This window comes from Hibiscus syriacus, unplaced genomic scaffold (assembly GCF_006381635.1).
Source record: "Hibiscus syriacus cultivar Baekdansim isolate YM2019G1 unplaced genomic scaffold, ASM638163v2 tig00117012_pilon, whole genome shotgun sequence".
NCBI classification, from domain to species: domain Eukaryota; kingdom Viridiplantae; phylum Streptophyta; class Magnoliopsida; order Malvales; family Malvaceae; genus Hibiscus; species Hibiscus syriacus.
This window is the reverse complement of record NW_024063524.1, coordinates 1,600,513-1,744,691: the sequence shown is the minus strand read 5'-3', so window position 1 is coordinate 1,744,691 and position 144,179 is coordinate 1,600,513. Positions and strand designations below refer to the sequence as shown.

The following is a 144,179-nucleotide window of genomic DNA, read 5'->3' as shown; positions in this document are numbered from 1 at the left end:
ATTGGGCTCATTCGTTGTGATAGTTTTTTTATGATGTTACAATCTTGCTTCCATGTGGTGTCATGTGGTTAAAACCACTTCATCGAATTCTCCATGAAGAGATTTCATGTTTATGAAAATACTTAAAAAATGAAATGTATATGCAAAATGCAAAAATGCATGAAATGTTCGAGGCATTGATCCCGAAAAGTGTCCATTATTATAAATAATCTTTACTTAGACAAAAATATTTTATCTTGTAAGAGACGTAAAAATAATCAAAGGTACATTCGGACTAAATCCTCTATACCCCGAACAGCTTCTAGTAGGTTGACAAGTCTTCTGTCTTCATCTGTCGCTGGTTGTATGCCTTGTCGGACCACTCCAGCTTCCCTTGCCAGGCCCTGAAGATGACGGGCTGCCTTATGTACTTGATCCAGGAAGTCTCGGATGACCGCGTCTCTGGCCTTCACCATTTGTTGTGATTGCTCCCAACGGTAGCGCCACTGTAAACCCCCGTCGAAGGGCACTATCTGAAGCTCACTCGCTTGCTTTTTAAACCCATCTACAACAGCTTCTAACTCAGTTATGGTTTTTTCATCTCGCTCATGCTGCTTTTCCAGATCAGCCATCTGGATTCTTAAGCGTTGGTTTTGATGCTGACTATCTGCTAAGCGCCTCTGGGCAGTCTTCATCTGTTCCTTCCAAGCTCTCTCATCAGGCCCCTCGAACTTTCTTTTCAAGTTGTGAGCTTCATCTTTCCAGTACTCAGAAGCCACTTTCAACTTGGAGTTATCCTTGACTTTATCTTGATACCCATTTATCAAGTCTTCGAGCTCAGAACGGACTTTTTCCTGTTCTTTTTCAAGTTTGTCAGCTCTATCTTTCTGAGAGTTGGCATCTAGCTTCCATTGATAACGTTCAGCTTCGAGTTCCTTAACTCTTTCCTTCAGCTCGTTATTCACAGCTTCAAACTCTGCCTTAACTATCTCAAGTTCAGAAGGGACATGCTTGAGATGTTCTTCCATGGTCCGTGTGTTCTCACAGTCCGACACCGGGATGTTATCATTCTTTCTCAATCTTCGCCACTCCACATAGTCCGGAGTAATCATGTTTCTGGCAGCTACCACATCCATCCGGAATACTTTCTTCCATGACCCGACTGCTTCCTTGATCATATTCTTATAGTTGTCACCATGGTACACAAACTCTGATCTAGCTAGTCCGCATGTTGCTGGGACAAACTGATGTGCCCCATACTGTCTAAGTGCTAACAATGGAGCATACCCAACTGCACCCCAAAGTCCAAGTAAGGTCATAGTGTCAGAGTCCCCACATCGGAAAAGAACGTCACTGAGGAATAACCAAGGGGCTCTCCAGACAATATCTCGGTCATGAAGATGAGTGAACACTTTCGTCCACTTCTCTTTTGAAGCGCCTTCATGCCATTTCATGGTGATGAACTCTCCCAAAGGGGAATATGTAGTGCTAAATTGGCGGTAAGCAACCCAGTTAGTCTTCCAAAAGTGGTTGTGTATCCAGACTTGAAGGAGCTGAACACATCCAATGAATCTACCTCCGCCAACTCTTCGGCAATGGTTGAGAGACCGAAAGGTCTCGGCTAGGATGGTCGGTGCTGGGTTGACTCGTTTCGGAAGTTGCTCAAACAATTCTACTACAGCTGCGTCAATGCATCCCAAAACCTTTGGAAAGATGATCAAGCCATACAGACCTAGTGCAAAAAGGTCTATAATCTTCCATTCATCAGGGTGGTCCTTCATTAGTTGCCTTATGTGGATCCACTCAATTTCTTGCCCGTTACCTTTGTGTCGGAGTCGGTCAGTCGTCCACTTTTCATCAACTCCTGCAATCTTAGCCAATCCTTTGACGTAAGCTCGCTCCAGTTTAATGCTTTCACAGTGCAATAGTGTAGTATACTCCTCGATGGTAGGTATCATGTCCTCCTGGTTAAAAGTAAAGCAACTGTATCCCGGGTTCTAGATTTGAACCAAGGCTCTGATTAAGGGCTCATCGGTCTTAACATGAAGTAAAAGTGCAATGTCACCATACCAATGACTGAACTTCTGTTTCCGATCATTCTTCCAACTGTCCCAGATGTCTCGAAGTTCTTGCACATTGTTCTGTTTTAGGCTGATAGAGGCGTAGCTAACCAGTTCTGACACATAGTTTCCTTGAAGACTGTCTCCCTTTTCCTTCTGAGTCTTCTCGGACCATAGTCGTACCTCGGGGTTTTTAATCTCTTGTATTACAACACCTTTGTTCATGGATTCAGATTATTCAAGTTTTAACAAACACGTTTTAGTGGATCAATACCTCTTTTAAATGATGCAAGTGATGAAAAGAAAATAAAAGAAAAGAAAGATGAAAAGAGTTAGTGAGGTGAAAAATAATAAAAAACGATCATGAAAATGAAAAATCCTACCCCACATGATATCTACCCCACATGCTTATTATTCCTACCCGGACATGATCTCTATCCCGCATGCTAATCTCAAACAAATCCTAATCGCATATTTGTCTAGTTCGCATGCTTTGAACAGAAAGTAAGGCAGGAAATAAAATCAAAGCAGCCTAAGGTTTGGAATGAGGTTTTGGGGTGGGCTCTAATTCTCCATCTTCTCCCGGTTTAGGTTCTAAAAAAACGGTACCCAAGTTCTCCTTGTTGGTGCCCCCTTGGGTTTACCAGACCCTTAGTCCTAAACCCATCACAGGCTTGTATGGACTAAGTTAAACTCGGGAGGAAACATTCCCTTATGCCCACATGGAGAATAAATTCACACGAAGGCATAAGGTATATGTATCCCGAAGGCTACTTGCTAGGCCCACACGGTGAATAAATTCACACGAAGGCGTCGATTTCACCCCCACATAAAAGGGTTCGGAGCTCGGGTATAGAGCCTTTGGATGAAAAAGTTTGGAAAGATGAAATCATTAGAAAACGGTCAGTCCAACTATTTACTCGAAAAAAATATAACAAAAAGTAAGTAATAAGGATCGAAATGTTGCCTTAAAATTCAAACTTACCCTTTTCGTTAAAAAGACAACTGGAAATTACCTTAGCCTGACTCGCTTACCTGTGTCCCCAGCAGAGTCGCCAAGCTGTCGCAACCGTCTTTCGGTTGGGCCCCGGAATTGGGCTTCGACTTGAAAAATGTGGATTGGAGTCGCCACCGATCATTTATTTAAAGATAAATGGGTTGATCGGATACCCTATTTCTTACCTGATTTGCGTCTTACCAGAAATATGTCGGACTCGGGAGTCGGTTACGGTCAAGGAATGATTAGCACCCTTGAACCGCCCTTTCGGTACTACGTAATTTCCAGTTGTCTTAATTAAGAAAAATAACAAGTTAAATTAAAAGATAAAATAATGATCCAAAATTACTTACCTTTGACGGATTTACAAATATACCCTTTAAAAGTCAAAATATGGGTTAGAAGAGATGAATAAATGATAAATAAAGTAAAACAAATAAAATAAGGAGATTAAGTAAGAAATAAAGTAAATATAAAATGAATAGAATATATAAAATAAAAAACAATAACACTAATATATGCACAACAAACAACTAAATAAAAATAAAATGATAATGCAAATAAATAAATAAAACAAGTAAAAGAATATAAAAACATAAAATATAGGATAAATATAAAAATAGATAAATAAATGAGTAAAATATATAAAAAAGTAAAAGCATATATATATATAAGTAAAATAATAATAATAAAAAAAAGAAAATCAAAAGTAATATACGTATATATACATGCAAAATAGGAAATATATATATATATATATAATAACACTAAAAAAACATATACATATATAATAAAATTAATAGAAAGTAATATGCATATATAACAAGAATAATAAAGTAGGAAAAAATGATTTACGGGGGAGAATTAAATATTTTAAAAAATGAACACGCCTCGGGGGTGAATCTAGGTTCGAAACTTCGAAATCCCACCTTTTTTAGTCATCGGCGCAACCCACGTTTTGGGTTATTCGAACCAAATCTCAAGAAAAATAACGTGCACATGCGAGAAATGAACGAACCAATGTAAAAAAAAGATGCTACCTTTTATTTCCTTTTCGAATCATTTACAACAACTTTGCCTTTGTATTTTCCGTGCTTTCCTATGTGTTTTGTGTGTAAATCGTCTCTTCAAATGGTGAGTTACAATGGCTATTTATAATGCTTGTGGATCCTATCTTTAGGAATTTAAATAATAGTAGAACTCTATCCTATTTTTAGGAGTTTGAATCCTAGCAAAATTTTATCCTATTTTTAGGAGTTTGAATCCTAAAATTCTATCATATTTTTAGGAGTTTGAATCCTAGTAGGACGAAAAATGTGTGTTGACAGAGTCGAGTCGAGCCTACATTTAAAGTTTTCGAGTTCGAGTCGAGCTCGGCTCGTTTACACCCCTAGTCTAGATCCAAGTTTGCTGGGTTGGATCACTGTTGAGTCATGCCCTGGGTGTTGAGCTTGTAACTGGGTCACTGGATTTTGTTGGGTTGCTGAGTTGAAGGCCTGTAAACAAAAAATGTAATAATAATTAATAATAATAATAATAATAATATAATTAAATAATGTTTTGTAGAGCTGAACAAAAATGGGTGTCTACAATACTTTCTACCCAAAATAATTATTTTCAATGAAATGATCCTAATTGCATTGTATCTAGTTCGCATGCTTTTGCTCAACAAAATTTAAAGCAAAAAGAAAGGTTCAAAAATGCTCATCCTTTGTGTACACTAAATATGGGTACCTACTGACGGACAGAGGTTCAGCATGAATTTCATCGGGGTAGGTTACTATGGCTCACTATGTGCAGTGTTGAGTTCTAAGAAAAAAGGTACTCGAATTGTCCATGTTGGTGCCTCCTTGGGCTGCCAAATGCTCAATCCTGGCCCATTACAGTCTCGTGCGGATCGAGTTCAATTTGAGAGGATACATTACCTTATTTCCATGTGGAGAACAATTTATCTCACGTAGACATAAAATATATGAACCCCAAAGGTTACTAGCTAAGAACCATACGGAGAAACAAATTATCTCATGTAGTTTAAGCTTTCACCTCAACTTAAAAGGGAAAAAGCTCGTAAGTGAGCTTATGGTATGTACATGTAAGTGTTGTGCGTGAGGAGAAACTCACAAACCTTTAAAACACGAGAAAAAAATATTCTCACAATTTCTAAAAATCTGTTCAAATCTGAAAACCACTTAAATAAAAAATCAATTAGTTTAAAAAAATAATATGTTGAAACTAAAATAAATAAATAAAAGATCGTAACTTAAATACAATTTAAATTTATAATTCCCAAAAATAAAAGCAACGTATAATCGTTTATGGCCTGAATCTCGAAGTCCCCAGCGGATTTGCCAAGCTGTCATAACATTTCCCCGAGGGACCCGTTAGACTTGAAAAATATAGTTTTCGAGGAAAAAGCGATGAAATTCAATTTTGAAAATGTTTTGATTTTGGAGTCGCCACCAACCATTAAGTTAGGTATGTTGGAAACCTTAAATGATAAAAAATTGTCTGTGTTTTACCAAAGATTCGTTTTCAAGAGTTTGGGAGTCGGTTACGTGTGGGGAAGGGCTAATACCCCTACAACGGCCAAATTTTAGTACCTAAACGATTATATGTTGTTTAAATATTGGGAATTACAAACTTAAAAATGTATTTAAGTTATGATCCTTGTATTCATTCGAATTTATTTAAAAAGTGTGAACAATCTTCGGGAATGCACTTACTTTACAGTTATGAGACTTTCCCATATATTCCCCTCACAAAAACGTTATTACATAATTTTCGTAATGATAAAATAAAATAAAACAAAATAAAAGTGAAAAGAATTGAAAATAATCAAAATAAATAAACGTGGAACAAGGAGAATTTATCGAATATAAAATACATATTTATGCAAAAAAATCCTCAAAAATACACATTCCCTTGTAGTCGGGAGATGTCTTCGTAGATTTCTCTCATAATACAATCTCCCACTTACATATTTAGAAAACAAAATGAAATTTATATACAAAATAAGGAATAATCATATTCGATTTAAAATACTTAAATAGCAAAAACATAAACTTAAAGGGCTAAAACAGTAAAAACTGAAACTTAAGGGTATAAATAGAAAATATAGACATTTAAAGGACTAAAATAACAAAAAGACATTTAAAGGACTAAAATAACAAAAAATAGAAACTTAAGGGACTAAAATAGCTAAGATAGAAAGTTAAAGGACTAAAATAGCTAAAATAAAAGTTAAAGGACTAAAATAAAAAAAAAGTTAAAGGACTTAAATAGAAAAAATAAAAATTTAAAGGGCTAAACTATAATTACAAATAAAAATGAGCCAAAATCGCAAATATAAAATAATACAAATACCAGAAATGTAACAACAACAACAACAACAACAAAACCCTATTCTCATATACAATGGGGTAAGGGGGAGGTAGGTTAGTAGGCTGCCCCCAACACCAGGTTGAGAGCAGCTTCCGTGGAAGACCTCCGGCAGTCAGAAAATTAAAAGTAAAGATAAAATACAATGCATGTATAAATAAATAAATAAATACATAGTTGAACAGTCTTCATATGCAGTCATTCATATGCGCGTCTGTAATGGGAAGTAATCCCTGCAAATAAATCCCTGCGTAAAAATCTCTACATATAGATAGAAATGTAAGTCCTGGCTAAATTTAAAAAGAGGAAACATGAAGAGAATGATACACAGAAGTCAGCGATAGCAAACTACGAGAAGGAATAAAGTCAAAATGGATTAAAACCTAAACTAAGGCAACACTACTTTGTTACCCTAGTTCTAAGCCTTCATAAATTTCAATGACAGAAACGTATATAAAGTAGAGGTCATGTAAATTACTACAAAGGCAATTAAAAAGAAGACAGAGATGCTACACCCTATGGTTGTTGACCCACACTACTCGGCTACCCTGGTCTTAAGTCTCCATATTTTCCTATCAGAGGTCATGTCCTCGGTAAGGGATAAATCCTTCAAATAAGATCTCAAGCAGTCTACCCACTTCCTCCTTGGTCGTCCTCTCTTTCTGGCACCGTCGACTGTAATCGACTCTACCCTCCTGATTACATCCGACGGTTGTCGCCTAAGGACATGCCCAAACCACTGTAGTCTTCCCTCCCTCAATTTTCCGGATACAGGCACCACCCCCAAGGACATCCTAATAGCAGAGTTTGGTGTCATGTCCCAAAAATAATATACAAGACTAAAATAAAATAAACATAAACATAAAGGGTCGAACCAGAATTAAACCAAATGCCAACAGTGACTAAAATGAAATATTTACAAATGTCATGTCTAAATTCGAATATCTACAAAAATACACCAAAAACGAGATTAGTGACTAAAATAAAATAACTAAAAATATTGTGACCAAAGTAAAACATACACAAACATGACAAATTAAACAACTAGTGATTGATATATCATTATTGAAAGATACATGCCTGAAACAGAACATTAAAATTTCATTTAATGATCAAAACAAGAGATTACAAATATGTAGGGACCTATACTGTGATTTGCCCCCATAAATATGAGAAACATGGGTAAGGTTTTCAATATGCAGGGACCAAATATGCTATTAGCCCTTAAAACTTTGAAAACACGAGAATAAGGTGCCAAACGACAGCGTTTCGTGCCTAGTATATGGCCCCGAACCCAAGCCTAATTCCCCCAACTCCCCTCATTTCACTTCTTCCCCTGGTTTTCTATTTAAATTTAATTATTAATCATTATATTAATTGAAATAGTTACATTTAAATAACTATAATATATCTATTTTTGATGGTAAAATTACTATCCATTTTCAAACTCAACCTTAATGTGCTAAGTTTTTTATGGTTCTACCCCTGGTCTAAGTTTTACTGTTGCGAGGTCAAATTTGTAAATGGCTTATCTAATTAATCAGTTCAATATTAATTAATTGTTGTGCAAGAACTCAAGACTATGAAAACTTAATCCCATTTGTCGCCAAAGCCCAAACCCACATTCTCCCCCAAAAAACCTTAAAGTCTCAGCCATGAACCATGCTCCGCCCCAAACCACCGTGATCTCCACTCGAAGCACTGTCAGAAAGCCCCTCAACGTCCTCCAAAATCCCATTCCAATCGCACAAAATCTGAAAACTCACCTCCCCCACCACCGTCCACGATCCTGTCAAATCCTCCCTCATCAAAATCCCAAAATCTCTAACGACGAAACCCAAAATTACGTCGCTCTTAACCACCTCCGCACGTCAGAACCTCTTCTCGCCACCCTCATTTCAACCCATCCTCAGCCGAAACTTTCTCCTTGCGACTCTACATTCCTCTCTCTTTCCAAATCCATCATCTTCCAATAACTCGCCACCAAAGCGGCCAACTCGATCTACACCCGCTTCGTTTCGCTATGCGGTAATGAATCTAACGTCGTTCCAAACACGGTCCTCTCTTTGACCCCATAAAAACTCAGAGAAATCGGTGTCTCTGTAACCCCCACAGACCGATAAGGGTAACCAGATTCGATCCGAGGTGTCACATTTGGGCCACCGGAGCGACCCACTATAAAAATAACAAAAAATTTAAAACTTTTATTGAAACGTGTAACTTATAAAATCAGTTGTCACTATTTAAAAATAAAACAGACATCCAGACTCGTATATAAATCAAAATACAATTACATGCCCCCTAATCACATGTACTATTCTCTGTAACAACGCCAGAAGAACTCCCTTACTGAAGTCGATAGATGCACTTGTACAATTCTTTTAACCTGAAAAGGTGAGTAATAGAGTGAGCTTTGGAAAGCTCAGTAATACAAAACTACCAGATGATGCTGATGAACGTGCAGATACAGATAAACATATATTTCCTTATTGTTTCCGAACATTTACAGATTTTTATGCTGAGCAGAGATCCTACTGATATTTCAGGTGGTAAAGGACAATGAGCTTTTAGTTCAGAGAAATATTTTGGATGACTGAGTTCAGAATATCAGAATAGGTTTTCTAGTGTGTTCCCAAAAACCATGTAACTTTTCAGATCTTTTTAAAACATATATATATATATATATATATACCCCCATCCCAACACATCATAATGTGTAGGTTCCCCAGAACCATACACCCAACCCAACACATCATATAAGGCCCTGAGCACAAAGCCGAGGAACCGATAAGTAAGGCCCTGAGCACACAGCCGAGGAACTTCCAAGTAATCATCCTCCAACAATACCCCCCAATAAAACATGTTCTGTCAGTAAACGGATATATCAAAAATCAAAACATAATTCAAGTCAAGTATCATATTAGAATCCATGTCAGATATCAGATCAAAATCCATGTCAAGTATCAGATCATAATTCAAATCGAAAATCAGATAAAATTTTCATGTGAGTGGGGAACACACCAGAATTTACAGATATTATTCAGAGGTACTGGATAATCTTAGCATGTAGAGAAACATGAATCTTCAGTATACCGATAGAATATCGGAATTCAAAATCACTATTGGAAGAGTTCAATAACTGACAGAATCATCAGTTATTCAGAATGTGACTTAAAGTGATAAGGAAGAAATAAAGGTTCAGGACATTTATATTCTATGTCGATTGATCGGATTATCGGACAACTCTTAGATGAATAGTTCCCAGAACTAATGCCTATCGATTGGTCAATTCATTGTTCTTCCAGGGTATTTACTCTTTAATACCACAAATTCTTATCCATAGACCATTTTTGGAATCATCGCTGAATAAATCTTCCAATGTCTTTATTTCATTTTTATGCTTCCACAATATCATGAAATACTGGCGTACTTGATTAATTTGTTCATAACCCATTCTAATTGTACACTTCGTAAATTCATCAGAGTTTCCAGACTCATCCAAATCACTTACTAAATCCTCAGTCATTGAGGTTACCTAGTTCATTTAGCAGTCATGTCCATTCCAGTTACTTCAGGATTTTCCAGAGTAATTCAAACGTTACTGAATTTCAGATACATGTTGTACTTTCATTCGATTTAATTTGGTCTTCGTGGTTGATTTGTCGAACAAACATCCAATTCTTAGTACTGAATACGATCTAGAGCTGAGCTGAGCTAAATACTTCCAAAATTTATCATCGAGCCAAACTTGAGAAGACGGACACATGTTCCAGTAATATATATGCCATTCATGTATTGACATAGCTTTAGGATTGATCTACTCACTTAAATTGTTTTCCATTACCTTTAAAGGTAGTCCAATACCTATGCTTTCTTGGATTCCTTAATTAATCCAAGACATTTACTTAATTTAGGCCATAAGGTTATTTTGGTGTTCAGTTTTATTCCATTCATTTCAGAGTTCGAGGACATCCAACCATTCTTGAGCTTGGTGATATTCTTGGGTCATTTCCATACCAGGGGTATTTTGGTCACTTTATAGATCCATTGTATTACAATCGTTTCCTTCTATCTGATCTTATTATTAAATTCAAACTTATCATTTACTTCAGTCCTTTCGAACAATTATGACAACAGAACACCCCGATAAATTATTCTTCAGGTATTTTCTCATAACTCGGATATTTCTGGGTCAAATGTCTTCTCAGATTTTACAAACGAAAAATCAGGAATTTTCCTGCACTAAGTCAGGATCTTAACATTTAAATCCGTACTTAATCGAGTTAAGTACGAATCCTCTAAGTATTTTCTTATTCAGAGTCATCTCAGACTATTCTACCTCTTAAGGGTATTTTCGTAATTTCTTAACCAGATAATTTCGATATTAACTCTTAACGAAAATAATATAATTTAGAGATCCTATGATTAATTGCTTTCTTGAACACTCTCTGATCTTGAAACGGTTCTCTTAACAGACTTCTAGTATCTTTCACAAACTCTCCTAGGATTAAAATCAGTTATCCATAATTTCCAAATGAAACTAACATTTTTTATGCATATCCATATTTTTATCATATCAATATGTCTGTAAAATCCTCTTATCTAACTCCTATATTCAAATCTTGTCTTTTTATAACATAAGGGTATTTTCTTAATTTTAGCCTACCGGGGTATTCTCATAATTTCTCATCCAAGTATCTTTAACATTTTACCTTTGATGAAATAAATTATAAGTTGCAGATACAGGGCTGATTTCTTTATCACTAATCACAAACTTGTAATTTAATCTAACAATTCCTCAATCTCTTATATTAGTCATTCGATCCGTAATCAGTTACAGAATTTCTACCACATTCATATCGAGTGTAGATCTTCATTAATTACACATATGAGACCAAACATTTTCATTCATGCATTGACCAATACCAACATGTTCTATAAAGCATAAAGAGGTAGTAAAGTATTACCTCAATTTCTGTGCAATACTGATCGACCATAAAAATTCCATTAGAACGCCTTTGATCTTCAATTCAACTTCCAATAATTCCTCAGATACATATCAACATAAATTATATCAAAAACGGAGCTTAATTACGATAAACGGATCGAATCGGGTGATAAATCAGTGAAAAATAGCTTACCGGGTTCGAATTTTGCGAAACGAACTTCGGATTCGGATTCAGGGTGTCGAAAGCATAAAATATGACTTTTTGGAAATTTGGAATTTTCGGTCAAAATCAAAGTCAACGGGTTTGACCGGTAATTTTGAGGCCTTCGGGTCCGAATTTCGAGAAATGGACTGCGGAATCGGATTTGGAACGTCGAAAAATGTCAGGATAGGTATATTCGGTCGATGTCAAAGGTCGTTTAATGCCCGATCAATGCCGGTCAAAGTTTTGGTCAACAGTGGTCAACGCTGGTCAACGGTCAACGGGTCGGGTAAACGGGTCGGGTCGGGTTATGACCGGTCAACTATGCACCAAAACCAGTGAAACCGGTCATTTGGACCATCCCCACGTGTAGTGACGGCGCGTGGGGGTACGTGGGGCCCCTTCCAGCTGCCTAAAAATCACGGAAAAATTCTTAAAAATTATTTTGAGCGATTTCGAGATACTTACAAAGCTGGGTTCAAATTTTTGAACGGCGGAGAGCTCGATTTCAACGAATCGGAAACTTTGACCGCTTCACCTCCTCACGCGCCGCCGTCGACGGAGACCAAGGATGACACCGGCGGACTCGGAACAATGCAACGAACACGATGGTGCGGGAGGTGTCGTAAACGGATGACCCGATCGTCGTGAATCGATGAAAACCCAACTAAAATCGAGTTATTATCGACGGTACTTCCGACTGAAATTAACGACGAACGACGACGATTCACGACGAAAGGTTTGAGGGGTTTTGTTCCTCAGTTGACAACGAACACGATGGTGGTTTCGGATCGTCGATCGGAGGTCGGACAGCGAGTAAATCGGAGATCGAAGTAAGATGAACGGGGGGAGAAAAACTGGAAAATAATCTGCATAACACACGGGGAAATGGGTTTATAATATCTCCAAAAGAAAATTTGTTAAACTATGAGTTTAGCCACTGAATTTCCTACACTTTATAAAATGGTCTGTCAACTTTAAAACTTTACAATTTAATCCCTTGTTTCTTTCAAAATACCAAATTAAATCCACCACTTTATAATTTCTTAATTTTAGCCCCTAAATTGGGATGTTACAGTCTCAGCTCGCAAAGCAGGCTACCTCCACGATCTTTCCGATAAGTTCTCAACCGGGTTCTTGTCGGATACTTCCATCGTCACGATGGACGATGAAACGTTGTTCCAGAGCTTGACATCAGTGAAAGGGATCGGGCCTTGGTCGGTCCACATGTTCATGATATTTTCTCTTCACAGGCCCGATGTTTTGCCCGTGGGAGATCTTGGAGTGAGGAAAGGGGTCCAGTCTTTGTATGGGTTAAAGGAGTTGCCGAAGCCGTTGCAAATGGAGCAAATTTGTGAGAAATGGAGGCCTTTTAGATCAGTGGGGTCTTGATATATGTGGAGGCTTGTGGAAGCTAAAACCAAAGCAAAATGGAGGAAAGGCTCAAAGTGTTGAAGATGATCAAAGTGGAGGATTTTAACCATTTTAATCATTATGTTTTTAAGATTCAATGTTTCAAACATTTCTCTATTTGCTTCAACTTTCTTGTATGTTTGAACTAAATATAAATTACACCTGTTTAATGTTTTTCTGCTTATAATTATAAAAAAAATATTAATAATTATATAAGAACAAAATTAAAAGATATTTATTTCACATAATTAAGAAATTTCTAATTGTTCTTTGTTGATATTTAATAAAATATAAAATAATAAAGCATAATTTGTTATATTTGCTTGTGGAATTAATAACTTTCTCATATAGTTAGCAAGTGTAAAAAAATTAGAATAAGCTATATTGATGATGGCTTAACACTTGATTATTGTATTTTTTTTTTGTTTTTGATCAATGATGTTTCTATTTAATCAATTAAACCATTTAATTATTTAAATGTTTCAATTAAGTTCCCTCAACTAAATGCTTCAATAAGCCACTAATTGAGTTACCGCTAAGTTTTAAAGGAGAATGTGACGTAATAATTAAAAGCCTTAGTATAAATACATATTTGATCCTTAAGATTATACAATCTATCAATTTAGATATAATTTATTTTAATTAAAATAAATTTAATCTCTAATTAGATACTGACACATGTCACCATCTGGTTGGAGTATATTTTTCTTATTTATTTATTTATTTATTTATTTATTTTTCCTCTAATAAGATGGTGACACATGTCACCACCTTTAATAACACCTTATTAAAGTGAAAAAAATGATCCATGAGAATTGGTTCAAGTGGTAAATAACTTGATTCTTCTTAAGCATGTCTCGAATTCGAGGCATTTTAAATGTAGAAAATCTTTGCTAAGAAACTCACCAACCAAAATTAGATGTGTGATCTGGGTTGGTCTGAAATAATTAAGGCAAAGCCTTGACAACCCTAAAGGCAAAAAAAAAAAAAGAAATGAAATTATGAATCATGTGCTAAACAAGTATAGAACTTATTTTTTTTTAAAAAAAACTTCGAACAGAAAACTATGAGTTGCACGTCCAAACCACTCCACAAAGCACCTCATTTGGCCATATATTACAACATATTTTACTTAAGTAATCCAGTTAATGTCAGTAAACAAGAAGAAGTGAAATATAAATTGGAAGACACATAGATTCAAAACAAGAATGAAATTATTTAATCCAATCACATATTTGAATATAATTTACTATAATTTTTATATTCTTATATTTTTAATTTTTATTAATGGAGAAAATATTCTTAACTTTTACTTATTAATTATAATTCACAACATTTTTTTATATTTTCAATTTTGTTAATGGAAGAAATGATTTATTTTTATTTATTAATTATAATTTTTATATTTTTTTATATTTTTAAATTATTATTAATGGAAAAATAATTTTTAAATATTACTTATTAACTATAATTTTAAATATTTTCATATATTTTTAATTGTTATTTCCTAATTAAAATTTACAACATTTTTTATATATTTTTAATTAATGATAAACAATTCTTGATTGTAACCCTCTAAACCTAACCTAGACGGTACGACCGAATCTAGGCGGTCACATATTGTATTCAGAGATCATTTCCATTTTCAAACGTAATTGAAATCCATTTCAGTGAATAAAATACATATAATGGTAAATATGAAAATAACGGTAGGGTTTATACGATAAACATATACATATATCAACATCAAATCGTATGAAATATGTTTAGAACAAAATATCGGTAATACATATATATACAAACAGTAGTAAAAACACATATAACCAAAATATAACAAAAGAGCTTATAGAAATATGCAATGGTACATAATGAAGAATAATTGGTCCTCTTGATGCCAAGTCTGCTAGCCTACTGTCGGATACTATCTGAAAAGTTAAAAAAATTAAAGAGTGAGCTAAAAAGCCTAGTGTGCTCCTTACAGGGTATAAAAATATTCAGATAAATACTTTAGTAAAAGTTATTTTATAAAACATGCTTTTAAATTATGAACACTACCCTCATCTGAACACTAGAATGTGTAGGTTCCCCTGAACCATACACCCACATGTACACCCGGTAAAGACCTTATACTGATAGCATAAGGACCTGAAGTAAGGGCTTACCCTGTGCACAAAGTAGAGGAGCATGCGGTAAGATCTTACAAGTCGCCTGAGATACTTCCTCCAATCATACCCCCCAAATGACAGTGAATATGCAGGTGCTTGAGGGGAAAAAGTAGTTCAATTTATTAAAACATTAAAACATGTCATATTCTATAATCATATACAAAAATACGATAACCATATATCATGTCAGAAGTATAAAGTAAATTAGATATCATGCAATCATAATATTTAATATAATCAGAATTTTAAAATAGTCCAGATAGATAGTATAAAACAACATTGTAACACCAATATGAATACACATGTATCGGTCTGAGAAGTCGGATACGTTAGCCTACTCCCATGCCTACTATCATGATCGGTGGCAGCACTAGATCCTGGGAATCGAAGGAATTATATCAAAATCCTAACATAATAAATAATAAACTTTAATTCAACTATTTATAGAAACCTACAAGTAGCTCTCAAGGAACGTGGATCGTACAGATCTACTAGATGGGAAGCATCGGACCTAACCACCCTCGATTAGATGAATCACGAGTCCATGAAAATATAATCCAAGATCAATTCCATAATCTAATCCCAAATAAATATTCAAAAATGCTAGAATTACTAAGCATTTTCGGTTTAATGGGCTCGTTTCAGGCTTTCGGGTTAGAATTTGGCAAAACGAACTGCAAAATCAAACTCATGACATTGAAAAATGTTACGAGTGAGGTTTTCAAAAAAAGTCAATGATCAAATTCAATGCTAATCAACAGTTAACGTGTAACACCCTTAACCCATATATGTCTCGATATACGAGTCAAAGATGTCACATCAACTTGAAAACATTTACTGAATTAAAATTTTCTAAAAATTTGTTTCCTTTGAAAACACTCTTATTCTAACTTTAAAAATATATTTTAAAGTATATTTCAACTTATAATTTATTCCTTTATTACAGGAAAATAAAATCATTATTTAATCAGTAATTTTACTAAACCATGTCTTTTCGTAAAATCTTTTAAAAACATAATATTGTAATAAATTTTTGTTATGCATAGAAACCGATAAAACTAAACTAAGTACAATAAACTAAAATAGTTCTAGTTTACTATTACAAATTATTTAAAATAAACATGATAAATAAACACTACTGATATAATTAGACATGACACTATAAGTCAAAAGAAACATCATAGATGTCTTACTGATACTAATGATATGTATGTCTTTCCAGAAAGATACTTCGATAGATCTTTACTGATCGTACTTATCCTTATTAGAACCTATGCATGAAAATCATCACACGCTAAGTATAATTTAGTGAGGCAATAATAATCTAAGGTGAGAAAAATCTGAAAATATCATAAACATAAATAAAATAATTCAACTTAAAACATTAAACTGGCAAACCAACTTATCCAAGTCAATTTCTTCACTAAGGCCTGAAATTTTGTTTTAAGTCATGAACTCATGAAAATTCTGATAAATTATATCTGGTAAAATAAGCATATCATGCTTTCTGTCAACTAAAAATTATTCACAACTTGCATATTCATTTTTCTAGCCCAATGCATATTTATGATAACATAAGATACGTGAGTAAGGTGCACACTATGCACAACATGGTGCAAATTGTAATTGATATTGAGATATGATGCACTTCAGTGCCATCATAACTTGAATAAGCATCAATGGTGCTGAACATTGATACATGAATGTACCAAAGCTAATATGATAACATTGATACACGAATGTACCAAAGCTGATATGATAACATTGATACACGAGTGTACCAAAGCTGATATGATAACATTGATACACGAATGTATTAAAGCTGATAATACTCAACTAATGGCATGCCAAGTGTACCAGTAATTCTCATTATACATACAATGGGCTCATGTACCATAATTAAATCCATAATCAAAATATCATGTTTGGGCAGTTCATACCCTAAATCATTCATAAAAATGATATAGAATATTAAAAAATATTCTTTATAAACTTTATAAATCATGCTGTAAATTGGAATGAGGTTGACTTATCGCAAGTCGTCCTCGATCAAAATAATTAAATAAATAAATTGCACTCACCTTTGCCTCACTACATAACTTTTATACAATAGTCTTAATCACGAGCTTTTATACAGATTCTTCCGTTGAAAACTAGACTCGAATATGAATCTAAAGAACTCCTTCTAATTCATTTTGTACAATTTATGGTGAATTTTCAAAGTTGACCGACAGAATCTGCTGCCCGTTTTTCTGACCTTTCCTCGGTTAAAAATTCATATATTTTTGTATACGCTTTGAAATTGATCCCCGTTTGTTTTAAACAAACCTAGATTGATATAAGAACACAATATATAAAAATCAACTCCAAATAAATTTTATAGAATTTCTGTTGAATTTTCAAACTCACTGCCAGATTTATTCCCTATGGCTAAATACCTCTAAATCATTTAGGGGAAATATTTGTACATTTTCAAGCATGAATTCAACCTCCTATGATTAAATTCATGCATTTCCAATCATAACAACATCAAATTGAATCAAAATCTCATCCTTCTCATAATCCCTAACATGGCCAAACCTTATTTATGTGTACAATTAATTTTAACTATCATACATGCTTTAGAAATAATCACTAACATCAAAAACATAAAAATCCTTCATCAATTCTTCAAGATCACTAAACCTCCTTAAACCTTAATCATGAAAATCTCATCACATAATCATCTTCACCATGAAATATTGGTACCAAATGATAGAGAATTTCATGTAGATTAATTCTCTATCTAATAACTAAATTCAAAAATCAAGTATATTGCTTCAAAAATCCAAATAAAAATCCTTACCTTGGAAAACTTGGAGTTTCTGCCTTGAAGACGTTGAATGCTTATAATGGCTTAATTGTGTTGAATATTCTAGCATTTAAAAGATAAAACACATGGCAATTTCCAATTAATTGAATTTAATATTCAATTAATGAAAAATCTCAAAACTACCCTTAATAAATCTTGAAAATTACCAAATGCCATTGTATTATCTTCCATTAAAATATTTCTTGGTCAAAAATTAATCAACTTGGCTTTGACTTTCGAATTTGTCCATGCAATTTCCAAAAATTGCATTTTAGTCACTAAAATTTCACTGTTTCGGTCAATTCTGAAAATTGAACTGTTCTGAGCAAAATTTTTCTGATCTAAAATAAAAAAATAATATTTCCAACAATTTTCTAACATCCTTCAAATTTTTGTAAAATTTTGGTTCGATCCGATTATCCGATTTCAATACCGAACCTTACTGCTTTCTAGCTTTTAACATAATTCTCGTATCAAAAAAATATGATTCTCACTAAAATCTCTATTTTAATCCAAACTATTCATTTACATACTAAAATATATAACTTTTAAAAATTAAAAATTTTAGTCCATACACTTTTCAAAGTTTATACTTTAGCCCCTAAACTTTCAAAACATACATTTTAGTCATTGGTCCAAATTTGGGATATTACATAACGGCGGCGGTCAACGACTCAGCTCAGCTCGGATGACTCGATCGGTTCGGCTGGATCGATTCGATTGGGACGATCTGATTAGACCTTGGGCCGAACAAAAAATGGGCTGAAGGGTTTTTAGGTCGGGTCGGACATACGAGTTAGTTTGAACATTTCTAGAAGGTCTACCAGGCGGTGGACAATCCTCACGTGCAGAGGTGGCACGTGAAAAGTCTCGGGGCGTCGAAAAAATTAAAAAAAAATCTATAAATCATTTTGAAGTGTTTTGAGACATTTACCAAGCTCAGTTCACAACAGTGAACGATGACTACAAGACGAATACTGGTTGACTTGGGACGACATAAAGATAATGATGGTACAAACGGTGTACCAAACAGAGCTATGATCGACGACAAATCGGTGTTTAAAGATTCTTGGCTTAAACTTTATAAACAAGGAAAAAGAGAGAGCAGGTTTTGGGGTTTCTAAAAATGGAAAGTTACAGATTTGAGGGGTTTATAAACTTAACAGAAAGGGGAAATGGTAGAATTATAGCATAGTCCTCCCATTTTTTTATATATTTTTTAATGTAATTTAAAATTTAATTTAAAATTCATTTTTGATTACTGAATTTAACAAAAATTTCAAATAAAGCCTGAATAAAATTAAGAAAAAAATAGTCCCTAAATTCGGAGTGTGACATTGCCTTTTATTTATTAATTCTAATTTATAACTTTTTATATTTTAAAATTTTTTGTTAATGGAACAAGTCATTTTTAATTTTATTTATTAAATATAATTTAATATTTATACATAATATTAAATTATAATTAATAAAAAATTAATAAAAAAATTCTATTAGTAAAAATTACGAATTATTTCCTCTATTAATACAAATTAAAAACTCTAAAAAAATGTAAATTATATTGAAATATGTGATTGGACTTAATACTTAAAGTAATTTCATCTTTGCTTTGAATCCATGTGCCTCACAATTTACATTTTTACTTCTTCTTTTTATGTTAACTAGAATAAATATAAAAAGCATGTTGTAATATAGAATCATATGATGGTCTTGGTGGAGTTGTTTAGGATTGCATACTGTGACCATCTTATTGGAGAAAAAATAAATTTATTAAATGAATAAAAAATAAAGAAAATATTCTCTAACCAAATAGTGACACATGTCATCATCTAATTGAAAATTATATTTATTTTAATTAAAATAAATTATATCTTAATTGATATAATGTATAAATATTAAGAATCAAATATATATAATTATACCACGTTTTTTTACTGCCACGTCACATCCTTTGTTAGCAGTTAACAATCAATTTCTTGATTGAAGCGTTTAAATAGTTGGATGGTATGAATTATTAAATCGAAATATCGGTGGTCAAAATGAAAATGACAATAGTAAGGTAGTCACCAATATAATTTACCCAAATATTAAAAATATTTATAAGATAAAAATTAGCATTTTCTTTATTTTCCAAGTTCCCATGGATATGGACGGAACTATTCTCATTCATCTTCTTTCTTTTTTTTTTTGATATAACAATAAGACAAGAATTAGCCGGAGGTTTGAAGATCTCACAGCAGCGTGGAAGATAACTCCGAAGGTGGCTCTAAGAAAACAGTAGCAGCAATGGGGGCTCCTCGACTCAAAGCAGCCAGCCTATCCGCAACCATATTTTGCTCCCTAAATACATGTGATACCTTTATGATCCACTCAAGTTAGAGTAGCTCATGGATTTTAGTAACCAAAGCACTCCCCACAAGCGCAGCCGAAGAAAAAGTGCAGATCTTCATAACCTCTAGATTATCGGTTTCCAGTTCAATTTTTCGAATTCCTAGCCTCCAAGCATGCAACAAGAGATCATGAACACCCCACAACTCAGCGGTAAGAATCGAACACCTTCCTAGGCTACGCGTGAAACCAAAAATCCATTCTCCCTCAGAGTTGCGCAGAACACCTCCTGCAGCCGCCATATTATCACACGTTCTTACAGCCCCATTCGAATTTCCCTTAATCCAACCTGTGGGAGGCCGAATCCAATTAAAAACTACTTCTAGATATCGATGGACTAGAATTAGTGGTGCTAACCATAGCAATCACAATATCATCAACAAAGCGATCGCAACGATAAATGAACTCCTCTCTTTCCACATAATTTGGATCAAAGAAAATACTACGTCTTCGTTTCCAAAGGTGCCAACAGTAAACAGAGAAGCGAATATCCCAATTATCATTCATTCGTGTATACAATTCAGTAGCCCTTAAGTTACGTTCAATCCAAATCTTGTAAGGAAGAGCCAAGAACTCATTAAGCTTCTCAGGCTTGATAACCCTTACCCACATATTCATAGCCATACTGCAATGACGCAAAATATGGTCAGCATCCTCCCTAACAGCCCCACAAATCTTACAATCCACTAGGCTAGAAAGGTGCCGGCGAGATCGTTCAGCATTGGTAAGAATTCGTCAGTGTTTTCAATTTACTCACTGAACTTTATAGATTGATTTTTTTAGTCACTCCACCATTAAATAATTAAGCGTCGTTAAGACATACTTGCATCAAAACGACGTCAGTTTGAACTCTTAAAAAAATAATTAGACTAAAACGATATTGTTTCGATTAAAATACTATCATGTCATAACGCCGTTAATTATTTAACGGTGGAGTGACAAAAGAATCAATCTATAAAGTTTAGTGAGTAAATTAAAAAAAATTAAAGGTATGATAAACAAAATAGGAGATAGAGTAAAATTCAGTTACCAAACGTGTAGTTTACCCATAAAATAAACAAGGACAAGACGAAATATTTTTAGGTAGGGATATGAACCAGTGTTTTGAAAACCAAACCAAACCGGCCAGTTCAATTGGGAACTGCTGCCTGGTCCAATTCATTCTACACCGGTTAAACTGCTACTAGTGAACCAGAAGGAACCGCTGAACCGGCTGTGAACCGTTCGAACCGGACCAGACCGTGAACCGGTTGAAAACTGGTTCTGTTTTTTTTCTTCTAAAAAAATTAAATTAAACGATGTCGTTTATTAAACGAGCTGAGTTGAACTCGAGTATTGCTGAGCTCAACTCAAACTCGAAAACTTTAAAAGTAAGCTCAACTCGACTAAAAAACTCACGACCTAAAAATTATCAAGTTCAACTCGAACTCGAAATATAATATTGAAACTTGAACTCAAAAAGGCTTGAACTCAAAAAAAAATTAGAAGCTCGATTGAAGCCTGAAATTCAAGCTCGATTGAAGCGAAAGAATAGTTCGCTCTGTGCTCACCAAAAGGCTCCATGATTTTGAATGTCAAATTACCTCTATTATTTATAGAAGTCAATTGGGATGTTCTTCTATGTTTCTTAGCCACGTGGGATTGTTTTGTTTTCATAATTTTTACTCTTTATACTTTTGTGATGTTCTTCTATGTTTCTTAGCCATGTGGGATTTTTTTTAAAAAAAAATTAAACCAAACGACATCGTTTGTTATGATTTTTTAGCCCCAAATTTATTTTTTGATTATAGTTATATAATTATATTTATTATTTAATATGTTTTACCTTAAATAATATGTTGTAGTTGATTTGAATCATTTAGTTTCACTTGATTTTATGGTTTTTAACTTATATATGTTATAACTTGCTTTGAATATTATTTGTGATATAAAAAATTATTTTTTATTAAATGTTTTTTTATATTTTTATTTAATTTTTTAAATAATTAATTAATTATGAAATCGTTCGGTTTTTCTGATCGGTTTAACCGGTTCAACCGATTGAACTAATGAATCATTAGTACGACCGGTTCGTTGACAGATCCGATTATGAAAACCATGATCTGAACGGCTGAATTTTTTGGAAGATCAAATATCATTTTATCATTGAGTTGACTTTTAATTTTATAAAATTTAGAATAATTAAACAATTTTTTATTTTAAGGAATAAAATATAGTTTCATTATATTAACCTATAATTATATTAAGAGTCTTTAACATAAATTTACCAATAAATATATGGGCAAATTAACTATATGAGCAAAGGTGATAAGACATCTTTTGAACCATTAAACATATGCCAACTTAATTGATGGATTTGACACTTACAATAAATGCACTAAATCTGTAAATAAATTAATTTTTCTGTACATGGCCGAATCACTGAGAAAGCTCAGGACCTTGTTTGAACTTGGGTTTAGTTGTTGTTTTTTAGCTCTTGTTAGAAGTATTTTGGCTCTAATATTTTAGAATTTTATGGTAAAAAATTCATAATATTTATCAAATAATCAATTCTATATTTATTCTTTTTAAAATATTTTGACTTTTAATATTTTATTTTAACAAAATTCTTATTTTGAAACGTTAATTATGCATTAACCAATAATTTTCATCTATATAAAATTATCTTAAAATAAAATATTTTTTACAACCGTCTTTCAGGTGCGCCCGTAATTAGACTTCGACTTGAAATAAAAGTATTAGAGTCGCCATCGATAATTTTAAAGAAATGTTCAGGCTGATCGATCACCATCTTACATGATTTACGTTTTACCATAAATGTGTCAGGTTCGGGAGTCGGTTACAGTCAAAAAAGGATTAACACCCTTGTAGTGTCCTTTCGGTACCAATTAATTTATCGCTTGTCTTAATTGCGAAAATTTGAAATTTAAATTAAAACTTAAAGATTCAATTCAGATTAATTACCTTTGATCAGTTGAAAGTATTCATAAAAAGTTAAAAATGTTAGATAATAAATAAGAAATAAATATTAAATAAATCAATGAAAATAAAAAAATAAAAAAAATAAATCAAAGGATAAAAATGCTTAAAAATAAAGGAAAAAAATAAAATAAAAATTTAAAAATTTAAATTTTAAAAGTAATAAAATAAAAATAATGAGAAGTGAAAAAAATAAAACAATTAAAACAAATAAAAAACATGCTGAAATTAAAAGAAAATAATGAATAGCTAAAATAAAAAGGGTAAAGTATAGTAATAGTCACTGAACTTTTCTAAAGCTTTCATTTAGGTCTCTCAACTTTTAAAACTTGTAATACAGTCCCCCAATATTTAGTCTGTTTGTAATATGGTCCCCAACAGTTACAAGGACCATATTGCAAATGATCTAAATGTTAAGGGACCATATTGCAAATGGACTAAATGTTGAGGGATTATATTGCAAGTTTTAAAAGTTGGGGGACCTAAATGAAAACTTTAGAAAAGTTCAGTGACCATTACTATACTTTACCCTTTTTATATTAAATTAATGTTTGAATTTTTTTTAATTAAATTGTCTACAAACCTAAAAAACGTGATACAAAATGTAATTTGGTTAAATTATTCTTTGGTTTTTTTATTAGATCAATCTTTAAAATTTTTCAATTAAATTATTTAATAACTTTAAAAAAACATGACACAAAATGACTTTGAGATTAGTGATAGAGGTGCCAAACACGGTGATTTTACCCCACTGACACCGTTTGTTTTTATTTTTACTTTTCTAACACCGTTCGACCAATATTTCCAAAACTAGCACCCTTTCTGCTGAGTTGGCAAAGGCGCGTCCCCGGGGGCGCGCTTTACCCGGTTTTTCGCTGAGTTGGATGCCACGTATGAAAGGCGCGTCCCCGGGGACGCGCCTTTGCCAACTCAGCAGACACGTATTTGTTTTATAATAAATAGTTTATTTTTTTATTATAAATTAATAATAATTATGTAAAATGTTTCGATTATATTATGTAAATGTTTCGATTATAATGTAAAAATTATAACTAATAATATTAAATATTATATTAAATAAATATTAAATATATTTATGTATTTAAAAGTTAAAAAAAATTATTTAGGTGTACATACATTGACAAATTATATAAATGCAATAACATTAAATTATTAGAAATAAAAACATTCATTTAAAAACTTTAATTACATAAGAGTTAACGGTTATATGATGATAACAGAGCTGGACATTTTTTTCTATTGTGCCCGATGTTTCTACAATGCCCACATCGTTTTTGTTCTGTTGACTTCTCCCGAATATCCATATCACAATGTATTCTAGTAGATTTTGGACGACCTGAGTCCCTCAATAGCAATGGATCTGGGACAATTGTAAGCCAAGTTTGAATCTCATTTGGGTCTCTTTCGTTTCCTATGGGCGGAAACTCAAATTCATATACCTTGAAAACTTGTGAAAGTTGGTATACGGGATCAACATAATTTTTGTAGTCCAAATGCGAATGTGAGCAAGCAGCAATGACATGAGAGCATGGATATTTGAGTGCTTGAAAGAAACTACGCTTTTTTATATGAGACAGTGTACCCATATTGGGACTGTATAGCAGAAATCAACACTGCAACAGCTATATGAGAGCTTTGCTTCACAATGGGCATGATTGCTTGACAAATAATGTTGGAGTCCAAGTTGGGATGATCCTGGTTTATACCTGTTGCACAACATGTATGAGGACCGTTGTATCTGGTTAGTTCCCATAAGTTGTTCTTCCTCTTCCTCTTTGATACACGGACCATCCATTGACATCCGTTGTGACGTTGGACGCAGTAGCAGACATATTTCTCCGTGTTAGATCGATCAACTCGGGACTGAACTGAGTTACGAATATTATAACTCTTTATTGCCATCATTGCTTCCTCCTTCGATGCGAACTCCATTCCAATATGTAAATTACCGTCATTGACTGATGATTGAAGTCCATAGTTTCCAACATCAGGAAGATCTGGAAATTCAGGCTCATACATTGCATCATAATCAGCCTCATACATATGTGCAGGAAGTTCGGCTGGTGTTGTATTTATCGGAACGTCATCCTCGTCATCATCAGAATGTACGTTAAACTGTGGTGAGTCAGGTTCAACGAATAATCCCGTTTCAGCACCATCTGCACCTGGCTCCCGAAGAGGTTCTTTTGGTGGAGATGAGGGTTCCTCCGATAATCCAATGTTGAGGTCAAATAAGTTCCCGCTTGCGTGTCCTCCCCTTGAACTTGAGGCCATTGTATCATGTGGATGTGAATAGACTGTCGTCTCGTTGGCATTTCCATATGTAAGTCGAAAACATTGGCAGATGAATGTCTGCCCCTTGAAGTAGAAGAGATGTTGCCATATGGATTATTGGTGAAGCCACGTGGGTTGAGATCATAAGCAGTTGCAGATGAATGCCTTCCTATTGAACTTGATGGCATGGATATGGCGTGGATCCGCCATTAATGATGTGAAATCATTACAGATAAGTTGTGTCGGGCTATCAACTTGATCAGTTTGATATGCAATGCCAAAGTGAGAGGAATATGAGAGACCACGAGTTACACGAACCTCAATAAAAGTGGCATACATTTCAATAAGAGATTGTGAACTCCCCATATGAGCATCAACCATCATAGAAACATCATCATCGTTTGAAAGCTGAAATGATGTATACGTGAGCGGAAAAAGTTCAGTAGGAAATCTGTATTGAAGTGAAGATAGTCTTCTCTGGCCTGCTACACGAATCTTTAACGAAATTTTTGTGATTAACTCCTCAATTGTGATGTTTCTCTTCAAGGTTAAGGGGATATAATGATCTGACTCAAAAACAACCCCCTCTTCAGCTTCCTTAATTTCTCCATCATACAAAACAACAGCAGAAAGACGACTCATTTTCAGAGAATTTGAGAATTTAGAGTTTGGGAATTTGAGAATTTGAAAGATTGTGAACTGAAGTTTGTTTTGAAAGTTTATATACGTTGCATATAATAGTTTCTATAATCGGTTCACTATTCACGTGAAGGCGCGTTCCCGGGGGCGCGCCTTCCATTATTTCGTCAGAGAATATTATCATTGCCCTATTATGTCATTCATGTCCCTCGGGGACACTAGATATCAATACCTATTATTTCACTATTCACGTGAAGGCGCGTTCCCGGGGGCGCGCCTTCCATTATTTCGTCAGAGAATATTATCATTGCCCTATTATGTCATTCATGTCCCTCGGGGACACTAGATATATCAGTACCTACTATTTCACTATTCACGTGAAGGCGCGTTCCCGGGGGCGCGCCTTCCATTATTTCGTCAGAGAATATCATTGCCCTATTATGTCATTCATGTCCCTCGGGGTCACTAGATATATCAGTACCTATTATTTCACTATTCACGTGAAGGCGCGTTCCCGGGGACGCGCCTTCCATTATTTCGTCAGAGAATATTATCATTGCCCTATTATGTCACTCATGTCCCTCGGGGAATAACTTAAATTTAACTTCTTTTGAATGTTCAACAAGTTAAGAATAACTTAAATTAAAACGTTATGTGAAGTTTGAATAAATTAGATAAAATGTTATGATAAATTGAATAAATGTGAAGTGATAAGTTGATTGTGACATTGAAATTGTATGGAATGAGCATTGAAATGTGACATTGAATAAATTGCCAATTCACCCCCCTCTTGGTTGATTACGTCGATCGATGAACTCAACTAAGTTGATTTTAATGTATACGTTTTAATATATATGTTAATGATAAAATCATATGTATGGAGTCCTTTAATTTCAATTTAAGTATTGTGAACTATAATTGGAATATAACTTTTAATTTCGAATACAATTGGAATATTAAGTTGAAATTTAATGTTAATTTCGAATACTATAATTTATATTTTAAATTTAAATTTGAATAATATTATTTTTATTTTTTTAAATTTCGAATAATATAATTTGTATTTAAAAACATTTATCAACATTTAATGTTAAATGTGAATAAAAAATAACATAAAAATATGTATGTAACAACCATGAAACATTTAAATAACATAACCAAATTACATAAAATTCTGAAATTTAATTATTTAAATAACATTAAATATAACTGGATCACCGATGTCGTCGTCTCGAATGAGTTCCACATGGCGGTGGTTGCCTATTTCGTGGAGGATTTCTTCGTGGAACTTGTTCTTCAGTCTCCTCATCTTCACTATCATCATCAGCAGCATTTTCTTCATTTGGTGCAGATGACGCTGAAGGGGCTGAAGGGCCTGTATAAAATAACGACCCTGGAGGAGTGCTAGTAACAATCCCACCGCTCCCCGGGAACTGTGGAAACTGTGGAAACATTGGCATCGATGTATGTGATCCAGATGAAGATTGAGGTGTCTGCGGAGAAGCACCACCAGCCAAATAAGATGCATATGAAGCATATGCTGGATCATTAAACATAGTCGTATATGCACCTCCATATGGTATAAAACCCTGCGGGCTAGGCATGTAACCTGGCGGGCTAGGCATGTAACCTGGCGGGCTAGGAATGTAACCCTGCGGGCTCGGAATGTAACCCTGCGGAGATGGCATATAAACTGGTGGGCTTGGCATATGAAGTGGAGGGCTGGGCATGTACCCCTGCGGCATCGACGAATAAGGATGTTGTGGTGGGACTGATGCAGAACCGGTAGCGCCTTCTCTCCGTCCACGCGTCGGGGGACGATGATATTGAGACGGTTGACGTCTTTCTCGGCGCCTAGGAATGTTAACCCCTCGTGCTTCCGCCGAAAGTAGAAACGGCTTCCCATTTTCATTAAACCAGTCCATATAGTTATCCGTAACCATATGACCAGTTTCAGCGTAATATTGTCGAGGGGCCAACAGTGTATATCGTTCTCCCAAAGCGCAATCCAATCTCTGTGTCTCACCACCCAGTTAACATCTTTCTTTCCCCGTCTATCTATGTTATGCACGTCGTCTAAATTTCTAGGAGCTCCAGGAATATATTGCGTACAACCATACTGACGGAGCACGCGATCAACTGGATGCCACTCAATAATAGCATAACATATAAGAGGTATAACCGATATCCATACCTCTAATGACCCTCTAAGGTGGGGTGGGATGCAAGCTTTCACTTCATCGCTCGCATAAGGTATCCACTGAAACTGAATATAAATATACAATTCAAATAAATAAAATATTCTAATTATATCTAACATTTTAAATTAAAATATTAATAATTAAACAAATTTAAAAACATACCTCAGACCCAGCTTTCGTATCAATAAGTAAACGAATTTCCTCTAAAACAGTAGGTATACTTTTATGGTCCTTTCTTTTCATCGACCACCTATGAAATATAATATAAACTAAATATCACCCTATTTAATTGAAAATATTTAAATCAAAATTTAGTTCGAAAATTACCTCAACAATAAGGGGAATACGTATGGTTCATTCACGATCGGCATAAGAAAGGCATGCGGAACCACGCCCATGATTGTAGAAGCAGAAGACATCCACCGATAGCAGTTTTCTTATAATTCGTCGCCCGACACATTTCTCTAAAGAGAAATGCCAAAACTGCAGCACCCCAACTATATCTTCCAGCTTCATCAAAATCGATCAGATGCCGCAACCACATACAATGCACCTGGTTGCGAGATTTGTCGGGCATCAATATTCCTCCAATTATTCGTAGAATATATGCCCGAGCACATGCCTTTGCTTGATCCTCTGAAGCATTTTCATTTAAACCTCAAAATTAGCTTTCAACCAAGATAAAGCTATTCTACCTCCATTAACTCTGGCGGAGCAGCTCCAAGATAATCAATGCACATTGATTGCCAATCACCATCCGCCATACCACACATCATATTTCCGTCGACGGGAAGCCCCAGATGCATAGAGACATCCTCCAACGTAATTGTTGCCTCTCCACATGGAAGGTGAAAAGTGTGTGTCTCGGGCCTCCACCTCTCAATCAGTGCAGAAATTAGGACAGGTTCGAGTTTGCAACCGCCTATAATTGTTGCAATATACCCGAACCCAGCAGAAGCCAAATATGGCAAAATACGTTCCGGTGTCGGTATACGTGGATTTTTAATAAAAGTTTCTAAAATACGATCAGCATCCTAAAATATATATTATAAAAAGTAAAATTAATATAAATTCATAATAACTTTAAAATAAAAATAAATTTAAATATTAACATTAATTATAAAAAATATTACCATATCGCTAAAATGTCTGGAGATATGATCATTATCCAATCGCAACAGCATTTCGTTTTCCATTATAACTGTAGACAAAACAATATAATTAGCAAAAAAATTAATAATTCTAAATAATAATAATTATATAAATATTATTTTAATAATAAAATAATATTTACATAAATATATTAATATAAAAAATAATAACTATTTAAAAAAATACTAACATAAAAATAAATTTCTTACCACTAATAACAAATTTAAAACTCAAATAGTTGGAGAATTTGAGTTATATAAGAGAGGAGAAGATGATTTTGGTGTGAAGAATGAGTGAGGGTTGAGGGGGTTTATATAGGGGAGGAGGAGGGGTAGTTAGGAAAACGGATGGGGGCATTAATGACATTTAATGGAAGGCGCGTCCCCGGGGATGCGCCTTCCACACGTGTCTGCTGATATGGCAAAGGCGCGTCCCCGGGGACGCGCCTTTCACACGTGGCATCCAACTCAGCGAAAACACGGGTAAAGCGCGCCCCCGGGGACGCGCCTTTGTCAACTCAGCAGAAAGGGTGCTAGTTTTGGAAATATTGGTCGAACGGTGTTAGAAAAGTAAAAATAAAAATAAACGGTGTCAGTGGGGTAAAAAAGCCGCCAAACACAGATATGTGGGGTCAGAACTCCTTAAAATTGAAAAATTATAATTTAGACTTTTAAAATGGACAAGAGATTTTATTTGTCTCACACAAATTTTTTATTAATTTAGATTAAAGCTTAAATTTTTTTAATGTTCTTAATTAAATTCCTTCAATAATTTTTAAAAATTCTCATTAAGTCTCTTAAATTTTCAAAAAAAAAAAAGTTAGATCCCAATTTTTTTGATAAATATAAACTGAACCCTTCAAGAATTTAAATTTAAATCTCTAACTTTTTAAATTTTAAGTTACTCAAAACTCTATCATTAAATTCCGCCAACGGAAAGTGGTGACAATATCATAGAGGATAAGGGTTTTAAGTTTTAATTTTAAAAATTAACGTGTTAATCTTATAAGTAATTTTGTATTTGTTTTTTAAAGTTCAAAAATAATTTAATCAAATCTACTATTTTAAGGGAGCTGTTTGACCGAATGAAAAATTATAGGTCAATTTAATTAAATTTATCAAGTTCAGAGTTCGATTTAATCCTTATCCCATTTGCAACCCGTCTAGCATTTTAACTCGAGTCAAATCCCTCCTTATTGCATGTAAAAAATGGTCTTATTGCTATTTGCTCCTTGAATTAATCTCAGCAACAACACTTCACTCTTTCCTTGTCCTTGAGAAATCTTTTATTTAATCCTTCTAATTTGATCACTTTGCAACTTAATCTGTTATTACTATTCGGTTACCACATGACTCAATCTCGAGAGCCTTGATTTTTATATATTTGAAGAGTACAAATTATGACTCCAAGAATTCCAAGGCGTTATATTAACAGTAATATTTTCTCTCTTTAACAAAATTAAGGGTGAAGTACAATAATGGTCACTGAACTTTTCTAAAACTTTTATTTAGGTCCCTCAACTTTTAAAACTTGCAATATAATCCCGCAATATTTAGTCCATTTGCAATATGGCCCCTCAACATTTAGTGCATTTGTAATATGGTCCCCGACATAACTGTTAGGGGACCATATTGTAAACGGACTAAATGTTGGGGGATTGTATTGCAAGTTTTAAAAGTTAGAGGACCTAAATAAAAGATTTAGAAAAGTTCAGTGACCATTACTATACTTTTCCCATAAAAAATGATAAAATTAAAAAGGGAAAAATGAATAACTAAAAATTTAAAGGACCAAATTGAAATGAATTGAAATTGATGGATTAAAATTAATGCTAAAAATGAACTTCAAGAGAAAAAATTAGGGGGTTAATTCGTAAAATATAAAAATATAAACAATGATCAAATTGATTAAATTGAAAATTCGAAGGCAAAATTACAAACGGTGATCGAATTGAATTATGCTTCAAAATAACAAGGACGACGGAAAGGATTTAAAAATCCTCTAATTGCAAAGAGGTCCTCGTATATAAATGTGCCAAACCCCCATTTCCCTTTATTTTTCTCATTTTCTCTGAAAACCCTTCTCCCTCATCTTTCCAAACTCTCTCAATGTCCCCTTCTCGGCCGAAATTCGACCACCCTTCGATGGCCTCCCCATCGCGCTGACCGGCACAACATTACTTCAAAATGCCCCCTCGATCCTGTGAACACAAATCCAAGGCCCGATTATCCTGAATCGAGCCGAGCTGTTGTAGATCTAAATGAAAAAACTTTTACTTTTACATTTTTCGATGAGTTTTCTCGGCTTCCCGACGTTCCTTTCTCCGACGATATCCCTCCGTGCTCTTGCCGACCCTTGATGAGGCAAAACCTTGCCTTTTATGTTTTATTTCTTGACATTTTTGGTTTGGTTGTTTTCGATTTCGGCCGACTGTTGCTTGTGTTTGGTTTCGTTATGCTTTCTCTGTGCTTTCGGTTGTGGTCTGATGGTTTTTGCGTGGCTTTGATGTTGATTTGGCACTGTTTTTGTTGTGTATATGGTTCGCCGATGTTCGATCTGTTGTGTTCCGATGTTCCCCCATTGCTTGGCCTCATCGGAACCGGGGCTTTTATAGCTTCGATTTTGGCTGTTTTGAGACCCGAAATACGTGGGTTCGTGGTGGTTGTGAGTTTACTGAGAACCCCGGGATGGTGCAGTCTCGGGTTCTTCGGCTGGACGTTTCGACCGGTGACTGGAAACTATTGGCGCGCGACTTTCAAGCGCGTGACCTGTTCCTCCCATGCGGCGCCCTTGCTGAAGTAGTGGAAACCCTAATTCGGGATTGGGCTAAGTTAGGCCCAAACTCGGTTGGGCTCTTTGTTGGACTTCATTTGGGATCTAAAACGTAAATAAAAAAAGGAATAATGAATAATAAATAAAATAATAAATAATATATATATATATATATATATATAATATATAGTTTTGGAAATTTTTTTTGAAAGTTTTTGAAAATATATATATTATATGTTTTTAAAAATTGTTTTTAAAACCATATAATATATATATATATTCATTATATATATATTTCCAAAATATTTTCAAAACTATATAATATATATATTTTCGAAAACCGTTTTCAAAGCTATATGATATATATATTTTCGAATACCGTTTTCAAAACTATATAATATATATATTTCCGAAATCCGTTTTCAAAACTATATAATATATATTTTCGAAATCCGTTTTCTAAAAATTATATATTTTTTCAAAAAATATTTTCAAAAATTATACTATTAATATATATATATAATAAAAAAATAAAAATAAAAATTAAAAATATGGATGAAAATAAATGTCTACAATATTTAAAGTCAATATAATATAATATAAAAATTTTCTTTAGATATCTTATCTGAAAAATTTTGCTATAATGGTCTTATGAGTCTTATTTATTTAAATATTTATTAAAGAATAAGATTGTTACTTTTAAGTAAAAAAAAGAATAAGATGATGTCAAAATAAAAGATAATTATTTTATTAACAAATTAGGGATACATATGAAATCTCTTAGGTAACAAATCATGGGCGAAGTATAACTACAATTTATATTCATTAAGGGCCAACAACTATTTTATTTAGTCCACTAAAAGGACATAAATTCTAGATTAACATAATATTAAGGATAAGTATAAGTATTTATGTGTTATGTGATATTTACTTTTGGTATAATTAAATATTTTATTTTTTAATAATACGATTAAATATGCAATTTTTAATGGAATATAATTAGGTCCCTATTTTTTTGTGATGAAATCAAGCATCGATTTTTTTAACTTTAACACTTAATATATTTTAAAATTGTACATTTTTAATTTATTTTAACTTCTAATTTTTTAATTTATAACATATTATTTATTTAATTAAATGTCACTAAAATTATAATTATTTATTAATAAAATAAAAAAGGAAATTTTTAAATTTTTTATAAAAATAAAAAGAATAGTTGCTTGAGATTTTTTCCGAAATTTAACATTATCAAATATTAAAATAATATCTCTTCTTATTGCATCACAAATTTAATTGATAAAAATATATCATTTTAAATTATATAAAATTAAACAAGAAAACTTACTATTTTTTTTTATCAAAGTACTTTAAAAATTATATAAACATGGTTTATTCAAAATCCCAATAAGTATGCACGAACCAAGCGACATCCGTAGTAAATGAATTATTGTTATTCTTTGATGACTTGGGTTTGAGCACCATAGATATCAGGGGTGTGAGAGTTTAATGTTAAAAGGTTGAGAGTTATACTTAAACAAATACTGCTTTGTATTTACCCCAAATTAATAAAAAAATCCAATAAGTATAAATATTTTAATTTTATTACAATATTGCTTTATTAAGTTCATCAACTATTAAAAGTTACAAAATGATCCTTCAACTATATAATGTTTCTTTGTTAAGTCCATCGACTATTAAAGTTACAAAATGATCACCAACTATTCATTATGTTTATGTTTAAGTCCTTTTTCGTTAAACATTTGACGGTTGTTTAAGTTGGACGTTAACATGATAGCTAAGATATGATAGTCGTTTGAGATTCTGGGATTGAGTTTTATCATATCACATTCAACAGATTAACATTTATTAATAATGCCCCTTTACTTAAAAAAAAGTTTAGAACATTATGAATAGTCTAATGACCATTTTGTAACTTTTAATAGTTAAGAGATTTAATAAAATAGTATCCTATAATTAGGGGACCATTTGTGTACTTTACTCTTTATTATATAACATATCAAAATATATAAAATATACACGATCAAATGTACGAAATTACCTTGCAGTTTGGCCGTTCGAGAGAGACTGCTATGTCAGAGCGTGGATACGTCAATGTCACGAGCCACCCCTAAACCCGCAGCCACCCGTTGGATTCAATAAAGTAGTAACCGCGAGTAAGATCAACAGTTGCATATAATCGTATACACCACAAGCGTGAGGGGATAGCTGGTGCAACTGTTAGAAACGTTTGAAAACTTCGAAAAATATCAGCGGCGAAGCTTGAAAATGACTTGGAAGAATGTGATGCCTTGCCTGAATATCTATCAGTGGAGATTGTACAAGGATAGGGATAGCCCTTTGACGGGTCTTCTTTTTATCTTTATTTTATGATTGTCTACGAATTAAAATTAAGAAACTTTCGTGCCTTTTCTAATTTCATCATCAACTTCTTTGTAAAGGCTTTCATTGTCCAGATATTTTGTTTCTTCCTGGGTTTTTTTTTTCTTTTTCTACAAGCTAAAGGTTCTAATTGGCAATCATCTTCTTTTCTTGGAGTCTTTTCTTTTTAAATTTTAATGATTAATACTACCAAGATGGAGTTTTGAGTGTTAGGATTATCCCGTAAGCAACCGAAAACAAAAACTTTTTGTTGAGGGAGGGGATTATGCAATCGGCTTGCTCATCCTTAAAGCTTTTTTTGAATTATTGTTTTCTTCTTAGGTTGCTTATCTATGGTAGAGCTGCTAGAATTTTACTTCTGAATTGAATTGCGAGGATTTAGTTTACTCTTTATTTTGCTTTTTATCTCTGTTGGTTCATGTTCTTCTACCTTTGGTGTTGTTCTATAACTTCAAAATTCGCATCCACAGAAAAGAAATTCTCCTCATTGCTCTGGTTGCCTTATCTTTAGGTGAATTTCTCTCCTTTTCCCTCTTATATGTTCTCCAATTCCTGTAAGGTTTAAGATTAGCAGCAACTATTACATCTTAATGAAATAAAAAGTCAAAACCATTTTTCATACTGTTATGTTTATCGTGACCAAGCATGCTAATTGGTGGGGGTTGGGGACCAAGCCCTGGATGCCAGGTTGATATGTTTTGTATATCTTTCTTCGTTGAGAAGTTTAGCACAAAGTCTGTGAGCTAAAGATACATAGTTAATGCAAAGCATAAAGCAACACTTCAAAAATGTCGTGTGAAGAATCAATATAGAAAAAGGTTTTCATCTTTTATTGCTTGATAGATGCGTGGCAAGTCCGAGAGCTTGTGAAGATGAGGTGGTTTGCAGTTCTTGATCTGTTTAACTATTTGACTTGTCTTTTTGTTTATAGGTGAGGATATATCTTTTAAATGGGGACTGATACTACCGAAGTTGTGGAGACTCCGTCTTATTCCCATCCTAGTTCCTTTAAGGTACAATTGCCGAATGCGGTTCTCTTTTTCTGTTCTAACATGGAATTTCAATAGAAGTAATTGTATTTGATCTGCATCCTATGTTTTTGAAAATTATATTTTTTTTCAATATCTTTACAATTAAAACTATAGCTCTGTAGTCTGATCGTTACTGAATGTAATTATGCTCCTTTGCGAGATATGCTTAAATTTTCTTAAATTTGCTTTGATTGTAGGTGCACCACGTGATGTGCATGGAGCTTAGAAAGTTTGTTGATAGATTTCTAAGGATCTTTCCAGAGATTGAAGCCGCTCGACCTAGATGCTCGTCGGGAATAAAGGCACTATGCTCATTGAATAATGCAATTGAGAAAGCACAGTTGCTTCTTCAGTACTGCATCGAGTCAAGTAAACTGTATCTGGTGCGTTTTTTTAATTAGTCATATTTTCATTTTTATAGACTCACTTATCATGAAGGAAAGTTTTATTGCTATTGTAAAACTAGGAGTATCTGGATGTTGTGTGCCTATTTTTTTATATCTTATGATATGTAGTCTTCCAAAGTGTTCAGATTTTGCATTATTGGCCTCTTTTATGGAGATAGATCCTCCATGGAATGCTTTGTTGGTGTTTGTGGGCTTAAATAGAAAATTATGATCTCTTTATATTATGACTTACTCAATTGATCAAGTTAATATCATTTGGTTGATAGTTCTCTGCAACTATTTTCAGGCAATAACAACAGATGCCATAGTTTCAAGATGTCAAAAAGCAAAGAACTTGTTGGAACAAGGTTTATGCCAGATTCAGAGTATGGTTCCAGTTATGCTGGCTGTTGAGGTTTGTCAAATTACATATCTTCCTTCTTTATAATTTCTTTTATTGTATTTTCCCATTGTCCCAAGCAAGTGGCCGGTAAATGGTTGATTGAATCCCACGTGTTTTTAAATGGGCTGATAGTATAGTGATTGAGGATGATTGGACATTGCCAAAATATCATATTTGGATAATTTTAAAACTTGGACATTTTCCAGAAAGCCATGCTTTTTGTTTGCTTGTTGATTTAATTTTAAACTTGTTTCCTTCCCTCAACTTTACCAATTTTTGAAAAGAAATCGAGAATTCTGCATTCTTTGATATCTTTTGGCCTCCCCCCTTTCCCAACCCAATTGGAATTTAAGATGGTTAAAAGGAAAAAGGGCAGCTAAGTGAATGAAGCTAATTCTTTTGGTGCTCATGAGGGTCAGATGCATGCCTAACCCTGCTTTCGTAAAGCTATTTTTCTTCCTGAACCTGACTTCCAGGGCCCATTGGAATCAACTTACCGTCAAATCAATTATATTTTTTGTTTGAGATACTTTTTTTTTCATAAGTTCAGTTCTGTGATCAAGATGATAATGAAATGTCAGTGCAGATCTCTCAAATAGTTGATGATTTGCGTGCTGCAAAGTTTATACCTGATAAATTTGATGCGGGGGCTGGGAAGGTTGTTAGAGAGTTGCTTCAGAAGGGAGCAGCAATGCCAGATTCAATGGAATATGCTGAAATGAGAGCTCTTCAAACTGCAGTATCACAACTCCATATTACATCTTCAACAGCCATCTTGATAGAGAAAAGGTCTATTAAGAAATTGCTGGAAAAAGTTGGTGATACTGACGTACAAAAGAAGAAAATCTTAAAATATCTTTTTTATCTTTTGAGGAAGTACCGTCATTGGATTATTGAAGAGCAAACAGACAACGCAGTTGATCATAATGAAGGAGCATTTACAGTTAACAACCCTGGTATTAATTTTGTATCCACTCACTCTGTTGATGTGGATTCTTGTAAGGAGTATAAGCAGTATGATGCTCAAGCTGATAAGTTAAGTGGAGCTTCACCTCCGGAGGAATTTAAATGCCCCATATGTTCAAGATTGATGTATGATCCTGTTGTTATTGCTTCCGGACAAACATTTGAAAGGGTTTGGATCCAGAAGTGGTTTGATGATGGTAATGATAAGTGTCCAAAAACTGAAATGAAACTGGCCCATCTGTCATTGACACCAAATGCTGTCATGAAGGATTTGATATCAAAATGGTGTACAAAGTACGGAATCACCATTTAGGACCCAATCTTGCATTAAGATATGCTTCACTCATTGGAAAATTCTTCCACTTCCATAGCTAGTTTTGGCAGTTCTATAAATGATAAGCGCTTTTCAGTGGACATCAGCAATATCTCGATTGGATCTTTAGATACCAGTTATAATTCTGATGGATCACGAAGCAAGGTTGCTGATGGCTCAACAATGATACGAGAGCAGACCAGTGATGATCTTTGCCAATATCAAAATCCTAGCAAAGCAAGCAAAATGGATGTGGAGTGGAGTCTCTATGTAGCCTTCATGAGCTTGACTGGGAATCACAGTACAAGATTGTTGAAGATATGAAAAATCATTTGAAATGTGATGATTTAGCTTGTATGTGTTAGAATATGTCCAAAGATCAATCATATGATGATTGTAATAATACTTTTATTTATCGATTTTATTGAATAAAGGCATTATCGCTATTATTTTCAGTTATATATATATGTGTTTAACATAAACTGGAAGATAATAAAATCCATATAATAACATAATTGTTATTATTAAAAGATCCCTAGTCAAGTATTATTATGGACATGGACAATAATAATACGCTTAAGACTAACATGTTATTGATTGATGACAACGAGTTGTTATTGATATAGTGATGTCAGAATTGATACATGATTATATTGTTAGAGAAGAATGTATTGGATTGACCCACCATGAGCATATGTCTTGGATTATTATATGACAATCATAACATTGCTCATGGTGATGACTATATGTATGATCATCATACTTGAGATCAATACTATCCCAACATATATTGTTGTATGTTTTGATGCAGCTAAACAAACTCCGTAACTGGTTGCTCTATAAAGACTGTTATTGAATATATCTCAATATATGTAGTGGGTGTGTATGATTAAGATAGGATTTGTCATTCCTACATAATAGGAAATATATCACAGGCCACTTGATTAAGTAAGACTAGAAACGCATGGCCATGCTCGAATAAGTTGATATGAGATATCATGAACTATTCGTTAATTAAAGTCTACTCTAGATATCAAGAAACAATAGATGGACTATACAAGTGTGACTATTCCAAGACTTGTGCATATTCTAGATATAAATGACATAAGGATGTAATACATAAAAGAGTTAATCACTAAGATGATATGTCAAATCATATTTTCTTGTAACTTAGGTGACAATGATATATTGCTAGATGTCACTCATTGTATGTAATATTAGAATTGTTCTAATAATTACTGCTAACGTTACAAGAACCTATAGGGTCACATCCTAGGATTGAAACGAGCAAAGATGTACAATTTGTTGTACGATACTAAAATATGTCTAGAGTTAATTAAGTATATGTTTTAATAATCCTAAATATTTAATTTCAATTAATTAAATATAAATTAAATGTAGAATTAATTAATTTGAAATAATAAAATCCCTAATATAATTAGAGTAACTTGGATATAAAAGGATTATTAAATTTCAATTAATTAAATATAGATTTAATTAATTTAAAATAATAAAATTCCTAATATGATTAGGATAACTTGGCTATAAAAGGGTGTGTTAGGTCTAGCAGCCGTTTTAGAGAACACACACAAAACCTTCAGCCATTTTCTCTCAAAACGGTTTTGGGGGAAAACAAAATTGCTCTCAATCAGGTGAACTGAGTAGAGGTCGAGATGTGATTTCGTGGAGGCTTACGATTCGAACCGATCTACACCACCAGTATTCACTGTTGTCATTGTTGTTTTTCAAGGAACCCGTTGTAAGTATTTGCATCTCTTCCTCCCGATTTCAGTTTTTCGTACTTGGATCGCTGGTGAGACCGTCGAGTTTTGTTTCTGCTGCGCCATGGGGTGCGTCGACGGTCCCAACAGTGGCATCAGAGCCACTTGTACGATCTGAATTTGGGTTAAATTTTTTGGTTGATGTGATATGTATGAGATGCATGTTCTAGTTTTATCGATTTCGGTAAATATGCTGATATCATTGTTCGAATCGATAACCACAACGGTTAATTTGTTAATATGTTTTTCAATCGATTTGTTATTGGATGATCTGTGGGAGTGCGATAGCAGATCGCGTTTGGAAGTGAAACAATGGTTGTTCCGATGCAGAAAACCTTCGGGATTGAAAATCCCAAAAGCACGATTCTGTTGATAATTGTTATCAAATCGTGAAGTTTTTTCCATGGAAACAGAAGTTTTGTTTTTCAAAAATCCCACCGGCCGTCGCGCTAGGGCTTTGCCCCTTGACCCTCATCAGCAGTAAAAATTGAAGGCCAATATTAAATTTTGTTTTTTGAACAAAGGCGTAAGAATGTGTATATATATATATGATATGTTTGTTTTGCACGGTGTTTGACATGCATGGTTATAGCCCTTGTTCACTTTATAATGATTTAATTTGAAATACGGTTTGTGAGTTGTGCCTTTCTATATCTCTTTTGTATTTTTCTTCTCATCTTACTCCCTCGTATGTAAAACGAGTTTCTTTTAAAATTGTAAACCTATGAAGATTTACAAGGAGCAGAAGAATGACGAGAAGATGTCTAGAGAGCAGTCTTAGGCTTTAGGGTTCTAGGTTCTCCCATTGGCTTGGGATGGGCCACCTTAGTCATTGTTTTGGGCTATAACCATTGCATCTTATTTATTGTTATATGTGTTATGTATGCAATGCATCAAATGATAAAATAAGAATAAATATTGATGAGATCAATAAGGTCCTAATATTAAAACGAACAATGATGAGATAATTACGCAAATCCCTCTTTATAATCTAAGCTAACTTAACTGTCCAATATTTACCCTCGTTAAGGCTTTGATCGATATTGTGTGGGCTTTGCAAAAACATGGCACATAAATCTATCTTGGTTAAACGCGAAGAATAAGCAAGTGATATTCACCGTTTGAAATATTGGTAATAACTTAGCTAGATTATTCTAATAGGATTAGAAACCTAGAGGTTAAATATTTGGATAAATCATGAGATGACTTGAACAAAAGTTGTTCACCAAAATGAGGAGTTACATGAGATGTAACTAGTCAAGTGTTACTTACTTAAATAATCACTATCCTAAAAGAAAAGCCAAAGCTGATTTAGGAAATTGATGTATTATGGATCCTCACCCACTAGAAAAATTTTCGTTGAATTTTTCTGAAATTAAAACAAAGAGAGTTTTTTAATTTTGAATAAAATAGTGGGAGTAATTTGTAAATAAAGTCCTATTTATAAATTTTAATTCAGTAAATTTACTTACTTTAATATTTCCATTGTTGTAGATTTAATGGCAAACAACACTTTATCATTGCGATCACTCATTGAGAAGGATAAACTTAATGGCCTAAACTTCCTGGACTGATTTCGTAATTTGTGAATTTTTCTCAAACAAGAAATGTAGGAATATGTCATTGAGGAACCTGTTCCTGATGAACCGACATCTAATACTTCAAAAGCTGACAAAGACAAATTCAAGAAACATATGGATGATATGTTAGATGTTGGATGTCTAATGCTTACCACCATGACTCCTGAGCTTCAGAAGCAACATGAGGACATGGTTGCATATGAGATAATTCAAAATCTCAAAGAAATATATGAAGGGCAAGCACGTCAAGAGAGATATGAGACCTCTAAAGCTCTATTTCAATGCAAAATGGCAGAGGGAACTCCTGTAGGAGCTCATGTCATCAAGATGATGGGCTACATCCAAACGTTGGAAAAGTTGGGATTTCCTCTCAAAGATGAATTGGATACCGATGTTATCCTACAATCGTTGCCAGATAGATTTAGCCAATTTGTCCTTAATTTTAACATGAATGAAATTAACAAGACTTGGCCATAGTTACTTGGCATGTTACAAACTGCTGAAAGTAACATGAAAAAGTTTAGACCTAAGCCCATTCTGATGGTCCACAAGGACAAAGGAAATGGAAAGAAAAAGGTAGTGGAAAAGTCTAAGGGCAATGGTAAGACCAAACCAAAAGGGAAAAATGCATTGAAGCCCAAAAGGGGAGTTAGCAAAGAAGGAAAATGTTTCCATTGTGATAAGACCGGACACTGGAAGAGAAACTGCCCTGTTTACCTTGAAGAGGTCAAGAAGGCAAAAGCAAACGGAACGTTTGTTTCAGGTATTTATGTTATTGATGTTAATTTGTCAACATCTACTTCTTGGGTATTAGATACCAGTTTTGGTTCTCATATTTGTACTTCTGTACAGGGATTGTAAAAGAGAAGGAATCTGGCTAAATGAGACATGGACCTACGGCTGGGAAATGGAGCAAGAGTTACTGCATTAGCTATAGGGACATATGTTTTATCTTTGCCTAGTGGACTTGATTTAAATTTAGAGGATTTTTATTATGTGCCTAGTTTGACTAAGAACATTATTTCTATTTCTTGTTTGGACAAGATTGGTTTTGAGATTATTATTAAGAATAATTGTTGTTCTTTTTTATCTCGATAGTGTTTTTTATGGTTCGACACAAATGGTTAATGGTCTCTATATTTTGGATCAAGGAAACACCATTTATAACATAAATACTAAGAGATAAAAAACAAATGACTCGAATCAAACTTATCTTTGGCATTGTCGTTTAGGCCATATAAGTGAGAAACACATATCAAAACTCCATAAAGATGGATTCTTAGATTCATTTGTTTTCGAACAATATGATGTATGCGAATCTTGCTTGTTGGAAAAAATGACTAAAGCTCCTTTTAATAGTAAAGGTGAGCGAGCAAGTGATTTATTGGGGTTAATACATAGTGATGTATGTGGACCAATGAATACACAAGCTCCTTTTACCGATGACTTCAGTTGGTATGTGTATATTTATCTTATGCGCCATAAATCTGAAGCCCTTGAAAAGTATAAGGAATTTAAAAATGAAGTACAAAATCAACTAGGCAAGAGTATTAAGGCACTTCGATCAGATCGAGGTGGAGAATACTTAAGCATAGAGTTTGATGAACTCCTAAAAGAATGTGGGATTGTCTCACAGCTTACACCACCTAGTACACCACAGTGGAATGGTGTTTCTGAAAGAAGGAATCGAACACTGTTAGACATGGTTCGATCGATGATGAGTCATAGTGATCTTCTGACTTTTTTTTGGGGACATGCACTTGAAACATCCACTTTCACACTAAATCGTGTTCCATCTAAATCAGTTCAAAAGACAACATATGAGATATAAATTGGGAAATGTCTTAGTATGTCTTTTATGAAGATTTAAGGTTGGGAATCTTATATAAAACATCAGATGTCTACAAAGCTCGAACCTAAATCTCATAAGTGTATATTTGTTGGATATCCTAAAGAAACTAAGGGATATTATTTCTTCAACCCTAACGAGAACAAAGTGTTTGTTGCTCGAACATGAGTTTTTCTCAAAAGAGAATTTCTCTCAAAGAAAGGGAAGGGTAGAAATATTGAACTTGGAGAAGTTCAAGAGCAACATATAAATAAACCTGAAGTTGAGCATGTTTCACAAGTTGTTAAGGAGTATTCAACATATTTAGAAACACAATCACTGCGTAGATCCACTAGAGAACATCGTGCACCTGAGAGATTTGGATTTCTCGTTATGACACATGGAGATGTTCTTCTTATGGATCAAGATGAGCCCAAGACTTATCAAGAGGCAGTGTCTAGCCCAGACTCTGAGAAATGACTTGAAGCCATGAGATCTGAGATGGATTCCATTTCAGTAAACCAAGTATAAACTTTGGTTGAACCACCTGAAGGGGTCAAACCTATAGAGTGTAAATGGGTTTTCAAGAAGAAAATGACATAAATGGTAATGTACAAATATACAAGGGGCGATTAGTCGCTAAAGGTTTACGACAAGTTCATGGTGTAGACTATGATGAAACATTCTCCCTTGTAGCTATGTTTAAGTCCATCCGGATTCTTCTCGCAATAACTGCATTCCATGATTATGAAATCTGGAAAATGGACGTCAAAATCGCCTTCCTTAATGGAAAACTTGAAGAGGATGTGTATATGACACAACCAGAAGGTTTTGTCTTTCCAGGAAATACTGGAAAGGTTTGTAAGCTATAGAGGTCTATTTATGGACTAAAACAAGCTCCTCGAAGCTAGAATCTTCGTTTCAATGATGCAATCAAAGAGTTTGGTTTTATCAGAAATGAAGATGAGCCTTGTGTTTATAAGAAGGCTAGTGGGAGCATTATTTCTTTCCTAATCTTGTATGTAGACGACATACTCATCATAGTAAATGATATACCTACTTTACAGTCTGTTAAGACTTGGTTAAGTAGTTTTTTTTCTATGAAAGATTTGGGTGAGGAAGCGTATATCTTAGGAGTTAAGATCTATAGAGATATATCAAGATGACTTATAGGTCTAAGTCAAAGTACATATATAGACAAAGTGCTGAAAAGGTTCAATATGGAAGAATCCAAGAAAGGATTTTTGCCTATGAGACATGGCATTTCTCTTTGGAAGGAAATGTGTCCATCAACTCCACAAGAAAGAGAACGGATGAATAAGATTCTATATGATTCGGCTATTGGTTCTATCATGTATGCCACGATATGTACTCGACCAGATGTATCGCATGCTTTAAGCATGACGAGTTGGTATCAAGTGAACCCTGGTGAAAATCATTGGGTTGCGGTTAAAAATATCCTTAAGTACTTAAGAAGAACTAAGGATAAATTTCTTGTCTATGGAGGGGAGGAAAAGCTTTGTATAAAAGGTTATACTAATGCCAGCTTCCAAACTGACAAGGATGACTCACGATCGCAACCGGGTTTTGTGTTTTGTCTTAATGGAGGTGTTGTGAGCTGGAAAAGTTTGAAGCAAGACACAATAGCTAATTCTACAATAGAGGTTGAATACATTGCAGCCAGTGAAGCAGCAAAAGAGAATGTTTGGAGCAAGAAGTTTATAATGGAATTAGGGGTTGTTCCCAGCATATCAGATGCTGTAGAACTCCGCTGTGACAATAATAGAGCCATTGCACAAGCAAAGGAACCCAGATCTCATCAACGATCCAAACATATTCTTAGGCGCTTTCATCTCATTTGAGAGACCATTGATCGAGGATATGTGGAAATATGTAGAGTACACACGGATGACAACACTGTTGATCCCTTAACGAAGCCTCTTACACAGCAGAGGCACGATTGTCACACTGAGTCACTCGGTATTAGATATGAGTGATTGGTCTTAGTGCTAGTGGGAGATTGTTAGAGTATGCCCAAAGACCAATCATATAATGATTGTAATAATACTTTTATTTACTGATTTTATTGAATAAAGGCATTACCGCTATTATTTTCAGTTATATATATGTGTTTAACATAAACTGGAAGATAATAAAGTCCAAATAATGACATAATTGCTATTATTAAAAGATCCCTAGTCAAGTATTATTATGGGCATGGACAATAATAATACGCTTAAGACTAACATGTTATTGATTGATGACAACGAGTTGTCATTGACATAGAGATGTCAAAATTGATACATGATTATATTGTTAGAGAACAATGTATTGGATTGACCCACCATGAGCATATGTCTTGGATTATTATGTGACAGTCATAACATTGCTCATGGTGATGACTATATGTATGATCCTCAAACTTGAGATCAATATTATCCCAACATATATTGTTGTATGTTTTGATGCAGCTAAACAAACTCTGTAACTGGTTGCTCTATAAAGACTGTTATTGAATATATCTCAATATATGTAGTGGGTGTGTATGATTAAGATAGGATTTGTCCTTCCTACATAATAGGAAATAAATCACAGGCCACTTGATTGAATAAGACTAGAAACACATGGCCATGCTTGAATAAGTTGATATGAGATATCATGAACTATTCGTTAATTAAAGTCTACTCTAGATATCAAGAAACAATAGATGGGCTATACAAGTGTGACTATTCCAAGACTTATGCCTATTCTAGATATAAAGGACATAAAGATGTAATACATAAAAGATTTTATCACCAAGATGATATGTCGAATCATATTTTCTTGTAACTTAGGTGACAATGATATATTGATAGTCAAGTATTTGCATCTCTTCCTCCTGATTTCAGTTTTTCGTACTTGGATCGCTGGTGAGACCGTTGAGTTTTGTTTCCACTGCGCCGAAGGTCCCAACAGTATGTCCATGTCATCCAAGAATTTTATTGAACCTCTAATTAAATTTTTGAGCTGTGCTCATGATATGTGTGATATTAGAGCACAAAGAGCTGGATTTCAGTTGTTATTGATGTTTCTAAGCAAAAACATGTGAATATACTAATTTTTCATCCATTTGTTTTTATTATTATTATTGTTATTTATTAATATTATTATTTTATAATTTTATTATTATTATTATTATTATTAATAAACAATTTATTATTTACATTACAAGCCCAAAACCAGACCGGCCCAATTACATATTACAGGCCCAAACCAAAAATTGACCTAAATTTGTAACCCTAAACCCATTTAGGGTTTGTATCTCATCCCCAACCACCATCAGCTATCCACCGTTGGATCTGGCAAGATCCAACGGTCCAGAAGCCACTAGATGAAAACCCTAGAGTATCATAACCCTAGGGCCACGCGTCGTCGTCTCTGCCAGATGTCTCGTCCAGTCGCTGTCGACGTTCCACCGCTTCCATGACTCCTCGACGAAGCCTCCAGAAGGTCTACACCGGCCGTCCATGACAACTGCTATATGGTGAGTCACCACATAGTTTGGTGACTCACCAGGATATCATCCTATTACCTGGTCTGAGGTTAGTATCGGGATGGCTACAAAGCCTCATCACACTTACAAACAGAAAAAGAACAGAGGGCAACGAAAGAAAGCCAGAGACCAACTCACAACAACCAACAACCAACTGAGAAGAGAGAAGGAAGAGCTTACCTTACCGGAGAACCCTAAACATCGCTTGAGAAACTAAAATATCGAAGGTATTTCCTTAGATCTAGGAAAATCCATGGCTTTTTAGGATAAAAGAAGGTTGGAATCGAGTTTAGGGTACTCAGATCTAATGTTTGGGAAATTTTGGTGTTTTTCGGCCACTGGCGACGGTGCCCGACGGTAAGGTTGGCGACGGCAGACGGCTGCCGGCCGATGACCGGTTTCCCTCCGGTGAGGGAAACTAGAGAGAAGCCAGAGAATTTTTCATTCTCTCAGTTAGAGAGAGAAGGTGAAAGAAGAAAATGAAAAATGGCCTTAAGGCCGTATAGTTTAGGGTTTAAATACCCCTCCCCGAACAACGTCGTTTTGGGGAGGGGTCTATGTGTAATTTTTTCAAGGTCAAACCCCATCCGTAGTCCCTTAGTTTTATAATTTTACATTATAGTCTCTGGAATCAAATTTATAATCATTTTAATTTGGCCGCTTAATTTGTTTATTTCATAATTTAGTCATTAACTTACTTATATATAATTTTAGGGAAAATAACTAAAAAGACTATAATAATTTTGTTAAATAATATTATAGTCCCGAAAGCATGTTTTAATTTATTTTAATTTGATATTCGAATTTGATATAATTTTAATTTAGTCACTAAATTAATTAATGAGTAAAATAACATGTTTAGCCACTGTAATATTAAATACTTAATTACTAATTAGATATTTAATTCTAATATGTTATAATTTAGTCACTAATTTTAAATATTTTCATTTATTTTTAATTACAAGTTTTATTTCTTTTTATATTTTAAATATATAATTTTAATTTTATTTATTTTAGTCACCGTTTAGTTATATTTAAATTTTATATGTTTATTTTCAATATATTTAATTATTATTATTATTATATATATATATATATATAATAAATATAAATTTATTTATTTTTTATTTAAAATCCTATTCATAAATTTAATTTTATAAATTAATTTTAAGAAAAATAATTATATTTAATATATATTTATTTTTCAATATTAAAAAAGGTCAATCTTAAAGAAACTGGATGTCTATTTCCTGATATTTTTAAATAAATAAATATCTTACTTTTATCAATTATATCTATTTTTTAGATAAATGTTTTAATATTTATTTATTTTTTAATATTAAGAAAAGAGCTGTCTTAAAACACCTAGAAGACCTATAAGTCCTTTTCTGATATTTCTAAATAAATAAATATCTTATTTATATATATAAATTAATAGATTTTCTTAAAATTATAAATTTGAAATAACAAGATTTTAAATTAAATATATATTTGAATTCTTAAATTTCCAATAATAGAGACAATTTATAATTAATGAGTACCAATTTTGGGGCGTTATAGGGGTACTAATCCTTCCCTAAACGTAACCGACCACAAATCCTTTTTTTATTATTATTAAAAAATTTTGGTTATAGACAGATCAATTTATCTTTTAAATTATATTTTCTTAAAAACTATTTTAAAAGATTGTTTTTAGGTATTTGATCTACCTAACCCAAAAAGGTCAATGGCGACTCCCAAAATATTTTTTAAATCAAAATTATTTATTTATTCATTTTTATTTTCCCTGTCAAGTAAAAATTTCGTGCCCGGGTAAAAATCGGTTACGATAGCTTGGCGACTCTGCCGGGGATTGGTCAAGCTTTTAAATAAATTATAAATTGTCTCTATTAATTAGAAATTAAAAATTCATATATTTAATTTATAATTATTTCTTTTCAAAATTTTTATATATACTTATTATTTTCATAATATTTATATATATTATTTTTTAATTTTTTTATTTTATTTTGAAGTATTTAATTTCATTATTTATTTTTTTGTCAGAGGTTTGAACATTTCTCCTCACACACATCACTTGCATTGCATAACATAAGCTTTATAATCAAGCTTGTCCCTTTTAAGTGGGAGTGAAAGCGACGTCTTCGTAAGAATTTATTCTCCGTGTCAGACCTAGCAAGTAGCTTTCGGGGTTCATATGCTCTATGTCTTCGTGAGAATTTATTCTCAGTGTCAGGCATAGAGAAGTGTGTCCCCTCAAATTGAAATCGATCCGCTTAAGTCTGTAGTGGACTAGGATTGAGGGTTGGCAGCCCAAGGGGGTACTAACAAGGACAATTTGGGTACCTTTACTCTTAGAACTAAAACTCTGCATATAATAAACCCTAGAAACTCTTTCGATCTGAAGCCATGCTAAACTTTTGTCCAAAATAGGTGTAAACGAAGGAGAAATGAATTCTAACTTTTTACTTTTAATTTATTTATTTCTCTGCTAAATAAATTACATGTGAATATAGATTATTTAAACTATGTTATGTAGAAAGCATGCTCTAAGTAGAAATATTTGGGTAGATATTAAATTAAATTTTTCCTTCTTTATTATTTGAACTAATTCATTTTTTTATGTTTTCTGTTATTTTTGCTGTTTGCATAGCATCATACATGATTAAAGGTATTGATCTTCGAGTTAATCGTCTCATTGGAAAACCTTCATCTATGGATAAAAAGTGTTCAAATCAAATAGTTCAAAACTCAGAAGTAAGACAGTGGTATGAAAACTTACAGAGACAAGGGGGAGACAGTCTGCAGGATGATTATGTACCTGAGTTAGCAAGTTATGCTCCGGTTTCTTTAAAAAGAAATGATATGCAAGATTTGCGAGGCATTTGGGAGAGTTTGGATTCAAATAGAAAGCTACAGTTCTATCAGTATTATGGGGACATCCCATATTTGCTTAATGTCGAAGTTGATGATGACTTGCTTTGAGCCCTGATTCAATTCTGGAATCCAAGGTATATTTGCTTCACGTTCAATAAGGATGACTTGGTTCCTACTATTGAAGAGTATACAACTTTGCTACATATAGAAGGGGCTTTAGATAATCGAATTTATTCAAGGTCAGTTAAAACTCAACCTTTCCGAGTTAAATTAGCAAAGATTGCAGGAGTACGAGAGGAATGGGTAATGGTCTGTACGAAACAAAAGGGCGAATGAGAAGGCATTGCTTGGACCAACATCAAAGAAATTATTCAGAGTTATCTAGATGATAAAGTACGATTTGATCTCTTTGCTCTAGGTATATATGGTATGGTCATCTTCCCGAAAGCATTGGGATACATTGAAGGTGCAGTAGTAGATTTGTTTTAGCAGTTACCAAAAAAGGTCAATCCAGCTTCTGCAATTCTAGCAGAGACTTTTCGGTCGTTAAGTGCTTTTAGAAGGCTGGGAGGTGGACGATTTTCGGGATGTGCACAATTGTTATATGTATAGATCCGTAGCCATTTTTGAAGGACAGAAAAGGTCTCTTACCGTCACTTTATTACGGACTACTCACCGTTGAAAGAGTTTCTGGAGCAAGAATGGCCAAAAGAAATAACGAAAGATATGTGGATAAATGCCCTTCGAAATATGCAAAGTAATGACATCGTTTGGCGCGCCCCGTGGAAAATTCAAAGGGAATTTGTTTTACAAATGTGGTGACTACAACTGGGTAATGCTGCTAGACTTGTGGGAAGGAATTGGATATGCACCACTTCTGGTCATAAGGCAGTACGAGGGTCGTCAATTTGTTCCTATCACTATTGGATTACATTCGTCTGAGTTCGCCTTTCATAGCAAAAATTACAAAAGAAACATCATGGATGTCGTTACAGCTTGGAAAACAACTTTCTATATTCGAGCCAAAGCAGCAAAAGTAATGTTAACTCCTGATTATGAGGAATGGAGGTCTGTCAGGAAAAATGAAAATATTCCTCTACCAGACCAAAATGAGGATATCTCTATGGAAGATAACATTCAGGCAGTTCCATCAGAGATCGAAATCCTAAGAGCTGAGTTTGAAATAGAAAGAGAAGGTTGGTCGAAAGAATTAAAGCAAATGAGACGAGATAAAGCTATGCTGGGCGTTGACCTTGATTTTCATTCAACACAATGTGCAATGCCGAGGGAAAACAAAGAAAAAATTGATGGTGAATTCAGAACATTAAAGAAGAATTACCATGAGCTACACAAATCCTGGAGAGCATCAGGATCGAGCAGAGCAACAGTACAGATGACCAAAGAATTGAACATTGAGAAATGTTGAGTTGAAGATTTGAAAGAAAAGAATAGTCGTTTATTCAAAAGCCTTGAGAAAGGAAAGCAGAAAATAGAGGATTTTGAGGTTGACAAAAGGGAGCGAATTATAAAGCACAAGGCTGAAAGCCACGAGATTATAAATGAAATGCAGAAAGAAAGGTATCGAGCCAAAGAATTAGAAGATATGAAGAATGACATGCTTGAAAGATTTGAGGATGAGAAAAATACCATGTTCAAGGGATTTAAATCTGAAATGAATAATCTGATTCCCGAACTTGAAGTCAGGGGCCAAAGGATTGAAGAGTTCGATGTTGAAAAGGAAAAATGGGAGTTGGAGAAAAAGAACTTCAATATCAGACTCGAAGTAGAGCAAGAGGTGGCCAATAATTGGATGCAATGGTGTAGAAACAAGAATGTGCAAATCCAGAAGCTTAATCAAAGGACACAAGAAGCACAAACAAAACTTGAAGAGGATTTGGATCAGTCTAGAAACAAAAAGACTGAGTTTAATGCTTACATCTTGCAACTTGAAGAATCATTATTCCAAGAGAAGGTTCGTCTAGGACCTAGTGATCTTAAAGAAAGTTATGAGGAGAACGCTTTGCTACGAAGAAGAATCCGAGATCTTGAAAATACTCTGCACAGTTGTCCAGTCAGAATTACTGAGTTAGAGCAAACTCTTGAGGGAACTAATGAACAATGGCAAAAATCAACTGATTTCTATGAAGAAAAAAATGAAGAAAGAAGCAGTATGGTATTCGAGGCCATGGTACAAATGAGCGAAGTTGCCAGATATATTGGGGAGTTAGTTATTGAAGCAAAGATTATTGAGCATCATGTTGATCTAGTTTCTAAGTTTGGAAAGAAGATGTCATGGCTGATGAAGGAAATCATAGAGCTTAATAGGAAAACTATGTCGTATCTGTAGTTATGAACTATTATATAGAAACTTTTGTATGCCGATGGAAGTTGTTCTATGACAGTTAACTTTTGGGATCAATACCTTTTGCATACATTCATTTTGCATACATTCATTATTCATTGCATTATTTTCTTTATAAATAATCATTATTTTTATTTTACCTTAAGATAAACATTCATTAAATAAAATTCAAAAAAATATTATCAAAAGGATTTTCAATCGCAGTTATCATGGCTAAACGAGAAATTCAACATCACTACGGTACTAGACAAGCTACTAAGAAAATCATGGAGGATAAAATACAACGTCTTGAGGAACAACATAATAAAGAACAAGAAGAAATGATAATGAAGTTAGAGAAGATTAAATCCAGCATTGCAAATTCACAAGACAATATGATGCAAAAAATAGAAGAAATGCTCAGGAAGCAAGCTACCATTGGAAAAATTCATGAAAATGTTGTACCTTTCGACCAGGAACCTATGTATCCTTTAGGTTTCACGCTGGAACTGGTTTATCATTCTTGCATCATACCTATGCAAATCCATGCTCGCACATCGACACTTCAAGAGACCAAACCACATGAAAATCAAAAAGTGGATCATGCGTCTTTAAGCAAAAATCCGCTTATATCAGATGTGAAGATAGGGGAATTTAATGCTGAGCATCTAATTCCAGATTTGAATGAGCTGAATGAGAAAAAAAAAGTTAATGAATAATTGACTAGACATATCAAGAGATTAGAGGAACGAATAAAATCCGTAGAAGTAACTGAATCATTCTTTGGGTTTGACAATAGTGAATTGAGCTTAGTCCCAGACTTAATCATCCCCATTAAGTTCACAGTTCCTGAATTTAAAAGATATGATGGTACTACATGCCCTTCGTCCCACATTACCATGTTTTATCGCAGAATGGCAGGACATGTGAAAGATGAGAAATTGTTAATTCATTGCTTTCAAGATAGCTTGGCATGACCAACCCTAAAGTGGTATACTCAACTGACCAAATCCAACATTAGATCCTGGAAAGATCTGGCAAAAGCATTCCTAGAGCAATACCGCCACGTGACAGATATGATCCCTGATAGATGGATTCTCCAAAATCTAGAAAAAAAGAACAATGAAACATTCAGACAGTATGCCCAGAGATGGCGTGACACAGCGGCCCAAGTTTAACCACCTTTATCAGAAAAAGAAGCCACAATGATATTTGTCCACACTTTAAAGGCTCCCTATTTAAGCCATTTAATGGGGAACGCAACCAAAAATTTTGTAGATCTGGTCATTTCTGGAGAACTCATTGAAAATGTCTTGAAAAGTGGCAAAATGGAATCAAGTGAAGGGTCTAGTTCTAAAAGACCCATGTATCGAAAATGGGAGAATGAAGTTAACAATACGAACGCCTACAACAAGGATACCTCAAAAAGTGTTACGATAACCCAACCAAGGGTTAAGAAGGAGGAAACAAACACTAATCGAACGGAATCCAGAGAATCTCGAAGGGAAAATAAGAGGCCTTCTTTTGCACCAGTACCAGTACCCTATGCAGAGATCTATGATTCGCTGCTAAAGGAAGATGTCATAAGGCCCTATCCTTTGATTCCCATGCAACCACCATTCCCTCCATGGTATGATGTGAAAGCACACTATGTTTATCATGACGGAATTACGGGTCACTCTATTGAAAATTCTTTGGCATTTAAAAGAGTGGTCCAAAATTTGATTAATACTAGGAAACTGGAATTCAATTCACCAGCTACGTCAAATCATCCGCTGCCAAATCATGGAGATAAAAGCGTGAATACAATCCAAGAAGAGAACAAAAAGAAATCCAAAACCGATGTTTATGAAATTAAATCTCCCTTTAGTTGGATATTTCAACAACTCTCCCTATCTGGTATGATTCAGCAATAATTCAAGCCAAAACCTAATGAAGGCGAAAATTATTGTGAATATCATCAAGAAAGGGGACATGGAATTCAACTATGCCCTGAATATAGGGATTTGGTGTAAAAATTGATGAATGACAAAGAGATAGAGTTCTTTGAAGAAGAACCAGGAAAAAGAGAAGATGAGATTTGCGCATCAGAAGATTCTAAACCTAAACAGAGAACAAGTGATCTCGTGATCATCACTGTGAAATCATCTACAGTGAACACAACTCCTTCACCATTTCCATATAAGGATACCCGCAGGGTACCTTGGAATTATACTACTAATGTTTCAATGGTAGGAGGATCTATTTCTCTGGAAAATACAGAAGAGAAAGTACAGAGTATGGATTCGACATCTGAAGCAGTAAGTAAAGTTGGATTCTTTACAAGAAGCGAGAGGTGTTATTCTCCCGAGATATCAAATGCATCAGAACAGGCAAAAAAAAGGGAAAAGATACAGTGATACCCCAAAAGGTATTTGATGATGAATCCTCGCCAGCAGTCAATGAGCCCGTAACAAAAAAACAAGCGCAAGAATTTTTGAAATTTCTGAAACATAGCGAATATAGTGTGGTTGAACATCTACATAAACAGCAAGCACAGATTTCAATTCTTGATCTGTTGATGAATTCAGAAGCACACAGAAATGCCTTGATTAAAATGCTTAATCAAACCTTTATCCCTGAAGATATATCTCTCAACAAGCTTGACAGGATTGTGGGGCACATAGCTGCTAATAATTACATAACGTTCACCGATGATGAAATACCTGAAGACGAAATGAGATCAGTGAAAGCTTTAAATATTACCACACATTGTCATGGCCATGTGTTGCCGGGAGTACTAATTGATAATGGATCTGATCTTAATTTGATGCCTTTGGTTACGCTTCAAAGAATGACGATAGATAAATCGCACATGAAGAGTTATCATAATATAGTGCAAGCTTTTGATGGAACTCAAAAGGAAGTAATGGGAATAATGGAAATACCATTATTGATCGGACCAGTAATATATAATATTGACTTTGTGGTTGTAGACACTAAATTTTTGTCCTGATTTTTATTTATATTATTATTATTATTATATTATTATTTATTATACATTTTTATTATTAATATTATTATTATTACAAACAGGCCCAGATTACATGGCCCAATTACAAATCCCGGAGGCCCAATTCTAGCCTAACTGAGCTAGCCCAAAAGAAACCCTAAACTAGATTAGGGATTTCAGCTTCTCCAGCCGCCTCAATCTCAGCCGTTGGATCTGAGAGATCCAACGGCCCACACTCATCCAGAACAAACCCTAGGGTAATGATACCCTAGGGACCACGCGGCCGCCGTTCGCCAACCTCTGCTACCACGCTACCACGACGCCAACCGAAGGATCCAGAAGGCCAAGCCATAGCCGCACACGTTGCCCTTAACGGTGAGTCAGCACTGGAAGTTCGGTGACTCACCGAACTCCACTCTTTTACCCGGTCCGAGACAAGCGTCGGTGATGGCTATAAAGCCACCACCGAACCTGTGAAGAAAAGAACCCAACAGCCACAGAGCAACCAAATAGAGAGCAAAGATACAAAAAAAAAATAAAGACCAACTCACAACAACCAGCAATCAAACCGAGAAGAGAGAAGGAAGAGTTTACCTTACCGGAGAACCCCAAACGGCGCCTGAGAACCAAAAATACCGAAGGTATTTTCCTTAGATCTAGGAAAATCCATAACTTTTTAGGATAAAAGAAGGGTGAAATCGGGTTTAGGGTACTTGGATCTAGGGTTTGGGAAATTTTGGTGTTTTCCGACCACCGAAAACGGTGGCCGACGGTGGGGATTACGGCGACAGACGGCTGCCGCCCGGTAACCGGCTTCCCTCCGATGAGGGAAGCTAGAGAGAAGCGAGAGAGAGTTTAAACTCTCTCAGTTTAGAGAGAGGAAGAAAATGAGAGAAATGAGAGCTGGCCCTTCGGGCCAACCGGTTAGGGGCTTAAATAGCCCTCCCCAAACGACGCCGTTTTGGGGAGGGGTCTGTCTGTAATTAACTAAAAGTTAAACCCTTTCCGCAGCCATCCTAATTTGTAATCCTTACATTTTAGTCACTAAATCAATTTATAATCCTTTTAATTCAGTTCTTTAATTTTAATTTTATTTATTTTAGTCCTTTATATTAAAATAATATATTTAGGATAAATAACATATTTAGTCCTTTAATTTTAATAATTGATATTTTAAACCCCGAACAACATATTTTAATTTATTTTAATTTGATATATGAATTTTATATAATTTTATTTTAGTCACCAAATTAATAAATAAGAAGAATAGCATGTTTAATCCCTGTAATTTTAAATAATTAATCATGAATTAGGTTTAATTTTATTAGATTATAATTTAGTCACTAATTTTAAATATTTTCATTTATCATAAAGTTTTACTGCTTTTAAATATATAGTTCTAATTTTATTTTTATTATTGTTTAATTATGTTTTAATTTTACTTGTTTATATATTTAAATATTATTTTTATTATTATTATATAGTCATATAAATATATATATAATAAATAATAATTTATTTTAAATCTTAATTTGATTTTATATAAATTATTATTTTTTTATCATATTTTAATATTTATTTTTTTTCAATATCAAAGAAAAGGGCATTCTTAATACAACTGGATGTCCTATTCTGGTATTTTAAAATTAAATATTATAAAAAAAATTATAATCTAATTTTATTTAAATTATTATATTGTTAATATTTAATATCGAAGAAAAGAACTGTCTTAAGGCACCTAGAAGTCCTTTTCTGATATTTCTAAATAAATAAATATTTTATTTATAAATATATATAAATTAATAGATTTTCTTAAAAATTATAGTAATAAATTTGAGATAACAGAATTATAAATTAAATATTTGAATTCTTAAATTTTAGAGGCAATTTATAATTAAAAAGTACTAATTTTGGGCGTTGTAGGGGTGCTAATCCTTCCCTAAACGTAACCGACCACGAATCCCTTTTAATTATTAAAAAGAACAAATTTTTGGTTATAAACGCAGATCAGTTCATCTTTTAACTGATGTTTTCTTAAAACTCTTTTAAAAGATAATTTTTAGGTATTCGACCTACCTAACCCAAAAGGTCGATGGCGACTCCCAAATTATTTAAAAAAAAACCATTTATTAACATCACTTTTCTCGCCAAGTAAAAAATTCGTGCCCGGACAACCAGTTACGACAGCTTGGCGACTCCGCGACCTCAGGCGGTCTCTATTAATTATAATTAAAATTCATATATTTAATTTATAATTCTTTCTTTTCAAATTTTTTTATATACTTATTATTTTTATAGTATTTATATTAATATGTCATTTTACTTGCAAGTATTTTATTTCATTATTTATTTTTCTGTCAGAGGTTTGAACATTTCTCCTCACACACAACACTTGCATTGCATAACATAAAGCTCTATAATTGAGTTTGTCCCTTTTAAGTGGGAGTGAAAGCGACGTCTTCCTGAGAATTTATTCTCCGTGTCAGACCTAGCAAGTAACTTTCGGGGTTCATATGCTCTATGTCTTCGTGAGAATTTATTCTCCGTGTCAGGCATAGAGAAGTGTATCCCCTCGAATTGAACTCGATCCACTTTAGTCTGTGATGGACTAGGATTGAGGGTTAACAGCCCAAGGGGGCACTAACAAGGACAATTCGGGTACCTTTATTCTTAGAGATTTGAAACCCTGCATATAAAAAACCCTAAAAACTCTTCCGATTTGAAGCCATGCCGAAATTTTGTCCAAAATAGGTGTACACATAGGAGAAATGAATTCTAAATTTCCTTTTAATTTATTTATTTTCTTACTGATTAAATTGCATGTGAATTTAAATTATTTAAAATATGAAGAAAGCATGTTTAAATAAGGATATTTAGGTAGACATTATTATTAAATTATTTTTTCTTTATTATGTAAACTAATTCATTTCTTTTTGTGTGTTCTTTATTTCTTCTGTTTGCATAGCATCATACAGGATAAAAGGCATTGATCCTCGTGTTAATTGTCTCATTGGAAAACCTTCATCCATGGATAAAAAGTGTTCGAATCAAATAGTTCTAAACTCAGAAGTAAGACAGTGGGCTGAGGACTTACAAAGACAAGGAGGAGAGACAGTCTGCAAGATGACTATGTATCTGACTTGACCAGTTATGCTCCAGTTTCGCTAAAACGAAATGATATGCAAGATTTGTGAAGCATTTGGGAGAATTGGGACTCAAACAAAAAGTTGCAGTTTTATCAGACTTACGGAGACATCCCATATTTGCTCTATGTCGAAGTTGATGATGACTTACTTCGAGCCCTAATTCAATTCTAGAATCCAGGGTACAATTGCTTCACTCTCAATAAGGAGGACTTGGTCCCTACTATTGAAGAGTACACAACTTTGCTACATATAGAAGGGGCTTTAGAGAATCGAATTTATTCAAGGTCAATTAAAACTCAACCTTTTCGAGTTAAATTAGCAAAGATTGCCGGAGTACGAGAGGAATGGGTGGTATCCCGTACAAAACGAAAAGGCGAAAGCGAAGGCATTGCTTGGACTAACATTAAAGAACTTATTCAGAGTCATCCAGACACTAAAGTACAATTCGATCTCTTTGCTCTGGGTATGTATGGTATGGTCATCTTCCCAAAAGTATCGGGATATATTGAAGCTGCAGTAGTAGATTTGTTTGAGCAGCTACCAAAAAAGATTAATCCTGCTTCTACAATTCTAGCAGAGACTTTCAGATCGTTAAACGCTTGTAGAAAGCTAGGAGGTGGAAGATTCTCAGGGTGTACCCAATTATTATATGTCTGGATCCGTAGCCATTTCTGGAGGACAGAAAAGGTTTCATACCGGCGCTTTAATACGGACTACTCACCATTGAAAGAATTTCTAGAGCAAGAATGGTCGAAAGAAATTAAGAAAGATATGTGGATTAATGCCTTTCGAATGTGGTTATTAGAACTGGATAATGCTGCTCGGATTGTGGGGAGGAATTGGATATGCACCACTTCTGGTCATAAGACAGTATGAAGGTCGTCAATTTGTACCTGTCACTGCTGGATTACATTCGTCTGAGTTCGCATTCCACAACAAAAATTATAAAAGAAATATCATGAAGGCTTTTACAACTTGGAAAACAACTTTTTGTATCTGAGCTAAAGCAGCAAAAGAAATGCTAACTCCTAATTATGAGGAATGAAGATCTATCAGGAAAAATGAAAATATCCCTCTACCAGACCAAACTGAGGATATCTCTATGGAATATCGCATTAAGGTGGTTCCATCAGAGATTGAAATCCTGAGAGCTGAGTTTAAAGCAGAAAGAGAAGATTGGTCAAGAGAATTAGAACAAATGAGACGAGATAAAACTATGTTGGGTGTTGACATTGACTTTCATTCATCACAATGTGCAATGTTGAGAGAAAACAAAGAAAAAGTTGATGGTGAATTCAGAGCATTAAAGAAAAATTACCAGGAGTTATATAAATCCCGGAAAGCATCAGGACCGAGCCGATCAACAGTACAGATGACCAGAGAATTGAACATCGAGAAAAGTCGAGTTAAAGATCTGAAAGGAAAGAATAGCCGTCTACTCAAAAGCCTTGAGAAAGGAAAGCAAAAAATGGAGGATTTTGAGGTTGACAGAAGAGAGAGAATTATAAAACACAAGGATGAACATCGCGAGATCATAAATGAAATGCAAAGAGAAAGGGATCGAGCCAAATATTTAGAAGAGATGAAGAGTGACATTCTTGATAAATTTGAGGGTGAGAAAAATATCATGTTCAAGGGATTTGAATCTGAAATGAACCATCTGATTGTCGAACTTGAAGTCAGGGGCCAAAGGATTGAAGAGTTCAATGTTGAAAAAGAAAAATGGGAGCTGGAAAGAAAGAATTTCAACACCAAACTTGAGGTAGAGCAAGAAGTGGCTAGCAATTGGATGCAAAGATGCAAAAACAAGAATGTTCAAATCCAGAAGCTTAATCAAATAACGCAAGAAGCATGAACAAAACTTGAAGAAGATCTGGATCAGTCTAGAAACAAAAACTCAGAGTTTAATGCTTACATTTTGCAAATTGAAGAGTCATTATTTCAAGAAAAGGTTCGTCTAGGACCTAGTGATCTCAAAGAAAGTAATGAGGAAAGTGCTTCACTGCGAAGACGCATTAGAGATCTTGAAAAAACTCTGCACAATTGTCAAGTCAGAATCACTGAGTTAGAGCAAACTCTCGAAGGAACTAATTAACAATGGCAAAAATCAACTGATTTCTATATAGAAAGAAGTGAAGAAAGAAGTAATATGGTATTCGAGGCCATGATACAAATGAGCGAAGTTGCTAGATATGTTGGGGAACTAGCTGTTGAAGCAAAAATAATTGAGCATCATGTTGATCCAGTTTCTAAATTCGGAAAGAAGGTGTCATGGCTAATGAAAGAAATTATAGAGCTTAATAGGAAAGCTATGCCTTATCTGTAGTTATGAACTATTATAAAGAAACTTTTGTATGTCGATGAAAGTTGTTCTATGACAGTTACCTTTTTGGAATCAATACCTTTTGCATACATGCATTCTGCATACATTCATTATTCATTGCATTATTTTCTTTATGTATAATTTTTATTATTAAGATAATATTCATTAATTAAAATTTGAAAAAATAATATCAAAAGATTTTTCAATCGCAGTTATTCTGGCCAAAAGAGAATACAACATCACTACGGTACTAGACAAGCTACTAAGAGAATTATGGAGGATAAAATACAACGTATTAAGGAACAACATAATAAAGAACAAGCAGAAATGAGAATGAAGCTAGAGAAAATTGAAGCCAATATTGCAAACTCACAAGACAGCATGATGCAGAAAATAGAAGACATGTTTAAAAGGCAGGCTATCATTGGAAAAATGCATGAAAATCCTATATCTTTCGACCAAGAACCTATGTATCCTCTAGGTTTTCCACCAGAACCAATTTATCACTCTGGTACTACACCTATACAAATCAATGCCCGCACATCAGCATTTCAAGAAGCCAAACCACATGAAAATCGACAAGTGGATCCTGCATCTTCAAGCAAAAATCCACTTATATCAGATGTGAAAATAGGAGATTTTAATGCTGAGCATCTAATCCCAGATTTGAATGAGCTGAATGAGAAAGAAAAAGTAAATGAAGAATTGACCATACAGATCAAGAGCTTAGAAGAACGAATGAAATCCGTGGAAATAACTGAATCATTCTATGGGTTTGACGCTAGTGAGTTGAGTTTGGTTCCAGACCTAATCCTCCCCATCAAGTTCAAAGTTCTCGAATTTGATAGATATGACGGTACCACATGCCCTTCATCCCACATTACTATGTTTTGTCGTAGAATGGCAGGATATGTGAAAGACGAGAAATTGTTAATTCACTGCTTTCAAGATAGTTTGATAGGACCAGCCTTAAAATGGTATACTCAATTGACCAAAGCCAACATTAGATCTTGGAAAGATCTTGCTAAAGCATTCCTAGAGCAGTACCGCCACGTAACAGACATGGTCCCTGATAGATGGACTCTCCAAAATTTGGAGAAAAAGAATAACGAAACGTTCAGACAGTATGCTCAGAGATGGCGTGACACAGCAGCCCAAGTTCAACCACCTCTGTCAGAAAAAGAGTCCACAGTAATATTTGTCCATACATTGAAAGCTCCTTATTTAAATCATCTAATGGGGAATACAACCAGAAATTTTGCAGATTTTGTCATTTCTGGAGAACTCATTGAAAATGTCTTGAAAAGTGGCAAAATTGAATCAAATGAGGGGTCTAGTTCCAAAAGACCTATGTACAGAAAAAAAGAGAATGAAGTCAACAATGCAAACTCTTACAACAAGGATTCATCGAAAAGTGTTACAATAACCCAGCCAAGGTTAAGAAAGAAGAACAACACTAATCGAGCAGAGTCCAGAGGATCTCAAAAGGAAAATGAAAGGTTGTCTTTTATACCTTTACCAGTACCCTATGCTGAGATCTATGATTCGCTGTTAAAAGCAGATGTCATACGGCCCTATCCTTTGGTTCCTATGCAACCACCATTCCCTCCATGGTATGATGTAAAGGCACACTGTGTTTACCATGAAGGAATTATGGGTCATTCTATTGAAAACTGTTTGGCATTCAAAAGGGTGGTTCAAAATTTGATCAACACTGGAAAGTTGGAATTCAATTCACCATCTACATCAAATCATCTGCTGCCAAATCATGGAGATAAAAACGTGAATACAATTCAGGAAGAGAACAGAAAGAAAGCAAAAACTGACATTTCTGAAATTAAATCTCCTTTTGTTTGGATATTTCAACAACTCTCTTTATCCGGTATAATTCCACAAGAATTCAGGCCAAAGCATAATGAAGGCAAGAATTATTGTGAATATCATCAAGAGAAGGGGCATGAAATTTAACTATGTCCCGAGTTTAGGGATTTGGTGCAAAAATTGATGAATAACAGAGAGATAGAATTCTTTGAAGAAGAACCAGGGAAAAGAGAAGATGATATTTGCTCATCAGAAGATTCTAAACCTAATCAGAGAACAAGTGATCCTGTGATCATTAATGTGAAATCATCTACAGTGATTCCTGCACCAACAAAGCCAAAAGTAGTTATCACAACTCCTTTACCATTTCCATACAAGGATACCCGCAGGGTACCTTGGAATTATAATACCAATGTTTCAATGGTAGGAGGATCTGTTTCTCTGGAAAAAATAGAAGAGAAAATACAGAATCTGGATTCGACGTCTGAAGCAGTGAGTGAAGTCGGATTCTTTACAAGAAGTGGGAGATGTTACTCTCCCGAAACATCCAATGCATCAGAACAGGTGAAAGCAAAAGGAAAAGCCATGGTAATACCCCAAAAGGTATTTGATGATGAATCCCCTCCAATATTCAATGAGCCTGTAACAGAAAAACAAGCGCAAGAATTTTTGAAATTCCTGAAACATAGTGAATATAGTGTGGTTGAACAACTACATAAACAACAAGCGAGAATTTCTATTCTTGATCTATTGATGAATTCAGAAGCACACAGAAATGCTTTGATGAGAATGCATAATCAAACCTTTATCCCTGAAGATATATCCCTCAATAAACTTGACAGAATTTTGGGACATAGACCCGCTGACAATTACATAACGTTCACGGATGATGAAATACCTTAAGGCGGAATGGGGTCAGTAAAAGCTTTACATATTACTACACATTGTCATGGTCATGTTTTACCAGGAGTATTGATTGACAATGGATCCGCTCTTAACTTGATGCCTCTAGTCACACTTCAAAGAATGCCTGTGGATAAATCACACATGAAAAGTTATCAGAATGTAGTGCGAGCTTTTGATGGCACTCAAAAAGAGGTGCTTGGGAAAATGGAAATACCGTTATTAATCGGACCAGTCGTGTACAATATTGACTTTGTGGTGATGGACATCCACCCTACATATAATTGTTTATTAGGGAGGCCATGGATTCATTCTGCAGGAGCCGTTCCTTCTTCATTACATCAGAAATTGAAATTCGTTGTTGATGGACAACTAATATGCGTAGGAGCTGAAGAAGAAATCATTGCGTCTATAACAAGTGATGTTCCATATATTTAAACCAATGATGATGCTCTCGAATGTTCTTTCCGAGCTCTTGAATTTGTCAATGCAACCTTTATTGCAGAAGGAAGCAAAATTCCATATCCCAGATTATCTGATTGCACCAAGATGACTGTACGACAGACTTTAGGCATCGGAGCTAAAACTGGGAAAGGTTTAGGAAAGAATCTTCAAGGGAGTTCAGTTCCTGTAAGTATGAAAATGAAGAAAGATCGTTTTGAGCTTGGATTTAAGCCCAATTTTCAGCAAAAGAACAAATAGATGAAAAGAAGGTGTGAAGATAGAAAGGCAAGGTTGAAAGGAGAAGAAATCCTTTGGGAACACATGTTTTTCCCACAGTTGAAGACCACTTCAGATCAGGGGAACAATTAGAGAACAACAGCTTGTTGAGGCTTTTAAAGAAGAAAAGTTGATGAAAGATCAAAGCATAGTTGAAGAAGCTATGAATGGATTATTTATCAACATGATCATGAATGACAACAAGACTGGCAAATACTTGGATAGGATTCGCCCATGTTTTCCTGGAGACACACTCAACAATTGGACCACTGAAGACCTTCCTGTAGTTTTTAATATTAACACAGAGTAATATTCAGAACTAATCTTTATGTTTAGCCCAAAAGTATGAAAACTTTTTGTTATCTTGTAAAAGTTCACTTAATATTAAATATAAGAAATTTTCTTTAAAATTTTCAGATGGCAATCATTCTTTACATTTTCTTACATTTTTACATTTATTTATTTCATAAATTTACTATATTCTTTCGGAAATATGTCCGACTTAAATTTGCAGGTGTCACAATGTTAATAGCATGTTTATTCCTAAATTTAATCGAGAGATAAATTTAGAGCAGCCCATAATTCTGGAGGAAATCAATGAGTGTCAAAATGAACTGGAATGTGATGTACCCACAAAGAAGAGATTGAGATTGTGAATCTGGGAACAGATGAAGAAATGAAAGAGGTGAAAATTAGTACTACTCTGACAATCTAGATAAAACAAGAATTGATAAATCTCCTTCAAGAGTTCAAAGATATCTTCGCCTGGTCTTATCAAGATATGCCTGGTTTGAGTACAGATATAGTGATGCACAAGCTTCCAATCAATCCAGAATATAAACCGGTCTAACAAAAGCTCAGGCGAATGAGGCCAGAAATGTTGTTACAGATCAAAGAGGAAGTGATGAAACAAATTAATGCAGGTTTCCTACAGGCAGCCAAATACCCATAATGGGTAGCCAACATTGTTCCAGTACCAAAGAAAAATGGGAAAGTTCGAATGTGTGTGGATTACAGAGATCTCAACAAAGCTAGTCCGAAAGATAGCTTTCCATTACCCCCACATAGACACATTGGTGGACAATACTGCAGGACACGCATGGTTTTTATTCATGGATGGCTTTTCAGGATATAATCAGATAAAAATGAATCCTGAAGACATGGAAAAACCAACATTTGTAACCATGTGGGGCACATTCTGCTATAAAGTAATGCCATTTGGATTAAAAAATGCAGGGGCAACGTATCAAAGAGCCATGGTAACTTTGTTTCATGACATGATGCACAAAGAGATTGAAATATATGTAGATGACATGGTTTCCAAATCCCGAACTGAAAAAGAACATATCCAAAATTTGAGAAAGCTTTTCCAGAGATTGAAGAAGTATCAATTAAAGCTCAACCCTGCTAAATGCACTTTTGGGGTAACTTTCGGGAAGCTTTTGGGATTTGTGGTCAGCAAAAAAGGAATCGAGATTGATCCAGTAAAGTAAAAGCATTCAAGATCTTCCACCACCCAATACAAAGAAAGAAGTTCGAGGCTTTTTGGGAAGATTAAATTATATATCTCGGTTCATTTCTCAATTAACTGACAAATGTGATCCAGTGTTCAAGTTACTTCGAAAGAACAACCCTGAAGTTTAGAATGATGAATGTCAATAAACTTTGGATATTATTAAGAAATATTTATCCAATACCCCAATTTTAGTATCACCAATGCCTGATAGACCGTTAATTCTCTACTTAACAGTGTTTGAAAATTCGATGGGATGTGTACTGGGACAGCATGATGAATCTGGAAGAAAAGAAAAAGCCATTTATTATCTGAGCAAGAAATTTACTGATTGTTAAATTCGATATCCACCAATACAAAATTATTGTGCCTTGGTGTGGGCTACTCGAAGACTCAGACAATATATGTTATATCATACTACTTGGTTGATATCCAAACTTGATCCTTTGAAATTCTTAATGGAATCACTAGCTTTGACAGGCATAATGGCTAGATGGAAGATGTTATTATCCGAGTTTGATATTATATATGTCAACCAAAAAGTGATAAAAGGAAGTGTCATAGCTGATTTTCTTGTCAGTCGTGTATCGAATGATTATCAGCCTTGAGTTTTAATTTTCCAGATGAAGATTTGTTGTGCATATCCATGAATGAAGAAGTCGGAACAAATGATGCATCTTGGAAGCTTTACTTTGATGGATCATCCAATGCCCTGGGACGAGGAATCGGGGTAGTGTTAATTTCTCCAGAAAATATTTATTATCCCTTTACAAGTAGACTGGAGTTCTTTTGCACCAATAACATGGCGGAATATGAAGCTTGTGTCATGGGATTGAAAGCAGCCATAGAAAGAAAAATTAAATGTCTCAAGATATATGGAGATTCATCGTTAGTGGTGTATCAATTACGAGGTGAATGGGAAACAAAGATCCCAAATTGTTGGAATATCGAAATTTACCCTCGAATTAGTGAAAGAATTTGAGAGAGTCACCTTCAATTATCTCCCTCGAGAAGAAAATCAAATGGCAGATGCTTTGGCTACATTAGTTGCTATGTTTCAGGCAACTAAGAAAGTTGATATGATGCCAATCAAATGCAAGTATATGAAATTCATGCACATTGTTATAGTGTGGAAGAAGAGGTAGATGGTAAACCATGGTATTATATCCTGCAATATATCAAAAATCAAAGTTATCCACAAATGCATCTGAAATTGATAAAAGAACCTTGAGAAGAATGGTTTGGATATTTTTCTTGATGGCGAGATTATGTATAGAGAAGCAATGATTAAATGCTATTGAGATGTTTAAATACCAGCGAAGCCAGAAGCATCATTGAGGAAGTACATAGTGGAATATGTGGAACACATGCAAAATCTTTCCATGGCTAGAAAAATAATGAGATAGGGATTATTGGGCTACCATGCACAGATTGCATTGATTATGCAAGGAAATGCCATAAATGCCAGATATATGCAGATAAGATTCATGTACCCCCATCTCCTTTACATGTAATGACAGCACCCTGGCCATTTTCTATGTGGGGAATAGACATTGGGCAATCACACCAAAAGCATCGAATGGACATTGTTTCATCCTTGTGGCAATTGATTATTTTACCAAGTGGGTTAAAGCTGCTTCGTATGCCAATATTAAGAGGTCCACAGTCTGCAAATTCATAAAGAAAGAAATAATTTGCCGGTATGGTCTACCAGAAAGGATCATTACAGATAATGCTCTGAACCTGAACAACAAGATGATGACTGAACTTTGTGCACAATTTAAGATCAAACATGCAAACTCAGTGGCATATCGTCCAAAGATGAATGGGCAGTTGAAGCAGCAAATAAGAACATCAAGAGAATCATTACAAGACCACTGAAACTTACAAAGATTGGCACGAGAAGTTACCTTTTGCTTTATATGCATACCGAACTACTGTTCGAACATCTACTGGGGCAACGCCTTTTTCTTTAGTCTACGGGATGGAAGCAGTCTTACCAATTTAAGTTGAGATTCCATCGCTTCAAATTTTGAGAGAAACAAAATTGGATGAATCTGAATGGATCCAAGCAAGATTTGATCAATTGGACCTTATTGAGGAGAAAAGATTGAAAGCTATTTGCCATGGACAGATGTATCAGAAACGGATGATGAAGTCTCATGACAAGAAAGTACATCCAAGAGAATTCCAAGAGGGTGATCTAGTACTAAAAAAGATCTTGCCTATACATAAATTTCCGTGGGGAAAAAGATGCCTAATTGGGAAGGGCCTACGTTGTAAAAAGGCCTTTTCGGAGGAGCGTTGATCTGGCAGAAATGGATGGAAAATTTCTGAGAAATCCAATAAACTCGGATTCTGTCAAGAAATATTATGCTTGAAGAAAAAATGAAAAGAAGAAAAGAAAAAGAAAAAAAGAGAAGAAGAAGAAGAAGAAAGAAGAAAAATAGAAGAAAAAAAAAGAAAAAAGAAAAAAAGGGGGTCAAGATGAAAACCCACAAAGAGTATCTTGTAACCAAAAGAAGGATTTGAGTTGAAAACCTGAAAGGGTGGCTCAAATGCATGTTGATATTAGGCATCTGGCAATTAAACCCTCTTAAGATTTTGATAGTTTGGGAGGAACTTCACATCTACAAGCATTCTGAAAACGTTTGAAATCTTCCAGACAAAAGCTTACATCAGTACTCTAAATTATGCCAATTTGATTAATTTAGAAATACTTATGCTAATAATTTGTTGAGTCATTTGAATTTTTATCATTCATTTGAATACAATTCTATCTATTTATTAATAAATTCTAAAGTTTATTTCCTCTAAATTTAATTTATTTGAGATTCAATTTTGAAAATTCAATTTAATGGATTAACATAATTTTGAAATAAGTTAAAGATTTCTGAATATCACTTTATGTTAATACTTTTAAAGGCATGGAATACAAAGTAAGCAAATTATTATCATCATAGAGTTATTTGGAAGCGGAACAAGAAGACACTTGTTATCAATTGGCAGATTATGAATATAGCCCCTTTTCAGTGTAGCAGCATGAAAATACTTCGAATCTACAAATTCTGGCTCTACATCGAATAAATACTGTGATATTCCAGTCCAAATATTAACTGGAGCAAGTGCTACGTTCTCGTAGTAGAAATAAGAAGACCCAAAAGCATCTTCTAGAAGTGTTCTTTGAGTTATCTGATTTGATTTGGTATGAACCCCAAAATCAATCATTGGATTTGAAAGATAAATTTGCTTATAGTAGAAATAAGAAGACCCAATAGCATCTTCTGGAAGTGTTCTTTGAGTTATCTGATCTGATTTGGTATGAACCCCAAAATCAATCATTAGATTTAAAAGATGAATTTGCTCATAGTAGAAATAAGAAGACCCAATAGCATCTTCTGGAAGTTTTCTTTGAGTCATCTGATCTGGTTCGGTAGGAACCACAGAACCAATCATTGGAATTAAAAGATAAACTGCATGATCGTCTTCATTAAGAAGCTTCTTTTCAAGCTTCTTCTGCTTATTCCTTTCCCAAAAATCATAGCCCAAGTTTCGCCTTTTTCTTGTAATTGGGATCATTGCATAATGGCTTCCTATCTTTTACCGGAAGAAGTGTGCCAGCAGCCTTAGCCATTTGAGCAGCACATATAAAATCTGTCAACTCTACAATTGATGAATCAGGATTATATCTCTATGACTATTGAATACATAGCATTTGAGTATCCCATTTTCGTCAAGTATAACAGTTTACTCTCCTCATCAGAATCAGAATTCAGGATTTTCTCGGTATCAAAAGAACTATCAATATCTGTGAAATCATATTGAGAGATCACTTCATAATTAGATGAGTAGTTATCAGAATCAACATGTTACATGAGTGCAAACTTTTCAAGAGCCTGTGCCATTGAGTTTTGTTCTCAAGGGGTTTTGTGACATTATATCTACATCTACATTTTTCAAAAATGATAGATTCTCCGATTTGAAGAAGAAAGATTTATTGGATTTCTACACAACTGAAGAAATACTAAGTTCACCAATTTGAAATCAAATAAAAATAAATTTAACATTCATGCATCATATTTAGGCATTTGCAAAAAATAGGTGCATTTTCATTCATTTTATCCATGTTGAATTTTGACAGGAATTTTAAAGATTTTAGAAAAGATTTAAATACATCATTCAATGGATCAACAGTACCAGTTAAAGTTCATAATGAGAAGAACTCATCTGAAGAAGGAATAAGAAGTTTATAATAAGAAGAATTTGTTCAACCTTTTGTTTGAATTCATCATTCGATGGATCAAATTTTCCAGAAAGTTCATAATGAGAAGAACTTATTTGAAGGAAATTTTAAAGATTTTAGAAAAGATTTAAATACATCATTCAATGGATCACAGTACCAGTTTAAAGTTCATAATGAGAAGAACTCATCTGAAGAAGAAAAGAAGTTTATAAGAAGATTGTTCAACCTTTTGTTTGAATTCATCATTCGATGGATCAAATTTTCCAGAAAGTTCATAATGAGAAGAACTTATTTGAAGAGGAAGAAGAAATTCATAATGAGAAGAATTTGTTCAACCTTTTGCAAATTCTATCACAGAAGGAGATCAGCATCAGCTTTTCCAGAGAAGTTCATATGAAGAACTCATCTGAAAAAGAAAGAAGAAGTTCATAATGAGAAGAATTTGTTCAACCTTTTGTTTGAATTCATCATTTGATGGATCAACATTGCCAGGTAGAGTTCATAATGAGAGGAACTCGTCATCTGAAGAAGGAAGAAGAAGTTCATAATAAGAAGAACTTGTTCAACTTTTTGCTCAAATCCATCACTTGATGGATCAGCTTTTCCAGAAAAAGTTCATAATGAGAAGAACTCATCTGAAGAAGGAAGAAGAAGTTCATAATGAAAGCTTGTTCACCTTTTGCTCAATACATCACTTGATTTCTAGAAGGTGTTCATAATGAGAAGAACCCATCTGAAGAGGAAGAAGGAGTTCATAATGAGAAGAACTTGCTTAACCTTTTACTAGATTTTATCACAGAATGAGATTGAAAATCATCCCCAGTGGAAAAGTTCATAATAAGAAGAACTAATCCCAGAGGAGAACTTGTTCAACATTTCCATCTTATCAGGAAAGTCATTGAACAAAAATTTATTGTCTTTTTTATCTTTGCTCTATTCTTATTAACACAAGAATGAGAAAGAGAGCAGCTGTAGACACAAATTTTTGTCCCGATTTTTTTTATTTATTATTATTATATGATTATTTTTATATATTTTTATTATTAATATTTATTATTACAAACAGCCCAAATTACACGGCCCAATTACAAATCCCGGAGGCCCAATTCTAGCCCAACTGAGCTAGCCCAATGGAAACCCTAAACTAGATTAGGGTTTCCAGCTTCTCTAGCCACCTCAATCTCAGCCGTTTGATCTGAGAGATTTAACAGCCCACACTCATCCAGAACAAACCCTAGGGTAATGATACCCTAGGGACCACGCGGCCGACGTTCGCCAACCTCTGCTACCACGCTGCCACGACGCCAACCGAAGGATCCAGAAGGCCAAGCCATAGCCGCACACGTTGCCCTCAACGGTGAGTCACCACTGGAAGTTCGGTGACTCACCGAACTCCACTCTTTTACCCGGTCCGAGACAAGCGCCGGTGATGGCTATAAAGCCACCACCGAACCTGCGAAGAAAGGAACCCAACAGCCACAGAGCAACCAAACAGAGAGCAAAGATACAAAAAAAAATAAAGACCAATTCACAACAACCAGCAATCAAATCGAGAAGAGAGAATGAAGAGTTTACCTTACCGGAGAACCTTAAATGGCGCCTGAGAACCAAAAATACCGAAGGTATTTTCCTTAGATCTAGGAAAATCCATAACTTTTTAGGATAAAAGAAGGGTGAAATCGGGTTTAGGGTACTTGGATCTAGGGTTTGGGAAATTTTGGTGTTTTTCGACCACCGGAAACGGTGGCTGGCAGTGGGGATTACGGCGGCAGACGGCTGCCGCTCGGTAACCGCCTTCCCTCCGATGAGGGAAGCTAGAGAACGAGAGAGAGTTAAACTCTCTCAATTTAGAGAAGGAAGAATGAGAAATGAGAGCTGGCCCTTCGGGCCAGCCAGTTAGGGGCTTAAATAGCCCTCCCCAAACGACGCCGTTTTGGGGAGGGGTCTGTCTGTAATTAACTAAAAGTTAAACCCTTTCCGCTTCCATCCTAATTTGTAATCCTTATATTTTAGTCACTAAATCAATTTATAATCCTTTTAATTCAGTTCTTTAATTTTAATTTTATTTATTTTAGTCTTTTATATTAAAATAATATATTTAGGATAAATAACATATTTAGTCCTTTAATTTTAATAATTGATATTTTAAACCCCGAACATCATATTTAAATTTATGTTAATTTGATATATGAATTTTATATAATTTTATTTTAGTCACCAAATTAATAAATAAGAAGAATAACATGTTTAATCCCTGTAAGTTTAAATAATTAATCATGAATTAGGTTTAATTTTATTAGATTATAATTTAGTCACTAATTTTAAATATTTTCATTTATCAAAGTTTTACTGCTTTTAATATATAGTTCTAATTTTATTTTTATTATTGTTTATTATTTTAATTTACTTGTTTATATATTTAAATATTATTTTTATTATTTTATATAGTCATAAATATATATATAATAATATAATTTATTTTAAATCTTAATTTGATTTTACATAAATTATTTTTTTATCATATTTTAATATTTATTTTTTTCAATATCAAAGAAAAGGGCAGTCTTAATACAACTGGATGTCCTATTCTGGTATTTTAAAATTAAATATTATAAAAAACATTATAATCTAATTATTTAAATTATTATATGTTATATTTAATATCGAAGAAAATAACTGTCTTAAGGCACCTAGAAGTCATTTTCTGATATTTCTAAATAAATAAATATTTTATTTATAAATATATATAAATTAATAGATTTTCTTAAAAATTATAGTAATAAATTTGAGTTAATAGAATTATAAATTAAATATTTGAATTCTTAAATTCTAGAGGCAATTTATAATTAAAAAGTACCAATTTTGGGCGTTGTAGGGGTGCTAATCCTTCCCTAAACGTAATCGACCACGAATCCCTTTTTATTATTAAAAAGAACGAATTTTTGGTTATAAACGTAGATCAGTTCATCTTTTAACTGATGTTTTCTTAAAACTCTTTTAAAAGATAATTTTTAGGTATTCGACCTACCTAACCCAAAAGGCCGATGGCGACTCCTAAATTATTTTTTTTAAAAAAACCATTTATTAACGTCACTTTTCCCGCCAAGTAAAAAAATCGTGCCCGGACAAAAACCGGTTACGACAGTGGTAATGGATATCCACCCTACATATAATTGTTTATTGGGGAGGCCGTGGAATCATTCTACACGAGTTGTTCCTTCTTCATTGCATCAAAAACTGAAGTTCGTTGTTGATGGTAAACTAATATATGTAGGAGCTGAGGAAGAAATCATTGCCTCTGTAACAAGTGATGCTCTGTATATTGAAACCAATGATGATGCTCTCGAATGCTCTTTCCGAGCTTTGGAATTTGTTGATACAACCTTTATTGCTGAGGGAAGCAAAATTCCACATTCCAGATTGTCTGATTGCACCAAGATGGTTGTACGACAGACTTTATGCATTTGAGCTAAAATGGGGAAAGGTTTGGGAAAGAATCTTCAGGGAAGTTCAGTTCCTGTAAGTATGAAGATGAAAAAAAGATCGTTTTGGGCTTGGATTTAAGCCCAATTTTCAGCAAAGGAACAAAGAGATGAAAAGAAGATGCGAAGATAGAAAGGCAAGATTAAAAGGAGAATAAATTCCTTGGGAACGCATGTCTTTCCCTCAGTTGAAGACCACGTTCAAATCCAGAGGAATGGTCAATGTAGAACAACAACTTGTTGATACTCTTAAAGAAGAAAAGTTGACAAAAGATCAACGCATGGTTGAAGAAGCTATGGGAGGACTATTTATCAACATGATCACGAATGACAACAAGACTGGCAAATACTTGGCTGGGATTCACCCTTGTCTTCCTGGAGAAACACTCAACAATTGGACTGCTGAAGATCTCCCTGTAGTTTTTAGTATTAACACAGAGTAATATTCAGAACTAATCTTTATGGTTTAGCCCAAGAATATAAATTTTTTTTGTTATCTTGTAAAGGCAGTTGTTAAGTTCACTTAATATCAAATACAAGAAGTTTTCTTAAAAATTCTCAAATGGCAATCATTCTTTATACCTTACATTTTTTACATTTTTTACATTCATTATTTCTCATTCTTTATATTTATTTCATAAATTTACTATATCCTTTCGGAAATATGTCCGACTTAAATTTGTAGGTGTCACAATGTTATGATTATTCCTAAATTTAATCATGAGATAAATTTAGAGCGGGCCATATGTTTGGAGGAAGTCAATGAGTGCGAGGATAAAATAGAATGTGACATTCCTACTGAATTGTTAAGACTAGTAGAAAAAAGAAGACAAACAAATTTTACCTCACAAAGAAGAAATTGAGACTGTAAATCTGGAAACCGATGAAGAAATGAAAGAAGTGAAAATTGGTACTACTTTGTCAGCCCAGATAAAACGAGAATTGATAGATCTCCTCCAAGAGTTCAAAGATATCTTCGCCTGGTATTATCAAGATATGCCTGGTTTGAGTACAAATATAGTGGTTCATAAACTTCCGATCAGTCCAGAGTATAAACCTGTTCAACAAAAGCTCAGACGAATGAGGCCAGAAATGTTGTCACGGATTAAGAAGGAAGTGATGAAGAAGATTAATGTAGGTTTCCTACAGGCAGCCAAATATCCAGAATGGGTAGCCAACATAGTTCCCGTACCAAAGAAGAATGGGAAAGTTTGAATGTGTGTGGATTACAGAGATCTTAACAAAGCTAGTCCAAAAGATAGCTTTCCATTACCTCACATAGACACATCGGTGGACAATACTGCAGGACATGCATGGTTTTCATTCATGGATGGATTTTTAGGGTATAATCAGATAAAAATGAACCCTGAGGACATGGAAAAACAACATTTGTAACCATGTGGGGAACTTTCTGTTATAAAGTAATGCCATTTGGAATAAAAAATACAGGGGCAACGTATCAGAGAGCAATGATAACTCTGTTTCATGACATGATGCATAAAGAGATTGAAGTATATGTGGATGACATGATTTCCAAATCCCGAACTGAAGAAGAACATATTTAAAATCTAAGAAAGATTTTCCAAAGATTGAGGAAGTATCAATTAAAGCTCAACCTTGCTAAATACACTTTTGGGGTAACGTCCGAGAAGCTTTTGGGATTTGTAGTCAGCAAAAAAGGAATCAAGATTGATCTAGATAAAGTAAAATCAATTCAAGATCTTCTGCCACCCAATACAAAGAAAGAAGTTAGAGGCTTTTTGGGAAGATTAAATTATATATCTCGGTTCATTTCTCAATTAACTGACAAATGTGATCCAGTGTTCAAGTTACTTCGAAAGAACAACCCTGAAGTTTAGAATGATGAATGTCAAGAAACTTTGGATATTATTAAGAAATATTTATCCAATGCCCCCATTTTAGTATTACCAGTGCCTGATAGACCATTAATTCTCTACTTAACAGTCTTTGAAAATTCGATGGGATGTGTACTGGGACAGCATGATGAATCTGGAAGAAAATAAAAAGCCATTTATTATATGAGTAAATAATTTATTGATTGTGAAATTCGATACCCACCAATACAAAAATTATGTTGTGCCTTGGTGTGGGCTACTCGAAAGCTCAGACAATACATGCTATATCATACCACTTGGCTGATATCTATACTTGATCCTTTAAAGTTCTTGATGGAATCACCAGCTTTGACAGGCAAAATGGCTATATGGAAGATGTTATTATCCGAGTTTGATATCGTCTATGTTAACCAAAAAACAATAAAAGGAAGTGTCATAGCTGATTTTCTGGCCACTCGTATATCAGATGATTATCAGTCTCTGAGCTTTAATTTTCCAGATGAAGATTTGTTGTGCATATCCTTGAATGAAGAAGTCAGAACAAATGATGAATCGTGGAAGCTTTATTTTGATAGAGCATCCAACGCCTTGGGACGAGGAATTGGGGCAGTGTTAATTTCCCTAGAAAACATTTATTATCCTTTTACAAGCAGATTGGAGTTCTTTTGCACCAATAACATGGCGAAATATGAAGCTTGTGTCATGGGATTGAAGGCAGCCATAGAAAGAAATATTAAAATTCTCCGGATATATGGAGATTCATCATTAGTGGTGTATCAATTACGAGGAGAATGGGAAATGAAAGATCCCAAATTGTTGGAATACCGAGATTTTTTCCTCGAATTAGTGAAAGAATTTGAGAGAGTCTCCTTCAATTATCTCCCTCGAGAGGAAAATCAGATGGCAGATGCTTTGGCTATATTAGCTGCTATATTTCAGGCAACTAAAAAAGTTGATATGATGCCAATCAAAATGCAGGTATATGAAATTCCTGCACATTTCTACAGTGTGGAAGAAGAGGCAGATGGCAAGCCATGGTATTATGATATCTTGAAATATATCAAGTATCAAAATTATCCACAAAATGCATCTGAGATTGATAAAAGAACATTGAGAAGAATGACTGTTGGATACTTTCTTGATGGTGAGACTTTGTATAGAAGAAGCAATGATCAAATGTTATTGAGATGTGTAAATACTAACGAAGCTAGAATCATCATTGAGGAAGTACACAGTGGGATATGTGGAACACATACAAATGGTCTTTCCATAGCTAGAAAAATAATGAGATATGGATATTATTGGGCTACCATGCACACAGATTGCATTGATTTTGCAAGAAGATGTCATAAATGCCAGGTATACGCAGATAAGATTCATGTACCTCCATCGCCTTTACATGTAATGACTGCACCTTGGCCATTTTCTATGTGGGGAATAGACGTCATTGGGGCAATCATACGAAAAACATCAAATGGACATTGTTTCATTATAGTGACAATTGCCTATTTTACCAAGTGGGTTGAAGCTACTTTATATGCCAATATTAAGAGGTCTACAGTCTGCAAATTTATAAAGAAAAAAATAATTTTCCGGTATGGGCTACCAGAGAGAATCATCACAGATAATGCTCTGAACTTGAACAACAAAATGATGACTGAACTTTGTGCACAGTTTAAGATCAAACATGCAAACTCAGTGGCATATCGCCCAAAGATGAATGGAGCAGTTGAAGCAGCAAATAAGAACATCAAGAGAATCATTACAAAAACTAATGAAACTTAAAAAGATTGGCACGAGAAGTTACCTTTTGCTTTATATGCATATCGAACTACTGTGCGAACATCCACTGGGGGCAACGCCTTTTTCTTTAGTCTTTGGAATGGAAGCAGTCTTACCAATTGAATTCAAGATCCCATCACTTCGAATCTTGAGAGAGGTCAAATTGGATGAGTCTGGATGGATTCAAGCTCGATTTGATCAATTGAACCTTATTTATGAGAAGAGATTGAAAGCTATTTGCCATGGACAGATGTATCAGAAACAGATGATGAAGTCTCATGACAAGAAAGTACATCCAAGAGAATTTCAAGAGGGTGATCTAGTACTGAGAAAGATCTTGCCTATACATAACGATTTTCGTGGGAAATGGATGCCTAATTGGGAAGGGCCATATGTTGTAAAAAATGCCTTTTCCGGAGGAGCGTTGATATTGGCAGAAATAGATGGAAAAGTTCTGAGAAACCCAATAAACTCAGATTCTGTCAAGAAATATTATGCTTGAAGAAGAAAAAGAAAAGAAAAAATAAAAAGAAAAAAAAAGAAAAAATGATGAAAAAAATATATAGAAAAGGATGGTCAAGATGAAAACCTGCAAAGGGCGTCTTGCAACCAAAGAGAGGATTTGAGTTGAAAACCTGAAAGGGCTACTCAAATGCATGTTGATATTAGGCATCTGGCAATTAAACCCTCTTAAGAATTTAATATTTTGGTAGTAACTTTACATCTACAAGCATTCTGGCAATGTTTGAGATCTTCCAGACATAAGCTTACCTCAGTGCTCTAAATCATATCAAGTTGATTAGTTTAGAAATACTTATTCTAATAATTTGTTGAGTCATTTGAATTTTTATCATTTTTATGTTTGCCATAACTTTGAATATATTTCTATATATTTATTCCAAGTTTATCTTTTCGAAATTCAATTTATTTTCGAAATTCAATATATTTCCAAAGTCCAATTTATTTCTGAAATTCAATTTATTCTTGCAAATGGATTAACATAATCTTGAAACAAACAAAATATTTATGGCTATTACTTTATGTTAATACTTTTAAGTGCATGGAATCCAAAGTAAGTCTTATTGACATTTTCAATCACTGTTGAAAAGCAAACAAGTTATTACCACAATAGAGTCATTTGGAAGCGGAATAAGATGAAATATGTTCTCAAATTAGCAGATTACGAATATAACCCCTTTTCCGTGCAGCAACACAAAAGTACTTCGAATCTACAAATTTTGGCTCTACATCGTATAAGTACCGTGATATTTTGGTCCAAATACCAACTGGAGCAAGTGCCACGTTCTCATAGTAGAAATAAGGAGGCCTAATAGCATCTTCTGGAAGTGTTCTTTGAATTATCTGATCTGGTTCGGTAAGAACCCCAAAACCAATCATTGGATTTGGAAGATAAACTACATGATAGTCTTCATTAAGAAGCTTCTTTTCAAGCTTCCTCTGCTTATTCCTTTTCAAAAAATCATAGCCCGAGTTTCTCCTTTTCTTGTAATTAGGGTCATTACATAATGGCTTCCTATCTTCTACCGGAAGAAGTGCGTCAGCAGCCTTAGTCATTTGATCAACACATATAAAATCTATCAACTCTGCAATTGATGAATCCGTACCACATCTCTCTATGGCTATTGAAGCCTCAGCCTCTGAGTACCCCATTTTTGTCAAGTATAACAGTTTATTCTCCTCATCAGAATCATAATTCAGGATTTTCTCGGTATCAGAAGAACTATCAATATCTGTGAAATCATCCTAAAAGATAGCTTCATAATCAAATGAGTAGTTATCAGAATCAACATGTTGCATGAATACAGACTTTTCAAGAGCCTATACCATTGAGTTTTGTTCTCAAGTGGTTTTATGACATCATACAAAAATTCAGGCATATCTACATCTACATTCTCCAAAGATGATAGATTCTCTTTTCAAAGATGAAAGCTTTATTAGATTTCTACACAAGTCCAGATGAAGAAATTTGATTTTATCAAAGATAAAATGGGGGCATCAAGGTCATAGTTCTGACTACGACAAGAGTTCCATAAATGAAACATTTTTTCTGAGACTTTCATGAATCAAAGAAGACACAAAGATTGCTCTTCCAAATCAGAAATGCTAGCTTGAAATGACATTTTGACCAAGTGAAGGAAGACCAAGTTTTCCACTTTGAAGTAAACATTTACATTCAACATTCATGCATCATATTTAAGCATTTGCAAAAATAGGGGCATTTTCATTTATTTTATCAATTTGAATATTTGACAGTAATTTCAAAGATCTTAGCAAAGATTTGAATCCATACATTCAATGGATCAATATTTCTAGGTAGAGTTCATAATGAGAAGAAGTCATCTGAAGAAGGAAGAAGAAATTCATAATGAGAAGAATTTGTTCAACCTTTTACTTGAATTCATCCTTCGATAGATCAACATTTCCAGTAGAGTTCATAATGAGAAGAACTCATCTGAAGAAGGAGAGGAAATTCATAATGAGAAGAATTTGTTTAACTTTTCGCTTGATTTCATCACTCGATGGATAAACTTTTACAGAGAAAGTTCATAATGAGAAGTACTTATCGGAAAAGGAAGAAGAAGTTCATAATGAGAAGAACTTGTTCAACCTTTTGCATGATTCTATCACAGAAGGAGATAGATCAACATTTTCAGAAGTGTTCATAATGAGAAGAATTCATCTGAAGAAGGAGAAGAAGTTCATAATGAGAAGAACTTGTTCAACCTTGCCTTAATTCATCACATATGAAGCCAAATTAACAACCCCTCTTTTTAAAGATCATCATTTCCAAAAGGAGTTCAAAATGAGAAGAACTCATCTGAAAAATAAGAATAAGTTCATAATAAGAAGAGCTTATTCAACCTTTTGCTAGATCTTATCACAGAAGAAGATAGATTGTCATCCCCAGTGGAAAAATGGAAGAGTTTATAATAAGAAGAACTTGTTCAACATTGCCATCATAATCAAGTGAAGTCAAATGGATAAAAAACTTATTATCTTTTCGTCTTTGCCCTATTCTTGTTAACACAAGAATGAACAAAAAGGGGTAGCTGAAGATACTAATTTTTCATCCATTTGTTATTATTATTATTATTGTTATTTATTACTATTATTATTTTATAATTTTATTATTATTATTATTATTAATAAAAAATTTATTATTTACATTACAGGCCCAAAATCAGACCGGGCCAATTACATATTACATGCCCAAACCAAAAATCGACCCAAATATATAACCCTAAACCCATTTAGGGTTTATATCTCACCCCCAACCGCCATCAGCTATCAACTGTTGGATCTGGCAAGATCTAACGGTTCAGAAGCCTCCAGATGAAAACCCTAGGGTATCATAACCCTAGGGCCACGCGGCGCCGCCTCTGCCAGATATCTCGTCCAGCCGCTGCCGACATTCCACCGCTGCCACGGCTCCTTGACGAAGCCTCCAGAAGGTCTACAACGATAGTCCATGACAACTGCTATATGGTGAGTCACCACATAGTTTGGTGATTCACCGAGATATCATCTTATTACTCGGTCCGAGGCTAGTATCGGGATGACTACAAAGCCACATCACACCTGCAAATAGAAAAAGAACAGAGGGCAACGAAAAAAATCCAGAGACCAACTCACAACAACCAACAACCAACTGAGAAGAGAGAAGGAATATCTTACCTTGCCGGAGAACCCCAAACGTTGCCTGAGAAACTAAAATACCGAAGGTATTTCCTTAGATCTAGGAAAATCCATAGCTTTTTAGGATAAAAGAAGGTTGGAATCGAGTTTAGCATACTCGGATCTAGTGTTTGGGAAATTTTGGTATTTTTCGGCCACCGATGACGGTGATTGACGGTAAGGTTGGCGGCGGCAGACGCTGCCGACCGATGACCAGTTTCCCTCCAGTGAGGGAAGCTAGAGAGAAGCCAGAGAATTTTTCATTCTCTCAGTTAGATAGAGAAGGTGAAAGATGAAAATGAAAAAAAATGCCCTTAAGGCCGTATAGTTTAGGGTTTAAATACCCCTCCCCGAATGATGTCGTTTTGGGGAGGGGTCTGTGTGTAATTTTTTAAAGGTCAAACCCCGTCCGCAGTCCCTTAGTTTTGTAATTTTACATTATAGTCATTGGAATCAAATTTATAATCATTTTAATTCGGCCTCTTAATTTGTTTATTTCATAATTTAGTCATTAACTTACTTATATATAATTTTGGGGAAAATAACTGAAAAGACTATTATAATTTTGTTAAATAATATTTTAGTTCCGAAAGCATGTTTTAATTTATTTTAATTTGATATTCGAATCTGATATAATTTTAATTTAGTCACTAAATTAATTAATGGGTAAAATAACATGTTTAGCCACTATAATATTAAATAATTAATCACTAATTAGATATTTAATTTTAATATGTTATAATTTAGTCATTAATTTTAAATATTTTCATTTATTTTTAATTACAACTTTTATTTCTTTTTATATTTTAAATATATAATTTTAATTTTATTTATTTTAGTCACCATTTAGTTATATTTTAATTTTATATGTTTATTTTCAATATATTTAATTATTATTATTATTATTATAAATATATATATAATAAATATAACTTTTTTTTTATTTTTTTATTTAAAATCCTATTCATAAATTTAATTTTATAAATTACTTTTAAAAAAATAATTTATATATATTTATTTTTCAATATTAAGAAAGGACAATCTTAAAGCAACTGGATGTCCATTTTCTGATATTTTTAAATAAATAAATATCTTACTTTTATAAATTATATCTATTTTTTTAGATAAATGTTTTAATATTTATTTATTTTTTAATATTAAGAAAAGAACTGTCTTAAAACACCTAGAAGCCCTTTTCTGATATTTCTAAATAAATAAATATCTTATTTATATATATAAATTAAAAGATTTTCTTAAAATTATAAATTTGAAATAACAAGATTATAAATTAAATATATCTTTGAATTCTTAAATTTCCAATAATAGAGACAATTTATAATTAATGAGTACCAATTTTGGGGCGTTATAGGGGTGCTAATCCTTCCCTAAACGTAACCGACCACGAATCCTTTTTTTTATTATTATTAAATTTTTTTTGGTTATACGCAGATCAGTTTATCTATTAAATTATGTTTTCTTAAAAACTATTTTAAAATATTATTTTTTAGGTATTTGACATACCTAACCCAAAAAGGTCAATGGCGACTCCTAAAATGTTTTTAAATCAAAATTATTTATTTATTCATTTTTATTTTTTCCGCCAAGTAAAAATTTCGTGCCCGGAAAAAAAACCGGTTACGACAACAGGTAATTGGTTCATACGTTTTCTGCATCTGCTCCATGTTTTATAATGTGAGATGCCATTAGTTTGGATTGTTTTTTTTTATTTCCTCTTCTCCAAACTGTGCTAAAGTTCAATGGGCTTCTTGAATTTTGGTATTCCATAATTTTTTTGTCAGTATTTTTCCTTTGTGAGACTAAAGGACTTCTGGATCAGTCACATGCTCTCACAAAGCGTGAGATGCCTATCACTGAATTGCATATCGTTTTGATAATTTAAAGTGAAGGGGATGTCGGCAAACCGAAGGCTTATTTTGGAATCCGATAGTGCGGTGGCAATGGATTGAATAAAAAATTCAGCTAGTTCCACCCTGATGTTCTTATCCTTAGTCAAAGATATTGCAGAGGTTGTGGTAGATAAAGGTGTCATTGTGCGGCATGTGGAGAGAGCAGTTAATTGGGAAACGGATCAATTCGCCAAATTAGGGATTGGTTAAGTGGAGGGGATTTATTTTTGTTGTTGTTTAGTTCCTAGGGAATATTTGACAGTTTAGGTCATTGTATAAGTTTGTTCCAGGCTGAGTCATATAAGGAGGTTGTTTTCTGTAGGGTAATTATTTAGGTTTAATTGTAGTGCATCTTTGCATAGTGTTGAGAACTGCCAAGGGTTCTTGGTGGTATTGTGATCTTTTTGTACCTGTGTATTATGCAATAAAATTTCTTAGGCACTCTTTTCCTCATTCCAATGTTCGTCAACACTTCGATGCTTGACGGATATGAAGGAGTTTTTTAATGAGGCATTCCTTATTATAAAAATAATAATTTAAAGTGACATTTAATCTCCTTTATCATACTTTACCTAGTTTATGGACATAGAGCTTTTGAAATAAAGGGGCTTATTTGTGACTTTTTCATTTTTGTGAGGTTCTTGCAGGAATGGCATACAGTACTTAAATGAAGATGCATATAGCCTGCTGTCATTTTCTCTCAACTCGGAAGTGATTAAGGAGGTTCTTGACATTATAGAAGTATTGTCTGGCCAAAGTAGTTGCAAATCTAAGGTTGCTGCATCCGGTGCTCTTAGTTCCATTTTAAATATTCTTGACTTGAAGATCAGAGTTCCGGGTGCGAGTAATTAAAATTTTGCACAATCTGTCCTCAAGCTACGACATTTGTTCCAATTTAGCATCTTTGGAATGCATCCCAAAGTTTGTCCCGTTCCTAGAAGACGCTACTCTTGCAAGGCACTGCATAGTAGTGTTGAGAAATTTGTGCAATAACCAAAAGGCCCGGCTTCCTATTACTGAAACTCAGGGATGCATTACTTCTATTGCCATGTTAATTGAGACCGGTAGTCATGAGGACCAAGAACATGTACTGGCTATTCTCCTCACATTGTGCTCTCAACGTGTTGAATATTGGCAATTAGTGATGGATCAATGTGATTTATTCCCTTCCCTTTTCGATGTTTCTGTTAATGGGAGTGATAAAGGAAAGGCAAGTGCGATGGAATTGCTGTGGCTGCTTAGAGATACCAACCATGGTGATGTTCAATCTGATGATGTCACATCCAAAGATGCTAACAACCACTCTAAAGACAAGAAGTCTCATAAGTCATTGTTCGGACTGAAACTGCCGATGTTCTCAAGATCTAGTGCACATAGAAGGAAGAAATGAAACTGGGATTTTCTGCTCTCTTTTCACATTCGGGTTAGTAATCTCCCTGGCAAGATTCTTTCCCCTTCCATGGGATGGATTTGCTTAACGGAATTTGGGAACATACCATCACAATATTACTAAACGTAGTTAGTTAGTGATTTTGTCTGGCTCCTACACTAATTTTCATTATCTAGTTTCTTAGGTTTGATTATTATTATTTGAATGATGGAATCTTATATCATTTTCTGATTGTATAATTCTTCAGAATGTACAGTTTTTGGCTAGTGTTGGATTTTTCCTTGTATCTTATTTCCCTTGGACCAACACAAATCTAGTGTTCTAGTTATCTTCTTGCTTTTAATATTGATGATCAGATTTCAGGTCATCCATATAACTTAATCATGATGGTAGAACATTCTACATGTTCGGTTGTTTAAGTGCATTAGCTGTGTTTAGTGGTGTTAAGTATGCATTTGTTAAACTTGTGTTAGTGCCTTAATTTTAGGAAATAATTTACTTTCCTTGAACCATGTTCGTTTGTTTTTGGCCATGGCAAAGATAGATGTTTGTTATGTTGTTTTAATATGGCTAATTTAGTGGTAGTTAAGTCACGCTTTCATGGTGTTGGCGATGGCTAAATTAGTGGACCATGATCAAAACTCTAGGTATTTTTATGTTTTATTCTAGTGATTGCATTTAGGGGTGTAAACGAGCCGAGTCGAGTTCGAGTATTGCTGAGCTCAACTCGAACTCGAAAACTTTAAACGTAGGCTCGACTCGAAAACTCGCGAGCTAAAACTTATGAAGCTCAGCTCGAACTCGAAATATATTATTGAAACTCGACTCGAACTCGAAAAGGCTCGAACTCAAAAAAAAAAACAGGAGCTCGATTGAAGCTCGAGACTCGATCTCGATTGAAGCTCGAGAATCGATCTCGATTGAAGCTCGATTTTGAGCTCAATTCAAGCTCGATTCAAGCTCGAACTCGGTTCAAGCTCGAACTCAAACTCGAATTTAAACCTACAAAATCTTATATTGCATTTAAAAATATAAATAATTTTCCCTTTAATCAACCATCACCAATACATTATAATATAAATGTATGAACTATAAAAATCTAAAAAAATAAAAATACAATTACAAGAATTTAGGATAATTAATATAAGATTTGAAGTTTTTAAAACTTCAAATATATTGAAAGTTTACAAAATATGACAACACATCTAAATTTATAAAAAGATGAAAAATATGACAACATATCCAAATTTATATAAGATGACACTATTTTTCTTACAAAAGATAACAATATCATGATAGCTGCATGTTTACTTAAAAAAATAATACAAAAAATGATATCAACCAGTTAAGCTTACTTACAAAAGATGGAAGCAACATGTCAAGTTTACTTACAAAAGATTGCAACATGTCAAATTAAGTTCCCACTGACAGTAGTATGTACCTAGTGCTCTGATTATAGTTTTACTCACATATTTTCTTATTATCACAAATTGTTTTGACTTAAAAATCTCAAAAGGGAAAAACTAAAAACAATTATGTTTCTTACTTTAAAAGATACTTGAAATCCTGCTTTCGTAGAACACGCAAATCATCACAAAGAGCTTTGACCTGTCAAGACACTAGCAAATTAAGTGACGACAAGTTTTAAGGCAGGTAAGACTAGAAATATTGAAAAGATAATCACCTCTTATGAGGTAGAACTGTGATCCTTAATAGGCAATGAAGTTGGATCCTCAAAGGTTATGGTAGTAACCAAACCAAGGATTTCAAGAGGAGAATCAGACCAAATGAAGTCAGTAGAAGTAGACACCTTCTTCGAGATTGTCTCCCCATCTTCATACTTGTGGTCGGCATGTAGTTAGAAACAAAGTAAACACTTGAAAATATTTACCAAAATATGAACAAAGTAGTTACATTGTTGTATGATAAATGGAAAACTTACCCATCACGATGTCTATTTTGTTTACTTACCCTAAGTACATCAATCACCTACATCAAACACGTGCAGAAAGAAAAAAAGATGAGAATAGATACAATCAATGGGGTAAAGGAGAGAGTTTGAAACATAAAATGAAATAAAAACCTACTTTTGTGTTTTTATTGATCCCTAAAACAGATGCTTGAAGTCAAAAAAATATGGACAATCTTTGCAGGGGCTTTATACCTTAGCCCCAAAACATAAATCTCAGCTGATGCTGAACGACTAGCAACAGGTTTATCAACTTCAACCTTCTCAAACAATTACAAACCAAAAACGTGTCAAATTAAAAAAATAACTTTACAGAGAGTCTCTACGGTTCTGTTTATTGTTTATCACCTGTTTGAGACAATAGAGAACGGAACTGTAATCTTGAGACCCAAATATGAATCAAGTTCAGACTTCACATGCAGTACAGATGTTTCTCCACTAAAAACGTCTTGCAAAAGCTCATACAAACCACTAGATGTAACATCACCTCCATGAACATCCATAGATAAAATACTTGTTTTTGTTCTCCGATGATGCAAGGGGATGGGAAAAGAAGGAAGATAAAAGCAACCAAGAAACAAGAATCGATCATCAGCTATCATCAAGAGAAAAACCAGAAAACACACATCAAAGGAAACGAAAGACATAGAACCAAAAAAATAGTGACCAACCAGGAAAAACTAGAAACTACAAGCCATCAGGAACAACCAAGCAACAAGGTAAAAAACATGAAAAATCAACAGGAATAATCCATTGTCAACCAAACCCACCATCGAGCAAAATAGAAAACTTACTTTTCTAACCCATAACCTATCGTCGCCTTCGCTAGGATCCATGATCTCATCTAATGGAAGGTAAACCCTTTATCTTTTATGGTTTTCCAGTCGTGCATGTGGGATTTAAATCGCGGGTTTTAGGGATTTGAGGGGTTTTTTAGGTTAGCTGTTGGGGTTTGTGGGGAGAGGAGAGGTTCAATAAGTTTGGGTTTCTTGCCTAGGCCAGTGAGGAAAGAGTGGTCCGGGCGTTAGGGCTTTTCATCGGAGCTCGTTGGGACGACGAAGGCCGCGGTGTTGTGGTCTGGCAGGGCTACGGGGTGGTGAATCTGGGTATTTACGAGGGTATTATGGGTTTAAGTTTAAGGTTTTGGGGATGTTTTTTTATAAAGGTTGTCACCGGAATCTGTTTAGGTGAAGTTTAAGCTCCACATCGGAGCACTAGGCGGCTAAAGCCACGGAGGTTGTGGGTCTCTGTTAGGGTTGAGCGAGGAAAATGATAGAAGGTAGGGAGATGAGAGAGCGGCGGGTTGTGTCTCATTGAGGAGAGATGAGGAAATGATTTAGGTTAAGCGTTTCACCCTAAGTTTCCTATATATTCCAACGACCAAAACGACGTAACTTTAAGTAGTACCAAAACGACAGCGCTTTGAGGACTAGGGGTAGCCCGTGTTTTAGAAATGAAGCATTAGCATTTTAGGACCTGTTATATTTGTAATCTTCTAATTTCGTCATTAATCAAGGTTTACGTTTTTATGATTCGGGGTTGTTAATTTATTTTTATTTTATGTTTTGATCACCGTTTATTTTGATAATGGACCTATTGATTGATTTGACCAAGTGTGATTTATTAGTTTATTTACATATAAACCCTGGTTAATTTCATTAATTTCATTTTGCATAATTTGTATGTTACCTTCATATGCATAACTTAACCCCTATCACATAATCATATTAAGGGTTTAGGGTTTAAGATTTATGGTTTATGGTTTAGAGTATAGGGTTTAGGGTGTAATCTAACATGTGCTTAATTAAATGGGCTTTTATTTTTCTTTTAGTAATATACATTGTAACAATTGGACTTGGGTTGGTTTATTAAAAAAAATTAAAATTTGAGGGTAGTTGTATTATAGAATTTTAATATATTTTTAAAATTTTATAATTATCAATAATGTATTTTTAATAAATTTTTTATAATGTAATTTAAAAAATATAAAATTATAATATAACATTTTTTCAAGCTGCTCACGAGCTTTTCGAGTCGAATATCTAGTAGCTCGTTTCGGCTTGTTAAGAACTCGAGTCGGGCTCGAGCTCGAGTCGAGTCCATTCGATCCGAGTATTTATCAAGCCTTGATCGAGTTGATCTGAGTAGCTCGCTATCTGTCTCGTCTCATTTACAATCCTAATTGCATTGATTCTATTCACAAACGTTTTGCCTTCTTAAATTTTACTTTTGTTGTAGCACTGATTGATTCTATTCACCAACTGCCCCAAAAACATGTTCGCATACCGAAGCTTCTCTATTCTTTCACATCTAATCCTGGTTTTCTTAAAGAAGCACTAAGAGGTTCTTTCTATTTGTGGCATAGGTTTTTAACTTCGTAAGCAAGTTAAAGAAACCGTCACATGTCTCGTTTCATTTTCTTTATACCTTCTTTTTAAATAACAATTAGAGACATGTAGCGGTTTTTTTAGCTTCGATTTTTTCTTCGAAAATGGTGGACAAGTTTTGGATCAATGGTAGGTTACTTCAATGAGTTGGCATTGGGGAATGGGGACAATAGGAAATGGTCAGGTTATTGAAGACTAGGGAGCCTTCATATTGATGGCCAAATCCTGTTGAGACATACCAATATGAAGTTGGTGAAAGACCTTCAACACCCCCCTTACCCTACCCTAATACCATAGGGTGTATTTGGTTCACGGAATGTAAAATTACCAGTGGAAATGTAAGATTACTAGGAATAGAATTACTGAGAATGTTGTATTTTGTGTTTGGTTGTTTTAGCAGTAATGTAAGATTACTGTGTTTGGTTAAAGGAATAAAAGATTAGTATAATGTATATTTGACTAAATTGTCCTTATTATATATTTATTTTTAACAAGTTGAAAAATATTTATATATTTTCTTTAAAAATTTAAATTCATAAAATTTATATATATATATTTTTACAAAATTGACAGTATAAAAAGGTTTAATGAAATGATAAAATTTTATTTTAACTCCTGAACTTCATATAAAATTTTAATTATAGATTTTTTTGTAAATCTAAAATAGTTTAAGGATAAATTCGTAATTTAACCTTCGTATAATTTTTATTATTCAATGACAGAAGAATGATATTTTTGAAAAAACATTAAGGGCATTTTAACACAAAACGTCGGTAATCCAACAATACCTAAGGAAATAGAAGTAATGACATTCCCGGTAATATACCCCAAAAAATCTACTATTGGTAATAAAACATTATCAGGAATTTGATTCCCGGCTAACCAAACATGGGAATGTGGATTATATTCCCATGGGAATCTCACATTCCATGATCCAAACATCCCCTAATTGGTAATCTCATATTGTTCTTCAGTTCTTGCACTCCATTATAAGTATGATCGTGCAGCTCAATAACGATTACTGGAACAAACCCGTTACAAGGTATTTGGTCCTTTATATTGTATTACATTACGAATTGATGTTAGTTGTTTTAGAGGGTAGTAAATAAGGGAGATGGTTGGTGGGAATTGTTTTTATTTTGCCCTACTTCAGCACACATTGTCGGTGGGTCACTCATATAATCCAGTCAGTGTATCCATGCATATATTCTTTGCCTGGAGAAACAGATATATATCCTTACCCTAAACCTTATCCTCATCAATGAGCTTCAAGCTATATAGGAAGAAAAACACTCGCACATGCATATATACATATACCTGTAAAGTACTTGTATTTAACAGGTTGGTCCCTGAATCACTCACAGGATATGGCAGTCTATCTTGTTTTGCAATCTGCTCTTCATCCAGATTGCCTCGAGCATTAAGCAAACATGGAGATTCATTTTTTATTAAACATGATGGATTGAATTTTTACTCATTCCCCTAACCGACCATGTAATCGAATAATGTAAAAAAACAAAAACAATGTCATTAATTTAATATCAGTAACTAATAATGATACCAATTTAGATGTGCTAATAAAGATATAGAAGTACCGGACTGAATTATGTTATATTATAATCGTCAGATTAAATCTCAAATTTTAACATGATAAAGGGACTTTAATTAAAAGTTTCATCAAGCAACTTGAGTTTTAGAGCTAAAGGCAGTATGACGTTGAAACCACACCAAATCTAAGCTTTTTCTTGTCTTTTTAATCTGCTTCTGAAAGGCTCGAAATATCACTATTGATTTGAGTGAGTTACACCAAATCTTGAAAAGACTGTGACATCAACCAGAACCAAACCTGGTACCCCGTTTTCAACCTCGCCGTTTTCTGTAATAAACGGACATTCCGACATGGCGGTTATGTCATTGGGGTCCCATAGCCACAAGCTCTTGTTAGTGGCTTACATTCATTATAATATTCATCTTCTATGCAAAAGCCCTTTTCTTTATAAATTCATCATCAGCTCTTCACCTCACTATCAACTAGAGAGAAATAAATAAAGAAATCCCATTTCTCCTCCCTATAAATTGACCAGAGATGTTACATGGTGTGCACTCCATGGAAAACTGTGTTCATAATGGGATGGACATTACAGAACTTGAGAGACAACAGGCAAGGTTGAAATTGCAGCAAAACCATGTGGTCCAAAATGACAATCCTACTGAGTTATGTCCAAATCCAGTGCCTCAGTTTCAGGGTTCCAATGGAGGGTTTCATCAGGGTAGTGATGATTTTAACAATTTTATGAACTATTCAGCATCAGGACCGGATTTTGGTGACTGTATAACAATGGAGTCTCCAACTGGAAGAAAGAGCTTCAACAAGAGAAAAACAGAGGTTTGGCACTATGTATTAACCGTAAATTTGTTCATTTTGAGACTTTTTCTTCTTGTTGTTGGATCAAAGACAAATCTATTCAGTTTTTGCTATGCAGACTGTTGTAGATGATAAATGTAAAGACAAGAGGATCAAAGGAGAGATGGAAATGGAATCCGAGTCCAAAACGAAATGCAGTACGGATGTTTCAAGAGACTCTTCAATGGAGAATTCGAAGGCTCAGCAGAAGCCAGATTACATTCATGTAAGGGCACGTAGGGGCCAGGCTACTGATATTCACAGTTTGGCAGAAAGAGTATGGGGTTTTTTGTTTTAGAATTTTGGGTTTTTATTTTCAACTAAAATCAACCTTTTGTATGTTACAGGCAAGAAGGGAAAAGATCAGTAAGAAGATGAAATGCTTGCAAGATTTAGTCCCAGGTTGTAATAACATCACTGGAAAGGGTGGAATGCTTGATGAAATAATCAACTATGTTCAATCTCTGCATAAACAAGTTGAGGTAGTCAGATAAGACATATGGTCAATGTTGTTAGCCTTTGAACATTTTTATTAGGACAAAAGCTCTCTGTCTTAACTTATGACGTTCATGCAGTTCTTGTCTATGAAACTTGCTGCTCTAAATCCAACAGTAGAATTCAATGTCGAACACCTACAGATGAAAGCGGTAAGAAAAAAACAGGCTCCCCTAATTGTTCTTTTGTCACTGATCATTGGAGGAAAAGTGGATTAAAAAAACATGCAACTTCTTGTATGACTGACTTGTGGTTTAAATAATGGTGCAATGAATCAGTTTGCTGCTTATGTCGCCAAATTTCCAGCAGCCATTACATCACTGGAAACGGCTGGTTTGGCCTTTCTTCAGTTGAAAAAGGAAGCTGTAATTTGCATGTTGGATGCAACAATGAACCCTCCCCGAACGGTCACAGAAGGAATGAATGCAAGTACTTCTTTATCTATCCCAGAACAAGCTCTTGGCTCATCCTGCATCACTGTAATTTATTCGTACTCATTCTCATGCATGAATTTATGGTTCTGTTGACGTCTTAATTGTGTCAAAATCATATATATTGCAGCAACTACAACCATTCTCAACTTGGAACACTGATCCTCTAGGCCCTCAAAGTGTGCACAATTTGGGGTCTTCTTAAGAGTGATCAAACAATTTTGGTCATGTTAAGTATAGCTGAGGCTCGGGTTCTTGATGTTAGTAGTTGTGGTAGTTAGTTTGTTGCTTAATGTTGTTAGTGTAGTTACAGTAGTTAGCTTAACTACTTCGCATTGTAAGTTGTATATAACAGCAGGTGATGAGCTCGTGTATGTACATTTTGAATGTATTACTTGAAGTTTACAAAGCAGTTGATTTCTCAACATGGTATCAATCGCCAAATATTATGGTGACCTTTCTTGTTCTTTTGCTGCTTGATCATGTTGTTTGGTGAAGTTCTTTCATCCTCCAGCAAAATCAAGATGTTTACAAACAAAAAGATTAATGTGGTGCTCGATGAAATGAATTTTCTGTTATGGAAACAGCAAGTGTTACTTACTGTGCACAGTCATCGTCTTGAACGATTGCTTACTGGTGCATTAAAGCCTCCACCTGAGTTGGTTGATGATGAAAATGGTGCAATGATTCCGAATGAAGATTATGAAGATTTTGTGGCACAAGACAGTTCCTTGGCTTCCTAGTTGCTGTCCACTATTAGCAATCATCTACTGTCTCAATTTGTTGGAGCTGAGACTACCTCTGCAGTCTGGAACACCGTGTTGCAATTCTTTGCTACCAGATCTCGACAGCAGTTATGAACCTACACTGCAAGCTACAATCCCTCAAGAAAGGTTAAGATAGTATGCGGGTGTATTTGTCTCGTGTTAAAGAAACGTGCGATGCCTTGGCATCTTGTGGCAGTACCATTCCCACGGTTGGTCGGATAGCAAGCATTTTAAAAGGGTTACCTCAAGAGTATCAACCCTTCATGGAAGTGATTACTACGAATGGAGAGTATGCACGAATGGCTGAGATGCAGTTAGCAGGATTTGCTGCTCAAGAAGAGGTAATCTTGGCAGGTGCGAATGTTGCTCGAGGGTTTGAATAAGCTAAGGATGGTTCACACTCATACTCACAGTATCATCGATCTTGTCAGCCAACGCATTCTGGTGCGAGATTTGGAAGGTCTAGTTGTGGATGAGGAAGATCACGGGTTCAATGTCAGTTGTATGGGAAGCCATGTCATCTCGTTGACCGGTGTTGGCATCGGTATTATGAGAATTTCCACATTGTAACTTCTAACACTGGTCAGTCTCCACTGCGAGTGCTAACAATGTCTCGTATGACAATATTGGTTGTGAGTGTTGTTTGAATAACTCGTGATCTCAGTCGGGGACAGAGGGTGTTTCTCGTGATCATGTGCCTTCTGGACCAGCTCAAGATGAGTGGGTGGTAGATTCAGGTGCCACGCATCATGTGACACCAAAGTCAGGTAATATTGCTCGTCGGGTAGAACGTGGTGGCCCATGTAAGCTTATGGTCAGTGATGGCCTTTCTTTACATGTTAATATGGTTGGTAATGTTACCCTAGAAACTTCAACTAGACCATTGTTGCTAAATGGTCTGTTTTATGTGCCTAGAATAACACAAAATCTACTCTCGGTGTCCAAGTTTGCTAGGGACAATGGAGTGTATTTTGAGTTCCATGCTGATGGGTGTTGTGTTCGTGACATTACTACCAAGGAAGTTTTACTGCGTGGACGAGTTGAGGGTGGTCTGTATGTTTTCTCTGGAGGCTCAGTTTCAAGTGCTTGAACAAGTGCTGCTTCTCATTCAATTGTTGCTGCAAACAATTTCAGTCTTTGACATTGTCGATTAGGACATGCAACGTATAACAAAGTTGCAAATGCTTGTAAAACAATTGATGTAATGCTTTCAAAGGATATGAATAACATGTGTGAAGCTTGTTGCATTGGTAAAAGTCATAAACTGCCTTTTTTGACTCTATTACTGTCTACAATGAACCGTTTCAGCTTGTGTTTGGGACCAACTCATGTAACATCTAATGGTTATCGGTATTACCTATCATTTGTGGATGTATATTCGAGGCACTATTTTGTATATTTTCTAACAGATAAATCACAAGTTGTGGTTGTGTTTAAACAATTCCAGAAGATGGTGTTGAACCAGTTTGGTGTGTCTATCAAAGATGTTCAAAGCAATTGGGGTGGTGAGTACATGAGTCTTTTTCTGTTCAAAGCTTGTGTTCATCGAGTAGCATGCCCCTGAACAGAATGGAGTAGTTGAGAGGAAACACATGCATATTATGGAGTTGGCTTTAGTGCTCTTGGCTCAAGTTGTAATGCCTCTGAGTTTATGGTATTATGCTACAGTTACTGTTGTTTACATCATCAATCGATTGCCAACAAAGGTTTTAGATGGTGTATCTCCTCTTGAGAAGTTGTGGGGAAAGAAACCCGAATATGAATCAATGAGGGTATTTGGATGTAAGTGTTATCCGCATTTAAGATTATTTCAGAGGCACAAGCTTGAATTCAGGTCTCAATCATGCACATTCTTAGGGTACAACCCACAACATAAGGGATATATGTGTCTTGCTACAGATAGGAGGGTTTATATATCGAGACATATGGTTTTTGATGAGGCAATTTGTCCATTTATGAGTTCTGGTACCTCTCATGTTTCAACTGGTATTACAAGCTCTAAATCAAGCTCTCTTGAGCTTGTTATAGATGTTAGCAAATTATAAACTGGTGGTGTTGTTGTGGGTGTCGAACCAATACCTATCAGTTTGAGGGAGAGTTCAAATCATGTAGATATGGCAAACATAGCTGAGGATGAGATCTCGAGTGTAAATGTTGAAAGTAATAAACATAATGCACTTGATGTCCAACATAATGATAGTAATGTTCAACAAGCTAATGAAGACTTAGGTGTTCATGATAGTATGGATTCAGAAGCAGGAAATGATGTTGCGACTATAATAAATCGTCACCCCATGCTCACGAGAAGCAAGTGTGGTGTTTTCAAGCCCAAAGTGTATTCTGTCACCTATGACACGATGGAGCATGTCAATGTGCATAAGGCTCTGCAGTCACCACATTTGAAAAATGTTATACTTGCTAAGCTTGAAGCATTGCAGGCGAATGGTACATGGTCACTTGTCTCGCTGCCTAAAGGAAGGCCAGTAGTGGGTTGCAAGTGGTTATTCAAAGTGAAAAAGAATCCAGATGGATCCATTAGTCGATAAAAAGAACGGCTTGTAGCACGAGGGTATTCTCAGGTTCCAAGGGTTGACTTCAATGAAACTTTCAGTCCAGTAGTGAAGTTTGCTACACTTAATGTGATATTATCCTTGGCTATAACAAGGGGCTGGCAGTTGTGTCAGATTGATATTAACAATGCCTTCTTGTATGGAGACTTGCATGAAGATTCTTAATGCAGCAGCCACTGGGTTCGAGCAAAGGGCTCCTGATGGTACTTTGTTAGTGTAAGCTTCAGAAGGCTTTGTATGGCTTGAAATAGGTACCACGCTGTTGGCATACAAAACTAAAGCATTGTCTGATGCAAATAGGGTTCAAAGAATCCAAAACAAACATTTCTTTGTTTATACGTTGCATTCAAGGGATGTATGTGTATATACTAGTATATGTTGATGACATAGTGATCACAAGCGAATCAAATGCTCAGATTGAAGAAGTGGTGAAGTTGTTGAGTGGTGAATTTGCTTTAAAGGATCTTGGAGAACTTAGTTACTTTCTTGGTATTGAGGTTAAAAGATGTGGAGAGACATTAATTCTTAGTCAACGCAAGTTTCTGTTGGAATTACTGATGAAGTCTAAGATGCATAATGCAGGAGCTGTATCCACTCCTATTCTGGTAACGTCGAGGCTTGCACAGGATGATGGTGAACTTCTTTCTAATGCGTATGAGTATCGCAGTATTGTAGGTGCACTACTTTATGCTTACCACACACGTCCAGACATCGCATTTAGTGCGCACAATACATGCATGCACCAAGACATGAGTACTTTGTAACTATTAAGCAAATTCTATGATATTTGGTAGGAACACTTAACCATGGTCTGGTTATAGCACCAGCAGTGGCAAGAATACATGTTGTAGCCTTTGTTGATGCTAAATAGGGTGGCAATACAGATGACCGAAAATCCATCACAGGAAATTGCATCTTTGTTGGCAAGAATCTAGTTATGTGGAGTTCGAAAAAACAAAAGTCAGTGTCTCAATCCACCATGGAAGCTAAGTACAGGAGTGTTGCAGATGCTACTGCTGAAACAACATGGGTGAGTGCACTGCTTATAGATATGAGAGTGCAGCATTTGAAGATTCCTGTGGTTTGGTGTGACAACAATAGTACAATAGCCATAACTGCGAATCCAGTGTACCATGCTAAAATAAAGCACGTAGAGCTGGATGTGCATTTTGTTCGAGAGAAAGTTGCAGCCAAGCTTGTTTTGGTGAATTATGTTCCTTCTAGTCATCAAGTGGTTGATGGCTTGACTAAGTCCTTGTCAACAACACAGTTTGAGCTTTTTCGTGCAAAGCTTAATGTTCAATCGTTTCTTGGGGAAAGAAAAAAAGTAGGGAGAATGTTAAGTATAGCTGAGGCTCGGGTTCTTGATGTTAGTTAGTAGTTATGGTAGTTAGTTTGTTGCTTAATGTTGTTAGTGTAGTTACAGTAGTTAGCTTAACTATAGCATTGTAAGCTGTATATAACAGCAGGTGATGAGCTCGTGTATGTACATTTTGAATGTATTCCTTGAAGTTTACAAAGCAGTTGATTTCTCAACAGGTCCCAACATCTAGAGGTGCATATATTCATTTTTTGAAGTTTTACGTATTCCTTTAAGGTCATGGACGATTTCCGTACTGGAATCCGGATATGTATTGGAAATGGTTATCGGAAAAGGGTATCGAGTAAAGAGTCTAAGCAAACATTTGTCCGTCCATTCTCTCCCAGCTAAGATTTGTTGTTTACTGGTTTTTTTCTGCAGATAATATTCCTGGAATCATATCAGACGTCAAGATCCTCTTACAAGATTTATGTCAAAGATTCCTGAAATCCTACAAGTATCAAATATGGAGATTTTATTTCCGTATGTTTTTACTATGATTCCAACAAATTATTAAATTAATATATTCTTGTTATTGTGTAGTCCAATTATTATAATGAAATGGCATCCATATCATTAATCACAAAGAATTTCCATATATACACTATAACGACTAGAGATTTGTTTGCCCATATATATATATGATGTGAAAATGATTCTTGTTGTGTGGAGGACCAGAATAAGAGTGGCATAAAAAAGCTGACAGTGATAGAAAATGAGATATGGTTGAAAGCTTTATATCAGTGTGGGTGGCCGTGGGGGGAAATTGGCTCATTACGGCACCCGGGCAAAACTTTTGGCCCATTAGAGCATCCAAACATTTAATTTGGGATCTATGGTAAATTGATCAGTCCTCATAGAACTCGTCACACCGGAATATAATTTTTAATGGGCCGTGTCAGGAGGGCCCTACATCCTGATTAAAAAAAATTCTTGAGGGACTTGTCACACCGGCGTAACGAGTCCTAATAAAAAATTTTTTTTATTTGTAATATTTTAAAAGAAATTAAAATAATATTTTATTGCCATAGAACTTGTCACGCCGGTGTGTTGAGTTCCAACGGGTATAATTTTCAATTTTTTGACCGTTGAATTGATCGTTGTTAAACAATCGAATTTTTTTTTAAATATCAATAGAACTCATCACGTCGGTGTGACGAGTTCCAACGGCTATTTTCAGTTTGAAAAACTAGCCATTGGGTAGAGTAGTATAAATAGAGGTTTGGGTTGGATAAATTTTTAACTTGTAATCAAACATTTTACTGAGAACAAAAACTTTTGTGTTGAAAAATTTGTGTTAAAATGACCTCAAGATAAGAAATGTTACGTCTTGATGAAGTTCATATTTTGTCGATCGAGTTGACAACAGTAAGTTTAATTTGTTTTATTTCATTTTAGTTTTGACAAAAGTATAATATTATAATAATTATTTATGTAATTGTATTAAATAATTTATTTTCAAATTGTAGCGAGAAGAACGAACCATTCGTCATCGAGGAATGAAGAATGAAGAGCCACATCAGCGGATGGTGATATATCTTTCATAATCCAGATTATATGGAGCGACGTTTCTTCACGGATTTAAGGTGATGTTGTCACTGATATCAGCGTTGATTGAGCGTAGGAGGCCCGAAATGCATACGTTTCATTTACCTTGTGGTGAAGTGACGATAACTTTGGAAGATGTCGCGTATCAACTCGGGTTCCGATTAATGGTATGTCATTGGTGCTTCGCAACACTTATAAGGTAAATAATGTTATTTCAAATTTATTGGGAAATAAGCTCCAATTGATGTCATTGATGGGTTGCTGGTACGAATGACATGGTTGAAAAGAGAATTTAGAGTAGATGAACAATCACGGAGCAAGAGGTGATATATGTAGCTTGAGCATATCTTTTGACGTAGATTGGAGGGATCTTGTTACCGGATAAATTGGGCAATTTGGTGCACACCCAATATCTTCCGGTAATGGAGGATTTCGTTGTATGTCGCCAATATAATTGGGGTTCTGTAATTTTGGTGTTTTTGTATCGTGAACTATGTAAGGTGACCATAGTCGTTAGAGGAAAAAAAGCAGATGTAGCAGGTTGTTTAGTTTTTCTCCAATTATGAGCGTGGTATTGTCTCTCGTTTATGACGCCTATTACATTCGTTCCTATGGAGTTTCCTCTAGCCACAAGGTAAATTCATATATTTAAAGTTTTCATATTTTATTATATTTATTTAAATATTTTGAAAATGATAATAAATAACGTAATTTTTTAGATGGCGACATCGAATAATCGATACAAAGTTGTCGGGTGCAACCAAAGTAGATATTCAGATGAGAATTGATATCGCCGGTAGACATGCGGTAAATTTTTGTATTTTTTGCATTAACTTTCAAATTGTAATATTAATTGTTTAATTATACTAACATAATACTTTTGACAGTTTAATTGGATGCCTTATTATGAGTTGGATATCCAACGGTGTCTACCGCCAATGTTCTTTGAAGGATGGACACATAGTGTGCCATAACACCATTGCTCCATTTCATAATTTTTGAGATCCATACCACCAATAGAGTTTTGCGACAATTTGGGTTTCACCAACCGATAGAAATGTTAATATATAACATTGACAATTTGCATAAAGTAGATACGTGTGGGAACCAAATATTGGCCAAGGAAGCATGCTACATTCATATATGAATGAAAAATAGACATTTACGATTACCTAATTGTTTCGAGGTACAACCCGATGATTTTGATTTCAATGTTTCTCCTACCTCCAAAATTATGAAGCAAATGAGAAACCATACTTGACAACGTCGGGGGGCGGTCCGAGTGGGAAATAATGAAGGGAAAATATGGGAAAAATCATCATCTTCGTCAACATCTTCATCTTATGCTTCCACCAATTATTATTCATCGCAAGAAAGTTATGGTGGATATGGTGCATATCAACCATCGATGGAGAGTCGAGCTGCGTGGGAAAGAAGTGGGTGGGATCAAGTCGGAATATAACCAAATGTATTCTGAATGGATGCCACTAACACATAACGATCACTCTTGGATTTTTTTCCACCAATATCTTCACATAAGAGAATATGACATTCGAATCTAAATATATGTGATCTTGTGTCAATGAGGTCATTTTACATGCGTTCTCTGTATTGAACCTTGTGATTTCCCACAACATCTTCTAGGTATGATACTCGTATCCTCCATTTACAGCCAACATCATGGTGTATACACCTTACGAAATAAGTTTTTTGATCTGTCTCCGCGACATAGAATTGAAGATGAGCTTTGATACAATACTCTTTGATTGCTAGTTGTGCCTCTTTTTTGTTTCAAACTGAGACCCAATGGCCAACTCAGATGACCACTCATTTGAAGAACCCCAGTGGGCAGCACATAACTATGACATATCAAATATTTCAGGATCCGCATATCATTGTAGTTAATTTCATGCATTGCAACTGCATGATGATACCAAGGCAAATCATAATGATTGAATTTAGGTTCAAGGTCTGTCCTTGCCCAAACATTTAGAGCATTTTGTAATCCATGACATCGTGAAACAGCTGCCTCCCATACATCCGCCTCAACATCCAAACCTTGTCCCTCTGAAGCAGCCTCAACAATATCGGACTCATCAACTAATGATGTGTCGTCATCGTCTACCAATGAAACAATGTCTTTATCATCCTCGCTAAATTCATAAAGGCTTTCATCAACCATCCAAAAAGCTTCTCATCACCATAACTTCCATGTGGTTGAGAGGGTCCTACTTATTCTGTTCTTCGAGCTGGTACTGATGACGTCAGAATCTCAGTTGCATTCGTCATTTCCATGTACATCTCCACCATATTATTATCTGATGATTAATGAAGTCCAACCATAGCAGCAACATCGTCATCATCATCAAACTGAATTATTCCATATGTCATTGGATTTAAGGAGATAAGGTGTCGATAACAAAAACATGAAACAAAAGCTCCAAGTTTTCTCTCAATTTTTTGTTTCATTTGGCGATGCGATACATCTACAGGGAACATCATATTGATCGGCCTGTCTGACTTAAACTGTAACACCCATCTCCCGTATACCCTTCCGTATACGAGATGCAAATGTTACATCACTATTATTATTGTTCCTCATTCAAAAACCCATAAAATTTTGTTTCGTTTTATAAAACATTTAATTCACTTATAAAAACATACATTACTTAATTAGACGAATAAAAGAAATGTTCAAACACATCACCATTTTACAACAGTTTAATCCAAATACTATTCAGAGCATTTTTACTAAGACATATTACATGCCAACTAAAATATATCAAAAGTAGACAGGTATGCCATACGCCTACTGATGAGGCAACTCTGGCTTAGATGTCCAATAATCTTCTTACTCAGTTTGTATTCAACCTACGCGTGAAATAAACACACGTTAAGTATTAAATAGTGAGGCAAACACTAATCATACAATGAAATCAATATATATCGTTATTCTTTATCGATCAAATACCAATTCGTTATTTCCATTTATTAACATTTCTTTAAAATGCGCCCATAGTGCCATACGGTCATTCATAAACATATTATGAATTATGTGTTTTGCACATATAGTGTCGAAACGATTATTCATCCACATAGGATAATTCCGTGAAATGCACACTTAGTGCCGAAACGGTTATTCATCCACATAGGATGAATTCCGTGAAATGTACAATTAGTGCTGAAACGATTATTCATCAACATAGGATGAATTCCGTGAAATGCACACTTAATGTCGAAACGGTTATTTATCCATATAGGATGAATTCCGTGAAATGCACACGTAGTACTGATTTGGTAATCACCACATACATTTTAAACAGTCATACATATATGATTAATACATCATATAGTTACACAATTAAATGTACTCACCTGGCTATCTTCGTTACTGTATCCAAAATGCCAAGCTGCTTACTCAGTACTTTGCCTTTGCCCTTCGTTTTGCTTATTTCAGGATTTTGATTTCGATCTACCCAAACATCCATTAAATACATGTACAATATCAATTATTAGTATATTTCCTAACAATTACACTTAAACATTACTCAAAAGAACTTATTATTAACTTTTCTATAACTCTTTTAACATATCTTATAATTTCTGGCTCTTCAGTATCGATACTCATACCAAGGTATAGATACTACCATACTATGGTATCGATACCATTTTTGCATTCTGTTTGAAATGGTATCGATACCTTTCCTTCGGTATCGATAATACTTAGCAAATTCATCCCATTTTACCCTATATCGGTACTATTTTATCAGTACCGAAACATGTGCCCAGAATTTCCAGTTTTCAACCCGATTATCACCCCAAATAGGATCAAATTTTGTTATATTTATACACACAATACAATTAAACTCTTCTTTAACTATCCATACTAACATTCCTTCATTTAGCCTCTTAAAACATCTAACATTTTTCAAAACATTCAATTCTAATAATCACACCACTTTTTCTAATATGTTCTTAATCCTATATAATGCTTCTAATCTCTCATTTACTCTTTGGCAAGTCAAATCTACCAGTAAACATCAATAAACACTAATATACTAACATATCATTACAAAACCCATTTTCTAAAATCTCCAATATTTCCTCCATTTCATAGTTTTAATCTTATTTAATCATTCCTTAAGCTTCTATATCACTTAAGGTTGTAAAAACAACCCACAATGAAAAGGAAAACTGATTAATTGAAGCTCACCTTTGGAGCTATGGAGGAGGCTTTACCCACATGAAAGAAGAAGAAAATGAATTAGCTTTTGTATTTACTTTCCCTTTTCCCTTAGCTTTAATACCATACTAAATAATAAATTTAAATTCATTTTCTTGTAAATGACCAAAATGCCCTCTAAACCATCCATTATTACAATTTAGTTTAAACCACTAATCCAAATCATTCTCATCATTATCATTTTATCCAAATCATTCTCATCATTTATCATTTAATCCAATCATTCTCATCATCTATCATTTAATCGAATAAATCCTCATATTTTTACATCATTTCAATAAAGTCCCTAATTCGATATTTGGGGCATTACAAATATCCCCCTTAAGAAAATTCGTTCTCGAATTTAAAGAAATACCTGAAACGAAGAGATGTGGAAACTGCTTTTTCATATCCTCATCTCTTTCTTAGGTAGCCTCTTCTACCTTATGATTCTGCTAAAGTACTTTAACCAACGAAATCCTCTTGTTACGTAATTCCTTGGTTTTCTTAACCAAAATTTGAACTGGTTCTTCCTCATAAGTCAAATTTGGTCGAATCTCTATTTCTTCAGTAGTGATAACATGAGATGGATCCGATTTGTACCTTTTAAGCATGGATATGTGGAAAACATTATGGATCTTGTCCATATCCGGAGGCAAATCTAACTGATAAGCTATGGGTCCAACCCTTTTTAATATCTCATACGTCCAATGAACCTCGATCTCAACTTTTCTTTTCGTCCAAAACGTAATACCTTCTCTTAATGCGATACTTTCAAAATACTTTGTCCCTTCTTGGTACACTATTTCTTTTTTTTTCAAATCTGCATAGAACTTTTGTTGATCTGAGGCTATTTTTATATTGCTCTGGTTAATCTTCACTTTATCCTCTATATTTTTCATTAAATCTAAGCCAAACAAATCCCGATCTTTCAAATCAAACCAATTTAATGGTGTTCTGCATTTTCTCCCATATAGAGCTTCATACGGAGCCATCCTAATACTTGATTGATAACTATTGTTATACGTAAATTCTACTAAAGGCAAATACCTTTCCCATGATCCCTTAAATTCAATCACACATTCCCTAAGCATATCCTCCAGTATCTGAATAGCTTGCTCTGACTACCCATCTGTTGCGGATGAAAATTTGTACTAATGTTCAATCGAGTACCCAATGCCTCATGCAAGGACTTCCAAAATCTTGAAATAAATCTTGTGTCTCGATCGGACACTATCGATATTGGTACTCCGTACAGTCTAACTATCTCTTTTATATACAGCTCTGCATACTTATCCATTGAATAGTCTACTCGAACTGGAATAAAATGAGCCATCTTGGTCAATATGTCTACTATTACCCAAATCGAGTCCTTTTTACCCGATGACAACGGTAGCTCTGAAACAAAATCTATTGTGACTCGTTCCCACTTCCACTCAGAAATTAATATTGGCTACAGTAACCCGGATGACACTTTATGTTCACATTTCACTTGCTGACATGTCAAACATTTGGCAACAAACTCTGTGACAACTCTTTTCATGTCAGGCCACCAGTAACGACTCTTTAAATCCTGATACATCTTATTTCCACCTGGGTGCATCATCAAAGGGCTATAATGTGCCTCACCAAGAATATCTTTCCTCAATTCATCATCATCTGGAATGTAAAGTCTTCTGCGGTAATATAAACATCCATTATCCATTGTTTCAAAATCTTTGGCTTCTCATTTTTCTACTTGCATCAATCTCATTAAGCATTCCTTATCTCGACCTTGTAGCTCTTTAACCCGATCCAAAAACATCAGCCGTAACTCTAATTCAGCAATCAAAGCACCATCTTCCTTTAAAAACATATGTGTATCTAAAGCCCTTAAAGTTGTATAAGTCTTTTGACTGAGCACATCAGCCTTTCCCAGATGATAGTCAATAACCAAATCATAATATTTTAAGAGCTCAATCCATCTTCTATGCCTTAAATTTAGATATTTCCGATTCAACAAATACTTTAGACTTTTAAGATCTGTATAAACATGGCAATGCTCACCATACATATAATGGTGCCGTATTTTTAGAGCAAATACCACTGCAGCCAATTCTAAGTCATGCGTCGGGTAATTTCTCTCATGATTTTTCAACTGTCTTGAGGCATAAGCCACAACTTTTCCTTCTTGCATCAGCACACATCCCTACCCATTATGGGATGCATCACTGTAAACAACATATTCTTTACCCGACTTAGATTGCACGAGCACTGGAGCCTCAGTTACTATTCTCTTTAGCATTTCAAAAGTTTCTTGGCATCTATCTGTCCAAAAAAAAGGCACCTCCTTTTGTAACAACTTAGTTAGCGGTAGAGTTAACATCGAATTTTTTTTACAAATCACCTATAATAAGCAGTGAGCCCCAAGAAGCTTCGAACTTCTGAAATATTCCTTAAGGGTTTCTAATCCACTATGGCTTGAATCTTTTTGGGATCCACTCTTATGCCTTCTGCAGATACTATGTGACCAAGGAAAGCAATCTCAAATAACCAAAATTCACATTTGGACAATTTCGCGTACAACTTCTTATCACGAAGTATCTGAAGAACCACTCGAATATGAGCATCATGTTCCTCCCTTGACTTGGAATATACCAAGATATCATCTATAAACAGTACCATGAACTGATCTAAGTACGATTGGAACACTCTGTTCATTAAGTCCATAAATGTTACAGGGGCATTTGTTAATCCAAACGGCATTACCATAAATTCATAGTGTCCGTACCAAGTCTGAAAAGTCGTCTTGGAAATATCCTCTTTTTCGATCTTTAACTGATGGTACCCCGACCTCAGATCTATCTTAGAAAACACTGATATGCCTTTCAATTGATCAACCAGATCATCAATCCATGGAAGAGAATATTTTTTCTTTATTATTACTCTATTTAACTGACAATAATCAATACATAACTGCATAGACCCGTCATTTTTCACGAATAGCACAGGTGCGACCTAAGGAGAAACACTGGGTCGGATGAATCTTTTATTAAGCAGCTCCTACAATTGTGCTTTTAGTTCCCTTAACTCCGTTGGATCCATTCTATACGGAGCCATAAAACATGTTCGGTACCCGAGTAAACCTCAATTCTGAATTCTACTTCATAATCTGGAGGCAAACCCTGTGACTCTTCTAGAAAAAACCTCTGGAAACTCCCCAACTATGGGGATATCATGTAATCTCACTTCCGGCACTCTAGTGTCTATCATATTAGCTAGAAAAGCTACGCATCCTTTTGACATCATTATCTTTGTGGTCATGGCTGAAATCATATTGGACAGGGATTTTGTCTTCTCACCTATCATCACAATTTCGGAGTCTTCTGTATTCTTTAGGAATAATCTTTTCTGACAACAATCTACCCATCCATGGTGTGGAGACAACTAATCCATGCCCAAAATGATTTCAAACTCATCAAATGAAAATTCCATTAAGTTTGCCAAAAACATAACCCCTTGAATCTTAATTGGATATTTTCTATACACCCAAGCTACCCTTGCAATATGACCCATAGGATTTACCGCTATCATTTCACTAGAAATTGGTTCTAAAGGAATTCCTCTATTCCTAACCAATTTTGTACTAATATAAGAGTGCGTAGAATCATGGTTAACTAGAATAAAAGCATGCTCATCAAAAAGGTGAAAGGTACCTGTTATGATCTACGGATCATCCCAATCACCACTGGTATTTATATTATATACTGGGGCCACTCCCCGAGTCTCTTGTCTCTGATAGCCTCAAATTGACTGCTTAATCTTCCCCTTACTCTACTTCTATTAGGTGCTACTACTGATCTCTCCGATTGTACTGATCTATCCCCATATCTCTGTGGACAGCTCCTAGCATAATGACTCGTTCCTCCACAAAAAAAGAAAGCACCAGAGAGCACTCTACATACTCCCCGGTGAAATTTGTCACATGTCTGACATGGGTTACCTTTTTCTCCAAAAGCTCAACCCGAGCTCGCAGTAAAAGAATGGGACTGCTTAGATTTATGTACGGCAGCAACAACATCCGTTCTACCAGTATATCGGGAACCTGAACCCTTGTCTCTCTTAGCATGAGATGTAGATAAAGACATCCCAATCCTTTTTCCTGTCTGCACACTCTGCTCTGTTGCCAAAATCTCATTTTGATCTCTTTCAATCGCCTTAGCTTTGTTTATAACTTCTTGTAAGCTAAAAAAGTTTAATGCCAACACCATCTCTTTTAACTTAGGCCTCAGATCCTCAATGAACCAATATTGATGAGTTTTATCATTAGGGACTACCTTTATAGCATAACGGCTGAGCTTATTATATTCGACCTCATACTTATGCACCGCTCGATCACCTTGTTTCAAGCTAAGAAACTTTAATATCATTGATCTCATAAACTGTTCCTCGATATACTTGTTCTTGAACTCCTCTTGGAAGAACTGTCAGTTCACTTACTCTGGTGATGCATACATCGTCGTGTTTTTCCACCATACCCGAGTTGATCCTTAGAGTAACAATACAGCTCTACCAAGTTTTTCATGATCGGAGAACTGTAGACTTTCCAGTATCATCATCACATCGTTTAACCATAAGTCCGCATCCATCAGACCTTCACCATCTTTTCCCCGAAACTCAGGAGCTCCCAAACTTCTTAAATCATTTGGAATTAGCATTCGCGGTACTAAAGGAGCAAGGGGAGACGGATGAGGTTGGAACCTTGTCAAGATAGCGTCGAGAGCTTGCATAAAAGCTCCAAACTCCGGAACAAGCATACCCTGAGGTGCTGGTGCACTACGTTCTCAGAATGAATCAGATGTTCGCTATTTTCCTCATAGCTTTCACTACCCGATCCATCTCTACTCTCATGTCCAGCTGCTCTTATCGAATTCGTATAATCCGATATCTATTGCAACATACAGAAAGATAATACTTAAGTTAGTAAGGAGAGACATCTTATCATATTCATTCTAGTAACATTGACATCTTAGTGGCATGTAAACTCTTTTTACATCAAAATTACACTTGATTCAGCCGAGAATCAGCTCTCATACCAATAAATGTAACACCCATCTCCCATATACCATTCCATATACGAGATACAGATGTCACATGTAACACCCCCAACCCATATCCGACCCAGATCCGAGTATGAGGTGTCACATTAACTTTTCAAAACACTTTTCTTTACAAATCAGCAAAATCTTAAATTCATCATTTAAGAAAATGAATACTTTACTTTAATTAAGATCCATTAGTTTCTACAAAACATATCAGAGCATATTCAATTCAAATCTAATAGTACATGCCAACTATATTCAAAATAAAAAAAAATACATATTAATCATTACTTTTATGATATGAACTTCGTAAGGAAGATGTTAACATGTCTTGCTCCTCTTAGCTTCTCTCATCACTTTTCAAACCTACGTGTGAAACATTCACACGCTAAGTTAATGACTTAGTGAGGCGAATAACCATATAATGTAAACTATAACTTGTAATCATGCATTAACAACTACTACTATCATATCATACACCAGCATATATCCGTTCATACATCAAATCCATACATGCATATAATTATCTTCATTCCTATCATTATTGTATTATTATCGTTAATTTCTTTTATCGTATAATCCTATACTTATCATTTATACACATCATATCATATCACCAAACAAACACATAACATCACATAGAATTTACTCATATAATATCTTTTAGATAGCCCATGTACACATGTGAGAACTAAAGATATGCGAGTGCATTGAGGTTGTGCGCATATGTTGTTACCACAACTCGTATAGGGTCCCACAAGGGGCATGTGAAATTTGTCCCGAAGGACATATGTATGTCCTGAAGGACCTCTGTATGTCCCGAAGGACCTCTATATATTCTGAAGGACCTCTGTATGTCCTAAAAGACCTATGAACCCTCAACTCTTGGCATGCCAACTATACCCCTAGCTCTCATAACACATAACATGGGCATTAGTTTTTATACTTATCATATAATACTTTCACAGAGCTCTTTATCCCATTCTCATATGATCGCATAATCATGTAGTTTATTTTTCGTGTAATTTCTGTCACTTCTCATATGATTTCATATTCATATGTCACATAAATATATATATCATACAAATCATGTCGCACATATACCATAACATATAACTCAGACACTCATAACAAACACATGTTCATGTTCATGAATTCATGCATAATACTATAGGAAATAGACTTGTCGCAAGTCTTATTTCCATTAAACATAATACACTATCTAATATGCACTCACCTTGGCCTCACTAAGTTCCAAATCCACTTTTATGTTTTCTTATTTTTCGATCGAATCTTAACTTGATGGTCGTTCTGAAACTTGTTTAGACTCAATATCTACATAAATATAATTTCCAAGATGATTATCAGAAGCCTAACATTATAATTCAATGCTAACAACTTAAGCTAATTAATGAGCAAGAATTTATTTTTTCCCTTTAGGAGGGTATCAGTACACTAATGGGGTATCGGTACCCAAATTAAACTCGATATTCACATGTATCATTACCTGCCGGTGGGTATCGATACCCAGGTATCGGTACTACCCTTCTAGGTATCGATACACCATGAAGATGTTCAAATAAAATGGTCTTAGGGTATTGGTACCTATTCATAGGGTATCGGTACCCCCTTGCCCAGAAATTCTTTTTAAGCCCAAATATCACTCCAAATCAACTTAAATAATTCATAACTTAGGTTTTTTAATACCTTTAACTCATGTACACATATATAAATCAATTTCTATTCATTCAATACGTCTTTAACCTCAAAATCCTATTCTTCATATATAAATCAATAATTAAACTCAATTTTCAACATGTTCTAAATTTAATTATATCATTGCATATCTCTCAATTAGGTTGATAACAAGTCAAATTTGACTTTCAATTCTACTTATCAACTCTATTAGGAGTTTTCATTCAAAAACTCCTAATCTTTAATCTCTTCTAACTCCTTAATCTTTTGATTTAAATTTACCTTAAGATTTGCTTAAGCTTTCTTATCATCTCAAGAATCAAAACAAACTTTAAAACGAAAGAATTAACCAGCTGGAGGCCAACTTACCTTATGCAAGACTTCACGGTGGAGAGGAATGAGAAGACTAAAGAATGCTCTGGATATCTCTTCCTCCTCATTTCCACCATTCCACGTGGTAATATCCTTAATAAAGGAAAGATAAAAATATTTATTGTCAAATGACCATTACACCCTTTACTTCATTTAATAATTACCAATAATCTCTCATAAAAATATTTCCAAATGAGTCCCTGAACTTTACAATCTTTTGAAATCAAAACTAAAAGTTTCAAAAATTTTATTTTAGTCACTAACCCTGATTTTGATATATTACAAATCTCCCCTCCTTATAAGAAAATTCATCCTCGAATTTTCATTGCACTAATAGATGAAGATATTGTCTACACATATCCTATTCATATTATCATATTACCTTCTCAATTTAATCTTTCCTTTCACCGTTAGAAACTTGTCTTTCCTTCCTTTAGTTCCTCAACTACCCTTCTCTTTGATACCTCTCTCTACTGTCACTTATCATGTATATAATAGCATCAATTCTTATTACTCAAACTCATAAATCAATCAAATTCCTTATCAATCTTCAATTGTCTTGCAATAATAACCGAACTTTTATTCTATCATCACTTGACTACCTCTAAAACTTCCTTAATACATATATAAATCATTCTTCATTTCTCTGAATACGTCTACTTGACCAAGAAACATATTCTTAAATCTTCATCATAGATGAGAAAAACATACACTTTGCATAATCAAACAATCTCTTATATCACCCGACGTACCTTTCTTACTTCTAGTCAAACTTATAATATATACCTCAACATAACCTTCATCACATCTGATCCTTTAAACTTCATCATTTCATTTCCTTATTTCATTATTCCTTCAAAAATCAAAATCTCTTTATACACAAATCATATCTTTTCTTTCATGTCCACATACTCTTTTCCTATCACTTATACTCATCTCTAATACTCTTTTCTTTATCACATCTTTATAACTTCGATAATTAACTTCACTTATACAAAACCTCATTCTTTATCGTCTCTTGTACTTGTATTTCCTTTCTCTAGACTCCCTTTAAAACATATAAATACTCAATTCCTTGTCTACATAATATATATATGATCAGAATACACAACCACATCCAGATCCATATCATACTTGATTAACTTCACTTTATCTTTCCTCCAAATCTTATAACTCTATTACAACTTTTTAATCTAGGGCATAAGCCCTAGTTAAAGTAATCATATACATCATTTCCAATCGGAATTATCCCAACAATAGCTTACTTAGCTTATCAAATATCTATTTCTACTCATGCACAATGCAATTTCCTGAGTTCAAACTCAAACATTATAACTTCCTTTATCTTACAACTGATCACTGATGTACCCATTCTTAAACTCTTTAGAACAATATCTACATCACTTGATCCGTTTTAGATACTTCTTCTTCTTTAATTTATATATATATATAATTCCTAACATAACTTTCAATCTAATTCATCACTTTCATATCTAAACTTAACTTTATATCTATATTTTAACTCCTTATTTAATTTTTCAATACCAAACTCTACTACTTAAGTGGGTATGACTTTTATCGAATTTGTTCTTTCAACATGAAATACAGCTGATTCTAACCAATGTTGTTTTTAAAACCCATAATCTCTGTATCTCTTTGATAATACTAATCTTTATAAATATCAGTTCTCTTAATCATTCTGAGCCCTCACTAGAACTTTAGCACAAATAACTACTTCTTGAAAAAAGAACGATTTCAACACCAATAACATTCTCTTAATCTAAGTGCAACTCTTTCACCAATTACTTGCATATATCTTCCACTTAAACCAACTTAACAACTATTCACCCAACTTATCAAACTACACCCTTATCCATACCCAATACAATTCCCCTGTTTCAAGCTTATAACCTCTGGCTTTATATATCTGATAAACTTATCACCGAGATGCTTATTATCAAACTCTTCGAAACTAATAACCACATCATTGAATCTTCTATCATTCTCATGATAACATCTGTTTAATATACTTCAACCCATCCACATATTAACTGATCTACTTCATCTAACTTCTCTACTTTCAAACAGTGGAGACCCTTTAACGTTATTCTAACATGATTTCAACTTTCTGAAATCCACCTTTGATCTTACGAGGCACTTCCTGAGGTGTCTGCTCTTCATCCTGACTGGCTAAGGCAGGTGAATTGCTATCACAATCAGGAATATAGCCTCTCACCTCACTTCGAAATTATCATAATCATACTTCTATTATAACTTAGCAATCTAATTCTATTAGCAAGAAAACACACTTCTTACACTACCAGATCAGAAATTTCTCACTTTATGTTGGCATGTACACATTTTTAAAACTCATTTGACTTTGGTTTAAGCCTAAAATTAGCTAAACCTTAGCTCTGATACCATTAAATGTAACATCCCAACTCGGATCCGACCCGGATCCGAGTCCAAGATGCCATATTGACTTTTCAAAACACTTTTCTTTACAATTCAGCAAAATCTTATATTCATCATTTAAGAAAATGAATATTTTACTTTAATTAAGATCCATTAGTTTCTACAAAACATATCAGGGCATATTGAATTCAAATATAATAGTACATGCCAACTATATATATATTAATCATTACTTTTCTGATCTGAACTTTAGAAGATGTTAACCTGTCTTGCTCTTCTTAGCTTCTCTTCTCTCTTTCCAAACCTACGTGTGAAACACTCACACGCTAAGTCTATGACTTAGTGAGGCGAATAACCATATAATGTAAACTCTAACTTGTAATCATGCATGAACAACTACTACTATCATATCATACACCAACATATATCCATTTATACATCAAATCCACACATGCATATAATTATCTTCATTCATATCATTATCGTATTATTATCATTAATTCCTTTTATCGTATAATCATATACTTATCATTTATTCACATCATATCATATCACCAAACAAACACATAACATCACATAGAATTTACTCATGTAATATCTTTTAGATAGCCCATACACCAGCATATATCCATTTATACATCAAATCCACACATGCATATAATTATCTTCATTCCTATCATTATCTTATTATTATCATTAATTCCTTTTATCGTATAATCATATACTTATCATTTATTCACATCATATCATATCATATCACCAAACAAACACATAACATCACATATAATTTACTCATGTAATATCTTTTAGATAGCCCATGTACACATGTGAGGACTAAAGATATGTGAGTACATTGAAGTTGTCCACATAAGCTGTCACCACAGCTCGTATGGGGGGTATGTGAAATTTGTCCCAAATGACCTATGTATGTCCCGAAGGACCTATGAACCCTCGACTCTTGGCATGCCAACTATAACCCTAACTCTCATAACACATAGCATGGGCATTAGTTTTTATACTTATCACATAGGTCTTTATCTCATTCTCATATGATCACATAGTCATGTAGTTTATTTTTCGTGTAATTCTTGTCACTTCTCAAATGATTTCATATTCATATTCATATAAATATATATCATACAAATCATGTCACGAATATACCATAACATATAACTCAGACACTCATAACAAAACAGTTCATGTTCATGTTCATGAATTCATGCATAATACTATAGGAAATAGACTTGTCGCAAGTCTTATTTCCATTAAACATAATACACTATCTAATATGCACTCACCTTTGCCTCACTAAGTTCCAAATCCACTTTTATGCTTTCCTATCTTTCGATCGAATCTTAACTTGATGGTCATTCCAAAACTTGTTTAGGCTCAATATCTACATAAATATAATTTTAAAGATGATTATCAGAAGCCTAAGATTATAATTCGATGCTAACAACTTAAGCTAATTAATGAGCAAGAATTTATATTTTCCCTTTAGGAGGGTATCGGTACCCAAAATAAACTCGATATTCACAGGTATCGTTACCTGCCGGTAGGTATCGATACCCAGGTATCGGTACTACCCCTCTAGGTATCGATACACCATGAATATGTTCATCTAAAATGGTCTTAGGGTATCGGTACCTATTCATAGGGTATCGGTACCCCCTTGCCCAAAAATCATTTTTAAGCCCGAAAATCACTCTAAATCAACTTAAATCCTTCCTAACTTGGCTCCTTTAATACCCTTAACTCAAGTACACATATATAAATCAATTTCTATTCATTCAATACGTCTTTAACCTCAAAATCCTATTCTCCATATATAAATCAAGAATTAAACTCAATTTTTAACATGTTCTAAATTCAATTCTATCACTGCATATCTCTCAATTAGGTTGATGACAAGTCAAATTTGACTTCCAATTCTACTTATCAACTATATTCTAAGTTTTCATTCAAAAACTCCTAATCTTTAATCTCTTCTAACTCCTTAATCTTTTGATTTAAAGTCAGCTTAATCTTTTCTTAAGCTTTCTTATCATCTCAAGAATCAAGACAAACTTTAAAACGAAAGAATTAACCAGCTGGAGCTCAACTTACCTTATGCAAGACTTCACGGTGGAGAAAAAAGAGAAGACTGAATAATGCTCTGGATATCTCTTCCTCCTTCTTTCCCCCATTCCACGTGGTAATATCTTTAATAAAGGAAAGATAAAAATATTTCTTGTAAAATAACCATTATACCCTTTACTTTATTTAATAATTACCAACAATCCCTCACAAAATATTTCCAAATAAGTCCCTAAACTTTATAATCTTTTTAAATCATACCTCAAAGTTTCAAAAATTCCATTTTAGTCACTAACCCTGATTTTAAGAAATTACATCATCACTATTATTATTGTTCCTCTTTCAAAAACCCGTAAAATTTTGTTTCATTTTATTAAAAATTTAATTCACTTATAAAAAACATACATTAACTTAATTAGACGAACAAAAAGAAATGTTCACACACATTACCATTGTACAACAGTTTAATTCAAATACTATTCAAAGCGTTTTTACTAAGTCCTATTACATGCCAACTAAAATATATCAAAAGTAGACATGTATGAGGCGACTCTGGCTTGGATGTCCAATGATCTCCTTACTCAACTTGTATTCAACCTATGCATGAAATAAACACACGTTAAGTATTACTTAGTGAGGCAAAACTAATCATACAATGAAATCAATATATATATATATATATATATATATATATATATATATATATATATATATATATATATATATATATATATATATTATATATATATATATATATCATTATTCTTTATCGATCAAATACCAATTCGTTATTTATATTCATTATCATTTCTTTAAAATACACATGTAGTGCCCATACGGTCATTCATTAACATATTATGAATTCCGTGTTTTGCACACATAGTGCCGAAACGGTTATTCATTCACATAGGATGAATTCCTTGAAATGCACACTTAGTGCCAAAATTGTTATTCATCCACATAGGATGAATTCTGTGAAATGCACACTTAGTGCCGAAACAGTTATTCATCTACATAGGATGAATTCCGTGAAATGCACACTTAGTGCCGAAACAATTATTCATCCACACATGATGAATTTCGTGAAATACACACTTAGTGCCGAAACGGTTATTCATCCACATAGGATGAATTCCGTGAAATGCACACTTAGTGTCGAAACGATTATTCATCCACAGGATGAATTCCATGAAATGCACACTTAGTGCCGAAACGGTTATTCATCCACATAGGATGAATTCCGTGAAATACACACTTAGTGTCGAAACGGTTATTCATCCACATAGGATGAATTCCGTGAAATGCACATTTAGTGTCGAAACGATTATTCATCCACATAGGATGAATTCCATGAAATGCAGACTTAGTGTCGATTTGGTAATCACCACATACATTTTAAACAATCATACATATATGATTAGTACATCATATAGTTAAACAATTAAATGCACTTACATGGCTATCTTCTCTACTGAATCCAAAATGCCAAGCTGGTTACTCAGGTACTTTGCCTTTGCCCTTCGTTTTGCTTGTTTCTGGATTTTGATTTCGATCTACCCAAACATCCATTAAATACATGTACAATATCAATTGTTAGTATATTTCCTAACAATTACACTTAAACATTACTCAAAAGAACTTATTATTAATTTTTCTACAACTTTATTAGCCTATCTTACAATTTCTGGCTCTTCAGAATCGATACCCATACTATGTTATCGATACTACCATACTATGGTACCGATACTATGCTATGGTATTGATACTTTACCTTCGATATCGATACTCCCCCCTTCGATATCGATACCTATTGAATTAGTATCATTACTACTTAGCAGATTCATCCTATTTTACCATATAGTATCGGTATTGTTCTATTAGTTCGATACTCGTGTCCATAATTTCCAGTTTTCAACCCGATTATCACCCAAATGGGATCAAATTTCGTTATATTTACACCACACAAAACTATTAAACTCTTCTTTAACTATCCATGCTAACATTCCTTCATTTAGCCTCTTAAAACATCTAACATCTTTCAAAACATTCAATTCTAATAATCACACCACTTTTTCTAATATGTTCTTAATCCTATCTAATTCTTCTAATCTCTCATTTACCTCTTTGACAAGTCAAATCTACCAGTAAACATCAATAAACACTAATATACTAACATATCATTATAAAACCCATTTTCTAAAATCTCTAATATTTCCTCCATTTCATAGTTTTAATCTTATTTAATCATTCCTTAAGCTTCTATATCACTTAAGGTTGTAAAAACAACCCACAATCAAAAGGAAAAACTGATTAATTGAAGCTTACCTTTGGAGCTATGGAGGAGGCTTTACCCACGTGAAAGCAAAAGAAAATGAATTAGCTTTTGTATTTACTTCCCCTTTTCCCTTAGCTTTAATACCTTACTAAATAATAAATTTAAATTCATTTTCTTGTAAAGGACCAAAATGCACTCTAAACCATCCATTGTTACAATTTAGTCTAAACCACTAATCCAAATCATTCTCATATTCTATCATTTAATCGAATAAATCCTCATATTTTTAAATCATTTCAATAAAGTTCCTAATTCGATATTTGGAGCATTACATAAACACAACACCAATATCAGTTTGTAGAATTTCGCCATTATAATGGACAATTATGAAGAATTTGTTGTTTATTATTTGAAATGTTTTTGGTTAAATGAAACGAGTTTTTTTGCGTATGAGATTGAAGATGAAAGGAGTGTCTAATGTAAGAGATTGAAAATGCTTTGCACAACTTAAAGAGAAGACATATTTTTTCCCGTTGAAACTCGTCACACCGGCGTGACGAGTTCCATTGAAATTTTAAAAAAAAAATTGACAGTTTAACAATGGTCAATCCAATGGTAAAAAATTTGAAAATTATACCCGTTGGAACTCGTCACGCCGGCGTGACGAGTTCCATGACAATAAAATTTTTTTTAATTTTCTTTTAAAAAATTACAAAAACAATTATGTGGCGAATCCCTCAAGAATTTTTTTTAAACCAGGTTATGGGGCTCACCTGACACTACCCATTAAAAAATTATATCTCATGGAACTCATCACGCCTATGGGGACTGTTCAATTTACCGTAGATCCCAAATTAAATGTTTGGGTCTCCTAATGGGTTAATTTTTTTGTTGGGTGCCGTAATGGGCCAATTTGACCTCAGTGGGGGACAACAAAGCTGGCGGCCCTACTTGGCTGAGCCTTCGCAGAATAAGAATGCACTCTTCAATACGATGCCATTGTAATGGTTATAAAGACTAAGGTGGCGTTTGGTTTGCTGGAATCCCTTGGAATTGGTGGGAATTGGAATCCAATTTCATCACTTTCCCATGTTTGGTTCAAGTTTTCCAAGGGAATTAGAATCCCTCATGGCTTCAACTTTCCATCAAATGAGGGAAAGTGAATTTCATCCAAGAATGGATGGAATTCAATTCCCTTGTTGGAGGGAATTGAAATTTGACCATACTACCCTCATCAATCTTTTGGTAACTTATTCATATATTGAATAAAAAAAATTTTATTATTATTTCGGGTCGGGTTTCTAATTCATATATCCGGGTCGGGTTCGGATCGGGTGAAACTTTATTTTGGTTGGGTCGGGTCGGTTTTTTTAATTGTGATATTCGAGTCGGGTCGAGTTCGGGTTTAGGGTGAAAAATACCCGACCCGAAAATATATATAATTTTACCTTATGTATTTAGGAATAATTATAATAATACCCCTCTAAATATAATTTTTTCAATTAAGTCACTGTTTGTATTGAATAAAACTAATTTTTTATTATTTCGGGTCGGGTCGGGTCGGGTGAAACTTTATTTTGTTCGGGTCAGGTCGGGTTTTTTAAGTGTGATATTCGGGTTGGGTTTTTTTAAGTGTGATATTCGGGTCGGGTCATGTTTTTTTAAGTGTGATATTCGGGTTTAGGGTGAAAAAATTAGACCCGACCCAAAAAAATATATAATTTTACCTTATATATTTAGGAATAATTATAATAATACCCTATATATATATATATATATTAAATCAAGTCAATGTTTTTATTGAATAAAAATAATTTTTTTATTATTTTGTGTCGGGTTTCTAATTCATATATTGAATAAAAATAGTTTTTGGTATATTTTTTGGTAACTAATTAACATACTCCGATTGAAATGTATCGAAATATTGCTCTATCTTTTGGTAACTTATTAACATATATTGATTGCGATGATTTTAACTTATGATGTTTATTAGCATGATTTTTATAATTTATTTAAATGAATAATCAATCAATAAAATGAAAATTTAATATTTTTAAATTTTTTATAATATATTACTACATGTAATTTGTAAAACAAACTAAAATAAAGTAAAAAAAATAAGAAGGGCAATTCTGCCATTTTACATTATTGAAATCAAACTCATCTGACATGTCTGCGAACCAAACAAAATATGAAATTGGATTCTAAATCCTGACAGATTCTAATTCCTTCACAGATTCCAATTCTCTCGGAAATATTCTAGCGAACTAAACGCCACCTAAGAATACACTTGAATTTCATCTCAATTTGATTCAATGATTCAGCCGTTAAGTCATCATTGTTATCCAATTGAATCATAAACGTTATTGCTTAAATCTCAATACCATACCAACGATATTTTAATTATTCAATTTTGTAAAATCATAAAAATATGAAAAAATTATTAAAAACCTTTTTTATATAAAATTTGATTCAATTTGAGAAAATAATAAAACCTTAAGCATAAGAAGAAAGGAAAAATGATTACAAACTAAATTATTTAAAAAACAAATCAGCGTCAAACATATCATTAAATTTTAAATCAAACTAAACATGTTATTATCTATGTTAACTTAAGTCCCGATGAACCTTAGAAGCATGAATATTAATTCAATTAATAAATTATACATAAAAAATGTTACTTTAAACATTAAATTATTATAACATAAAAAATATTATTTTAGTTCATTTATTTATTTAATTATAAATTGAAGTTTAATTAAATACATCTTTTTAGTCTTTAATAAAAATCAACTAATAATATTATAATTATAAGGTTTCAAGTGAAAATAGGTAATCAAACTATGTATTCTTTTTGCTTTAAATACTTATAATATTTTTTGTCAAACTACGTACTTAAATTATTATATTTAAATATTTTAAGTTTACATATTTTTTATCGGTTAGAAAAATATTTTTTATCAATAATATTTTGACACATCACATAAAATTAAGAACTTATTTGATAAAATAGAATTCATGAGATTAAAGAAAAAACGAGTCATAGTTTAGGGTCTTATTTTGCAAAAAAATAATTTAAATAATTAAAGTGGTTACATATAATAGTCTAAAAAATAGTTTGATAAAAAATAATAGTTTAGGTACTTAAAACAAAAAATATATATAATTTGGACGTTTTTCCCAATAAATCACCTGTGATCGGTATATTTACCGATCTAACACCGGTCAGATTATATTTCCCGATTTAACACCCGTAGTAGTAAAGCGCGCCCTCTGAACCGCGTTATACGTTGATTTCGCGTCACGTGGGTATAGCGCGTCCCCTGCCCCGCGATATACGGTGATTTGGCGCCATGTGGGTATAGCGCGCCCCCTGATCCGCACTATACCTGGGTATCTGACACGTGGGGTATAGTGCGGTGCAGGGGGCACGCTATACCCATAAATACCCGCCCCTCCACATCCCAATCCTCCCTATAAATACCCCATCTTCAATCACTTTTATCACACTAAATTCTCTCAAATTCTCTAAATTTCTCTCAAATACTCTATCTTTAAGGTATATTTTATAATATTTTTACTATTATGTATTTAATTTATTTTAGTATTTTACTTTATTTAATATTTTACTAATATAATTCTTTTGTAGATATATAATGAAAGGCAGTCTACTTCGCTCGGATAGAAATCATATATCTCTACACTTTGCTGATACGGTAATATTTTAACGTTTTAATTTAATTTAAATTATTAGTAATATTTAGTTGATTTATTTAATGCATGATTATTAGATTAAGAATTAAATATTTCAACACTTTGCTGATACGGTAACATTTTAACGTTTTAATTTAATTTAAATTATTAGTAATAATTAGTTGATTTATTTAATGCATGATTATTAGATTAAGAATTAAATATCTCAACACTTTGCTGATACGGTAACATTTTAACGTTTTAATTTAATTTAAATTATTAGTAATAATTAGTTGATTTATTTAATGCATGATTATTAGATTAAGAATTAATTTTTGTAATTATTTATTTTTAGGAGAAGGATCGTGTATTAGATCCTTTTATTAGGAATCTTAAGTTAGTGACACCCAGTTGTGTCTTGCCGTATTTAGTAGAGGCTGGATTCGGTTACATAGGTAGATATCAGGGTCACTGTAAGATAGAGCCAGACCTAATTTCTGCCTTAGTAGAGCGGTGGAGGCCGGAGACCCACACATTCCATCTTCCGTGCGGAGAGTGCACGATCACGCTTGAGGATATTTCTATGCACCTGGGGCTTCCGTTGGATGGAGATGTGATATCGGGGATAGCTTCTGGTTCTTGGACTATTTTGTGTCGGGATAGTCTAGGACGTGTCCCGGAAAATTTTATCAGAGGTAGGATACCGTTAAATTGGTTAGATGCCAATTTTCGGGAGTTGAGCACAGACGCCTCTGAGGATGAGGTTAAGATGTATGCACGGGCATGCATACTGCAGCTGATAGGAGGGTTACTGATGCCGGACAAATCGTGCAACCTAGTTCACTGCATGTGGTTGCGACATCTTAGCGACTTTCATCTCGCCGGATCATTCAGTTGGGGCTCGGCAGTTTTGGCTTTGCTATACAGGGAGATGTGTGGAGCCACTGACTACAGGCGTAATGCTATCGGCAGATGTCTCCTGCTGCTGCAGTCTTGGGCATGGTATCGATTGCCCTTTTTATGTCCCGTTGTGAAGAACCCATTCGTATTTCCACTACTTCTGAGGTAATTATAAAAATGATTTTGTATATTAATAATTTTATACAGCGTATAAATTTTTTTTTTCCTTGAATAGGTGGTCTACTGATAGGAAAAATCATCAGGAGCTACCTGATGATTTAGAAAAAATTAGGGTGCTAATCGATCAGAAGGCTGGCACACAAGTATGAATTTTAATGTTTAAAAATCGATTTTAGATTATAGTTATATAATTAGATTATTATTTTGATAAAAATTATATATTATTTGTTTTAGTTTGAATGGGTGCCATATTCTACTGATGATGTGAGGGCGGTGATCCCACCTGAGTTGAGGGGTCAATCAGATGTTTGGATGGCGATGGTCCATCTGATCTGTTATGCGACCGTCGAGTGGCACTCCACTGATCGCGTGCTCCGACAGTTTGGTTGTTTTCAACCAATTTCGGAAGCACCTCGCAATATGGATGAGTTACATAGCTTAGATAGACGCGGCAAGACAGATACAGATTGGCTGGTGAGGCATCATGAGTGGGTCGTGTTGTGGGAGGATCGACATCGGCGCCTTCCACATAGAGAGCCCATTTTTACTGACTTCTTGATGTATGCTGAGGATTATTATAAGTGGTTCAACAGTAACGGGAAATCGTTTCTACTTCCCGAGGATGTACGAGGGCAGACTTTTCCACGACATCGACAGAGACGTTCACCGACACTGCACCATCGTCCCCCGACTCATGGACGGAGAGCAGGTGCTTCCGGTTCATCCTCAGCTGCACCAACAAGACCTTCACAGTAGCCACCACAGCCATTTATGATGCCACAACCATATATAATGCCGCCATCACCTTTTCATTACCAGATGCCTCCTCCGCCGCCTTCACCTGGTTTTATGACCCCCGCCGCCGTCACCATCACAGATGACCCCTCCTGGAGGCTATTATGGGTCTATGTTTGTAGATCTGACTTGGGGTTCATATGCTAGATATTTGGCAGGTTCAACCTCATCACCCATGGCCGCAACATAGACACCTCCTGTACAGTTTTCACACTCAGCGATGTCTGGGTTTTCCCAGTTTTTGCAGGCCGGTGGGATAGTCAGTCATACACCTCCAGGGTCCTTATTCTATGGAGGTGCTTCATCGTCATCAGCTCCTCATCAACCTAATGTACCTGCTCAGGACGACGACGACGATGATGTCGACGACGATGATGACATCGAGGAGTCAGAACTAGTGATACGAAGAAATCCTCCTCGAGACCGACAGCCACCACCCTGCGGAACACATTCGCGACGCCGGCATCGATAGATTTTTTTTATTATATTTGTATTTACTTTATTTTGTTTAATTATAATTTTTTATTATTTCTCATTTAATACTTACTTTATTTTGTTAAATTTGTTGGACTTTTTTTTAATATATTTCAGTTAATTTTGTTTATTACCATTTAATATCAGTTATCGTAATTTGGTTATCATTTACCATTTAATTCTTATTGTAAGTTTGTTGTATTTAAATACCAAATTGTTATTAGTTCGATAAAATTTAATGATTGTGTTCGTTTTTAATGATTGTATTTAATATCAGTTATCGTAATTTGGTTATCATTTACCATTTAATTCTTATTGTAAGTTTGTTGTATTTAAATACCAAATTGTTATTAGTTTGATAAAATTTAATGATTGTGTTCATTTTTTTAATCTTCATCAGCGATTATCGAATGACATTAACTTGAAGTAAATGCAAATTAAAATACAAGAATTATTATTTGATAAATAAATACATCATTTCCTCATCAATTGTTACTTGATGACAACAGAAGTGGACTTGTTTTTCTAGTGTGTCCTGGGTTTCTATAATGGCCACATCTTCTGTCTTGTCTAGATCTTTCTCGAATATCCATATTGTAATGAATTCGATTGGATTTTGGACGACCACGCTCCCTCAATAAACTCGGATTTGGTACAATCGGAAGCCAATCTTGAACCTCATCAGGGTCTTTGTCATTACCTATGGGGGGAAACTCAAATTCGTATACCTTAAAAACTTCAGATATTAGGTATACGGGATCCACAAAATGGTTATAGTCTTGACGTGTATGCGAGCAAGTTGCTATCACATGAGAGCATGGATACTTTAGAGCTTGAAAAAACCCGCAGTCACACGTTCTGTCCCTTAGATTTACTCTTAACGACACAACTTTAATCCCTTGAAGAGGTCGCAGTAACTCTGTGACACGAAACATTTCATGCCTTCTAGCTACAGACATTCCATTTGATGCAGCAATTTTTTTCTGTCGATCTGCAACTAATCTAGGGTGATAGACATGACTGCCTTGCATCCAGGTTTGAGCTTGTCCCCTGAGCTTCGTAAAAAGCGCCTCCAAATAAAAATATGTAGTTTTTACCAAAGCTTCTACAGGTAAGTGATGTGTACCCTTTAATGTTGAATTGATTGCCTCAGCCAAGTTGGTCGTCATGTGTCCATATCGATATCTACCATCATATGCGTTCGTCCACATTTCTTTATCGATGAGGCTGATGTAATCGTATCCTTCCTCGTTCTTCGCCTGCAAATCTTGAAGCATTGATTCAAACGTTTGAGGAAGTAGTTCGTAACCTGATCAAAAAAGGTATAACTTACAAACTTGCTTTCTTTGCAAAATTAAAATGATCAAAAAATGTATAACTTACTAACTTGCTTTCACTTACCCATGCGCACAATTAATTTACGCTCATCATTCTTCTTATACCTTCCATGATAGTTCGCAGCAATGTGTCGGAGACAATACATATGTTGGACAAAGGGTGGTTGCCACATTGGACCCAAAGACTCCATTGCTGCTTTGATCCCAGCTCCGCGATCTGAAATGACACAGATTTTTTCCCTCGTGATAACATGTGCAAGTAAATTTCGGAGGAAAAAAGGTCAAGAATCTGTATCTTCTCCTTCGACAAGAGCAAAAGCAACTGGAAGAATGTTGCGATTGCCATCTTGGACAACTGTCAATAATAAAACTTACTTGTATTTTCCATACAAGAAAGTCCCGTCGATCTGGACCACAAGCTTGCAGTATTTGGCAGCATTAACGCACTGTGGGTAACTCCAAAAAACTCGGTAGAATTGGCATCAATCGCGAAGAACTCGATCATTATGGTATGCATAGGAGGTTTCGAAGTCCACAATTGTCCCAGGATTCAATGTCCGCACCAGCCTAAACCAACCTGGAAGTTCGTTGTAAGATGCATCCCATTCGCCATGAAGTTTGACAATGGCATTTTGTTTTGCCAGCCAAGCTTTTTTATAGGAGACAGTGTTCCCATACTGCGATTGTATAGCTGAAATCAACATTGCAATAGCTATATGAGAGCTTGCTTTTACCATGGGCATGATGGATTGGCATATCACTTCAGAGTCCAAGTTGGGATGATCTTGGTTGACCCCTCCAGCACAACATGTGTGAGGACCGTTGTATACTGTTAGTTCCCATATGTTGTTTTTCCTCTTCATTTTTGATACGCGAACCATCCAATTGCATCTGTTTTCGCGTCGGGCATAGTAGCATACAAATTTTACGGTCGTCGATCGGTTGACTCTGGACTGAACAAAATTACGGATATTGTAATTTTTGATAGCATCATTGCTTCTTCTTTGCTTGAAAACTCCATGCCTAAAGATAACTCACCATTATTTATTGATGAGTAATATCCATAGTCACCGAGATGAGGCATATCCGCAAATTTTGGCCCGTACATTGCACCATAATCAGTTTCATACATGTGTGCATGAGAGTCAGTTTGTGCCACATTTCCTGGAACTTCATCATCATCGGAGTTGAATTGCGATGATTCTGGGTGAATGAATAGTCCATTCTCAGCACCATCCGCACCATGCTCACGAAGCGGTTCTTCTGGTGGAGATGATGGTTCCTCTATGCTCTCCACATTTAGGTCGAAGAACCTACTACTTGCACGCCTTCCCCTACTGAACTTGCACGCCTTCCCCTTGAACTAGAAGGCATATCGACATTCAGATCAAAAAAGCTCGTAGTCGAATGCCTCCTCCTGGAGCTTGAAGCCATCGTGTCAAATGGAAATTGTACAGATTGTTGCGTCGATGACATCTCCATATTAAGGTCAAAGAAATTTGCAGATGAATGTCTTCCCCTTGAACTGGACGCGGTGTTGCCATACGGATTGTTCGTGGACCCACCTCGGTACATATCGTAAGGAGTTACGGATGAATGTCTCCCCATTATGGCATTAAAATCATTACACATTACTATAGTCGGGCTGTCAACTTGATCAACTTGTTCAGCCAGCCCATAGTGTGAGCTTAAAGATTGACCCCAAACAGCACGCACTTGAACAAAATATACATACATCTCAATAGCGGCATCTGAATAATTACTTTAAGCTTCAACCATCATTTGAACATCATCATTGTTCGAAAGTTCGAACGCTGTATAAGTTAATGGCAACAATGATGTTAGAAATCTATACTGCAACGACGACATTCTTCTACTACTTCCAACATGAATCTTCCTCGAAATCTTCGTTATCAGCTCCTCAAGAGTTATGTTTCTCTTGAATGATATTTTAACACGCTCATTTGATACGAAAACAACGCCGGTTTCATCTTCTCCAATTTCACCATCATAATAAACAATAGCTGAAAGTCGCGCCATTCTTTGAGTTTAAAAGTGCGGCAATATTATATCTGCAAAAAAAAAACTGAAACAAACCTGATTAAATAAATTATATATGAACGAAAATATAACACAATAATTTTTTTACACATTAACGTAAATAGTTTAAATAATATAATTTTATATTATTACCTGCACCGTAAAACTATTTCGACGTATGCTCCCGCTTTTCAATTTTACAAACATAAAAATTAATTGAAAATAATTAGTATAATATTTTTTCAAATAATGATAATAAACAATAAGTATAATTAAAAAATTATAACAAAATTACCTTATAACGAAAAATCGCACGAACTTCTAAATCAAATATGAGAAGATTGTCAGAATTATTACTCGTTGACATAATTGTTGTATTAATTTATAAGAGAGGAGAGATGCGAGGAGATGTTAGAACCGGAGGAGTGTATTTATAAACATATAAGGTGTGGTACCTGCACCGCGTTATATGTAATTATTATATAGCGCAGACCAGGGACCGCGTTAAATATAATTTTGGTACGGCGTATAGCGTGCCCCCTGCTCCGCGCTATACCCCTACGTGGCGTATAGCGCGGAGCAGGGGGCGCGTTATACCCCACGTGTAACACAGTCAGCGTATAGCGCGGTACAGGGGGCGTGCTATACTCCATGTGACGCCAAATCAGCATATATCGCGGTTCAGGGGGCGCACTTTACTGCTACGAGTGTTAGATCGAGAAATATAATCTGACCGTTATTAGATCGATAAATATACCGATCACCGATGATTTTTCGAAAAAAAACACCTATAATTTGAGTAATATTTTTATTTTAAGCCTAGTTTTAACGCTACTTTTAAATAAAAAGAATAGAAATTAAAATCTTAAAAGAACTGAAGGCATAAATAAACTATAATAATTTATATATTAAAATTATTTTCATTGATATATGTAAATTGATTAATAAATTAAAAATGTATTTAGCGAATTATTTAAAAAAATCATTCATTATAATTGAAGTATGGGTAAAGTATATAAATAATGCTCAAACTTTTAGAACATTTGTATTTTTTTTTGTCACTCAACTTTTAAAACTTACAATAAAATAATCAAACTTTTAGTTTGTTTTCATTTTAATACGTTTCATTAGCTTCCTTCTTCTGCTGGTTATTTTGGTTACTTCTTCTTTCTTCTTATTCTTCTTCAAATGTGATTGACAGCTTTTCGTGCTCGAACGAAGACGATGGTTGGAGGTAATCATCAGATCCTTCCACCGCTCCTGCTTGTCTCGCTTGATTAAAAATCGAATCCACATCCTGATGCCTCGAAGGATCTCGAACCACCATCCCACTGCTCACCCAGATAAACAAATTAAAGAAGCAAAACAAAAATTCATAACAAAAAGTCAACGTCGAGGTAGAAGAGTTATACCTTTTCTCACTGTCGGACCCACCAGGAGGGGACCGGTTCAGATCGGCTAAGGTACGAACGTCACGAGCGTTGCTTCCGTCGCTATCAGACGATTTCTTATCAACGTTGCGGCGCGACCAAAGCGTATATGGGAGCGAGAGGGGCAGGCAGGAGAAGGCGAGCGAGACCTAGAAGGCGAATGCGAGGGAGAATAATCAGCGGAATCAGAGGGTGAGGAAGTCGGGGAGTTGATAACGGGGCCGAAAACAGGAGATGCGATCGAGTGCGGCTGGTGTGCGACGGTCGAATTGTTGTCGAAGAAAGTGGAAACGACGACATCGAGGTCCCACTGGTGGGATTCCAAAAAGAAGATGCCTTCTTCTTCGGAAGAATAAGCGATTTGGACGTAGGAGTTGATCAAATTATCGTTTTGATCGGTAGCTGGGTTATTGGATTGTTGAGTGCCACTTTACAGAGTAACATGTAGGTTTATTTATGTGGTTGACGCGTGCGATGAGATGGGATTTTAGGAGGAGGGGGAGGAGTAACTTGGAGAAGGAGGGAGTGGGTTAGCTGGAGTTAAGTGCACGTCAGTAAAATATAACGGGATGTAATGACAGGATTAAAATGAAAATGAATTAAAAATTTGATGATTTTATTATAAATGTAAAAAGTTAAGTGATCAAAATATGAACATCCAAAAAATTAGAGACTATTTATATACTTTACCCTTGAAGTATAAACAATTAGAAGAATTAAGTAGACGCCTGATTAATCGAAAAAAGAAAAGAAAAGAGTAGACACCTGACATGTTTTTCAACTTTTAAATGGCTATGCCTAGCCAGGACTTCTCTTTTAGAATAGTGCAAATTAGGGTTTTTCATTTACAGAAATGGCTACAGAATCTTCAGAATCCGAAGAAGAAGGGAAGATTACAGGAGGAAATCAACACCTAATTGTTGAAGATTATCTGAGAGAAATGGGAAAAAAAGCAGCTTGGAGTGTCAGCTCTTGTAAAACCGGCAATGGCGTCTCTTATCTCCGTGACGACAATCTTGAAACCTATTGGCAGTTAAACACGTTAATCTCTTCCCAATTTGACCCCCAATTTTACTTTCAATTCTCACTTTTTTTGAATGGCTTTCAGATCAGATGGCGCTCAGCCTCATTTAGTTAACATTCAGTTCCAGAAGAAGGTCAAGTTGCAAGTATGTGAGAATTCTGCTATTCTTTGGATCTTAAATTTTTAATTTATATGAACTTTTGATGATGGGTTTATGACGATTAGTGGGGTGTTTTCCTCCCTTTCATGTGGGTTTTTGAAGCTAGTTGTGCTTTTTGTGGATTTCAAGCTTGATGAGAGCTACACGCCAAGTAAAATCTCTATTCGAGCTGGTGATGGCTTCCATAATTTGAAGGTATAAAATATAATTTACTTTGTGCTTTCATTTAGAATCGTGCACTCTTACCAGGCTGTTTAATTTGTGCATAAATGTTTGTATAGGAGATTAAAACTGTGGAGCTTGTCAAGCCTACTGGGTTGGGTTTATCTTTCGTTATCTGGAAATGATCCTCGGTGAGTAGCAAAATGATTTGTTTCTGTTGTTACGTTTTCAATCACAATTTTAGCAGTTAGTTCTATAATGTTTTCTGCTGTTCTTTAATATAAACAGTTTGCTAGAGGAACACCCAAGGGGATATTTGTTTTGGGTTTACTGATCAATGAAAATGTCTTGCAGAGAAACCTTTGTCAATACCTTTATGCTGCAAATTGCGGTTTTGTCGAATCACCTTAATGGAAGGGATACTCATGTTCGACAGATCAAAGTTTATGGACCTCGACCGTATGTACCATACAAAAAAAATCATTTTCTTATGCTTAAGTTTTTCGATCGCCCATGTTCTAATTTATAATTCATTGGTGTTTAAATGCTTTATTGCAGGAATCCTATTCCCCATCAACCTTTCCAGTTTACTTCAAGAGAATTCATAACATACTCCACTGTGAGGTAACAGATGTGACCTGGCTTGGATGGTATGTGAAATGTGGAATAGTCTCATATGGAAGAGAACTGAGCATTAGAACTGTGAGGAGCCTTCTCATAGGAGTGTAAATCTCTCAATATTGGTAGGAAGAAAGTGAGATGATATTACCTGTATTCACTACCTTGGGCTTGTGCTGTTCAAATGGTTTAAACATCGTGATTTTCTGAGACATAGTTACATTATATTATTCGAGAAAAAGGCAATAGATGTTTTGATTTGTCACTCTGCATACCAGTTTTTATCTCCATGTTTTATCTCGTATTTAGGGTTGAAGTTTAATTCAAGACTTTCGATTTAAAAGAAACCTATTTCCCAGGTCAGGTTACCGTGAAATCCTATTATCATTTGAAATATTGGAACTGTGATATGTATTCCTAGCTGGGAATGTCTATTGCCACTCTGCAATCCACCAAAAACCATGATAGAAACTATACTATTGCCACTCTGATGTAGCATTGAATTGGAGACTCGCGAGGACCCGGCTGTTAACAAGCACAACCTCATGAAAATTATGTACTCAACTATCAGTCAAGTGTTAATTTGATAATAGAGAAGCCAGTGAAACAGTTCTTGACAAAGGTGTATACAATCAAGTTCAAACTTTTTGCCTATCGTTGATGTAAATTTAGCAAAAATCTAGATATCCCGTAGGAAAATCTCAAGGGATTAACAGTGAGATATTTGCCTACCTGCTTCAGTGAGATGGGAATGTTAGCCTTCCACATTGTTCAGGAGTCTTCACAATCTCCTTTGTAATTTCCCTCCAAGACCTACAAACTGCAGCACAAAACACAACAACAGCTCCAGCCGGCCAAGCCGTCTCACTCTCTTCAACTCTTTGGATGATATCCAAGAGCAGTTCGGGTGGTAGATTCGTCCATCATTGGTCGACGAAGTTGGACTCGATGGTGCTCGGTCTGGAGCAACGTGGGACCGAGTTCCGCTACGCCAAAGCTTTCTTTCCCCACCTCCTTTGATATGTTGCCAATCCATCTTTCATTTCCTTTAGTTCAAGCACAATCTTTAGTAACATCTTTCATAAGCACTCCAAATCCAATCTCTCAATATTCAACTGCAAATACGTAAACATATCCATTTGTTACAACACACCTCCCAAATCTCAGCTTAACTATAACCAATATTTAATCAAATCATAGTTTATAGAGCAAAATATTGAAGCTTTAATCACAACTACCACTCAGAAAAGAACAAGAAAAACAAAAAAACCCATGATTAACAAACCATAAATGTATAAAATATGTATAGAGAAATGAGTTTCTTTCACCTGAATCCAGTAATCCCTTAAAACTATAAAGTCGGGAATTAAATAAACGTGAAAGAAGCTCGAAGCCGACTGTTTCAAATCCCAGAATTGAACCAGCTCCGACGCATCCACACACTCTTATGACCCACAGTTCAATCAATATCACAAACCCAAAAGAAAATCAGATCAAAATGAAATAAATTATTGAAAATGCTGTTTTAACAAAGAAAAAATGGTGCCAACTTTTCTTTTCATTAACGAGTAATAGCTAACACAGGTGCCACCACCACCGTCAGTGCCGGTGTTCTATCTTCCCCGCCACCATAATAATCGTCATCACCATCACTTTGGTCCTCGGATCAGTCGGCCAAAGCACTTTATCTCTCTGTCCCCGTTCCAATGCAAAGGGTCTTTCACTTGAAACGGATCGAAGTCTTCCTTTTTCATCTCAATAATAAATAATAGGGTAAAGTATAGTAATGGTCACATAACTTTTCTAAAATTTTCATTTAGGTCTCTAAACTTTTAAAATTTGCAATACAGTCTTTCAACATTTAGTCCGTTTGTAATATGGTCCCCGACGTTATACTGTCGTTAGTACGTTTGCAATATGATCACTAAACTTTTCAAGCGCTTGCATTTAGGTCCCCCAACTTTTAAAACTTACAACACAATCCTCAATTTCATTCTAAACCTTAAATTCCTTTTTGATCTCGAATTTCCTTTTTCGCTTCTCTCTTCTCATTTCCAACGTAACTTTTCAGTCGGGGTGCAAGGGAATTCTAATATAACTTTGAATTATGTGGAGGTGTTGACTTGAATATGGTCCATTGAGAGAATACCTGACCAAGGGACTATCGGGGACCATCAACGATTCAAGGTGTAATGTTAGATACAGGTCATGTGATGTGAGGCTAACCAGACTTCTTCAATGATGGAGAAGTTGGCAACCTTGTTGTTTCCCGATCTAGGATAGACACCAAATGCTACACCTTGGATTGAAAGTAATATGCACAAAAAAGAAGAAGAATTGATTAAGTAATATGATAATTAAGAAATGAAAAGTAAATAGAAATGGAAAGATTTGAAATGGATAGAATAGTTATCAAAGATGGGTTGCGGAAGTGTTGAATAAATCTCCTTCAAGTGATGTTGACTTCGGCCTCCAATGGTGGTGATGAAGTATGCCTTGTTAATGAATGAAGGATGATTTAATGGTGATGAAATGGTAATGGAAGGATGATGTTATTGGCGTGATATGGTGATGGAATATGGTGATGATATAGGCGTGATAATGGTGATGGACTATGGTGATGATATAGGCGTGATAATGGAGATGGATTATGGTGATGAAAATAGTATCTTATAAAACTAAGAAGGAACCAATGCTATTGGTGATGAATGGTAATGGAAGGATGATGTTATTGGCGTGATATGGTGATGGAATATGGTGATGATATAGGCGTGATAATGGTGATGGACTATGGTGATGATATAGGCGTGATAATGGAGATGGATTATGGTGATGAAAATAGTATCTTATAAAACTAAGAAGGAACCAATGCTATAAAGGAGCAAAGACCCGTTTCTTAAAAGTTTTATAAGGGATGGTATGAAAGGACTTTGACCCACTAGTTATTTAAACTAGGAACCAGAAGTATCATGAGGGAATGACGCCACAAGCTTTAGAAAGGCTTGCTTAATCGATATAGTTCTAAAAAGAACTTGAGAGAGATAATCTCACAAAAGGATTTTTAATTATCAAAGGGTTGAGTTTACAAATGAATGCCAAAGCCTATTTATAGTTTTGTAAAGGCTTGGCCGAATAAATAGATGCCTTTTCGGCAAAGTACATGTCTTAAACGAAAATAAATGATGCTTGGATGAGGGGAGATGTCTTTGGCCGAATGGTTCCCATAACTCTTCATCTTGGCGCCAATTTGAAGCATGATGATGTTTAGGCCGAATAGAGAGAAGCCTTTTCATCTTGGCGCCTAATTCATTCACATGCAAAGCACATGGTGGCTGGTCATGTGGCACTCATATGTTTGGTGTTGAATGCTTAAGGCGTGGACTCTTCCATGGTGTGTAGATGAACAGTAACTTAGGCGTGACTTGGCATCAAACATGTCTAGGTGACTTGGCATCAATGGGGCAGCAACTAATTATGAAAGGTCACATTTGTGTGAAACAACCTTTCATCATTTGAGCTACTTCCCATGAGTTTGAGCTGAAGATGAGCTAGCCATAGATGAATTGCATGAAGATGAGTCATAGGAGTAGCTCCTTGTGAAAGGTCACTTGCAACTCTCCAGCTGAAATGAAGTCTCTAGCTAGCTCAAAGTCCAGCTCAAGTGAGCTATGACTCGGGGGTCAGCTGACAACTTTTCCCCATTTGTTCTTCTTGATCTCCCAGTCATCCTATGTAAGGTTTTCCTAGCTCATTGACTTCAATTCTAGCTTTAAATCAGCCTCCATGATGTGGCCGAACATGTACCTACAAAAGAAAGCATTATATAAGTAATATAAAGATATAAATATGTGGTTCATAATAATACTTCATACATTCATAATATCACATCATAACATAAATATAATGTATGTAAGCCATTATCATAACTATGGTATAAAGAAAGATTAAGTTAAAGAAAATCCCCCTTTGAACATTGAGAAAGGTTGGAGATGCAAGTCCATTTTTGATGCTGAATCGGATCACATCATCATGTCAGGTGAAACATAGATGTTCGATGAAATGCTCGTGAGAAAAAATTGGGGTTAGAATGCAGAGTTGAGAAATACTACTAAGATAAACTAAGTATTATTGTTGAAAATCACCAACAAGCTAGAATATTTATAAATGACATATAATAAATTCTTCGTTTAATCATTGTAGTTAAAGAATTTCCAACAAATGATCAAATAATGAAATCCCAAACAGCGCATTCGCTCTCAATCTCTTTCGTTCACATGCACTCTCGTTTGGTTTTGTTCTTCAATTTTCCGCCATGTAAAATTGTAACCCAAGCAGTGCTCTGTCTTTCAGCTTTTTTATTTACAAAGAAAAATGTAGAAAGAATTGATGGAACGCAACACCGATTGCGTTTATTTCTTAGCCTCTCCCTCACTTGAAAGAAGGTATTTATTTTCTCTTTTGGGCTATCCGGAAGTAAGCTTTTCCTCTTTCGCACTTTCTCATTTTCAGCTAGCATTGTTTGTTTTTTGTTGAAATTTTTATGTTTTTGGAACTGCATATCAACGATCTGAATATTCAGTGTTAGTTTGAACCAAAACCATCTAATTTTCTTTCTTTCTTATTAATCAAAACTTTTAGTACTCCTTATGAATATATTCAGTCCATCAAATATAGTGAACAGGGTCCTAGGCTAATTTTTTTTTATCTTCTTGTTTGGTTTTTCTTTAAATCAGGGAATTGGTTATGAGTACCGACTTAGTGAAATCGTCAGGCTCAATACAAGAGACTGTTGTACTAGTTTACTGGGAATTGTATTGATCCGACATGTGGTTTTCGACGTTCTGTGAGCTCGTATTCTTTTTAATAAGTTCATGTTGATTATGGGACTGATATAGTGAATGAATTGAAATTTTTACATGTTTTGAAAATTTTACAGTTGAATTGTATTGAATTATAGCTTTAGAAGACAATTTTGCATGCACACAACTCGAACGGTATCATGACAGGGTAGTATATTTGGAGCAGCTACTTGACCCTGTCATGATGTCGTTCGAGTTGCGAAAGAGACTGAGAGGTGAATGCGATGTTTGGGATTTCATTATATTTGATCATCTATTGGAAAATCTTTAACCACAAGGATTAAATGAATAAATTATTATATGACATTTATACAAAATAATTACAGCTTTGTTGGTGACTTTCAACAATGATACTTAGTTCATCTTAGTAGTATTTGTCAACTCTGAATTTCTAACCCCATTTTTTTCTCACAAGTATTTCATCGAACATCTATGCTTCAACTGGGATGACATGAATCTAAAATTACACCTTGAATCGTTGATGGTCCTGATAGTCCATTTGGTCGGGCTTCTCTCAATGGACTCTTATTCAAGTCAACACCTCCACATAATTCAAAGTTAGATTAGAATTTCTCATGCATCCCCGACTGAACAGTTACCCTGGAAATGAGAAGATAGAAGAGAAAAATGAAATTTGAGATCGAAAAGGAATTTGGGGTTTAGAATGAAATTAAGGACTATGTTGCAAGTTTTAAAATTTGGGGGACCTAAATGCAAGTGCATGAAAGGTTCAGTGACCATATTGCAAACGTACTAATGGCAGTGTAACGTCGGGGACCATATTGCAAATGTACTAAATGTTGGAGGATTATATTACAAGTTTTAAAAGTTGGGGGATCTAAATGAAAGCTTTAGAAAAGTTTAGTGACCATTACTATACTTTACCCTAAATAATAATAGGGTAAAGTACAAAAATTGTCTCTTAACTATAATGCACTGTTTTATTGAGTCTCTCTATTATTAAAAATTATAAAATAACCTCTCAACTATAGGGTGTTACTTTGTTGAGTTTACTAACTATTAAAAACTACAAAATAGTCATCATTATTCATATTCATAGGTTTCAAATTCATCATTTTTGGATAAAAATTTGACGATTATCTGAGTTTGACGTTAATATGTTGATTAGGATATGATATAACCATATTTTTTTATGATATTTACTAAAACTATAGTTACTTTCAAGCACCGACTCAACGACAAAAATATTTTAAACACTAGCTCGATTACATAATGTAAATAGAGACTCAATCCACAAAATAAAACTCAAACAGTTCTTGAATTAGATTTTGTCATATATCAGTGAGCAAATTAATGCTTAAATCAGACGATCGTCAATTTTTGTAACGAAAAAGGATAAGTTTGGAACATATGAATAGTTAGGTGACTATTTTATAACTTTTAATAGTCGATGACTAAATAAATCAACATCTTATGATCATATGACTATTTTATAACTTTCAATAATCAATGAACTAACAAATAGATCCTATAATTGAATGACCATTTATGTACTTTACCCATAATAATAATAATCTGATCCGACATTTTGAATTAAATTAATAATATTTTATTTGTATATTTTAAATACACTACACAATTTTGAATAAATTGTAAAATTAATTAATTATTAAAAATATCAATATATCAAATTATTTTAATGAAATTAAAAACAATTAATTTTTTATATAATATTAAAAGTATTCATGAATTAAATATTAATTATTTATTCAAATATTTAAATTATTATTTCAAACTAAACTAAACATTATCTGAAATTTCGAAGGAAAAAAATAAAATTATTTAAAACTAAAAGCTGAAATAGACATTTTGTAGATACAAACAATTAAAAGAAACCATAAATCCCAATCATGTCTCCTACTTGTCATCCGATAATCATTAAAACAATCGAAATTGTGCGGTTGGTTTAATGAACCAAAGAGAGGTGACCCACCGGACCACCATCCACGGTGGAATTCATGGCAGTCAGAACCCAGGGCCAGCCTTTGGTTGATGGTGGCGGGCGCCATATAAAAACCCTAGCTCTCTATTATGTTTTGGTAGGGTCTAATGGTTCGAGCCATGTGAGGATGACCCACAGCTACTGGGTGTGGGACTGACGAAGACCAAAAATGGTAAACTGCACGTGCCGTAGCCCACTCCTCATGCCCACCGACCTTTATCCTTATTTTTTTTATTAATACAAGATAATTATAATATAATATTTATTTGAAATATTCTTGTTTATTTGATAATAAATATTTAAATATATGTATAGATGTCGTGTTTAGATCAACGACCTCTATCTCACATGTTTGACAATAAATATTTAAACATCTTGTTTGAATAAGAGATATCTAGAAATAAAAAATATCTTTTTAACCACTTAGAATGTTTCGTTCGTACTCTTTCTTTTTAATTTTTCTAAAAAAAAGTATCATGAAGACAACAAACCTCTATTATTAAATATTTAATTTATTGTACTCTAAAAATTTAAAATTAAAGATTTCAATTAAATTAAAACAACTTTATTTTTGTTAATTCAAATGCTTAATTGAATTAATTATGGATTTTCATCTATGAATACTTTAAAAATTTTATTTAATCATTGTTTAACTATCGATTAAATAAAAGAACTAATGATTTAATATGTTAAACATTATCAACCAAACTAAAAAGTGTGATAAAAAGATTATATTTAAGTCTTCATTTAATATTTAATATTTAATATTTGAATTCGTTGTGTGATGTGATATTTTTATTTAAACTCGATAACCTTGGTACTTGTGAATAGGGATGGGCATGGGACGTTCCGACCTAATCGAGTGGGTTTTATTTTTAAAAAATTCAGGTTCGGGTCGGTTCGAGTTTTTTAAATATGATATTCGGGTCGGGTTCGAGTTTAGGATAAAAAATACCCGATCCGAAAAATATATATAATTTTACTTTATATATTTAGGAATAATTACAATAATACCACTTTATATATTATTTTTTCAATTAAGTCAATATTTTTATTGAATAAAAATAATATTTTTATTATTATTTCGGGTCGTGTCACGTCGGGTCGTTTTTAAGTTATATATCGGGTCGGATTCGGGTTGGGTGAAATCTTGTTTTGGTCGGGTCGGGTCGGGTCGGATCTAGGGTGGAGGATTCCTTATTCTCGGGTCAGGTCGGTGGACCAAAAATTCGATGCAACCCCACCCATGCCCATCCCTACTGTGAAGCTTGAAATCTCTTATAACATTAGGCATCCATTCCCTCAAGTCTAACTGTGTTCCCCATGTAGACACCCATTTTTGTCCGGGTCTATCAATATTATTATTATTATTATTATTAAATCATATATTACATCTTTTGCAGGCTTAATACCCGAATCCCAATGAATCCAGCAACCCAACTGGAACTAGGTCCATGCCCAGATAAGCAAAACCAAGCTGACCCAGAACCTAGCTGGAGCCCGACCCATTTACAAATAACAAGACCCAGCTACACAGCCCATCAAGAGGATCCAGACTCGACCTAGGATCCAGATCGGATCCAGACTCTACCTGGATCTGACCTGAATCTATATGACAACCTAGTAACTTTAGGGTTTTTAAAACCCTAAATTAAAGACAGTCAGCCGCCACTCAAGCTAGCAACCCTCCAGCTTCTAGCCGACACGTGGACTTCACCATCGTGCTCCAAGCGCGCGTGAGCCTGCCGCCAAGCCACTGAGCCACCGCCGATTGCTTCCCCGATATCTAACGCCATCATCGACAATCTTGCACCAAACAATGATAGCAAATACATCAAACAGTGACCTATTCTACTCCCATCAGCCAAAAACGTTCATATCAAGAGAGAAGAAAAATAAAGATAATGGAGAAGTATCAAAAGGGAAATCCCGAGGAGATTTACCTCGGGATATCATCATGCAAAGGGCGATCACCATAAAAGCAAAGAGAAAAAATATCAGAGGAAATCAGAGAGAGACTCGGGGGGCTTCAAAGGAAAGAGAGAGATATCGAAAGAAAAAGAAGAAGAAGCCTTGAACGAAAAAATAATAACGAAAGAAAAAAAACAAGGAAAAGAGAGAAAGGGAGAAACTTACCGAGGGTCGGGGTAACGTCGGGAGCACCAAAGGTCATTGGTTTCCAGATCTTTCGAAAGGTAAACCTTCAGATCTGAGGTCCTAGAGGCATTTTTAGGTTGAGTGGGGTTAGTTTTTGGGTTGAGGTTGAAAGGAGGCATCTTTTGAGGGTGTTGACTTAGCTCCGGACGCCGTATTTCGCCGTGGCGCCGCCGTGAATGTTGTCGATGGCGGTGAACTTTTCTCCTCCGATGAGGGGAATTTGAGAGAGTTTTAAACTCTCTCTCCTATTTTATTTTCAGAAGTGAAGGCAAATGAGGGAATACGAGGAAAATGCCTTATTTTTTGGGTTTATAACCCTTAATCGAAATGATGCCATTTCTACTAGGGGGTTTTCGTGTTTTTCAAATCTTGGGAAAATAGCCATTTAAGCCCTCCTAGCTTTGTAATCTAGCATGCATGCTTTAATGTTTAGGGGTTAATAGTTTATTTAGTCCCTGGGTTTTTGTAAATCTCACCTGTGCTTTTATTTTCTGTGGGGATATTTACAGTTTAGATCCCCATGCATTTGTAATATCTTTTCTCAGTAAGTTAATGAATATTTTACTTTATTTTGTTTTGAGCACTTAAGTTTCTGTATTTATTTTATGGTCCTATTATTATATGTTAGACTTTGGTTTCAATATTTATAATTATTTCATTTTAGTCACTGATTTTGTGTTTTATGTATTTTTAGAATGTTCGAATTTGGCCACCATATTTGTAATTATTTTATTTTAGTCATTGTTAGCATTTGGTTTAATTATAGTTCGACCCTTTATGTTTCTATTTATTTTTTTAGTCCTTACTATTATTTATGGGTTATTTTCATTTCTAGTACATGTACTGCTTAATATTTGTGATTTTGGTTCTAGTTTATTTGTAATTATTGTTTAGCCCTTTAACTTTATGTTTTTACTATTTTAATCCTTTAAGTTTCTATTTTTATTATTTAGTCCTGTTAATTTATGTTCTTGTTATTTAGTCCTTTATTTTAATAAGCATGCCTATTTTTTATTTGTATTTTAATTTATCATGTTTGTAAATGTGTATATTGGTCCAAATTTGTAACTTTGTTTTATCAATCGTTATAATTTCATGTATGTATAAAAATGAAAAATTTCATTATGCGAGAAATCTACGAAGACATCTCCCGACTATAAGGGAATGTGTATTTTCGAAAAAATTTCGCATAAACGTTTGTTTTGTATTCGATAATTATATTTGTTCTGCATTTATTTATTTTGATTATTTTTCAACTCTTTTCACTTTTATTTTGTTTTGTTTTATTTTTTATTATCTTTGATAAAAAAATGTAAAATAATGCCATTTGTGAGGGGTAATCTATGAGAAAGTCTCCTAACTGTAAAAGAAGTGTTTTTTTGAAGATTTCACACAAAAGGGCATTAATTATCTGGAAATTGATACTTTTTAAATAAATTCGAATGAATAAAGGGATCGTAATTTAAATATATTTTTGAGTTTGTAATTTCCAATGTTTCAACAATATATAATCGTTTGTGTACCAAAATTTGGGCGTTGTGGGGATGCTCACCCTTCTCCACACGTAACCGACTCCCGAATTCTTAAAAACGAATCTTTGGTAAAACGCAAACCATTTTTTGACGTTTAAGATTTCCAACCTACCTAACTTAATGGTTGGTGGCGACTCCAAATTAAATTGTTTTCCAAATCATATTTCATTGCTTTCCCCGAAACAAATTTTTTAAGTCTAACGGGTCCCCCCGCGGAAATGTTATGACAACTTGGCGACTCTACTGGGGACTTCGAGAGTCAGGCCATAAACGATTATGCGTTGTTTTTATTTTTGGGAATTACAAACTTAAAGTGTATTTAATTTACGATCTTTTTGTTTATTTTGAATTTTAACATATCATACATTATTCTATTTTTTAACTAACTAATTTTTTATTTTAGTGATCTTCAGATTTGAACAGATTTTTTTGAGTTTGTGTCGTCTTTTGTCGTGTTTTCAAAGGTTTGTGAGTTTCTCCTCACACACAACACGTGCATGTACATACCATAAGTTCACTTATGAGCTTTGTCCATTTTTAAGTTGAGGTGAAAGCTTAGCCTACGTGAGATAAATTGTTTCTTCGGATGGATTTTAGCTAGTAACCTTTGGGGTTCATATACCTTATGTCTACGTGAGATAAATTGTTTCTCCGCATGGACATAAGAGAATGCATCCTCTCGAATTAAAATCGATCTGAACGAGCTTGTAATGGGCCAGGATTGAGGGTTTGGCAGCCTAAGGATGCACCAATATTCGAGTACCTTTTTTCTTAGAACCTAACACATCATATAGTGAGCCCTAGTAACCCACCCGATAAAATTCATGTCGAACCTCTGTCCGCCAGTAGGTACCCAAAATAAGTGTGCACAAAGGAGAAACGACTCTAAACCTCTTATCTTTACCTGTATTATTTTATTTTCTTGATATTTGCTTGATATTTGAATTCTTTTATACTGACACATTTTCTATATTTGATTTTTTTTATTGTTTGGAAATGCATGAATAAATAAAAGAAATGTATTGATTAACCAAGTAATCATCATAGTAGAAGATCGACCATTAAAATGGAAAAGAGTTTTCATAGCAAGGAAGAACGCAATACGGCTGTCCGAGCTTGGTAGTTCGCCTAGGGAATTATGTATCACAAAACCACATTCCTAGATGAATATCTCTTATAAAAATGAAAACTCTTTTGGATGAATGAAACTCTTTCTAAAAATGATTACTTTTGGAAATCGATGCATTTTGCATTTGCATTATGCATTGCATTTATTTCAACATTTTTCACATTTTTTTTGCATCTGTATTTGCATATTCGCATTATGCATAACATTCATTGAGGTATTTTTACATTCATTAATCATGGATTCATGGGTTTATCTCATGGAGGATTATGAGGAAGTGCTTCTAACTGTGCAACTGCCTTCGCACAGTACTGAGAATGGAAGCCAAATTAGAGAAGTTGAAGAAAGAGCTAGAAGAGAGTTGGCAAAAGATGCAAGCAGAATGGGAAAATAGAGCAGATGGAAAAAACCACCATGGATCGTATCTTGCAAAACCAAAATGACCTGGTTGATCAAATTGTATCCAATCTGATTGGGATTAATTAAGAAAGAGACAAAGAGAAGAGTTCATCGACCCGAGAAGACTCTGAATGTGTGAGTGCACATGTAAATCCACAATTGCCCCTTTTGCCTGACAAGCTTCCAAGCCACCAAGTAGATTTCTCCTCAACTAAAACTCGTGCAACTGTGCTAGGTCCTCATGATCATTCTATTAATCACAGCATGTCAAATCCCGATAATATGAAAAGAGCCAACAATGAGATCCCTGAGAACTTAAAACAATGGTGCAGAGAGACCTTCAAAGGAATGAGAGGACATAGCTCTCGCAATAAATTGGATGCAACAGAACTAGTCTTAGTTCCCGACTTGGTACTTTCACCCAAATTCAAGATGCCCGACTTTGAAAAGTACAATGGAACCAATTGCCCTATGCCCATCTCACTATGTTTATTCAAATGATGATTGGATACACCAACAATGATCAGATGTTGATCCATTGGTTCCAAGACAGTTTGATTGGACCCTCTTCTAAGTGGTATAATCAATTGAATCGTACTCAAATCCGCTTCTGGAAGGATTTGGCTAGTGCCTTTCTAGGCCAATACAAGTACATGACTGATATGACCCCTGATCGAACAACGCTGCAAAGTATATAGATGAAGAGTGGTGAGAGCTTTTGACAATATGCTCAACGATAGAGCGATGCTACATCTCAAGTACATCCACCAATGACTGAAAAAGAGTTCATCACTCTATTCATCGATACATTAAAATCTCCATATATCAACTACATGATAGGAGCTGCCACCAAGAGTTTTTTTAACATCACCATATGTGGAGAAATGATCGAAAGAACTGTCAAAAATGGCCAGATAAGTGGCACTAGTCATAATGACACTGAAGAAGGAGCTGAGATTAACATTGTGGGATGTTATCTAACCAGTCTGGGGACCAGGCCTCATAATGTATTCCGTGAAAAGACTCGCATCAATCCAATCCCAATGACGTATGAGGAATTTCTCCCAATGCTAGTTGAGAGGAACCTTGTGACTCTGGTTCAATCCAAACCAAGAGAGGCACAATATCCTGAAGGCCATGATATTAATGTCATATGCATCTATTATATTGGGAGCTCGGGGCATGCCACTGAGAATTATAAGACATTGAAGTGCAAGGTCCAAGATCTGATCGATTCAGGGGCATTGACGTTCAATGTATGATGGGGCATTCTGATCGGGAGTCGGCTGGAGCATCCATCAAGAATTTGTTTTGCATTTTCATGCATGTCATCTTGTTTGAACTTGTTTTTCTTTTGTACTTCTTATGTTTAAATATTTGTAAATCACTTGACTTTTGAACATTTTAAATAAAATGCTTCATTCTTAGGAAATGAACAGTGAACAAATTTCAATCTTGAAATTCTTTGAATATCATTTAATTAAAAGCTTTTTAATAATTGAGGTTGTAAATCTTTGACAAATGACAAGAATGAACCCTTGAAAAACAAGAATCCCAATCCTACTCCAGACGATACACCATAATACATACCCTTCTCTTGAAGGAACCAAGTTAACTCTTTCCTCGCATGTACAGTCAATCATCTTGGCATTCAAGTATGGTTTAGGAGCAAACAAAATGGAGCAACTAGCACATGAGCTTGCAAAACTAAATGTTTTCCGATTTTGTTAATGACGTTCAATGATGATCATAATCTTCTCAGATGTAATGGTCAAGTAGGTGAATCTAGTCTAGGTCAGTTGCTTGGGAATTGAACTCTAACGATAAGTTTTCCTGACCTTCAAAACACCGGGACTATAACAGGTTTACTCAGCGAGCTTAAAAAATAGAATCCGTAAACATATATATATATATATATATATATATACACACACACAATAAAGCTGAGCTATTCCGCTAAAGCAATCAGTTATAGAGGAAACTCGAAAGCCCTGGCTTTATGAATAGATTATATTCAAACTATGACACTGATCGGGTACTTGGAAATTCAGTGTTTGCTCCACTGTGGTTGTCAAGTTAAAGACTTTGTGATGACATGAATCATTCAGCTAGCCGAACAAAGGCAATTATAATATATATGTAAAATAAAGTTGAATTCGGCTAGCCAAACAATGGCAAACTAAATCCAATTTACTAAATAAGGAGTTTCGGTGAATATGGATTAAGGGAGTTGAGGAACACCTGTTATAGTTAACTTCACACAAGCACTCAGAAATCTCATTTTTAGACCGATATTTCTGCACTACCTTGACTATAGGAGTCTATGAAGCTTGAACAAATGGAAGATTTCAAAGAACTGAAACAAAAGTGTTCTGATGAGTTGAACAATTGATATGCTAGTTGCATCATTTTGTTCGCCTCCGATCAAAATGCCAACCCAAGAAAGAGGGGCATGCTATGATCTTCACGATGATCGAATTGAGGAAACTAACCTTAGAATTTAGGTAACCAGCCTTTAAACCAACCTTTTGATTTTGATATTTGTCAAAGATTCACAGCTATCAAAGATTAAAAGAGCAGTTGATGTTTGATATTCAATGAATTCATATTTTTGTGATTTGCTCCAATTGTGAGGTCGAAGAAGGGACATTATTTTAGTTCATTTGACAATAAAATTCACATATTCTTTCTTCATCAAGTTGTTTTCAAAGAAGAAAAACAATTTCAAACAAGATAATCTCTGTAGAGGTATATCTTAGAATTCAACGAATATCTCTCTAAAGCTCGAGATCGAAGCTGGGGCAAGATAAGACAAATTTGTGGGCAAAATTTGGTATGGCAACGAAAACAAATTGTCTCATGTTGAGGTTTGAAAGAGTACACTCTGGTGGAAATGAAGACAAACTAAATCAAAGATAGAGTGAAGACTACTCTCGTAACTATTCTTCTTCCAGATTGAGAAATCATACATCAACACATACATACATGACACATGAAATTTGCATATTTGCATTCATCATCATGTGCAATAAACACTTTGAGTTCCCTCTCTTGAGGAGAAATAAAATACAAGCTTCATTATGAAACCCATAAACATCCAAGATAGGCAATTATAAATATATCATTTCAATTTTTAAGGAAATAAAAGCTCGGAAATAACTAGATGTCTTCAACCTGAAAGGACAATGCCATCCATAGATTTGACTTCCTAAAGTCAACAATCAGATATTCTGAGGGCGTTTCCTCAACATGAAGGAATCAATAGACAGACTATGAGCTCTTGAGTTTATCTTCTTAAAAAGAAATTATGCCTCGCTTGAGACATTTTCCACAAATTTTGAAAATTTTAAAAAAACTTTTGTCTCGCTTGAGATAATTTCTCTCAAAACAAATTTCGTCTCGCTTGAGACATTTTTTTTCTCTGAGATACAAATTTAAATTTGTTGTATTTGAAAATAAATTAATCTCACTTGATATTTTCAAAATCGATTCGTCTCGCGTGAGACAATTTCCCCTTTAAACACAAATCCTAAAATTGTTTTCCTTGAAACAAAACAAACACCTTTGAGATTGTTTCCCTATAAAAAAAAACCAACAATCTTTGAAACTTTTTCTCTTAAAACGAATTTTGT

General features: G+C 34.5%; 3 protein-coding genes and 3 pseudogenes across 3 annotated transcripts; 5 read left to right on the top strand and 1 right to left on the bottom strand.

Moving 5' to 3' along the window:
- Positions 1-8,016: 8,016 nt before the first annotated feature.
- Positions 8,017-13,044, top strand: LOC120195431 (annotated as a pseudogene).
- A 22,593-nt stretch (positions 13,045-35,637) lies between these two features.
- Positions 35,638-84,304, top strand: LOC120195333 (annotated as a pseudogene).
- Positions 84,305-89,957: 5,653 nt separating this feature from the next.
- LOC120195357 lies at positions 89,958-92,060 on the top strand. The gene is made up of 9 exons (XM_039197412.1): positions 89,958-90,055; positions 90,087-90,128; positions 90,174-90,373; positions 90,471-90,668; positions 90,739-90,873; positions 90,967-91,038; positions 91,165-91,365; positions 91,488-91,590; positions 91,816-92,060. Exons 2-9 carry the CDS (start codon positions 90,095-90,097, stop codon positions 92,058-92,060), a joined length of 1,188 nt encoding a protein of 395 aa, XP_039053343.1. The 5' UTR covers positions 89,958-90,055; positions 90,087-90,094.
- Positions 92,061-94,198: 2,138 nt separating this feature from the next.
- On the top strand, positions 94,199-94,630 carry LOC120195356 (uncharacterized mitochondrial protein AtMg00820-like). Its single transcript, XM_039197411.1, has one exon. It carries the CDS (start codon positions 94,199-94,201, stop codon positions 94,628-94,630), a length of 432 nt encoding a protein of 143 aa, XP_039053342.1.
- A 7,872-nt stretch (positions 94,631-102,502) lies between these two features.
- On the top strand, positions 102,503-128,781 carry LOC120195392 (annotated as a pseudogene).
- LOC120195355 (plant UBX domain-containing protein 5-like) lies at positions 126,292-127,319 on the bottom strand. Its single transcript, XM_039197410.1, has 4 exons — positions 127,313-127,319; positions 126,765-126,949; positions 126,530-126,696; positions 126,292-126,448 (listed from the first exon to the last, which is right to left on the bottom strand). Exons 1-4 carry the CDS (start codon positions 127,317-127,319, stop codon positions 126,292-126,294), a joined length of 516 nt encoding a protein of 171 aa, XP_039053341.1.
- Positions 128,782-144,179: the final 15,398 nt, after the last annotated feature.

Coding starts and splice junctions, on each gene's coding strand:
- LOC120195356 (XM_039197411.1), top strand. CDS start 94,199: ATGGCAAACATAGCTGAGGATGAGATCTCGAGTGTAAATGTTGAAAGT.
- LOC120195357 (XM_039197412.1), top strand. CDS start 90,095: ATGGAAAACTGTGTTCATAATGGGATGGACATTA. Junction 90,129..90,173: donor TCATAATGGGATGGACATTA/CAGAACTTGAGA, acceptor TGCAGCAAAACC/ATGTGGTCCAAAATGACAAT. Junction 90,669..90,738: donor TTCACAGTTTGGCAGAAAGA/GTATGGGGTTTT, acceptor TGTATGTTACAG/GCAAGAAGGGAAAAGATCAG.
- LOC120195355 (XM_039197410.1), bottom strand. Junction 126,697..126,764: donor CATCTCCTGTTTTCGGCCCC/GTTATCAACTCC, acceptor TTCGCCTTCTAG/GTCTCGCTCGCCTTCTCCTG. Junction 126,449..126,529: donor GGGTCCGACAGTGAGAAAAG/GTATAACTCTTC, acceptor CTGGGTGAGCAG/TGGGATGGTGGTTCGAGATC.